The sequence below is a fragment of the Pecten maximus genome, chromosome 2, assembly GCF_902652985.1.
Source record: "Pecten maximus chromosome 2, xPecMax1.1, whole genome shotgun sequence".
In the NCBI taxonomy this organism is placed as follows: domain Eukaryota; kingdom Metazoa; phylum Mollusca; class Bivalvia; order Pectinida; family Pectinidae; genus Pecten; species Pecten maximus.
The window spans coordinates 41583154-41727332 of record NC_047016.1 but is presented as its reverse complement, the minus strand read 5'-3'; the positions used below and the strand labels follow the sequence as shown (position 1 = coordinate 41727332).

General features: G+C 35.3%; 5 protein-coding genes across 9 annotated transcripts; 1 reads left to right on the top strand and 4 right to left on the bottom strand.

The window, feature by feature from the left end:
* Positions 1-32580: 32580 nt before the first annotated feature.
* On the bottom strand, positions 32581-45696 carry LOC117322120 (zinc finger protein 415-like). The gene is made up of 4 exons (XM_033876881.1): positions 45366-45696; positions 41038-41259; positions 40186-40764; positions 32581-34553 (listed from the first exon to the last, which is right to left on the bottom strand). Exons 1-4 carry the CDS (start codon positions 45475-45477, stop codon positions 34312-34314), a joined length of 1155 nt encoding a protein of 384 aa, XP_033732772.1. The 5' UTR covers positions 45478-45696; the 3' UTR covers positions 32581-34311.
* A 26044-nt stretch (positions 45697-71740) lies between these two features.
* On the bottom strand, positions 71741-85427 carry LOC117322119 (lysosomal thioesterase PPT2-A-like). 2 transcript variants are annotated; one of them, XM_033876879.1, is made up of 9 exons: positions 84780-85427; positions 77217-77370; positions 75248-75340; positions 74758-74812; positions 74299-74351; positions 74017-74100; positions 73073-73157; positions 72441-72495; positions 71741-71943 (listed from the first exon to the last, which is right to left on the bottom strand). In XM_033876879.1, exons 1-9 carry the CDS (start codon positions 85035-85037, stop codon positions 71797-71799), a joined length of 984 nt encoding a protein of 327 aa, XP_033732770.1. In that variant the 5' UTR covers positions 85038-85427; the 3' UTR covers positions 71741-71796. The 2 variants fall into 2 exon arrangements, with proteins under 2 accessions (XP_033732770.1, XP_033732771.1); XM_033876880.1 differs by lacking the exon at positions 84780-85427 and adding an exon at positions 83130-83311.
* An 834-nt stretch (positions 85428-86261) lies between these two features.
* Positions 86262-113824, bottom strand: LOC117322118 (kelch-like protein 26). Of its 4 annotated transcripts, none has more exons than XM_033876876.1 (8): positions 113699-113824; positions 108091-108764; positions 107244-107344; positions 100868-101048; positions 91394-91509; positions 90432-90632; positions 88876-88992; positions 86262-88617 (listed from the first exon to the last, which is right to left on the bottom strand). In XM_033876876.1, the coding sequence occupies exons 2-8, from the start codon at positions 108351-108353 to the stop codon at positions 88523-88525; spliced, it is 1074 nt and encodes a 357-aa protein (XP_033732767.1). In that variant the 5' UTR covers positions 108354-108764; positions 113699-113824; the 3' UTR covers positions 86262-88522. The 4 variants fall into 4 exon arrangements, with proteins under 4 accessions (XP_033732767.1, XP_033732768.1, XP_033732766.1 ...); XM_033876877.1 differs by lacking the exon at positions 113699-113824 and adding an exon at positions 111852-111968; XM_033876875.1 differs by lacking the exon at positions 113699-113824 and adding an exon at positions 111634-111840.
* Positions 98834-130338, top strand: LOC117322117. The gene is made up of 14 exons (XM_033876873.1): positions 98834-99138; positions 118426-118845; positions 119086-120222; positions 120959-121013; positions 121489-121684; positions 122094-122234; positions 123086-123274; positions 123604-123889; positions 124508-124640; positions 124961-125523; positions 127066-127259; positions 128281-128389; positions 129126-129368; positions 129550-130338. The coding sequence occupies exons 2-14, from the start codon at positions 118470-118472 to the stop codon at positions 129585-129587; spliced, it is 3660 nt and encodes a 1219-aa protein (XP_033732764.1). The 5' UTR covers positions 98834-99138; positions 118426-118469; the 3' UTR covers positions 129588-130338.
* A 4820-nt stretch (positions 130339-135158) lies between these two features.
* Positions 135159-136856, bottom strand: LOC117343127. The gene has a single exon (XM_033905444.1). The coding sequence runs from the start codon at positions 136854-136856 to the stop codon at positions 135159-135161; it is 1698 nt and encodes a 565-aa protein (XP_033761335.1).
* Positions 136857-144179: the final 7323 nt, after the last annotated feature.

Below are 144179 nucleotides of genomic sequence, written 5' to 3'. Positions count from 1 at the left end.
TTATTTATCAACAAAACAGCTGTTCTTTTTTTCCTGGATTCTTCAATGCTGCATGGCGTGGAAAGGTCGACGAGTCAGAAGTTGGGGAAATCATAATGATCCTTAACAAATATTAACATTTACAACGATAGATACATCTCTCTTCTTTTAATTGATTTTGTTAGCTTTCAGTATTGGATAATCTTAATACATGTTAAATAAATCAAGTAGATATATTCTGAATATATGCCACTATTCTTCAGAATTAAGACGCTAAATGAAGAGTTATGATAACCAGGGGGACAATAGATTATCCCTGGATTATTGCAACAATAAGATTAGTGTGATCATTAACCGATTACCCTTTCCTGCTTGTGAGGATATTTATTGAAGACAAAAAAGTTCGTAGCAATATTGTATAAGAATGTATATCCTTGATTAGTTCGCCCCAGGAATCCTTTACAGACGCTCCTCCATTATCGGCGTTATTGCACGTGTAATAGAATATCATCCACTGGATTTTTGATTGTTGTGGAAACAATATGAATATATCATTACACAATTACTTGTTCGGCTGAAGTTCTTCATTTCCCATGCCCGCACCTAACTGACGCCCAGGACGCATTGTTATGGCAGCTTGTGTGTTCTCTTCATAACGAAATCAATTAATTTACCTTTACAAAACAATTGAGATGTAATCATGAACAGATCTGAAACCAACTCAAAAAAATATTTTTTATTCCCTGATTGATGAAAAATGACATTTCTAGTCAATATCATGCCTTCGAACTCCGTTGTGAATTTGAAGCTGAAGAGAAACCGCTCACGTGATGCTCTCACCGATGTTCTCGCCTGCGTGCAGCTGTCTTCGTAAATCCCAACTAACCATACACCTTTCAAAACCAAAACAATGTTTGCCGAGTTTAATAGCTGGATGTTAGGGAATGGCTTGTCACCTCCTAAAACAGTGATATAAATACGCGTCAGAATCCAGAGTTGGATTCCAAATCTAGTCTACCAATGCACGATTTAGTAGTCCCAACGGACGCCCCTACAAATGGCCGTTTCATAAACTTGGATTACATTAGCGTCTCAAGGGGCAGTTTCTATAACATGTTCATGGTTGATTTATCTTTGGAAATTAACTAAGCTGTGAGTTGAGCAGCCGCAATCTGATAGCAGCGATCCCACGTCTACGTTATAACAATTGATTCTTCTATTGTTCCCATTTAATGAAGATTCACTGGAATGTGTGTCTAGGGGTGTTAAAGTATTTAAAATATTTCAATCTGTTTCCAAGAAAACGCATATCAATCAGAGTGACTTGTGGATCTACAAAACTCTAGTCCGACTTGGGAATGAATTTAAGAAAGGAAATCTGCAACGTGTAGAGCGGTAGAAACGTCTTAATACAGGAATAAAGTAATCGTCAATCGTCGGCCATTACCATTTCGAGTAACTAAAATAACAATCTTAATTAATAAAATGACGTTTTCTTCCCTGCTATCACGTAAAGAAGTCCTAGATCACATTGGCTAATAAATAGATGATTGGTCCTGTATTATATATTTATAAGCGATAGATGCAAGCGAACCATAAACAATTAAAGGAATTAAATATTTAATTTTACTTTAACCACTAACGAATCGAATACGAACGAAGAAAAAAAATCATTCCTCTTTAAATACATGCAATTGTTGCAAATCAACAATTCAACGAATTCTACTCCTGATTTGGTCATAGTGGGTGGTTTACATACATGTTTCTATAAATTATCAATTGAAACAATTTTCGTAGGCATATGGAAATCACAAATATGTGTTCAAGTAAATAAACTCGATTGCTAAAGCCGTCAGAATGACTTGTAATGTATAACAACACCACCACTATAACACTGATGTGTGATGTAACTGTAATTCTCAATCATAATCTGTATAAAGAGAATGCGTTATAAACACAAGGCAGAATAAACGGATACTCTTATATAACTAGAGAAGTCAAAAGAGCATGAATGCCTGTTTCACCAGTGATAATAGCCACTCCGAGAACCGTGGTGCTAAGTACACGTTACACATCTTCACTGTTTTCTCAATAAGTCAATCAATTATTCATTCATCTTACGTACACTTCATCTTGACCTAGTTGTGTATTTTCAGAAATATATGATCCAGTGAAATTCGCAACAATATATATTTTTGTCGCAAGTCGCCTTCCATGGAAAAGAGAGCATTCACTAGAGGTAGAAAGCAATCCTTAAGTTTGAAGTAGGATGAGGTAGTATACAGAATGGATGATAATATTGAAAAGTACTCAAGTTTCTCGAATATTTTTATTTTCCTTTCGTTCAACTCATTGTGTGGCAACACAATAATATGTGACATCAACACAAAATAAATAGGATCAGGAAAGTGTAATAATAAAAACACATCGTTATCAGAGTAAACAAATTTATCAGTTTGTTACTCATATTTTTATGTCCTTAAGTATCATTATAGATTTAGTGAGATGGGTACTAAATATATACCTCAGACAGTGATGTCTTTGTACACAGTGTGAGATGGGTACTAAATATATACCTCAGACAGTGATGTCTTTGTACACAGTGTGAGATGTGTACTAAACATATACCTCAGACAGTGATGTCTTTGTACACATTGTGAGATGGGTACTAAACATATACCTCAGACAGTGATGTCTTTGTACACAGTGTGAGATGGGGACTAAACATATACCTCAGACAGTGATGTCTTTGTACACAGTGTGAGATGGGTACTAAACATATACCCCAGACAGTGATGTCTTTGTACACAGTGTGAGATTGGTACTAAACATATACCCCAGACAGTGATGTCTTTGTACACAGTGTGAGATTGGTACTTAACATATACCCCAGACAGTGATGTATTTGTACACAGTGTGAGATGGGTCCTAAACATATACCCCAGACAGTGATGTCTTTGTACAAAGTGTGAGATGGGTACTAAACATATACCACAGACAGTGATGTCTTTGTACACAGTGTGAGATTGGTACTAAACATATACCTCAGAAAGTGATGTCTTTGTACACATTGTGAGATGGGTACTAAATATATACCTCAGACAGTGATGTCTTTGTACACAGTGTGAGATGGGTAGTAAACATATACCTCAGACAGTGATGTCTTTGTACACATTGTGAGATGGGTACTAAACATATACCTCAGACAGTGATGTCGTTGTACACATTGTGAGATGGGTACTAAACATATACCCCAGACAGTTATGTCTTTGTACACAGTGTGAGATGTGTACTAAACATATACCTCAGACAGTGATATCTTTGTACACATTGTGAGATGGGTACTAAAGTTATACCTCAGACAGTGATGTCTTTGTACACAGTGTGAGATGGGTACTAAACATATACCTCAGACAGTGATGTCTTTGTACACAGTGTGAGATGGGTACTTAACATATACCCCAGACAGTGATGTCTTTGTACACAGTGTGAGATGGGTACTAAACATATACCTCAGACAGTGATGTCTTTGCACACATTGTGAGATGGGTACTAAATATATACCCCAGACAGTGATGTATTTGTACACAGTGTGAGATGGGTACTAAACATATACCTCAGACAATGATGTCTTTGTACACAGTGTGAGATGGGTACTAAACATATACCTCAGACAGTGATGTCTTTGTACACAGTGTGAGATGGGTACTAAACATATACCGCATTCAGTGATGTCTTTGTACACATTGTGAGATGGGTACTAAACATATATCTCAGACAGTGATGTCTTTGTACACAGTGTGATATGGGTATTAAATATATACCCCAGACAGTGATGTCTTTGTACACAGTGTGAGATGGTACTAAACATATACCCCAGACAGTGATGTCTTTGTACACAGTGTGAGATGGGTACTAAACATATACCTCAGACAGTGATGTCTTTGTACACAGTGTGAGATGGGTACTAAACATATACCCCAGACAGTGATGTATTTGTACACAGTGTGAGATGGGTACTAAACATATACCCTAGACAGTGATGTCTTTGTACACAGTGTGAGATGGGTACTAAACATATACCTCAGACAGTGATGTCTTTGCACACATTGTGAGATGGGTACTAAATATATACCCCAGACAGTGATGTCTTTGTACACAGTGTGAGATGGGTACTAAACATATACCGCATTCAGTGATGTCTTTGTACACATTGTGAGATGGGTACTAAACATATATCTCAGACAGTGATGTCTTTGTACACAGTGTGATATGGGTATTAAATATATACCCCAGACAGTGATGTCTTTGTACACAGTGTGAGATGGTACTAAACATATACCCCAGACAGTGATGTCTTTGTACACAGTGTGAGATGGGTACTAAACATATACCTCAGACAGTGATGTCTTTGTACACATTGTGAGATGGGTACTAAACATATACCCCAGACAGTGATGTATTTGTACACAGTGTGAGATGGGTACTAAACATATACCCCAGACAGTGATGTCTTTGTACACAGTGTGAGATGGTACTTAACATATACCTCAGACAGTGATGTCTTTGTACACAGTGTGAGATGGGTACTAAACATATACCCCAGACAGTGATGTATTTGTACACAGTGTGAGATGGGTACTAAACATATACCCTAGACAGTGATGTCTTTGTACACAGTGTGAGATAGGTACTAAACATATACCCCAGACAGTGATGTCTTTGTATACAGTGTGAGATGGGTACTAAACATATACCCCAGACAGTGATGTCTTTGTACACAGTGTGAGATGGGTACTAAACATATACTTCAGACAGTGATGTCTTTGTACACAGTGTAAGATGGGTACTAAACATATACCCCAGACAGTGATGTCTTTGTACACAGTGTGAGATGGTACTAAATATATACCCCAGACAGTGATGTCTTTGTACACAGTGTGAGATGGTACTAAATATATACCCCAGACAGTGATGTCTTTGTACACAGTGTGAGATGGGTACTAAACATATACCCCAGACAGTGATGTCTTTGTACACAGTGTGAGATGGGTACTAAACATATACCCCAGACAGTGATGTCTTTGTACACAGTGTGAGATGTGCACTAAACATATACCCCAGACAGTGATGTCTTTGTACACAGTGTGAGATGGTACTAAACATATACCCCAGACAGTGATGTCTTTGTACACAGTGTGAGATGGTACTAAATATATACCCCAGACAGTGATGTCTTTGTACACAGTGTGAGATGGTACTAAATATATACCCCAGACAGTGATGTCTTTGTACACAGTGTGAGATGTGTACTAAACATATACCCCAGACAGTGATGTCTTTGTACACAGTGTGAGATGGTACTAAATATATACCCCAGACAGTGATGTCTTTGTACACAGTGTGAGATGGGTACTAAACATATACCCCAGACAGTGATGTCTTTGTACACAGTGTGAGATGGGTACTAAACATATACCCCAGACAGTGATGTCTTTGTACACAGTGTGAGATGTGCACTAAACATATACCCCAGACAGTGATGTCTTTGTACACAGTGTGAGATGGTACTAAACATATACCCCAGACAGTGATGTATTTGTACACAGTGTGAGATGGTACTAAACATATACCCCAGACAGTGATGTCTTTGTACACAGTGTGAGATGGGTAATAAACATATACCCCAGACAGTGATGTCTTTGTACACAGTGTGAGATGGGTACTTAACATATACCCCAGACAGTGATGTATTTGTACACAGTGTGAGATGGGTCCTAAACATATACCCCAGACAGTGATGTCTTTGTACAAAGTTTGAGATGGGTACTAAACATATACCCCAGACAGTGATGTCTTTGTACACAGTGTGAGATTGGTACTAAACATATACCTCAGAAAGTGATGTCTTTGTACACATTGTGAGATGGGTACTAAATATATACCTCAGACAGTGATGTCTTTGTACACAGTGTGAGATGGGTACTAAACATATACCTCAGACAGTGATGTCTTTGTACACATTGTGAGATGGGTACTAAACATATACCTCAGACAGTGATGTCTTTGTACACATTGTGAGATGGGTACTAAATATATACCCCAGACAGTGATGTCTTTGTACACAGTGTGAGATGGGTACTAAACATATACCTGAGACAGTGATGTCTTTGTACACATTGTGAGATGGGTACTAAATATATACCCCAGACAGTGATGTCTTTGTACACAGTGTGAGATGGGTACTAAACATATACCTCAGACAGTGATGTCTTTGTACACATTGTGAGATGGGTACTAAACATATACCTCAGACAGTGATGTCTTTGTACACAGTGTGAGATGGGTACTAAACATATACCGCATTCAGTGATGTCTTTGTACACATTGTGAGATGGGTACTAAACATATACCTCAGACAGTGATGTCTTTGTACACATTGTGAGATTGGTACTAAACATATACCTCAGACAGTGATGGCTTTGTACACATTGTGAGATGGGTACTAAACATATACCTGAGACAGTGATGTCTTTGTACACAGTGTGAGATGGGTACTAAATATATACCTCAGACAGTGATGTCTTTGTACACAGTGTGAGATGGGCACTAAACATATACCCCAAACAGTGATGTCTTTGTAGACAGTGTGAGATGGGTACTAAACATATACCGCATTCAGTGATGTCTTTGTACACAGTGTGAGATGGGTACTTAACATATACCCCAGACAGTGATGTATTTGTACACAGTGTGAGATGGGTCCTAAACATATACCCCAGACAGTGATGTCTTTGTACAAAGTTTGAGATGGGTACTAAACATATACCCCAGACAGTGATGTCTTTGTACACAGTGTGAGATTGGTACTAAACATATACCTCAGAAAGTGATGTCTTTGTACACATTGTGAGATGGGTACTAAATATATACCTCAGACAGTGATGTCTTTGTACACAGTGTGAGATGGGTACTAAACATATACCTCAGACAGTGATGTCTTTGTACACATTGTGAGATGGGTACTAAACATATACCTCAGACAGTGATGTCTTTGTACACATTGTGAGATGGGTGCTAAATATATACCCCAGACAGTGATGTCTTTGTACACAGTGTGAGATGGGTACTAAACATATACCTCAGACAGTGATGTCTTTGTACACATTGTGAGATGGGTACTAAATATATACCCCAGACAGTGATGTCTTTGTACACAGTGTGAGATGGGTACTAAACATATACCTCAGACAGTGATGTCTTTGTACACATTGTGAGATGGGTACTAAACATATACCTCAGACAGTGATGTCTTTGTACACAGTGTGAGATGGGTACTAAACATATACCGCATTCAGTGATGTCTTTGTACACATTGTGAGATGGGTACTAAACATATACCTCAGACAGTGATGTCTTTGTACACATTGTGAGATTGGTACTAAACATATACCTCAGACAGTGATGGCTTTGTACACATTGTGAGATGGGTACTAAACATATACCTCAGACAGTGATGTCTTTGTACACAGTGTGAGATGGGTACTAAATATATACCTCAGACAGTGATGTCTTTGTACACAGTGTGAGATGGGCACTAAACATATACCCCAAACAGTGATGTCTTTGTACACAGTGTGAGATGGGTACTAAACATATACCGCATTCAGTGATGTATTTGTACAGAATGTGATATGGGTATTAAATATATACCCCATACAGTGATGTCTTTGTACACAGTGTGAGATGGGTACTAAACATATACCTCAGACAGTGATGTATTTGTACACAGTGTGATATGGGTATTAAATATATACCCCAGACAGTGATGTCTTTGTACACAGTGTGAGATGGTACTAAACATATACCCCAGACAGTGATGTCTTTGTACAGTGTGAGATGTGTACTAAACATATCCCTCAGACAGTGATGTCTTTGTACACATTGTGAGATGTGTACTAAACATATACCCCATACAGTGATGTCTTTGTACACAGTGTGAGATGGGGACTAAACATATACCTCAGACAGTGATGTCTTTGTACACAGTGTGAGATGGGTACTAAACATATACCCCAGACAGTGACGTCTTTGTACACAGTGTGAGATGGGAACTAAACATATACCCCAGACAGTGATGTCTTTGTACACAGTGTGAGATGGGTACTAAACATATACCCCAGACAGTGATGTCTTTGTACACAGTGTGAGATGGGTACTAAACATATACCTCAGATAGTGAAGTCTTTGTACACAGTGTGAGATTGGTACTAAACATATGCCCCAGACAGTGATGTCTTTGTACACAGTGTGAGATGGGTACTAAACATATGCCCCAGACAGTGATGTCTTTGTACACAGTGTGAGATGGTACTAAACATATATCCCAGACAGTGATGTCTTTGTACACATTGTGAGATGGGTACTAAACATATACCCCAGACAGTGATGTCTTTGTACACAGTGTGAGATGGGTACTAAACATATACCCCAGACAGTGATGTCTTTGTACACAGTGTGAGATGGGTACTAAACATATACCTCAGACAGTGAAGTCTTTGTACACAGTGTGAGATTGGTACTAAACATATACCCCAGACAGTGATGTCTTTGTACACAGTGTGAGATGGGTACTAAACATATACCTCAGACAGTGATGTCTTTGTACACAGTGTGAGATGGGTACCAAACATATACCCCAGACAGTGATGTCTTTGTACACAGTGTGAGATGGGTACTAAACATATACCCCAGACAGTGATGTCTTTGTACACAGTGTGAGATTGGTACTAAACATATACCCCAGACAGTGATGTCTTTGTACACAGTGTGAGATTGGTACTAAACATATACCCCAGACAGTGATGTCTTTGTACACAGTGTGAGCTTGGTAGTAAACATATACCTCAGACAGTGATGTCTTTGTACACAGTGTGAGATTGGTAGTAAACATATACCCCAGACAGTGATGTCTTTGTACACAGTGTGAGATGGTACTAAACATATACCCCAGACAGTGAAGTCTTTGTACACAGTGTGAGATTGGTAGTAAACATATACCCCAGACAGTGAAGTCTTTGTACACAGTGTGAGATTGGTACTAAACATATACCTCAGACAGTGAAGTCTTTGTACACAGTGTGAGATTGGTACTAAACATATACCCCAGACAGTGAAGTCTTTGTACACAGTGTGAGATTGGTACTAAACATATACCCCAGACAGTGAAGTCTTTGTACACAGTGTGAGATGGGTACTAAACATATACCCCAGACAGTGATGTCTTTGTACACAGTGTGAGATGGGTACTAAACATATACCTCAGACAGTGATGTCTTTGTACACAGTGTGAGATGGGTACTAAACATATACCCCAGACAGTGATGTCTTTGTACACAGTGTGAGATGGGTACTAAACATATACCCCAGACAGTGATGTCTTTGTACACAGTGTGAGATGGGTACTAAACATATACCCCAGACAGTGATGTCTTTGTACACAGTGTGAGATTGGTACTAAACATATACCTCAGACAGTGATGTCTTTGTACACAGTGTGAGATTGGTACTACAAATTCCCATGACGGTAACATTCAATTTGAACAGGAGACATCTTAAGTCAGAAGGAAGGACTATATTAGTGAACTATATGTCGTAAAATGCAATGATTCTAAGTACAGTATGTAATGCATATTTTGCGCGGGATATAATTCTAGTAAACCTGACACCTTTTTAATATTAACCACAAATGCATATATCTAGAATGAAACCATTGAAAATATGAAAACATTATATAACCACAAGCAATGTATTTGGAATACTTTAGATGCTGGTATTGTTTGAGGTTAAAGATAATACAATAACACATATAAGGAGAAGTTCACGACCAGACGTGACCTGAATTTTTTATGTAAATGTGAGCAAAGAGTTGTTTCACATTAGGTATTTCAAAAAATAAGTGATATTACTATTTACAAAGTAATAGTTAATATTCATTAAATGATAGTTAATATTCATTATGTGATAGTCAATATTCATTAAGTGATAGTCAATATCCATAAAGTGACAGGTAATATTCATTAAGTTATAGCTAATATTCATCAAGTAATAGTTAATATTCATTAAGTGATAGTTCATATTCATTAAGTGATAGTCATTATTCATTAAGTGATAGTTTTTTTTAACATAAATCTACAGTTGTCCATTGTTGATAGTATGTGACAACGCTAAACAGCCGAAATGCTACGTTATAAAGAATATCCTTAAATATTGTTTATATTAAATATTGTGTATATAAACTTATCATAATAACGTTGATAAATTATTGTCCGGTCGTCCTGTTATGCTGACAATGACAGAGTGTCCATCTTCACTCAGCGTTCGCTCCGATGAATATCATTACCAGATTTTAACCCCGGCAGTCGATCCCTGTTATAATTACACCAGGGCGAGACCTACGGTATGCCATGTACCCCTAGGCCGGTGTCCTCACTCGCCCTTCCATTAACGTAAAAAGAGTCACGGTGCTAACACTAATCATCATGCCCTTACATATTGACTGCGCCCCCGTGGGACACCCTATTTCATGTTTGTAAACAATCAAAATTCATTATTCCGTCTCCATGGTCCCATCAACTATTGTGTAGTCTTTGATCTCGCATGGATAGGTGCAATCCGTGGTCTATTGTCTTGGACACTAATACGCTTGTAAATGTCCCGCCAACTCTCACGAGAGTTTATATGAGAACCAGACGACAATTTGATGGAATCAGTGACGATATCCAGATTTATGATGTAATTACAATTTGTTCATTTCTATGTATTCTTGCGCTTCCGCAGTCAAGGTAATTACGTAAAGTAGTCCATCACATACTGGGCAATGCACGTGCAAAGAATAACAAAAACATCGAAGTGATAAATTTAACTCTGGCTTTTTATTCTGTTTTTAATGTTGAGAAGCTAGGTAGCTAATTAACGTGTAAAGGCGTACCTAATTACCGAGAGTGGTTCCGGATAGGCAGTTCCGGATAGGGCACTCCAGTCTGTTGCGGGGATGATATTGAGCTATGTGAATGGATCAATGGTAAAAATCTGTTCTTAGATCATATTATCAAAATACAAACCAAACTTTGATAGTATCGTCGCTTTAATATCTTTAATTAATTTATTGAAAACACGCAAATGATATCGGAGCGATGCTTTGAGCAGTGTGTTTGATTTGTTTTACCACAGTCATTTCAATATTTCGGTCTCTGACAAATGTCGATCGTCTGTTCAACCAGACTGGTATAAAACACGAGGTCTCTAGATAAGCATTTATCGGCATGTAATTTAAATTAACAGCCTTTCTTTGTCGTAAAGAGAAAATAATCTTTTCATAAATCAAATTTGCTTTTCGTTCAAGATAATTCAGTGACAGTGGTTGAATGATGTCATTTTATTCTTCCGTCTTTCTTTCAATATTTCAATATCATGATGACAATTCGACCTTTCATGTGGCTTTGTGTAAATGTTTAAGTATTTCTCCTTCTATGTTTTCATCAGATATCGCCACTGATCTTTATATATATATATAATGTACGTAAAACCTTTCTACAGAGAACAACTAGTCGTATAGAATGGTTATATAAAGGGTTTCAATGTCAGACAGTATAAACACCATCTACAATGTAGATAAAAGTACCACCTAGTTATAATTTCCATATATTATGAAATTACGTGTATATATAAAACAATCTCTTTGTCCTTAGAACTGTGAAAAAACCCAACAAAAACAAAAAACAACAAAAACAAACAACAAAAAAAAAAAAGTTTTTCTCCACTTTCAGCTATAAAGGCTTAAAAAACGTTATGTATGTCCTTGATAATGATATTCTTTAAAGTTTTCCTCAGTACGACAGAATGTATTATTTATAGGCTAGTAGTTTTTTTTATAGATTGGTTTTGTATAGATATACATTTGTATATATACATGCTATATCTAATACTGAAAGACAGAATATGCTAGCTCCTGTCTAAACAAATAGGGAGGTAGATACTCTATAGCAAATGTGAACTTGACTTAACCATACGTTTATATAGGACTCGTAATACCCAGTGTTTGTTTCTTTGTTTGCTGGGATTATCGCCCCCCCCCCCCCCCCCCAAGCAGTAAGGGTCTCCTTGTAGTAGTTGGTGACTACCTTACTGGGCAGCATATGGAAGGCCGCCGTATGCCATCAAGGACAAATAAGGTAAAGTGTCTTGCCCAAGGACACAACCACGACAGCACAAACCTGCCCGTTTCTCAGCTTCCCAAGAAACAAATTCCGACATGGGTACGAAGCGTAGAACCGTGCACTTCGGTTTCACTGAACCAGAAATTGATGGAAGACGTGAAAATTAACCTTTCTTAACGGAATACCTACGTCATAGGTTGAAAAAGATCAATCTGTAATTGGTCACATGCGGATAAAAGGCAAGAAAGAAAAACACGAGAACATCAATAAAAATGGAGGCATACTCTGAATAAATTTCTCTTTGAAAACTGTTATAACGTAACAGTATACCGTATCTATTTGATTTTATTTGCCCCATTTTATCTTGTATGGCGTGTGTCCTTTCAAAACTGAAACAAACTTAATATATATTTCTTATTCCACTTAAAACACATTATATTGGATTTTAATGGTCATTATGCTGAACTATGTACAGTATACTTATTGAAACATATGGATAGCTAAAACTTGACCCAAGGCCGAAAATCCAGGAAGAAATATTTGTTAACTGACTATGATCCAATCCCATGCATTCACTCCCATGATTGCCCAACACGTACAGAAACAGTTGTCGCTCATAAAACCTACATCGGCAATAAAGTGTATTTTGCTAAAGAATACCACACTTGCAGACAAGCAATATACAACGAAAAAACAATACATTTTCAACTTTTGGTCAAAAGACATGATTATCACAGTTCCAGGCGAGTATCTCGTCTCCTTACTGCTGTTGGTATTGTCTCTAGATGTCCTTTCCATACCTAGTATTGTATCTGCCGAACTATAAATAGAAGCTGAAGCTGATAGTAGGATATGATAAGCTCCCATATGGATGTCAGTTGAATTTGTGTTCTAATTTGTTTCTGTACAAATTGCATCCTTTTTATTTACTTTCTGAAGTTAGCGATGACTTCACCAATGGTTTGTTTGTATGTATTTTAAGGTTAGAGGAATCATCCAGTTTATTCCTGTTTTCGCCCTCGAAGATTTTCTTTCAGGTTTTCTACACTTTTGGTCCGTTAATTCTGTTGGTGGTCTTTCAGGAATCTCCGAGGCCTGCCGTTTCTCTGGGTGACATCTGGATAGAAATATTGCTTCGGAATAAAAACACATATCCATGTTATCTTCGAACAATAATATATCCAGTATAATAACTCAACACAATGTATAAGAAATTTAAGAAAAATATGGAGAACATTAACCCACTTCAATATTCTAGTATTTGATATTTGGTCCCTAGCATCACTAATGAGTTCTGGAAGGACGAAACAGCTGTATTGTGTCCTTATCATCACTGACGAGTTAAAGGACGAAGCGGCTGTATGGTGCAGTGTTGCATTCATTATTTGACAATTTACTTGTGTGTGTTTTGTTTATTGTTTTTGTTTTTATTATTTTGTTTTGTTTTTATTGTTTTTATTTTTGTGAGGGCGGCCTGTCAATATATTTCGGAGGATGTTTCGAATAAGAACAAAGAAGGCAAACGTGCTTTGAAAAAGACATACATTTCAATTGACTGATCTGATCTAATTCAAAGTTAATGCCCCGGTAATGTTTCTGAATAGATTTTGACTAAACTAGAAAATATCTTGTAACAGTCTACCAAGGATAACCCATTATCGATCCAATCTCAATTCGATGATTTTCATTTTCTGTTTTGTTTTACAATTCGATACAATGATTTTCCTGTTATCATTTATATCTTGGATTTCATTAACTTGACAGAAGGGCTCGACTTTAATAATCACCTGTATCGATTGTCAAATTGTTTGATGTGAATTATCATATCCATCTCAATAACGTTACAGAAAAGAACAGGTGTCATTTCGTACAAACAAGTTTTATTTGTGTATATTCATGCATGTTCTCAGGTCATGACGTCATATATCATGGAAAATTCTTCGTGCTAAGATTTGTTTTATTTAAAGTTGAACCTAATAACTAATTTATAAATCAAAAATTAAAAGATACACATCAAAGACAGTTGTTTATACATATGCATGATCAGCGGTAGACCACATTTTGAATTCCTTTCAAAACCTGAAACGAATTGATATGTGAATCAAGTTAAGTTGAACGAGTATCTGAAATATACTGAAAGGACAAAGAAACGCATTTAGAAGTTTACTGGTTTACGGGAAATAGAAGCATGTAAAACCCAGGATATACTAATGATGTAATTGAAAGATAGGGAACCACGTGTAGGACAATTTCTAATTATGTTTCTACACTTAAATTTTGCCTTATATAATGTCTGATCACCGTAATATATCAGCTGACAATTAAAGAATTATGGTGATCGGAAATGTTTTAATGACCTCAATAAATGTGCACAAATAAAATTAGGGTTACACACAAAACCAAACATCATTTATGTTAATTATAATGGGAATTTTATTGATCTGTTCTGAAAATGGCTTCAGGACATTTTTTTTATGTTTTACTGGTTATAGGGTTACAGGGTTACAGGGTTACAGGGTGGGTTACAGGTTACAGGGTTACAGCAATAATTCTGACGATCCCTGTATAACTAGCTTACTAAAGAACTACTGTTAAATTGTCGGGTCGATTGGTATGTAATTTCAAAGATGTCTTTAGTTGGGTTTTTTTTAAATAAAAATAAGAATCAATGCTTTTCTTTTATTTCCAAATAAATATTTATTATAAAATATGTATCATCCCAAGTTGTCAATTTGTACCTTGCTTCATGTCGGAGAAGACATTAATAACACTTTAACATCCAACAGATGCTTTTCTTTCGTATTTTTCGTGTGATAGAAGTTTGCATCATTCGATCATTCGTTTATGTTAATTTCCGTTGCTTCCCCAACCTACAATGTTAGTTCACAAAATATCCAAGGATTCGCGATATCACGATGTTCGTGCTTGATGTATAAACTATTGCCAGGATATATCTCGAAACAGTTCTTCGAGAGAAAAATGTTAAGGTTTAGAAATGCTATACATTAGTTTACTTTGCATGATCATTGTGATTTAGATTTATCATTTCTTTATTTGATATGATGTATTACACGTGTTGCTCGTTCATTTAAATATGTAATATGTATTACCAAGATTTGACGTAGATTTACATGGCGGTTATAATCATGACAAGAGAAGAAATTCACCTGCATGGAACATCTGTTTTCATTCTCTTGGTATTTTTAAGGCGGTAAACATCTATTCACTATTACATTATGGTTTTAACGATTTTCAGTGAAAAGTAGATTTTTGTTGACAACTCGATATATTTGTTTGATATCAGTTTCAACATTTTAGCATTCCTTGCATTATGTTCTGAAGTATTTAAATAATTAAATAATTTGTGAGTTTTCTTCGTGGTAATACAAATGTGTAACAATTGTTCTGTATCAACTGATACGATATGTTGTATATGCCCTGAGAGATTCACCATTCTTGGAATTCACCCAAATCTATGAAGCAATGTTGTATTTTGCCAGAGTTTATTGCCGTTGTGGCGGTGCAATGATCAGAAACTCGTAAGGATTTTCATGTTTATTATCAACACTCAGCATCCATCGATCCATATTATGAGATATTTTTCCAATTCTATGCAGATAATATACGTGTCCAGCGGTCGGAGCTGACACCAGTCTGTCTAAGACTATAATTAATCACCTCCGAGAAACACCGTTGTAAGTGAGATATACATGAAATATTATGAAAATGGTCAGCGCAAACCAACAATAAAGCGATATTAGCAGTCCGACCATTGATAGAAACAAGACCCCGAGCAAGTTCTATGTGATTTTCATTGCCGTAATCGTCCCACCGATGTCTTAAGGGCATAGCAGGCCCAGACATTCTACTCCTGCGGTTTTTGCAACTCAATCAAAACGGTTATTGATCCGTCACTCGACCATCTCTTGGGAGTCGACGCGCATATGATTTGTTTTACGGATGTGGGCTTGTCGATCTAATTTACACAGAAAAGTATTGGAGCTGATAGGTTATAGACACCGGACAGTCCGGAACACAAACCAGGCCCTGGGCCCAACACTATTCGAGTCCCTCCTAACTCAATTAGGCACGCATATGTTGATGAACTTTGACAATCATTACAGAAATGTGGATAAAACAATGTTTGCTTGTTTGTTTATCAATATTACTTACAGACATCGCCGCAGGAAATTTGTAATGTTAATACAGAAATATCAAAACTCTAATAGAAACCACAGAGGAACAGAGATGTCAGAACGGTTTGATTCATGGAATTTTTTTGTACAGTCAGAAACTCGTCTAATAAATGAATGGATGTTAATTTCACAATCAAACGTAGCATGTATAAGCCATCTGAAGCGGAATGTTCGTTTTTGAAGTCAGTACTGTGTGGTCGCTGTAATACAATTTCACAGATTGTCTATTAAATACCAACTAAGAATTGACAAGTACAAGCCATTGGAATAGGATTCCAAATCAATGATTATCAATGTATAGATTAATTTAATTTTCAAAAAAAGTTTCATTTTTATTTCTCATTTTAGACTGGTTTTGAATTATTAAAATTTATTCAATAAATCTAAGATTTGTTATGCATCTACTCGTTGTAACAGGAAATGACAAAACATGGCATGTGAAGGAAGAAGGATGACTGAGAATTTATTAATGAAATTTGAGGACATTTTCCGCGTAAGAAATGTAGCATGAAATTATAGATTTGATATAAATGGACCTTGTACCTCTTTAGTTCGTATTGCAAAACGCCAATGTGAGAAAAAAAGAGAAAGAAATAGAGTCATTTCCGAATTCAAATAATGATAAAAACAGTTTAACCGATGGCCGTTGACGCCTGCAGTAACGGGTAGATTTATTCAACACCATATTACACAAAGCCATGCCGACCATCTGTACTCTCAAGGTATGTGTTTACAAAAACGATCGTCCGCTTCACAAAGTGCAATTTGTAAATTATTTTTTTTTCTAAACCTTTTATGATTAATGTGTGAAGAAGCATTGGTTACGGTTTTAAAAATCAAACATAACATAAATAATATGATTATGTTAAAGATGAGGCTAGGTTTATGAAAATAGACTTTATTCTACATTTCATTCCCGTGAAGGATTTTTTTCCCACAGGCTATGATAGATAAGATTCATATAATTAATTTGTGTAGAAAATACAATTGTTTCCATGTGATATATGTGTATTTATAGCCTATAACTTCTAGCACAGAAGAATACACCCTTGATTTTAATTAAACATTTCATTGTATTGATAACATTTATAATTATCGTTTTGTTGTCACAACATTATAATACTTTTAAGAGTTTTTAAGATATTTGAGAGTCACCAGTGAGGAAGCATCTGTTTAACAGTCCCTACTATAAGTGCATTTGGTTGTCGGCCTGATCTGTACCTGGACCTCAGTCATGACGATCAATTATGCTAATGTTGTACAGACCAATGTTCAATTAAACCCAGCTGGTAACATGGGGACCATTGTCATAAACATGTTGTTATTACATCATAGTGATCTTTAATGGCGAATTTTGTATTTCGGACTCGATGAACAAAGAGTTAGTGTTTTAACATATCAACAATCTTAGATTTGACTCGCAAATAAAACCCTTTTATTTCGCCACAAATATAGATATGTAACAGATGAATATCATTTAACAGGTATGTTTCTATATTAGTCATTGAGGTAAATCAGATTTGAATATATTAAACAGAGATTACTGCTGATAGAAATTAACTACGCTATATTTTTCAAAAATAAATTTTATATCATCGTGATGGTGTTTAAAATAAACTAAATTTGATCCTTATTGCGACAGTTTGATGAACTGATCGCCGAGATTTTTTTTATTCCGGTTACAGCATTTCCTTGTTTGCTAATTACCCGTGAAAATAAAATGAAGCCGACATGTGTGGAAGGTGTTGTCCTATTGTAGATTTTGTTTTATCCGGGTATTATCATTCATACAAAGAAAAAATCAATATATTGAAATAGAGTCTGATTTTAATCAACATGAGCTATGATTATATCTACTATATATCTATTTTTACCTACTGAGATAATGTTATATTTACTGGCTTTCCGTAACCAACGTGTTTACCAAGATTATGTGTTGAATTGTTGCCACCTGAGATAAGGAAATGGAACCAGGAGTTTGATTTTGATAAAGAAGATGGACCAAGATATTCAAAATGCCTTTTTCTGCTACTAATAGTTCAAAATTACAGTGGTGTCAATTTAGAATCATGCATATATTTTGGTTACAAATTCTTTCCTTTATAAGATAAACTGCTAGCCCTTCATGTACTTTATGTAACATGGAACATGAGACGATAGTTGATTGTTTATGGGAGTGTCAAGAGGTGAATTAACTTCAGAGATTTGAAACACTGCTTGACCTATGACCTATGACTTATGACATATGACTTATCCCATTTGCTTATAACAAGGAATCATTTCTTTTTGAGATAGTAACACAACAGTGTCAGCATGTGGAGAATAAATTGTAGTTCTCATCAAACAGTATATCTACAAAACGAAATGATTCAGCAACTCCTTAAACCTTATTGCACTCATCAATGTTATCAAAGATGGTTTCCTGGTTCAAAAATCTGTAAACAACGGTAAAAGTGAGTGTACGAAGAAGGATTTTGAAAACGGTAGGAGCAAATGGAAACCACTTTTGGAATAATAGTGATATAGTTAATATATATATATATATGATTTGTACCAATATTAAACATATATAGTGCTAATTTATCGTTTCGGTACTAGTTGGCAACTTTCTGCATTTATCAATGGCCATTTCAACCCTTGGTTCGCTGAATTAGCTCAGTTTCCACTCAATTGTAGATTTATATATATTGTATATTGTGAAACAGTGTCTCTCTGTCTCTTATCTCCATCCTTCTCTCTCTCTCTCTCTCTCTCTCTCTCTCTCTCTCTCTCTCTCTCTCTCTCTCTCTCTCTCTCTCTCTCTCTATGTGTACATGCATTTATGATATGTGTGTATGTATTTGTGAATGTTATCTTGTTTTAATATGAGTGACAAATATTGACATTATGGATGTGTGTGTATGGATGTGAATGAAATTAAGATAATTATAATTCATACATTTATATACATATAATTACATATCAGTGTGACAGTGTTGTTTTTTTGTGTTGCTGGTGACGATGTTGATGATTATGAAGATTCATTCTCTATACATTATATTGCATCGTGTTTCACTTATATTTTTGCTCTGTGTCACTGCTGGGGTAGTGACCTAAAATTATGAATAAAACATGAAACTTGATATCTTTTTGGCGTGTGTGAACTGCAATATGGTTGTCCTGTACTGTTATAGGGTCGAAATTATAAGTTTAACAATGGGAACATAATTGTTAGATATGTGGACTAGTATCATTATAGTTTACAAGGCAGTCGGTTAATTTATCAATCCAGAGCCACAAATGTATTCAACCAACACATTTACAAATGATAACTAAAGGTCTTTATGTTTATTTCTTATTTATTTATTTATTACTTAATAAATCATAAAAAAATCAAAAAAAGAAAAATATATATATGTATATAGTAATAATAATAAAAAACACAAACCAGAAAATATATTATATAATGTATAACGATAGTTGTACAATTAACATTATAGAAATACACGTAAATCTACAGTATCTTATGAGTTGTAATACTTTTTTGAGAACAGTACATACCTTTATCTATCTCTCGTGATCAACGTAAGCTTAATTTCGGATTCATGCAAAATATAGTATACCTTTTAATGGGACATACCTTCGCTTGATTAAAGTGTATGTCACCAAAATGAAACTTAATTGGAAATTATATTTTCCCCAAGTAGTGAAAGCTATAATCTTTAGTAACTAATACGGCAATTTTTACTCTCAAGGGAAACCAAAGTGCTTCAAGAATCAAGTCATAAAAATTCTCAATTCGACCCGAAGTATCACTGATTACCGCAAATTTTAACTCATATAATCTTCATTCGGGCATAGATTTTACCAATAGAAACTTTGCACGTTTCTGATGTCCGAACGAAAGAATGCCCCTTTTAATAAATAAATGCATTGTTTCATTGACGTTCATGAACATGGAAATAGAAAAAAAGAAAATATTTTATATGCATTGACATATTGTTTAAATGCCTTAGATTACATCGGTCGGCGACAGATAGATAAGTAAGACAAATCCGAAGGCGTGTGGGAGAGAAGGTGTGATTGTTGACAGGTAAATCACGACATTACTCCATATTTGTCAGCACACCGTGGGACACAGTCAGCTGGTGTCAGGTTCGAAACCAATCTCAACAGGCTACCGTATACATTAACTGGAACACAACGAAATCTTATTTTATTTCAATGTTTCTTTCCAAGAAATGGAGATAGATCACGATTTCAAGAGCAATACAAACGCCCTGAAAATTTTCTATAACCACTCATAATACAGGCATTTATCAGAGGTTGGGAGAATATTATCTCACACTTATCTTACAATTGAGGTAAATATGTACAGGAAGACGAGTTAGCTCATTATATAAATTGTCATAAATCAAGTACACCTTTTGTTCATTTCGTTTGCTTTTATCTCGTATATGGTCACATCGTATATATATATTTATCTTCTCTTGCTCTTTCTATCCTACTCAGTAAAATCCATTTCTTTAAATAGAAGTCATTCCGTCCAGATTTAGGTTCTTACTATTTCAGTTATTTTCAAAACAGTTCTCCAGATATCTTTGCATGTTTTGTGTATACCAGATCACACTCGCACTAACAAATCATTTGATATCATATTATTGCAGAGTTTCTTCCTGTAGCGACGCAATATTGATTTTCTGAATATCTCTTTTGCTTTAAAGATATCAAGCAGTATAATTATTCTATATCAAAGCTCTGTTTTATTTAAAACATAGGTAACAAGTAAAGCAAAGCGATTGTTGTGAGAATAAGAAACATAACTCTGACTGAGCTCACGTTAGACAATACGCCATTAATGTGGAACACACATCTGTGACGTATGTTATGTCATTTACCTCATTAACTACGTAATAACAAAGAGTGAATATATCCTTACTACATATACAGGGTACCAGGAAAATTTCCATCCATATTGTCTATCATTTCATTTAGGATTGCTCCTCAAACCTCATATTTTTGTCTTGAATTTGAATCCATATCCAAACCCCATTACTACACACTGTACACCCCATTACTACACACTGTACACCCCATTACCACACACTGTACACCCCATTACTACACACTGTACACCCCATTACTACACACTGTACACCCCATTACTACACACTGTACACCCCATTACTACACACTGTACACCCCATTACTACACACTGTACACCCTATTACTACACGGGAGCCTGAAGTTGGTTCCGAGTTCCGAGTTCCGTTTAAGAAAAACTGAAATATTATGTATTAGCTTTATTGGTTTTGGTCCCAGTTCCGAGTTCCGTTTAAGAAAAACTGAAATATTATGTATTAGCTTTATTGGTTTTGGTCCCAGTTCCGAGTTCCGTTTAAGAAAAACTGAAATACTATGTATTAGCTTTATTGGTTTTGGTCCCAGTTCCGAGTTCCGTTTAACCAGTTCCGAGTACCGTTTAAGAAAAACGGAACAACTATGTATAAGCTTTACGGGTTTTGGTCCCAGTTCCGAGTTCCGTTTAAGATAAGCGTATATGGGTTATATTTTTGTATTTGACTATGCTGAAAATCTTGAAAAACAAAATAAATACAATTTTTTTTAAATGGAGACGATTTGTTAACAAGAATACAAGTTATCGCACGGCACTGTACACCCCATTACAACACACTGTACATCTTGTTACTACATACTGTACACCCCATAACTACACACTGTACACCTTGTTACTACACACTACACCCCATTACTACACACTGTACACACCATTAACACACACTGTATACCCCATTAACATACACTGTACACCCCATTACTATACACTGTACACCCCATTACTACACACTGTACACCCCATTACTATACACTGTACACCCCATTACTACACACTGTACACCCCATTAGTACACGCTGTACACCCCATTACTATACATTGTACACCCCATTACTACACACTGAACACTCCATTACTACACATTGTATACCCCATTACCACACAATGTACACCCCATTACTACACACTGTACACCCCATTACTACACACTGAACACTCCATTACTACACATTGTATACCCCATTACCACACACTGTACACCCCATTACTACACACTGTACATCCCATTACCACACACTGTACACCCCATTACTATACACTGTATACCCCATAACTACAACACCGTACACCCCATTACTACACACTGTACACCTCATTACTACACACTGTACACCCCATTACTATACACTGTACACCCCATTACTACACACTGTACACTCCATTACTACACACTGTACACCCCATTACTACACACTGTACACCCCATTACTACACACTGTACATTCCATTACTACACACTGTACACTCCATTACTACACACTGTACACTCCATTACTACACAATGTACACCCTATTACTACACACTGTACACCCCATTACTATACACTGTACACCCCATTACTAGACACTGTACAAACCATTACAATACACTGTACACCCCATTACTACACACTGTACACCCCTTTACTACACACTTTACATCCCATTACTACACAGTGTACACCCCATTACTACACAATGTACATCCCATTGCTACACACTGTACACCCCTTTACTACACACTATACACCCCATTGCTACACAATATACACCCCATTGCTACACAATATACACCCCATTAGTGCATACTGTACACCTCATTTCTACACACTGTACATCCCATTACTACACAATATACATCTCATTACTACACACTGTACACCCATCACCACACACTGTATACCCCATTACTACACACTGTACACCCCATTACTACACAATATACATCCCATTACTACACAATATACATCCCATTGCTACACACTGTACACCCCATTACCACACACTGTATACTCCATTACTACACACTGTACATTTCATTACTACACACTTTACACCCAATTAATATACACTGTACACTCATTACTACACACTCTACACTCATTACTACACACTCTACACTCATTACTACACACTACATCCCATTACTACACAGTGTACACCCCATTACTACACACTGTACATCCCATTATTAAACACTGTACATCCCATTACTATACGCTGTACATCCCATTACTACACACTACATCCCATTACTACACACTGTACACCCCATTACTACACACTGTACACCCCATTACTACACACTGTACACCCCATTACTACACATTGTAAACCTCATTACCACACACTGTACACCCATTACTACACACTGTACACCCCATTACTACACACTGTACACCCCATTACTACACACTGTATGCTCCATTACCACACACGGTACACCCCATTATTACACACTGTACACCCATTACTGCACACTGTACATCCCATTACTACACACTGTACACCCCATTACTACACACTGTACACCCCATTACTACACACTGTACACCCCATTACTACACACTGTACACCCCATTACTACACACTGTACACCCCATTACTACATCCCATTATTACACACTGTACACCCCATTACTACACACTGTACACCCCATTACTACACACTGTACACCCCATTACTACACACTGTATGTCCCATTACCACACACTGTACACCCCATTACTACACACTGTACACCCCATTACTACACACTGTACACCCCATTACTACACACTGTACACTCCATTACTACACACTGTAACACCCATTACTACACACTGTACACCCCATTACTACACATGTAACCCATTACTCACACTGTACACCCATTACTACATGTACAATTATCATACACACTGTACACCCATTACTACACATGTACACCCATTACTACAACACTAGTACTAATCCCATTATACACACTGTATCCATTACCACATGTACCACAACACTTACTTACTGTAAACCATTAACACACTGTACATCCTTCCATTACTCACACTGTAACCCCATTATACACATGTACACCCATTATATCATTGTATACCTCATTACCACACACTGTACACCCCATTACTACACATTGTTCATTCCATTACTACACAATGCAACCATTACCAATACTCAATTGTACAAGAAAAAATATGTACTAATACTTCATTACATACTGGTATATAATTGTACATCTTACATGTAGGTGACTTATTTTCATTGGCATGGCCTTCATACTCAAGTTGGAACCTCATAAGGTACATGTACAATGAGATTTGAGATTAGTTTATTTTACTCAATCAAAAGTCAAATGTGGTGTTAAACATTTTCAGTGTGGGTTTTACTTAGCAAGAATGATTGTAAACACAAATAGTAAACAAGATACGCCAATACACTTAGATACACATCAAATGTCTTGGCTGCGCAGCAGGATAGGAGTATTTATATTAAATCTATAATATTTCGACAAAAGCACATGGAAATCTAGAACATTGGTATATGGTTTCACCTTTTCCTGTGATGGATAAAGATTGAAAAGACAAGTCTGAACAAAGAGTTTATGAATTCCTTTGGTAAAGTAGAATTCAATGCGATTGTAAAAAAGAAACATTGAATAGTTGAATGATAAGATAACACTACAATAGATATATATCCTTTGTTGTAGGGATATATAAACACCTACTAACTATTCTTACATTGATCATATTAAAAATATAATTCCTGTCGATTCAGAAATATTTATTTTATGTATAAAACTATAAACTAGATTACTATCCATACAAATTTAACGGAATCCGGTGTCAGGGGAGCTTGCAAATAATGCATTCGGATATTAAGTATGTTTTTTTTTCAAATATTCATGAAAACAAGATAACATTAAAAACGCATAAATCGAAAATATATTTCAAGATCTATACTTAGTAAATAGAAAAATATTCTAAAATGACACATCACTATTAATAAAGACTCAAGCTAACAAGGCTTTGTGTGACCGTAGTTCTATACACGTTGTTCCCCCACTAATTCCCTCACTGTCAAGCAATGTTATCATAAGTAAGTGTTTTGCCTCTTAACCTGTAACAACACTGTAAGATTTTCAACATAGAGGCTTTAAGAAATCAGCATTCAACAATTTTATAGACATTATAATCTACCAGATTTAGAGTAATTCAATAAATTTTGCCTCGGGATAGAAGTCTAGAGCGGTACCCGGGTGTCTTGTTTGGGCTGAGACACGCGCCTGGCTATTGTTCGGTGATTATCTGACAGTGCTTCACTGTGAGTGAGGGCCGCTACCCTATTGTGGTAGGTAGTGTATTGTGAAGAAGGTCGCGCGACACAATAGATGTTCGTACAGCTGAAGTGACGCCCAATAGCAAACAATGCATTTACAACAATTCAAACTTACCTTAACTATTTTATTGTTTAATGTTCCGATTTCCTTGCGTTATACAAATACTTTGGTAATATATAAGGTTTGTAAATGATTAACTTTTTCTATGAGATGTAATCGTACAAATACATGTGATGTTTATATGACGGATCAGAGCTCGGTGTAGGTGAAGCAATATAACACTTATATATATATGTTCTAGTAGCGAAATAAACAACAATGTATATGTGTTACGTTATCATGAATTGTTTTATTTGTTACAATTTAGTGAAAAGCATATCATTACACGAAAAACTAGTATAGGATATTATCGTGAAATAATGTATGATATATTAACATGAAATAATAATAATATGTTACATTACCGTGAAATAATAATATGCATGTATTACATAACCGTGAAAAAAAAATCGTGTAATAATAATATCCAGACACTAACGTGAAAAAAGATATTCGACACCATCGTGATATAATAATGTGACAGTATCGTGAAATAATAATATGTGACAATATCGTGAAATAATATGTGACAATATCGTGAAATAATAATATGTGACAATATCGTGAAATAATAATATGTGACAATATCGTGAAATAATAATATGTGACAGTATCGTGAAATAATAATATGTGACAGTATCGTGAAATAATAATATGTGACAATATCGTGAAATAATAATATGTGACAATATCGTGAAATAATAATATGTGACAGTATCGTGAAATAATAATATGTGACAATATCGTGAAATAATAATATGTGACAATATCGTGAAATAATTTTACGTTACATTACCGTAAAATAAGAATATTTTACCTCATCGTGAAATGATAATATATGACACTATCGTGAAATAATAATGTGTGTCATTATCATGAAATAGTTTAATGCTATATTTTCGTGAAATAATAATCATCATCATATATTATCATGAAATTATATTGCATGGCATTATCATGAATTGGACGATTATAATTCTATCAAAATATTCTTATTTTCCAGTCTTTCAATTGAGAGACAAAAAATAAATCAATAAAAAATGGTACCACAAAACTATGTAATAAGGTATAAACAACAACGTGTACGTTTGCATTCATTGTTAGGCATAGGCTTCTCTACTAAGCGCCGTAAATAATCAGTCAATGCAAAAACATTTCCATTTATTAAGTAAATTAAAAAACAGGAAAAAAAGTATTTATTGCTTAGAAAACTTTCTCATGTTTACATGCACGGAGCTTTATTGATAGTAATTGTTTACGTGTTTCGATTTACCGTTCTATTGATTTTGTCTACTTGTTTAAAATCATATCTTTATTTGCATAATCATTCCATAAATTTTAATTCAAGAAGAGGCATACAGGTATAGAATATACATAATGTAGTAGTCCGGAGTAATAATAAACAACTATTACATTTTATATGGGCAATCAAACGTGTTCCGTATCAACCGACAGTACTAATGAGTATGTAACAAGGTTAGTTTAAACCCAGCTCATCTGATAATAGTTTACCCTGACAACGTCTGAACACATAATCCACGTTAGACTGCCTATCAAAACAATAAAAAAGGATGAAACACGCAAAGCCGTCAGAGCGGATAGAATCTAATGCTATAAAGCCAATTAGGAACCAAAATTAGATAATATTGATGATTAATAATTAATTTAAATGAACCTAGGTACAGTATCCGCATGTAAGTGACAAGTACATAGATACATCACTGTCAACGCGAGCTTACTGTTACACACTACATATGCATTATACTGGACAGGAACCTCCAAACATGGCGGTCTCGGCCGGCTAATCTGCTGTATTCGAGGATAAAGTGCAGATCAGTGCGCCCTCATGCCCTAAGGTGGTGACATTTGACAAAAGCCCGGACCTATTACCCCCACAATGCTGCAGAGTGGCCCGACTATTTTGATGTTCCATCCCGTATACATATCTATCGCGTACCTGACACGATCTGTTTACCGACATCACACCAGACATATTCAATGATTCATATATTCTTTTTTAATCATTTCACGTGTTCTTTTCATGGATATTCCTTTTCCTCGTCCCGAATCTAAAATCTGAGATGACAGGTTCCCGGCATATTGTTTTCAGTACATACATTTATTGAGAAGTATTGATTGCTGAATATTTCTATGAATTAAACAAATGTTAAAATGAAATAACACGATACAAACTATATCCCAGCTGATATATTTACTGTAGAAAGGCTCCAGTTCATTAATTTATACAGATTTCAACTGATATATTTACAAAGATTTCAGTTAGTTAATTTATACAGATTTCAGCTGATATATTCATAAACTTTCAGTTAATTATTATATAGATATTCCAATTAATATATTTATAAAGATTTAAGATTCTATATTTATAAAAATATCATCTACTACATTTGCAAAGATCTCACCTTGGCTATCTATATAGGTATAACCTAGAGTGTTTATTACAATTTCACTGAGTATATTTAAATTAACATAGCATTTTCATGATGATTTTGATTTAACAAAACACCCGAGGAGTTGCTACTCGCTGGCGAGACCGTCTGCGTTTTTTTTCAATATGATTTTCATATTTTAAAATTCTCCCATTGAAACATTTTACATGATGGTTTAAGAATAGGTAAAGACTGTATGCCAATTTTACTTAATCTTTTTTTAAGGTTGGTATTATTTACTCTCGGCGAAATAACAGTTCTGGAATATTTCTTTTCTGTGATAATAATAAAAAAAATCAGTTAATTATAATCGTGTTCAATTTCCAGTCCACTATCATTGTCAAAAAAGAATATCCAAGGTGAGTGTATAATGAAATTATCATGATATCACTATGTTGTTCTAGTCTGTAACCAATCCTCAAAAGTCAAGCAACTCTTTCTCGATCTATCTATCATCTGAGTTAAACAGTACTGCACCGACGACCGGAACTCTCGGTGTCAAAAAAGGTCTGTCATGGCTGATGGTACCGACTGTCAAGAGAGAGATGGGATATTGAGAATCACTTCTATTGGACGTCTTCGTTCTAAGTGCTTCCATGTAAATCAACTGTGAGATATTCCAGAGAAATACACATAATAAACATATAATATTCATGTCATTAAAAGGCCAGCTAATAAAACTGGATTTTTAGAAAGTGACATATTATATTGCAGATTGAAAAACATATACTTTAAAAAAAATGAAGAGAGAATAGCTCATTCAACTGTAAAATGGTAGGTAAAATGATATACCTTACTCATTCGAGGCAGTAGAATGGAGACAGTTTTCTATAGAATCTTAACTGATTAACAATACAGACAAAAACAGCACGTGGAGAAATAGCTTAATTAAAACAATATTACGAATTAAAGATTTATGTTACCGAGAACCTCATCAAAATGACAATACGGGAAATTATGTTCAAAATTATTTAAAGTAATGTTTGCAATATTATGCAATCCGTAAAGTTATTGATATAAAGCGCTTGCCCTTCCTGACCCCATGGTTTTATTTTCCTTACGCCTTTCCGTCGAGCTCACTGCAACGATTTCTATTTTTGACAGTTTGTCCTGCATTGCATTCATTCCATTAGATTTAGAATTACGGATTTCTGGAACACGTGCGTATTGTCTGCATTGAATCTCTACTGTATTTTGTTCTGTTATACTAATGGGCCAATGGCCTAAAGTTTTGGACTAGAAATAGAAGTCGTTTGAACAACTAGCAATTCATACAGTAAAACATTAAATTATAATATGTATATATAAATATACTTGTCAATGATTCTAATAACTTAACATTCCAAAATACGAAAAGTATGGAATCCAAAGATTGTAACTTTTAAATAACTTTATGTATAGTTACCTTTGTTTCACATAACCCAAACGACTGCATAAACTTTGGTTATAATATATTATAAGCAAAACAATGATAACTGCATTAAAATCATTTCACTGCATATATTGCAAATTGCAATGACATACTGTTGCGGAATGGCAACTAATGATTCTGGCTTGATTTATATTAAATAATGCATCAAAAATATGATTATTATAAAATCAGTTTTCTTATATACAGTTAGCCCCTACGTTTATATGTAGTTGATTCTGTCTAGTTTCACGTTTTCTTGTATTTGGCTGTTGGGGTTCCTCGACAGCGGGGATTACCTGTGAACTGGTATGCGATAGAGTGTCTTAATCTGGGAGTGAAAACAACACAACAATCAAAGACACCAATCTCCTGTCCTATCAGCAGGAGTGTAAATAAACCTTTTTGAGAAAAAACACTTTACATGATAGCGATGTATGCTGTTGGCCCTTCAGACAACGTGCATCCCATCAATAGTCATATTGTTGTATGGGATATTATGACAACTGTAATTGTGGCGCTCAAGGCTATAGATAAGCGAGAAAAAAGATAAACATTTCACATCATCAACTGAACTGACCAGAGTATTAGTACCGTACAAACCACAATTCCTTTTATGAAAGTATTTAGTTATGGCTACAGTATATATTCCAATTTTCGACTTAGTAGACTCTTCTGTGATTTTATGGAAGTGTGGAATCAAACCAGGCCTTACCAATTGGTTACTCTTTCTCATCACAAAACTTGATATGAAAAACACGTCTTTATTGAATCCACTGGATCAAAAACAATGGGTTTTCAATGTCTGAACAAAGAAAGCTCAGAGATCAGGAAATCGTTATTAATAAGAGAGAATTTAAAAGTTCAGTGATAAGATATGACTACAAAAGAAATAAATCATTTGTAACAGAAGTATAATAATAAACACGTACATTTCGAACTATTCCTATTCTGATAATATGAAAAACGTGGAATCCTGCCAATATACAAAAATAAACAATGCACAACGACTTCAATATCTTTGTGAACATGTGTAAGGTACTGGCTGTCCAGCGGCAGATCCTCGGATGGCTGGCCTTGTCTCCAGTGTCCGACCTTGGCTGGTGACATTCAGTTAATTGTCTCGAGTAGATATTTATTGCCCGACCCTTCAGCCAGACACACACTCTCTGGACCCGTTTGCTTCAATTGTGATATTGTTACACTGCTTTTATATAAGTTAATTGAATCTTCATAGGAATTCTAAAAGAGGAACAATATTGATAATGTGCCCACTTTCCCACTCTAGATGTTAGTTTGTTCTAACCGGACTAGCGATTGTACATGTTAAAATAATAAGCTGATATTGAAGTTACAAAGAGTTGTGGCGAAGCGGTGTAAAACTAATCATGCTTTGGAAATAGGATTCAGACAACAACTGGTCTGTGTGAAGGTTCATCACTATAAAGGGCTGCCTCCTTCAGCTGTGGTTGTAAGACAATCTCGCCAGTTTACGATAATTCTGTGTCTGCAATAGCATCAAGAAAGTCTGCTATTTGGTGATTTGTCCCCGCCGTTTTAAAATCTCTATGAGCACTGAGTTCTAGCAGACACATTCGTCATGATTTCTGTTGTCTGTATATAGACGTATGGACCACCCAGCCTCATCTGTCTGTCGGCATCCACTTGTCCAAGATAAAAAAATACCAGTAGGTGTTCACCATCGCCATCCATTCTTGGAAAACTCGTATATGCTGGTGTAAGTATGAGGATAAATCCATGGGACGGATGGATTTAAACGTTTGTTTTTACCTTCCTCTTTCTATTATTCAAGGTACTCTGTTGTGAGTACGGATTTTAAATGAAAATTAACCATTGAGACAGTAAATAAAAAATGCTATCAAACATTAGGCATTGAATAAATGTCACAATAGCAAATGTAACAAGAATTCAATAAATTCACACATTTGATATATGTGTGATTCATTCGGAATACCTTTTAAGATTACGTTGCTCGATTGGGTATGCTCGCGTGTATATCCTACTGTCTGCCATCACAATCAGGTAGCATTTGCACTTAAACATCATATGGAGAAATCCTTGAATATTTAACAATTCTTTTATGAATGGTTCCTTTTATGACTTCTCTCCTCCCTCTGAGTTTACTAGTCAGAATGGTGCTAATCACCATATCATACGATTATAGCATGTCCATGACGTCGACCAACGCCTTTAATCTACGGTATATACTAATAATCCTGGCAGATAAGATACAGTACAATGTAGAACTGGAAGTACTACAATGATAATAAGTATACCCTGAGGCTCATTTCCTTTCTTTTTCCTGTATGTGAAGGCTAAACTGAACTTTAGATAACATTTTGATTTGCTGAGGGTTTTTTTTCTAAGCGACTCTGTCGTTCCTGTCTGAGTGATATAAGCGCCGGATTAAGATATATTGTCATTTTCGGTTCCTCCTCTCGAGGTAGAAAGTCGTCTTTTTTTTTTAATTATTTCCAAACAAATACTTTCAAAATCTTTACCTGGTGGCAGATACTGACTGAACTGCTTGCTGTCTCGATCAGTTTCATTTGTATTGGCAGATACTTCCTTTTCATCAGTTTCTCAAATTCATGCTGAGACAAAAACAGACTTCCTAGCAGTAGACATTGTTGTTTGGTTAGCAACAGAAAATGAAGCGGATCAAATTAGATAAGTTTCGAAAATAGAAAGTTCGATATTCCAAACAAATCATTTTATCTAAAACTAGGTTAACAATGTATTGTTGGATGTTCAGGACTTTTTGCACGTTGCTGAAAATCTGAATCAAAAAGAAAAAAATAATAAACTCTCATACTTAGCATAACCATTAGACGTCGCTTATTGCTAACGTTTATAGTTACACCGGAGACTATTCACGTAATACATGCAATATTTATCTATCTAAATAGGACATTCCCTAGAGGAAACAATGTCGTTTTGATAACTAATTAAAGATGCACCAGGCACACTGCGACGTAAAGAAAAAAACGCAATCTCTAAAATCATTTAAACATAGTTTATTACCAACTACATGGATATTTCTAATAAACGATGACATGTAAATTTGCATAAATAAGGGTTGAGTGAGTTTGATTGCTATTCAATAAATAGTTGTGCTAGGTGGTCAAAGTTCTCGATAAGTTAGCATTCATATACACACGTAAATCCACATATCATAAACACATATCGATAACAAGGGGGGAAATCATTTAATGAAACTGCTGATTCAAAACTTTTTGAGTATGATCATTTTCACGATTTCATTCTTACACACGTACAGTGGTGTAAAATGTTTTAAAAAAATCATGTGTTTTTCGTGTAAAGGCAAAACATACGATATTATTTACATACATAAGTATGTTTAGTGTAACAGTAACCAGTATTTAATGAAAATAATTTAATTTTAAAATAAACTTTTCCAACCATTCCAAAACATTGTCATTTCAATAACATATTAATAGAAACTAGTACACATTGCCCACAACCGTGCAGTATAGTAGACCATGGTTTTCTCACCAGGTTCTGTTCAGTCTAAATAAATCATGCTATACCTCAACAACGCTTCTCTAATCATCAAGCACTTAGGTCTAGTTACAAAAACCGCCGCCATCATCACTCCCAAATATATATATCGTTAAGGTATAGCATGGAAATATCGCTAGGAAGCCTATTTCTAAAATGTGACAAAACTAAAATAAATGTTTAAAATTGCCATTTATCACAGAAGGCGCGTGACACCATATCACACGTAACACAAAAACATACATATGTTATATAAATTGTGGAAGAAATTTCAATAACAGCATTAATAATATTATCTGCAATATTTCAATGAACAGTACACTTCAACAGCTTCGTAAAGAGTCAATGTTTAATTGAGCGATGACTGTGTTTTTTCTTTAACAAGTAACAGTTGGGTTGTCAATAACACCCGGATGTATAGCACTAAGTCACACAGCACTAACATGGTTGTCAAACCTGTCCAAGTCGTATTCAAACGTATACGTACGGTATGCACGCACGGTATGAACGAACGGTATAAACGCAAGGTATGAACGCCAGTGATCACGTCATCTTCTGACCAATACTCTAGCTAATGTAGTTCCGCGTATTTGGAAGTCAAATCTGATTGACAAGTTATATTTCACCACAGGTTGTCAACTCTTGCATTGGGCATATTGTTTTACATAACAAAATAATCGAAACGGGTCGTAGAGGCTAAGGGGTAGACCTCTCTTGATTGACATATTGAGTCTTCTAATGCTGCCTTCTCATGGTGCCAACTTTTCTACCAATCACCATCGTTAGCGGCCGATTTCGTTCTCAAAGACCGGCCACATGCTCCGCGTGAGCTTTTCTTTGTCTTAGATCGGATACGTTCTGCTGACATAGTTTTTCTTCTCACAGACCGGACACATACTGCGGTGACAGAATGTTCTTTCTCACAGACCGACACATACTGCTGGCAAAGTTTTCGTTCTCACAGACTTGACACGTGTTGCGGTGACAGAATGTTCTTTCTCACAGACCGGACATATACTGCTGACATATCTTTCTGTCTCACAGACCGGACACGTCCTGCGGTAACAGAATGTTCTTTCTCATAGACCGCCATAGACCGTACACGTCTTGCGGTGACAGAATGTTCTTTCTCATAGACCGGACACATACTGCTGACATAGCTCTCAGTCTCGCAGACAGGACATGTCCTGCGGTAACAGACTGGTCTTTCTCATAGACCGGACACGTCCTGCGGTGACAGAGTTGAAACTGGTGTTCCAGAATCCACCGGGGCACATTCCTCAGCATGTTGTGTCTCGTGGTGCCTTCGGTAGTCAACCTTGCGTTGGAACGAGCGACCACACTTGTCACAGGAGAAGGGCTTGAAACCTGTGTGTTTACGACAGTGTGTAATGAGATTCGATGACTGACTAAAGGCTTTGCCGCAGTGTGTGCATTTGTACGGCTTTTCTCCTATAAAACAAAAACCAAAGGGTGTGTCAGAAATCGGATATAAACCTAATATACACCTAAAACACAATAGAACGATACGGCAAACACACTATAAAATTTTTCAATCAAATATTTCAAAGAATAATAATTTGAAAGTCAAGTACATGTTTATATGCATCCTTCTATAATATTTACACATTTATGATATTATCAGACATAGAAGGATTAACATCTCGACACCAATGTGTCGTATATTAGTTTTCAATGCGACCATCCTACCACTTGTACATTAGTTAATTTAGTAACTTAACAATACTAAGACATACTGTTATTCCTGCACCATTAATCAAGATAATAAACTAAACAAAGATCATGTAAATGTCATTTTGACACTACTGGATAAGAAATAAGAGATTTTACACAATACCTATTAACCTGTTGTTTATCTGGTATTACGGCAGTTTTATATTTATTTCTTTGTTGTTTATTTGTCGTTACGCCAATTCTGTGTTTATCTGTTATTATTTATCTGGTGTTACGACAGTTCTGTGTTTATGTGTTTGTTGTTTACCTGGTATTAAGAAAGTTCTGTGTTTATATTTGTTAGCTTATCATTTATCTGTCGTTACGACAATTCAGTGTTTATTTGTTTATTATTTATCTAGCGTAACGACAGTTCTGTGTTATTTGTTTGTTGTTTACCTCTCGTTACGACAATTCAGTGTTTATTTGTTTATTATTCATCTGGTTTTACGACAGTTCTGTTTTTTTACCTGGGATTACAACAGTTTTGTGTGTATTTGTAACGTTATATTTTTCTACTCAATTTTAAAGCAGTCTAGTTTATGAAAACTTGATTTATTTCATTAACGCTTTAAGACATGCACATGGCTCATTTCGTATTGGCGACGTGCTATTTCGTTGCTGTGCTTTGAAGCTCCGATGTATCCCTAGTATTCCTAGAGGGAGTGTGTTCCGACTCATGTGGACTCCGGGATTGACAGTGACAGGGAAACTCGTCGGTGCGGATTTACAGTGTCAATCTCGTGTCTGATCAGGGAAATTACCGCAGTAATCGGAATCATATAAACACTAGGGTGACCCGCCTTCCAACCTATTGTGTTAGACGACGTTCTGACAAAGTTCACGCCTCAAATTTGGTTAAGAATTCAAACCAGTAGAGGTTAATGTTATCTTCGTCAGCATCTTTGATTTAATTATGACCGTGGTTCGGAAAACTTCGATTTATGCAGATATCAAAAATTAGCATTCCGATCTGCCAGCGTAAACAGAGTCGTGACAAATCAAGGGGACCCAATCCAATAAGCCGCTGGGACCATTACATAGATTGGCCGGGGACCAATCTCAAACTGGCTCTCTCACTCGATCTATTGGGAAAATCAAATAGCAAGGAGAGTTGAAACTGACCAGGCTTGGCAGGCAAACGTCACATTAGATGTCGAATCTTTGATACTGACAGAGATGTGATTGATTAATTAGTTTACAAGCAAGTATTAGGTGTCCGATCCTTTATAACATCATACTCCCGACCCTCCTTCAGAGTCAGGTCAGCGTTACCTCAATACAGACGTTGATGAAGACGTTTATTTTCTCGATTTGTATTTCCCGTTAAAACATTAAGGAACATAGTTTGATTAAATGTTTTCTGATTGTGTTGTGATAACCGGTGTAGCTCATCCTGGTGGGATTATTCGTGCTGATTGTCGGACTGACATTCCAAAGTTATATCAGTGTAATTCACCAATTAAGTTACCCCAACACGCCCAGCCTTGCGGACAAGTTAGCTTTTATTCAAATAATCAAATTCCGAAACGGTTAAGATAATTCAACAGTATGAATTGCTGATTCTGCAGACACCTTCACTTTTTCAATATTTTGATTGGACTAATAAAAAAATGGTTTACAATGTTCAAGATCATTGCATGGCAATACAACAGAAAGCAAAATCAAACGAGTTTGGTGTGAACATCAGAATATGTTGCCCTAGTCGACACAATAAAACCCCCAACAAGAAGGATGCCCAATAAAATTATTAAGAAGGGGGAAAAGTTCGTTTGAATGGAAATGATCTCTTTTCAGATCGATTACGGTATTATAACATGCTTGGCAGACTATCAACTTTCGTTTGCATATGTAGAATGTAGCTTTCAAAGAATAAATGTTTCAAATACTGGAAACCGTCAGATAGCAAAATCTTTTTAAAAACATTGCCGTTAATTTATCTTTTGCAGGCATATCTGACATCGATGACTAATCCCATGCTTGAAACAAGTACCAGAAGCAATGCTCCTGTTGAAACAGCAACTACAGTATCACTGAATCAACGATGATGACTCCGAGCTTGACAGCTAAGTATACGGTTGTCAGTAATAATTCGAGAGATGAGGGTTTACCTATAATAACTCAAAGTTTATTACGTGAAACATGACTGATAAAATATCAGAAACAGATTTAAAACGTGAAGTGTTCGGGAGTTAACAAAACAAAGTAAACAATATAAAGTAAACAATAGATGCTTATGCTAAACAATCATCTGTGTTATATAAATAAAGATTAATAATTACTTCATATTTGAAATTTGTTAACACGTCACAACATGACTACGCCATTATCAAATAATAAGCATATTAAGTTTATGGTATATTAATATATAGTATATCATTTCTGTAAGTAATTCCTGGGGAAATCAGTTTTGAGAATAATGGTTACACCTATACTGCTTAATTGTGAAACTTCCACGTGCTTTTACGATCTACTAGACCCCTCAATCCATACATTATAAATGGGATTAGCATGATCGGAGAAATCACCGGCCCATCACTTCTCCGAAATTAACAACTCTTTTTTTTACATGACATAACTACATGTAATTAGGAAAATCATATTTCCATGTTCTATTTTTCATTAACCGATTGTCTTTAATAATTATAATTCACTTTTGATAACCAATTTGGCGGACATTCCAGGTAGACACTCCGAAGGAAAGATTATCACCAGGATCAACACACCATATGGCACAGTCATCGACCCGACACGCTCCACCGATCTCTTATTAATACCCTAAGCGACACAAGATACTGGTTCACCATAGTGTAACACCTTGACTTTTATTAAGAATTAATTGGTTTCACTAGATATTCCCGTGTATATCTCCTGAGTTTATGGGATTAATGGATATTTTAATTAATTATCAAGTCGTGTTCCATCAATCTAGAAACTTTCTTTTCTATACAGCTAGTAACCGGTAAAATTTTCCGCAGTTATTAACAATGGGAATGGATGGATATTTATGGGGTACGAACGATGGATGGGTTATCTATTAGGGACCAAAGATATCTGGGTCATATATTGGGGGACCAAAGATGGCTGGATTATCTCTTTGGGAACCAAAGATGATATCTGGGTTATCTATTGGGGGACCAAATATGGTTGGGATAGCTCTTTGGACCAAAGATGACCGGAGTATATATTGAGGACAAAAGATTTCTGGGTTATTTCTGTGGAACCAACGATGTTTGGGTTATCTATTTGGACAGAACGATGGAAAAGATTACTGGGTTATCTCTGGAGAACAAAAGATTACTGGGTTATCTGTTGGGGTTGGGAAACCAAAGATTGATGGGGTATCTATTTTGAAACCAAAAATAGTCGAGTTATGTATTGTGTATCAAAGAAAACATATATGCTATCTACTGGGACTAAAGATGGTCAGGATATCTATTTGGGAACCAAATTGGTCTGGGTAATCTTATGGTAACCCAAACACTTTGGTTATCTACAGCTACAGGGAACTTCGTTTTGTTTGTTTTTATTTAACGTTCTATTAACAGCCAGGGTCATTTAAGGACGTGCCAGATTTTGGAGGTGGAGGAAAGCCGGAGTACCCGGACCTACGGTCAGTACCTGGCAACTGCCCCACTTGGGTTTCGAACTCGCCACCCAGAGTTGGGGGGCTAGTGATAAAGTTTCGGGACACCTTCACCACTAGGCCACCGCGGCTATACAGGAAACAAATATGTCTTAGTTATTTACTGCGAACAAAAGATGACAGGATTGCAAAGGACAGCAAACAGCGAAAGGTTTATTGATGTACTGTACTGGGGCAACGTCTTAAGAGTAAGAATAATGACGATCGGCTTTTAGCTTACAACAAAATGTTAAAACCAAATATGGTACTTGTCAAGAACTAGGAACGCATGTTACTATAGATTTGGTGAATGACATCGTGTTGTAATTTGCTTGTATTTTGTTAGGATCATAGCTATATAAACAACCAAATGTGTTATCCGGTGTTACTGTACTGAATATTTAAGACACTCGTGTTATCAATAATAAAATATATTTTTATAAGAAAACATTCAAGCTTACATCAATAAAAATCGCCTACGTTTGAATGTTGATTAAAGATGAACCTAAATGAGGAATAAAGACCTGATGAGTATAGGCCTACGGGATCATCTGTAATATAAGTCTATGTAACATATCGAGTCATATATTCTTGATATAGGTACCTCAAATAAAGTAAAATAGAAAGTACGTTTTGAAATAAAGAATATTTCCCATTCGATATAATGCGTTATTTGACAGTAAGCAGTATCAATACCAGCCACACGTACAAATGCCTCAATCTAGTAAAGGGTAAAAGTTCGCAAAAAACATATTTAGACGGTGTTTTTTTTTTGCTTCAGTTGCAAGCTTGTGCTGTCAAAGTACTCTCAATATTTTTAACACGCTATATTTTTCTGTTTTGTGCAACATACACATGCTAACATTATTATATGTGGTCATTTTTGTTAAAGTTGTAAATGTCTCTGATTTGTGCTATTCATTTTATGTTGTGCTATTTATATTACGTTGTGGGATTTTGTGCTGTTTATTTATTTTGTGGTATTTGTTTTATTTTTGCTATCTGTATTTATTTTTTCTCTTTTTAAACATTATAAATGTCCCTGATTTGTGTCACTGTTTTCACGAATTTATTGTTTTATGATTGCTTTTAACTTAATAATTAAACTTGTTTGTTTAGTTTTTATTTACATCTTGTGGCGATGTTGTTGTCGCCTTTTATTTATTTATCTTTTGTTTTCTTTATAAATAATCATATTTTTTGTAAACATAAACATTAGCTGACATTGTAATAGGTTCCAGTTGAAACAGCGAATTCTAAATCTGATATTCCCAAGCGTTCGTCAATTTAACCCTTCGATTACTCTGTCCGAAATCTGGATTGCCAAGAGCCGGCATGGTACAAATATGACCACGTTAACTCTGGTGATGATTAGGTAGGCAACCACCTGACAATTAATTCCTACATTTTATTAATGCTTCGCTTACCAACAACCTCATGTTGCAATTGTCCACATTAAAGATTGCTTATTGACGATATGCTTTTTCGTTATACAAAAATATCGCAATGTCACAATACATCAAGAATGTTATTGAACTGCATGGTGATAGCGATATATCTGGATCACTTTTAAATGCACATTCGCTTTGCTGCGTTTGGAATCTTTTGAAAAAAAGTTGGTTAGAATAGAAACCTTTGTAAAGCAAATTAATTTTGTAAGTACACATACGATATGGTTATGCTGTGATTCTTAAAACAATGTTAAAGTGTTAAAAATTTTGTTACCTGTATGGATATACGTGTGTTTCTTCATGTCAGATTTCTGGTGAAACCTCTTCCCGCAATATGGGCAGGGGTATGGTCGTGTATCGCTGTGAATTAGGAGGTGGGTTGACAAGGTGGAGGACCGCTTGAAGCTCTTCCCGCATTGCTGGCACTGAAAACTTTTCTCCTGTGTGTGCACTGCCCTATGTTGGGTCAAACTGACCGAATGTCCGAAAGTCTTGTTACAAACCTCACAAGCGTACGGCCGTCGTCCGCTGTGGGACCGACGCACGTGCACTTCGAGTCCGTGTGGTGTGCTGAATTGCTTCATGCATTTCATACATTCAAATGAACCTTTGACCATACCGGTAACCTCGCCCTCCTCAGAATACTTCACCATATTCGGCAGGAAGGGGTTGACCATGTCCTTCCTCTGTCCAAAGAATCTGTAGAGGCGTGGGTCTGTCCAGAAGGACGCCTGTCCGTACGAGAAGAGAGGCGATCGGTAGAAAACTTGTGCGAACTGGTAGCGGTAAAGATCAGACATCGTTGCATTCTTCATGGCGTTCTGGAGGGCCGTATGTGAGGGCACATTTATACCTATAAAACATAAAAAAATACTGTTTATTTCAAATCATTTGACTTTTTTTTGTAAATCAATTCCGTAATTACAGTTCATTAATGCTTTGTCTCATATTTGTTTTGATTAAACATTTCTTGATTTTTTCTATCCAATCGACTGGAAACAACTTTGTCAATAAGATTTGATAAAAATTTAGACCATTTCTTTGATAAGTGATCTCACAGATAGTCGTGGCCATTGAATTGGATAATGAAAGGTTACAGGATAAATAACAATTACAAAATTCTTACATGATGGAGATTTATTCGTGTGCACTTGTTTTTTGATTGGTTCACACAGCCAAGGCCTGAATGCATTAAAATTAGCCCCCTCTATTGCCGACTGGCTTATCTGCCCTTGGTGGTTGTCTTCCGTTGGGTCCGACATTGATCCACTTCCGGGTGATAGTGATGACGTAGATTTTGACGAATGAGCTGGTGATGGAGATCGCATGCTGGTATCGGTGGTTAGATCTGAAAATGATGATAAGGATTGAGTTAAAAAGGTATTAGATTTATAAATATTCTCACGTAAACAGATTGAATAACAGAAAGTTGGAACTTCTTTAAACCGTGCTTTTGAAACATTGGTTAAGTATATCTGCTACTGTTAAAAGGATGTTTTTTTTTTACTATTTCGTCCCTTTAATATTGAAAATTAGTAAATTAAAAAAAAAAAAGAAAGAAAAAAAGACAGTCATACTTTTTTACTTACATACTTCAAAAAAACATAAGATATTTTACTTTTTTTGAAATTATTTATATTATCAAAAGTGATTTGTACTTTAAAAGTTAATATGTGAAGTGATGGAAAATAACTAAACTTATCTTACATCTGTAATTTGTAAATAGATAAACCTAACCTTGATGATTGAAGAGTCATAACTACGTAACAGAAAAAAATGCTGAAGCTAAGCTAGTTATAACGGGTTAATTATCCTGAATAACAAGCAGTGTGTCAGAGTACACACAGTGTTCTATTTCATATCGCTATGACATCGTTTAAGCATATATTATTTATGTGATAATTTAGTTTACCGCAATGTACGCGCTCCTGTGTAAAAAAAACCCTCCTAAACGCTCCTTTGATTGACGTTTAATATGTGAAAGATTGCAACGATAGATCATTGATGTGTATCGGCAGTCTGATATGGATTATAACTCCATCGCTACTCCCGCCGGGAACCGACAAATTGCCTCGTCACGGCTCAGTGATGGCGCAGATCCAGTCATCCATGTTTCTTAATTTCATACCCGAATGAACAAGTACACTTAAAAATGCACATCCCTAAACACATTTCCGCTAAGAAGGCATCAAATGACCTGATTAAAAGTCTATCAATCTCACAGATTAAGTTATGTTTTATCATAAACCTTTGCTTTGAATTGTGTGTATTTCCTGGTCAAGTTTTTGACGACAGGTGAGCGGCAGAGGGGAACTTCCGCCAATAAAAAGCGATTTACTTTAAATGCCAGAAGCTACTGATTGTTATTGGGGTATTGTTGTGATTGTTGCTTCCGCTAATGAAGATCTTACCCGGAAATGATGTCAAAAACCCCCGAACGAGTCCACTGAACACATGGTGCCGTTTACCAAAATCTGTACGGGCGCGATCGAGATCATGTCCCATTCTACACGGCACGCGGCCGGAATCACATTCTACTTCCTATCCGAAAATTACAATGACTTTTTTTGTGACAAATTATGATTGAACTTTAATGAATTATGAAAAGGTGTGATGTTTAGAATATCTGTTATACACTGCATTTCGCGCCAATACTGGTTAAGGCTCACTAGAAATATTATTTTTTCTCCAGCGAACATTTTCGATGAATCTTCACTAATATGTGTTTGCAGGTTGTATATTGTATCAAAATCTGCGTGGATTTTTCATAACAAGTGATGGAAATATTGCTAAAAAATCAAAGAGGCATATTTTAAAACAAGACTTAATAAATTTTAGTATGATAGTTTCTTACAAACTCATTTTAGTCTAACCGATTCAATTTATTTGTAGAGGTTTGGTGATGTACGGGTTAAGTGATATTCGTGATCTAGTCTGTGTGCAGGGTGTTTATAAGATCTGTGTAAATAAGTGATATATATGGCTATGTGTGGATGCTTATAGATATGTATACTTATGGGTGATAAATGGCAAGGTCCCATTGGTAAATAAATCAATGAAAATTTTCACATAATAGAAAATGTCGGTGTCCGGTTTCGTTGTGTTAAAACTATCATATGAAACAAAAGTCACAAAATTCACAAACGATTTCGTCGATGAAGCCTGGCTTAATCCCTACGCTTAATTTGAATCAGAAATGTTGATCAAATTAATAATCAAATTAATAATCAAATCGGAGTATCTAAATATCCTTAAGACAAATTGATATTATCAACAAACAAATTGTATATTACATTTCATTTATATTTAATATCAGTAAAACATTGAAAATTATGGAAAGTATTTTATGTTTATATTTAATTTTTGAGAAATAATAATTGTATCATTTTCAAGGTTAAAATCTGGAATTTGATTTAAGAAATTTCATTTAATAAATATCACACAAAAAGATTTGGAGACGCAAATTAATAAAAGTTTACAGTTTGAAAATCGATGATGTTTTTGAGTTGATTTCCCGTGAGAGAAAAACATTATTGGTAATATGTAGACCATTATTATCGTAATAACACTATCTACTTATATATACTTAGATTTAAGTACAACAAGATAAATATATTATACAATGAACGTAAGGCTCATATGATTCAGAAATAGTTTAATTAATCTATTGACTAATAATTTTAATTTAAACATAATTATATCGCGGTGGAACATATATTATACAAGAAAATGAAAGTATTCAGAAACAAGTATATAGTACTTAAGTAAATCCGTATCTGCGTGTTTATAGAATAGGTATTGAACATTACTTACTTATTTACATATGTCAAATATATGATATGTACAGGGAAAAAAAGAGAAAGGGTGCAAGAGTATTTAAAAATCTGTCCTAAAAATGGGTCGATTCAAAACTATTTTTCTCAACACATTATCAATACAAAATTATGATTTTGGAGTATGATATTAAGCTAAAAGAATAAGTAAATGTTTTTCTCGAAAAGTTGGAACGAAAATAATTTTTAAATTTGCTAATAAGATATACAGGTATATAGTGGGAAAATAAAATAAACAAGTTTGTCGCATTACTTAATACAGAGAGTTAAAATAACTTTGAAAGATTGATCTTTGAAAGTTTAAAGCCTTATTCCATTCATTTACGAACAGGAAAATGTACATGTAGATTTTAATCTATATATGAAAACTTAGAATGTAAATGATATATTCAGTTGCTTTAGAAAAAAGAGTAAGAAAGGAATAAATAATTGTTGAATAGTTTATTATTTCTGATTTTGATTTACTCTGTCTAACGGCAAAATTATTTACTTAATTAATAAACATATGATTACAGATATACAGTTGTATATATGTTTTACGAAGTCCGCTGTATCAAAGATTGGCAAAATAGGAATTTACACGCGGTAAAGCTTATCAGCAAAAAGTGAAAGAAAAACCGGAAAAAAAAATAACGCAAAAATCTAGAAAGATAACTGTTATAGATCAGAAAGGTGTTATCTTGGACGAGCATTGTGATTATCATGAGAAGAAAAATACAACAGATTTATAAATCCATTAAAACCGGAACAGGATTAGCGAAGTAATTTTTCCCGGGGATATTTTTAATCAGACATTACATACTTATAGTGAAATGCGTATCTTAAAACTATTTAATCCCTACCGTTAATTTTCTATACATATGAATATAGTGTGTTGATCTAAGAAAGCGCTGATTTATCAAAACTCTATCTAAATATTTTTTTTTATAATTGATAGTAAATTAATCGTGATTTTGTTCATATAAAGCATAACGTTTGCGTAGCGATATATGATATATAGGGTTTATATATCATTTTCCGCCTCACACGGAATATGCCATTTTAAGAAGAAAAAAACGTTTATTTTGAAGAAACTTTGTTCTTTAAACGTTAAACAAATTATTTTATATTATGGAATGAATTCCACAACAATATCCTGTTATTAAGAAGTTCCATTAAATGCTTGATTTCACTGCAAATGTAATTAAACATATTCTGAAATCTTGGCAAGAGATACTCGGAGGGTATTCCAATTTTGTAATCCCTGGAGTAATGTCGGATATATACAAAATTTCTACTTAATCCAAAGACATATATTCTGTGCATCAACGAAAGAGTGGAGATACACTTACTTATTAGATGGTTCAAATTTGTCTTAATAAAAATGTATATTGGCAGCTTAGGAAATCTTTTTTTTTAATTGTGGCTTAAACGAAGATATAAAATAAAGTGTAAAATAAAATACATCATAAAATAATGAAACCAGTGCGTGTTTTACCAAGTTAAGCATTTTCATTTTAAAGAAAACTTCTGGCATATTATAGAATTAAATCACATACTCTGAATTAATGAAATCACAGTCACAGATTTTGAATTATATATATTTTTTCTTGAAAACATTGTTTGAAAAATATTGAAATACCTTTTCTTCTCGGAGAGACGATGGTGAAGGCACTTCGGTGTTGCGAGTCAACTGAAGTTTCGCTCATTGTTTCTTCTTCTTCTTCTTTCTTAATAAGGAAGGAACGGGGCATTCCAATAAGAGAAAGTTAATAAATATACTGTCACCTATGTTATAACAATAATGTGCATCCTTCACGGCGCGGTTATTAGTAATGTCGATCCACAAGTGCTGTCTGAACTGAGAGTGGAGTTATGAGTGATACATCGGGAAATTTAGTTCACTACACACTGAAAAATAACACAGCAAATTTGTTAATAACACTCGCCCTTGCATCTGTTACTTTCATCGATTATAGCGAGCATGCGCAAAGTGCATTGTATTACACAGGTGTAAAAACTCTCACGGAAAATCTGGGAATGATTGGCGGAGAGTTGTGAACAGCCACGCCCCCTACATAATGAGATTAAGCTCGTCCTCGTGGTGAGATACGAGCATCTCAGCTAGCAGTGAATGGCATTCGTCAATCTATCCCTTGTGTCCAAATCTGAAGGGGAATTTTTATGGCCCTCTATTCTCTTAGGAGAACCCGTTGTTTAATTTAGCGATTTAGGTGCCTTACGAGGTAGCCTGTCGGTCGGGTGGGGGTTTACGTCGGCCCGAGATCCCTCGTCATAACATCAGAGGCTTTACTCTGGCTTTGGCCGTACCTCTATACCATAAAGCACAACACCAACGGACATAATCTTTTACAAAATAACACAATTATTTTAAGTAAAAATCACAATATATTTTCGCGTGAATCATGAACGCAACCGAATGTAGAATTTGGTACTTACCTTGCTGTTTGACACATATTTTAGGGTATTAGTATTAATTCAGACAAAACATATCTTAACTTGTTATTTTATATAAACACACAATAAAGAACTAATGACAACGTCACATCTTAGATTAGATGAGTACACAGTCAAGTATTACATTCATTTAAATCTGCCGGAAAATCATATTTAGTGTCAAATTAAGATAACTCGAATCTATCAACCGTTTATGTGTGAAAATTCGAGCTCTCCGTTATACATGTATCGGTAAATGGGCATTGCGATTTAAAACGAAAATAAAATAAAATATTTTAGGAATTTATTGGAAGATTTAAGTTTGATATCAAGAAAAATTATTGGAAAAAAAAGAAAAAAAAAGAAAAGAAAAGAAGATGATATTGAAAATTAAAATATCCTGGATTTTGGCTTGATTATATATAGGAATGTATATATTGCCATATAGGACATCAGTTATCTAGATACAAGATTTGTATTTATCATAATTCAGTTATTGTGTTAAGACTGCATTGACACGGAAATAGATAAACATTTTTTTACCATTATGAAATATAATAAATCTGTTTATCTGATTACATACTTTTATACGTTTTCGTATTTTCAACAATGATTTACACCAAGTGTGGCACCATTAAGCTGAATCAACAGCTCAAAATATTCGTTGCGATCTCTTCCATTAAAATGAGAATACTATATTTGTTATCGCCAAGATACAAAAAGCGGTTATAACGTTTAACTACATCTTCGGATGATTTCTATCTTTATAAATTCATTTTTTTTCCAGATATAGTCGAAACTGGTGAAACCAAATATATTTGGGTTTATCTTCGGCCATTACTGAACTACAACTCACCTCACCCCAAACCCCACCCTTTATATTCGACCATTACTGAACAACAACCCACCTCACCCCAAACCCCACCCTTTATATTCGACCATTACTGAACAACCCACCTCACCCCAAACCCAACCCTTTATATTCGACAATTACTGAACAACAACCCACCTCACCCCAAACCCCACCCTTTATCGTCAACAATTACTGAACTACACCCCACACCTCACCCCAAACCCCACCCTTTATATTCGGCTATTACTGAACTACACCCCACCTCACCCCAAACCCCACCCTTTATATTCGACCATTACTGAACTACATCCCACACCACCCCAAACCCCACCCTTTATATTCGGCTATTACTGAACTACACCCAACCTCTCCCCAAACCCCACCCTTTATATTCGACCATTACTGAACTACACCCCACCTCACCCCAAACCCCACCCTTTATATTCGGCCATTACTGAACTACACCCCACCTCACCCCAAACCCCACCCTTTATATTCGGCCATTACTGAACAACAACCCACCTCACCCCAAACCCCACCCTTTATATTCGACAATTACTGAACAACAACCCACACCACCCCAAATCCCACCCTTTATATTCGACCATTACTGAACTACATCCCACCTCACCCCAAACCCCACCCTTTATCTTCAACCATTACTGAACTACACCCCACCTCACCCCAAACCCCACCCTTTATATTCGACCATTACTGAACTACACCCCACCTCACCCCAAACCCCACCCGTTATATTCGACCATTACTGAACTACACCCCACCTCACCCCAAACCCCACCCTTTATATTCGGCCATTACTGAACAACAACCCACCTCACCCCAAACCCCACCCTTTATATTCGACAATTACTGAACAACAACCCACACCACCCCAAACCCCACCCTTTATATTCGACCATTACTGAACTACACCCCACCTCACCCCAAACCCCACCCTTTATATTCGACCATTACTGAACAACAACCCACCTCACCCCAAACCCCACCCTTTATATTCGACAATTACTGAACAACAACCCACACCACCCCAAACCCCACCCTTTATATTCGACCATTACTGAACTACACCCCACCTCACCCCAAACCCCACCCTTTATATTCGACCATTACTGAACTACACCCCACCTCACCCCAAACCCCACCCTTTATATTCGGCCATTACTGAACAACAACCCACCTCACCCCAAACCCCACCCTTTATATTCGACAATTACTGAACAACAACCCACACCACCCCAAACCCCACCCTTTATATTCGACCATTACTGAACTACATCCCACCTCACCCCAAACCCCACCCTTTATATTCGGCCATTACTGAACAACAACCCACCTCACCCCAAACCCCACCCTTTATATTCGACAATTACTGAACAACAACCCACACCACCCCAAACCCCACCCTTTATATTCGACCATTACTGAACTACATCCCAACTCTCCCCAAACCCCACCCTTTATATTCGACCATTACTGAACTACATCCCAACTCTCCCCAAACCCCACCCTTTATCTTCAACCATAATACAGTTATTTTCGACCCCTCTGATATTACTGACCTCTCTTAAGTGTATTAACCCCTACAAGGTATTTATAGAACACTATTTCATTATCGATCTCTTGCAGTGTTCATGTTCTACAATGTCTTTTGACCTCTTTGATATTTTCAACTCCTCGTGGAATTTTTCAAATCTCCAGCCGATCAGCTCCCTTTATGGGTGTTACAGACCGGCGGATATTTGTGAAAATACTAACTAATTGTTTTTATTTAATTATGTTTCATTTCTTCCAAAATTTGAGCAGGGAGATTGACACAAGCTATGTCAACTTAACTTAGGATGTGATACAAAAGTATACTTGATATTGAAATTTTTTTTTTGTTAAACGAATACATAGCAAAATTAATAATAAATAATTAGATAAATAAAATTTAAAAAATTGATAAATAAAATTTAAAAAATAAATAAGATGAAAATGAATAAGATACAAATAAATTAAAAAATGAAAATAAATTTAAAAAAAACAAAAGTAAGATAAAATAAATATAAAAAAGAAAAGCAAAAACTTTCATAGAAAACATCAAACTTTTAAAATTTGAATAAGATTATTTGTATTGTTAGTTACGAAAATAAGGACTTGCTAGCTCTATACATGTATTATTGAACATTAACTGACCAGGATACATTCGTCAATAGCAGAAAAAAACATAAGCATATTACAAAAAGAAGCACAAACGAAATGATATGCACAAATAACACATCCCCCCTTTCTTCTTTCCATCATAATATATTCAATATATCTTTCTTTGGCGACTTTTCGTTTACAGATCGATAATTTGTAGCTGCCCATGATACATTCAGCGGATACAATGGCGTTTGTTTTGATATTACAATTAGTCTTAATTAGTAACAATAACAACGCCGGTCATTGTCATTTCAATGTTAAGATAATTTAGAGAAAATAAACTCGATAAACAGGAGGGAAGGGGAGTAATAAATTTTCTGATATTTGATTGTGTCGGGGTTGTAAACAATGGTTTATATCTCGAGTTTATCATTGCGACTGGCCAGGTGGTTTAAAGGGGTTTAGTTTTACGAGTCCTCTCAGACGTTCACGTTTGTAGACAATGATAGCCACTTACTGCGGTTATTTGTAGCAGAATATGAATATGACCTTACGGTACTTTTTCATACATGTGCGAAGCCAGCACCCCCTCCCACAGGTATATCGTCGCTGTTAATATTTAACAGCCAGAGTTTCCTGTGACCCCAACACCACACATTGGACATTTTGACGGACATATTAGACTCGGTTAATGTAATAAGAATGAGGATACATGCTTTCAGATGCGGAAATTAAAAAAAATGCTGAAATTATAACATATTTAATATTACACTACTTTAAACAAAAATAACACTAGATAAGTTAGCTCCTGATGAACAACAAGGTTCGGTTTCTGTTACATAATTATGTAAGTCATCGCACCAACTTCTCACAGATAGGCTATTATGATAAATGGTTCAGATAGGTTTATATTAAGATATTTTGTAAAGTTTTCAGCTTATAAAATTGATAAAGACTATGATTGAAAACTAGGGCATATTAAATAAAATCTTTTGACATTCATCAAACAAAGATGAAATTCCAGTAATTGTCAAATCTATGTAATATTAACATGATGTTTTAAACGCTAATGGATCTCGCAAAACGATCGATGAAATGTACATTTTGTATATGGGTAGCTTTCAGCGTTGAAATTGACAAGCATTAGTCAGCCGGCTACAAACGAGCGGTTCATAAATTAGATTAGAATAGTCCATGATTTGAACACAAATATATCATGGATTATGAAACACGATTGAGGATTTGATTTCGTGATTTTTACCTCATAATTATATACTTGTCCTCATCAACAACAACGACGGAACGAAGACTATAAGTTGATTGAAGATTATAAAACAAAAGCAGAAAAATTAATATGTCCGACAACAATAAAGAGTAAATGTAATTTCTTTTTTGCGATATTTCGCTCTTTTTTCCCTCTTTAGTTATTTCGTTCTTTCTAAGCAAAAAGACAAGAATAGTCAGGACAGAAAGACGATTATCATCACTTTATCGGATATTTAAATATAACAGGTATTTCCTGAAATATTTTCTCTGATTGTAGTAATATCAAATTTTGGATATTTCGAACAACAAGTTTTCTAAAACACTGTACTAGTGACATTTTAAAGTTACCTCTAAAAGCAAGAATTTGAGGACTCTGTGGAAGATTGACTTTGTTAAACAGGTCTATATCCTCAGTAAATAATGCAAAAAAACAACAACAACAACAACATACCATGGTGTCAAGACTTTGTAAACAATATGTATATAATTACAAGCTAACGAATTTCGGTTAATAAGTATATACCTTGTAAGTTGTGGTTGTCAGTAATATGGAGACGGGGGTAGTCAATCAACTAGTTTATTCCTCGATTCTGATATACATAATAATTATAACGTCATGTTACATTGGCGAATATCACGCGTAATTATATATCCATACAATGCATCATATATTACAATGAGTTATACTCGAATGGCAGTGTTATACTTGTATGACATAGTGTTATACTAGTATGATAATATGTTATACATGTATGACAATATGTTATACTTGTATGATAATATGTTATACATGTATGACAATATGTTATACTTGTATGGTAATATGTTATACTTGTATGACAATATGTTATACTTGTATGGTAATATGTTATACTTGTATGATAATATGTTATACTTGTATGATAATATGCTATACTCGTATGGCAATACATTATACTTGTTTGACAAAACGTTATACTTGTATGACAATGCTTAATACTTGTATGAAAATGCGTTATACTGAAAGCATTAGCATCTATTTAACTACAGTAGTTTTACGCCCACTAGATGTCTTACAGCCCTTTGACCTGTTAGTAGTTTTACGCCCACTAGATGTCTTACAGCCCTTTGACCTGTTAGTAGTTTTACGCCCACTAGATGTCTTACAGCCCTTTGACCTGTTAGTAGTTTTACGCCAACTAGATGTCTTACAGCCCTTTGACCTGTTAGTAGTTTTACGCCCACTAGATGTCTTACAGCCCTTTGACCTGTTAGTAGTTTTACGCCAACTAGATGTCTTACAGCCCTTTGACCTGTTAGTAGTTTTACGCCCACTAGATGTCTTACAGCCCTTTGACCTGTTAGTAGTTTTACGCCCAGTAGATGTCTTACAGCCCTTTGACCTGTTAGTAGTTTTACGCCCACTAGATGTCTTACAGCCCTTTGACCTGTTAGTAGTTTTACGCCCACTAGATGTCTTACAGCCCTTTGACCTGTTAGCAGAAACAAAATCTTTGCCTTCTGTATGCAAAGTTTTTGTTTCTGTCAAAAACGTCCCTAATCTGACTTTATGATAGTCCGAGGAATATCTAGAGTGGGATAAAACGATTTATTTTCCAGGTTTTTTCTTCGATATAGCGATTAAATCACCGTTACCATTCCCGTATGTGTTGGATTATAATCATATTAGCGCGTGCAGGTCGTGATTATGTGGTGGTATTTAACCTGAGAGCATGTCCTCCCCTGGATTAGTTATTGTCAACACTGTCATCCATTTTATTACCGATAATTTGTCCATGAGCTGTTTCGCTGCACTTGTCGGTCCGGCCGCCCGTTCACACAACAATCGACGCCTGACACGTCATGTGTTCCCGCCATGTGGAGCGGGAAGCGCGTGGTTTCGGCTCGCGCCTAAAACCACAAGTACTGATAATGCTGACGAATCAGAGATTCCACTCTGTGCAATAAACATACAACCGACTGTGGGACAGTGTGGATAGTCCTTGATATAAAGATTTACCTGTAAAACTTGTTACCTATGATAACGATAAGGGAGTTACACCTGACGCGGTATCTGTGTCGGGAGGACAGGTGAAACGGGACCTATCGGAACAGCGGTTCGACATCTCGCGCCCTATCGGCAACCTCATGTCACCTATCAACACGACACGATAACATGGCCCGTTTACATGGGAGACACGCCGTGGGTAGGAAACAGGAGGCATGCACAGTTTGTTATGATGTTTGGGGTGTTTGTCTGTGATACCCCCCCCCCCCCCCCCCCCCCCAACATTCCTATGAAAAGACACAGATGAGATTTTTCCCATCATTCTTATGTTTATACATAGAACAAAAAGCCTGAGCACGTGTCAACTGGTTTTATGATCTACTTCAAGTTCATCGGTACAATTGTACTGAACAAATTTTGAGAAAAAAACACAAGATATAATTACGGCTGGTATAACTAGAAATATCTCTAAACTTTAGCGTAGATACATAATGACGCCCTGTCGTTATAAGGTGACCAATCAAATATATAGTGTAGCTAAGCTGAAATGAACATTGGTTGCTAGTATTCTAATGGTCAGTTGGAATGGTGCCGTGAATGCCATCTAAATTTTGTAATGATAAGAGTTGTGTAAAAAGGAACTCCAAGAAACACTATTTCGATGTCATTTTCGCATGTCCTTGAGCCTGAATAGTCACGAGTCTAAAATTTCGCGGATGTCCATATCGGAACTATTTCGTGGGTTTTAAATTTGGCGTTACATCGCTTAGAAAACATTCTGCAGTGAATATTTTTATGCATGTATATATAGATATCCTCAGGTTCATACGTGCTTATTTCACACTATGCTTCATGCCCGCGAATATAGCGAAATTAAATCCCCCGCGAGTATTGACTTTTATACAGTATACATTAATGTAAACTTTATTTCGTTTCTTTCGATAGAGCATATGACAACATTTCTGTATCAACAAACAGAAACAGGATATGGAAACAAGCTTGAACGCTTATACTAGTTCACTTCCTTCAATTGGAATTTACATTATTGAGATGGACAGCAATAAACGAAATCTGAGAAAAAAAAAAAGAAAAAAAAAGATGTGATCATATACAAACCTTAATATTATCTACTAGAAGGAGAGGTTGTGCAAAGGAGAGGAGATAGGTGAAAGTGCAGTAGGCTTGCCAACTTAATCATTAGCAATCTCAAATCTTTCATGATTATAATAATCTCCATTTAGAAAAAAAACAACAAAAAAACTAAACAAAAAACAGGGTACCAAATGATTCGTTAACTGAGGTAGTAATTTTCAAACTGATGAAAGTAACGAGCATAATATGTATGAAATCAAAAGCGTTTAGTAGCAATTATAAACTTTTGAATACATATAAACAATTCCTTATTTTCTTCGAAAGAGAGGTTTTCATCTCCAAATAGTAACACCTTTCAGTTAAGTGATACTGATTGATCTTAATGCAGTATGGCGTGCGGAGATTAACGTATAGTGGGCATCGCAAAAGATAGTGGAATTTTTTTTTCATTCGATAATCCTCATGAACAGAGAGGACTATCAACTAAACCTTTCGAGTAAAGTGGTTATTTAGGGAGCTACATTCCATTCTTAGTCTCGCATAGAGGATCTGACCTTGTCTGCTTCCAGAGGAGAAATACATATGATGTATAATGGTACTTTCGGCGAAGGTCCATGCAAGTGTTTCTTGAGTTTTCACAATGACGGATTCGTTTTAACATCAGACGGAAGAGAGTTCCAACATTTTAAGACAGAGGGAATGAAAGAAGAACAGGACGAAAATTTTCTCCGTCTCTAGTAGCATGAGTACGTACACCAGACTATATTTAATTTCATTACAATCCATTCACAAAATGTACATGTACTTTTGTGAACAGTTTTAATGCAATGAAGACTGACGTTGCTTGTGTGCTTAAAAGCTGCACAGCCAATAAATCTGACCCTATGAATTGTATATCAGTATTGATAGTTTAATTTTCCATTTTTTTCGCACAAGGGTAGATATTGAGAATTAGTAAAAACTACACATCTAAATCAATAGCACCGAAGAAGATGATACAACCTAATACAGATTTACAAGTGTCGAATCAGCGCCCTCTACACTGTACATATTTACAAGTGTCGAATCAGCGCCCTCTACAAAGTACAGCTTTACAAGTGTTCACTCAGCGCCCTCTACACTGTACAGCTTTACAAATAAGCGCCCTCTACGATGTACAACTTAATAAATGTCGAATAAGCGCCCTCTACAATGTAAGTTTTACAAGTGGTGAATCAGCGCCCTCTACACTATACAGCTTTGCAAATGGTGAATCAGCGCCCTCTACACTGTACAGCTTTACACGTTTCGAATAAGCATCGGCTAGAAAATATGGATTGGTTTTCCAAAAAGCAGAAAAAAGTTACGAACTAGTTCCAAAACGTGAAGCAGTTTGCTTACCAATTGGTTAGAGATGAAATAAGAAATAAGTGTTCAGCTGCGGGATTGCAAAACGCATCAAGCACATCATTCACACATTATCAGCGCGAATTGCGTATATATCACACACTTTGCTTGGATCGCTCACTATGCACACATTCGCCTTACAATACAATCGTACATACATCGTGGAATGTGTGCGATCCCATAACCCTACTGAAAATACAACATGTTTATGCCATGTTGTTCTTTTCAAATGTCAATTCAATTCTGAATAAAGAAAGGAATTTCCATGGCAGTCATAATTTGGGACCAATCCGTAACCAAAGTGCATTGATTTAAGGAATTAATCTGGAACATTTCATGCTGAATTTGCTTCATATGTTGGAAGAACAATTCGTAACGTAAACAATCGTTTTCATGTGTTTTTTTTTTGTAAATATTATAGGGTCGTGAGCATAAACATCCTATTACTAAATGCGGATGTCATCAGGGAGTCTTTCTGACAATGAAGATAAATGTTAGACTGCCTTGATAATTCAATACGAGAAAAACTCACGGCGAATCACGCCTTGTACCGAATTTAACAAATCGCTCAACTTTGCGAAGGATTCAAAATTGTTTACGAACTGCAATGTAAACAGCAACTGATACATATTGTTACAGCTGTATATATATATTAACTATTTTTCTGAGTTAGCTTTGTACTTGTCTCAGTCAGAGAGTACTTATAAACAATTTATATAATTTAAAGTTTAAAGTGCACACCTTACTTCAGTGATAACCTTGGTCCGCCATCTTGAAAAGACGATTCTCTAACGGGTACGTAACAGTGGCATATTCATTGCTATAAACAAAGTGTTGAAATTTTAACGTCATGTACTTTGCTTGAAATGCGAGGTCATAGTACATGTGTCTTCTTTTGGTCCTTTGGTTTGGTTTGTTTAACGTCCTATTAACAGCCAGGGTCATTTAAGGACGTGCCAGGTTTTGGAGGTGGAGGAAAGCCGGTGTACCCGGATCCAATACAATTTAAATATAACATATAAAAGTTGGGGTTGAGTTGTTTTTGTTTTTTAGGATAATATAACTTATTGTATTCGATTCACTGGTTAACTTTCCTCAAGCATTACTCTGCACACTTTGACCCATGCGCACATCTGTCTCATTCCAGACTGTAAACAGTGTAAAACGGCTGACGTCTCGCGGCAAACAGAGACTGGATGAACGTGACGTCATTCGTAACTACTCGGCCTATTCCTATTCCTAGAGAATCGGCCGAGGTGTTCCGAGTGGATGTGACATATTTTCTGCGTGGAGTGAAACACATTTAGTTTAAACTGTGTCTCATTTGTCAATTTCTAATTAACAATATATAAACAACATATAAATTATGCAAAAAGGAATCAGAAACAAGTGTCAAGTCATTTATATAAATCATATAGGTTGACGTTACATAAAAACATAGACATGATTAAACACACCATCGTATCATAATGACAATAGAATCTATTGTGAAAACATCAGTTGGAATTTGATCAAATAATTAGATATACAATGTATTGTGGTTAATAAAAAGATAGAAAAACATGAAAATGGAATTTGCTGCTTCAATCTGGTTGTAGATATATATTTAATGTGGTATTAATTCAAAATAATATACATTAAATAAGTATGGAAAATCTGTTTGATTTTACAAGGAAGTTTTGCCCAGCAAGGAATATCCTCGTGTTATCGTCAATGGAAAGAGAAGCATCTCCAGACAGTAATAAACTTAAATATACGTTATATGGTAAGGTGATAATATACTTATGTCATAGATAGGAAAACATATTACATGTTAGGAGAACATGAGAGGTATCCTCTACACACATTTCATAAGGTGTGTGCAAACTCTCAATTTTTACATAAAAATATTCCGGGTTATATACAAATCACCATTGCTTGAAACACACACACACACACACACACACACATATATATCTTCTTTGAATTCAAATTCCCGAGAAATAATAATATTTGAAATAAAATTAAATAGTGTCATCCTATTCCCCCTCCACGTTGATGTGTCTGTGTGGAATGTATAACTGTGCGAGCATAAACATATAATGTTTAAAGACAGATTTTAAATATCTATTGTTATTTTTAAAGATTAATCCCTCAACCCCTTTACATTGTTAACACATAATTAAGCTGTAAAGTTTAGTTTTTTTTTAAACTCAAAGGAATATTTTATCTTCGACACAATACACTGTGTTGAATATCCGTGACGAGCGTGCGATGTGCAAAATTCTCTATTTTTCTATACATTCTAAAGGTAAAATGACCAAGTTTGAAATGTATTTTGGCAAAATCTGTAAATGACAACTTTTAACATTAAGCAGGCTCTTACAAATATTATAAACAAAATCAATGACTATTCCATATACAAGGGCTGATTGATAAGTTGTGAGCCTCATATTGAAGGATTTGAATTTTGCCGGACATATTGTATTATTTTCCAACATAATGCCCTTCAATATATTTACACATTTGCCAACAGTGTTTAAGGGCTTCAATGCCACTTTTATAGAACTCCTTTTCTTGGCTGTTCAGTAAGTCATCTGCTGAATGTTAGGGTTAGGGTTAGGGTTAGGGTGCCTGAAATAGCTGTTTTCAGTTTTGGAAATAGATGAAAGTCTGATGGAGCGAGATCAGGTGAATAAGGCGGATGCTCAATCAATTTAAAGCCACAATCGTGAATGGCAGCCATGGCAATTACAGACTCTTTCACCCTAACCCTAACCCTAACCGATTTTGTCCATTTTGTAAAAACCGTTTGTCTTGTTTACTTTAGAGTGCTACCTCGTCGATAAAAACTAACCAAATGAAACAAGTCCTTGGGTGCACGGCCCTATATAATCAGAGAATAGAAGGACTTAAAAAGGACATCCTTGAGTACCTCCTTCAATACGAGGCTCATAAAATATCAATCGTAATTCACAGGCATAACACAATGTGCTACTTCCATACGTTTTCAGCAGATTCAACTTTGTTTTGCAATTAAGATTAAAATGGAAATTTTTGAAAACGACATCGCTCTATATCCCTGGTCCTGATATCGTTCATAAATAGAAATAAATGAACCATTTCACTTCAATAAAGCAATTTCTGTTTATCCTGTTTAAAACACAAACATACTACAATGTATATCGATTCGAAATGTAACAACTTTATCTGACAATACAGTCTCAACACAATAGCAGATACATGTGTAAGTCTCTGACACTAGAAATACAGAGAAACCTGTCTATACCGACGCTTTATGGGACCGCGTAAATATGTCGGAAAAGACAGTGTGTCGGTAAAGTCAATGTTGGCATTGGATCATGTCACCATTCTATTAAATATGGTCGGATGAAACAGGGTGTCGTTAAAGTCAGTGGTCGGTAAAGTCAGGTTGCACTGTACTTGCAATTTTGTAAGGAAATAATAAGCTATGGATCCGGGCTTTAGGGATAGAATATTTCTACAAATTTTCTTATTCCGTACAATGCTTTTCAGTATATGAATTTTGATAATATTGGTACCTTATAATTGTAGATACATTTTGTTACTGAAAAACATGTCAACAGTAATCGAAAATAAAATACTATTGTAATTCTTTCAATGTATTTTTACGATTTATTTCTGTTCAGTATCTCAATTGATTCAAATCTCCCTGTGACAGTTCGTTCTCGACGGTACACGTACCTTTGTAATTTTATCGCTGTTATTTAGGTAAGCTCAGTCGAACAACAACATAAGTTGTTAACAATCTTTCAAACATATCACGAGTGATTTAGAAACAATTCGTATTATCGCATAATTACAGGAATTAAGTGTATGAGCAATTCCTGCACAAAGTAAATCTTTGGAATTTAAAATGATTTTACCGTTTTCTGCCATCTCTAATTTAAACTTCATCAATATCGAGGGACTGCAGGCGCTAGGTGTCAGGGTTTGAAACATTTAATTTAGGAAGAAAGAGCGACCCTTTGCAGATTCCGAAATCAAATTTAAAGATACAACCGTGTTTTTGTTTGCGCATGCGCCGCGGTATGTACGTACGAGAATCGATAGTACTTTAGATAGGTCGTATGTTAGCAGGCACAGTTCACACCAACGGTGGCAAGTTCAAATTATACCACAGCATCACCAGCCCTCACATACAGCAGCTGTAGGATGTCGGCGTGTGTTATTGCTAAGCTCGTCCATCAGTGGATAGTAAGAGGCTGGGTACATACACGACCATATTGCATACAAACCGGGCACATATACCCGAAACTTTCCTCAGAAGTATTCAGAAGAAAAATGAAAGACGTATTAAAATTGTTTTTACTATTAAAACAATGCCAAGCTAAGCTACTGGAGTCGTTTATAATTGTTACTATATAACGTACTAGTATATTTCAATTAACTAAATGACACATTTATATTTTTTCTGTTAACTAGATAATAAACTGCCATAATTTCTGTTAAGTAGATAACATTCTGGTATCATTTCCGTTAACTAAATAACATATTGCTATAATGTTTTTTAACTAGATAATATCCTGGACTCCTTTTGTTTATAACATAACCCTCAAAGCCAATTTCTGTCAACAAGAAAACCTCAACAGATGACATCACTTATTAAATTCTAGTAAGAACAAATGTCACACGTCAATTTGGTCAGTCGGTCAGTGTAATTCACTCCAAGTGGGAGCAGTGTTAAAAAGAATAAACATTACTTCTTAATGTAAGCTGATGCATTAGAAATGCGATTTCTGAAGATTCAAATTTTATGTGGCAAATATTCAGATTGAGTTGATTACAGACCGAACGGAAGGGCAGATTCTATCTATTTTACTAAGACTAATAAATAGTCTATTGTTAAATAGTATTAAAAAAATGAAAATTGCCTTTCGCCCGCCGACAACGTTGCCAACCATCCCAGCGTTGTTTGGATCCATCGATAAACATTAGGAATAGCTTCGTATGTTGACTATCAACACTACAGTACCTGTGTACCCCAACACACGATTAACATCTCATACAACACACTGACTTGATCATTATTACATAATTTGTATATCTGGTGTTAGATTGACGACTGTTTAGGTAATGAACATTCTGTTGAGGATACCGTTCATAGTGATATAAGGCCCAATGTGAAGTTGGTTCGACATGATACAGGATTTTCATTCAGGTGAATTGTGACGTAATACAGTTTTTTTTATCTATGTGTATTGTGGCCTGAAAGAGCATTTTTTATCCAGATGAACTGTGACGTAATACTTTTTTTATCAGGTGAATTGTGACGTAATATAGGGTTTTTATTTAGGTGTATTGTGACCCGATACAGTTTTTTTGTCTATTTTTTTAAAGGTTTTTTTTGTGTGTTTTTTTTTATCCAGGCGAATTTAACTAAATACAGGGTTTATATCCAAATGCATTGACATAATACATGTTCCTACCAGGTATCATCTTCGCTAGCCAAGGCTTCTGATTACGTTACACTCCATGCATAAAGTGTGGTTATTTCGAATCTCCCCTAGAGGGCCAGAACTGCAGACGACTATATCTACCAAGGGTTCGTGGAGGGTAACGTAATCAGAAGCCTTGGCTAGCGAAGATGACCAGGTATGCTCTGTTTCAAATTCCAATACACAATTAGGACATCTTATGGGTATTATCAGACTACTCACAATCTTTAAGAAGATTACATTATAAACATTTTGTTGATTTTGGGGACTGTTCGTGGTTGTTGTGTTTAGCATATTGATGAACAAGTTGAGCAAATTGTCAATGTACATGAAATAGAATAATTAACGACCATTATTCATGAACAATAAGAGACAATTAGATGCTAATGTTAGCCTGTGATGCTGTAAAGTACATGTATGATATATATTTGATGATTTGAAGAGACAAATACAGCGTGGTGTATTAACAGTTAGGTTTTACACCTGAATGACGGATTTTTCAGGAAAGTTAATCTGTATTGCGCTTTGAAGTAGTCAAAATGTCTATCATACATGTAAATAATCACCACATACAGTACTGTACACATCATTAAATTGCCAATATTTGCTGATTTTGTTGTTTTCTATGTTTGATGCCAAACTAAGTAAGCACTTCATTGTTTATCATTGTTTAATCAATATAAACATCAATAATTAATGCCTTTTCTGCTTGAAATGTTAACGTACTTCTACACTAATTAAGCAAATGAAATATTGATGTTAAGACATATGTAATAACATGTTAAAAGGGTAATATAATTTGATATAAAGCGTTTGTGATTTGATGCACGGCATCTATACATTTTTATATGCATAGCCAAAAGATGAGCATTCCCATGGGTCTACGACGCTTTCCAGAAACAGACTATACATTTGCCTTTAATTAGTGCATATTGTTATTTCATTGTCATAACACCTGTTCCCTGCACTAATTATTTATACTCAAGTAAATATCACATTTACATATGAATTAAGTACTGTAAGATATTTATGTACACCGCACATTTATCACATAATTGGCCAGTTATCCAGTGGACTCGTTCGTGTTATATGTTTGCATAATATACTCTGTACCGTTTTTCATTGGTTAGCCAAACATACATTGATTATGACGTCATAAGATTGAAAATAACGTTACGTGCAAATGGTGCAACAAAATGGCTGTCTATATTTCTTTTTGTCCTCCACACTTAGCTTTAATACCTGTCAAAATTTTAGTTTTCGGAGTTGGCTTCCATGGCGAATAGTACCATTATACTTGAATGCTAAGTACATGTATGTGTACTACAAAAGTACAAAGGACTTAAAAGTCAGATGATTGTTACGGCCAATGGAGCTCTTGTGTAAAATTAAAATCGATAGCGTGTTACTATCAAGAAACTGAAATTTCAGTTTTGTAAAAATGCTGACTTCCTAGTACATGTATACTTGTACTGCGCGAACGAGCCATAAAGAACTTCGGAGTTTCAGTAAACAAAACTGTAATCAAAAATACAAATACATTTATTTATGTCTAGAGTTAATATTATTTGCAAAAATATATGCATTGATATGATTATGGTACATGATACACACTACGGAACAAAAGGCTATTATAAGTTGCAAAGACCTGATACTCGCTCCTATTTATAAATGTAAATAAAATAAATACATATTAGAATATGGATTTACAGTGCGTCGACTGGACATGCGTCAGTGTCCATGGAAGTGCTGTCATAAGCCCCACCTGTCCGGGACAGATCAATGTAAATCAAGTGTCAATATGGTTTGCTGTTCCCAGCACCAAGACACCAGTCATTCAGCCGGTCCGGTCCCTCGCCGACCCGGTAATTAGATGTGCCCGTTACGCAACCCTTTATTCTATCTCCTAAATTAGACCTGAAACAACTTTCTCTAATCTCTAACGAGTTAAATATTTTCTTTAAAATCTAATAAACAGTGAGACGTTAGCAAGTGTCTCGGTTGTGGTTCAGAACCTCTGATTAATTAGACACCTCAGCTCTCGCGCGATGGCGTCTTTAACCAGTGGCCTGGCAGTAATTTACACACACAGCACATGCGCTAGAATTGAATCGTACCGCTGAAGCTCCCCTGGGAAACTCCAGTAGGCCTTTTGAGCAATGTTTTCTTAACGAAAGCCGGCATTTACTAATTTGCTAACACAAACGCGATTTAAAGCGTCAAGACAGAGGCGTCGACCGATAATCAACGTCCAACGGCATTGCGTTGTTACAACAGCACGTAAGTCATTAAAACCTAGATTTTAAAATCCGCTGACTACACCCGTAACTGCCTGGAATTGATGTCTCTCTGAGAAAGCGTCAGTGATAGTGAGCTGTCCACTTGTGCCGAGAAACTAGTATACATATGGGGCCTGTTGGCTATCTGTTGTAGAACGTATTCAGTTTAGGGTAAGCTTCTTATTGTAACACGGCAGGTCATTCTGAGGTTTGGTTGGTACCAACTCCTTGGTATCCTAATGGTGGACACTCGGCGCAGTACGAATTCTTATTGATAAAGCATACTGGCTGCAGTCGTCATTGAGATTCTTTTACTTTCAGTTCCGAAGGAAAATGGGAATATCTATTTTAATTTAGTTCTTTATGATAAAGTGAAATTCTTGATGATGTCATTGAAGAATTGATGTGATGATATCATAATCCATTGTGTATTATATTCTTATTATATTATATTATATTATATTATATTATATGACTTTCTGCAGTTAGTAGTCATAACCTTCTTTCGATGATATATACACACTGCCAGATATCAACATGATGCTGTGTTTTATCATGTCTATGCTGTTATGTAACGTCAACTCATATATAGGTGTCAGATTTATATCAGTGTCTTGACACTTGTTTCTGGTTTCTTTTTGTATCATCTTTATGTTGAATATATATTGTTAAATGGAAATTGACAAATAAAACACAGTTTAAACTAACATGAGGGTATTAGTAAGTATATTATAGTGCGAGCACTCTTACTTCCTTGAGTTGTAGAGTAGTCTACCGTCTCTGCATGATGTACGATGTAAAGCACAACTGGTCTCTATATCTTATCCAATTGCCCAGAATCCTGCGGTACTTCACATCCATTGTGTTGTAAAACACAATTTATTAGTTCTTACTTGGACCATGATGTGAGGCTTAGAGCTATTGATCACAGTACCAAAATACACAAGAAATTGGTAGCCTAATTTCATCTGATTCATTTTGCAGATTTGATATTACAGATCATCATCATCTTCATATATTGAAATTCATATCAATAACGATCGACTCTGAATGACAAACAGATGCCTTCAGCATCACGATCGCTAGCTTCATTTTCACAGCACAACATATGAGTTTCACTTGCCGATGATGTAGGGTATCTGTTTTCTGTTATCAGTATTGGATGGGTAAGCGGTCAATGATGACTTACAGACAGTAATTATGATACCTTGCTCATCTTGAGTAAATGCACGATGTCAAAATTATAATACAGTTTTACTGGCGGAAAAAATAATGGTATTCTAATGTGACAGATAACACTTTTTGTTGAACACAAATTCACACAAAACATACAAAGATCAGCATTTAGTGTGACAAAACCGACAATGGGAATTGTCAGTTGTGACGTGACAACATCTCCGACACTGGTGGTGGTACAAAATGTTCTAATCCCCAATTTAAGTCCTTTATGTTGAGAGGCGTACTCACAGACGCTTAGAAAAGTAATTATTAAGTACGTATTATGAATAACTATTTATATATAGGTTTACTGTATTTCATATTATTCACTCCTGTTACCAATATTCACCACTTGTGTGAATAATGACATTGTCAGTTACAATAAAATCAACTCTAAAAGTGTCGATATGGTAGTGATGAATTTCTCAGACATTAGTCTTGTCAGTCTAGTCACAGTTTAAAATAGTATTGCATCCGTTTTAACTGAAGTGTTATCTCAGGAATGTTTAACACTTTAAAAGTACATCGGGTTAAGTGTTATTCCTAAATATATTTTTGTGGATAATTAATTTCGATGTCAGTTTCCTTCTACATTTAACACAGCTTTGTGTGCCATGTAAAAGACTAGACAGTGTTAAAAGCATAATTGCTGTATTTTTCATTATCCCGCGGATTAAATCTTTGTAGGGTATATCCCAGACCTTTTGTTACGTCATCTAATGCCAATGACTCCAATGATGCCAACTTCTCATAAATTGATATTGCTTACCGAGTATTATATAGGATACGTGAAAACAAAAGCATAAAATTCTAGATACAAATTCAATGTCAAGAATGCCGAATTGTCCTCTTTAAAACTAAGTTACTTAGTAACATACCGGTCGCTATTTGGTTAAAATTGTATAAAGCTACAATTGCATCATAATTATACAAAAATGTTATTTTATGATATATATAAAAACTGTTCATGTACCTAGGGTTGATAGCCAAAAAACGTCAACAGTATTGAAACAAAGAGGTGCTGTTAGTTTCAATAGTTACCGACATTTAGTAGAGTTAGTGTTGTTTATGATTTAGTAATGAGTACATAATATGCATGCCTTGATGTGGAGATAAAGACGAATGACTCCTCCCGTATTTAGATCATTTGCGTTGCATTTCTTCCTATACGATTTTATTTATCGACTTCATTGTGATGTAATATGAATTTTCAGGCCTATGATAAACATCCTTACTTACATGTATGTTATTGTTGTCTAGCGCAATGTTACCTACAAAATGTACATGTAATGTGATTTCGAAAAAAAATGAATACATTATAGATCAACAGATTTAGGAAATGTTATTATTTTTTCTCTTTTATTTTGATTTAAACAATCATTATAGAAAAATTTTCAACACTTCCTTATAATGTTTTCAGCACTCATTATCATTACAATGGTGAAGATGAATTTCTGCATAATTTTAGGGGAAAAAAACCCCCAAAAAACAAAAACAAAAACAAACAAACAAAAAAGCTAACAAACAAACAAAGACTATGACCGGAAAAATATGATAAGTAATCTCCATGTTTTCTTTTTAAATTTAAAAAGATCAACGGAGAATTTCTTTAAACAGAAACTGTAATCTAAACTATTTAATTATGGTTAATTTTGCTGGAATGAGAGTGATGTGCTATGTGTCTGAACTATCCAATGCTGTACATTTCTAAAATTTAAAGAAGGCAATATTATGTAGATTAAACATTTCGTGAAGTCGAAGCCTCATCATACACATAAACATATTTAAATTTTGATTTTGTTTTGAACATTCTAGTATTTGACCAATCACAGTATGATTAAACTGGCCAGCATTTGTGAAACAAGATTTTATTAAAATATCTAAATAATCAAGGTTATTATTGTCAAAATATCTCAATTCTTATCAAACCCGAGGAAATAAACATCATATATTTTAAGATGTTAGCATTTTAATATATAACCTATAGAGTACATTGACGGTACCATCACGTTCCTACCACGTGCTAACGATATATTAGTGTAATGTAATTACGTCACGATGTAATTCACAGGCACCTTTGGCGAGTGACACGTTCGCTATTTCTAACAAACATGTATCAGGGTTTACAGTGCAGGAGATGTCACCTTTAATTATCACATTATTGTATCATATGTGATGAAGTCTCCCCTTCTATATGTAATATTTTTGTGTAATATGTGACAAAGATAAAAAGAAATATGGCTTAATTCGTACCGTTATGTTTTCTCGAAAATGAAACACGTTCCATGCCCCTGAAAATTGATAATAATGAAAAAAAAAATAATACCGGGGGTAGACACTTTCTTTAAACATAATTAAAAAAGTCACAATAAGACTATTCAGTGAGTACCGAATTTGTTATTTGACTTCAAGTACTGTGTGACCCTCAAAATCCTATTAAAACAAACATCAGAAAACAATACACTTATTGGAAGGAAGCCTTTTGATTGTTCACACTTTTATTAACTTAAGCCCCCATTTTCGGGTTAAGATATCTTTTGACCTTGGAGAAACCATTCACAAAATATTCCCACCGTGGCAGATTAATACAGTAACTACACGATGCTCTTTCACGGCATAGTTATTTTGTTCCTCAACGTTCCTTAAACTTTAGGTTTTAGCAAGTTAATCATTATTAACTGCAAATGGTCACGTATGCCTAGTGAAACAAAGCAATTAATATATTTAATTACTCATTTAAAGAAAATGAATTTCCTGTTATATGATATGATGCCAAATGCGATGACATGTTCCTCCTTTCTCAAGTTGAATACCTAATAGCATTGCTCGGGTATAATCTAAAAGTACTCGATGGTACTATTCCACTGAGCTATAACTGTAATCATATTGGCTCCAAGATCAGTTTCTAATCTGCCACAAAGTTAGTGTCATAACTTGGAGAGGAACATCATCTTTGATTAAATGTTAGTAATGACCTAATGCCGGTCGAAGCTGATGGGGGGATTTGCACATTCTAACTCTATAACCTCACTTAAGTGTATTTTAAACACAAAATGAAATTACTGCATCCTTACCAATCTGTAATCTAATGTCTTTTGCCTTTAGCAGAAACAATTGCTTTTCGAAGAAGTGAATTCTCGTTCTAACGACTTTTTAAGTTTTCTACATGAAAAGACGTAGAAGTTCTAATTCCGAAACCATATGGTTTAATTTTAACTGTCAACTCCCCGGTCATTAAGTTTAAAATATTTTCAACAATTTCAACTTTAGGACCCAAATAGTATTATGACAACACATTACCATCAATTTTCGACCTCATATATGTTCATTAGCGTTCAAAGTTGAAATTAAGTGACTGGAATTTTACGTAATTTAACACGTATGTATGGCTGGTAATCTCGACGGCCGAACGAAGAGACGACCGTCTATAGGGAATTTATAGCATAGCGTATCAGCACCTATTAAATCTTAGTACGGTATTTCCTCTTGGTTTCAAAGTACACTAATACACAATTGTGTGTTGTGTGTACTGAATTTATAGTATTTTCCCAGAGTACAGAGTATTGTGGGTATTCTCAACAGCCGACAGATAGTCTAATCCTCTGTATCTCGTTCATAAATCGTGTTAGGACACGACCAATTAGATATTGTTAATTGAATTGTGTAGTTCGCATTCATAAGTTGTGCTGATATTACCAGGATCAGCAGACCATCCACTGAAAACATAATACTGTTTTATGACTATATCTAAATGACCAACGGTCGGTTATTGAATTCACATCGTACGTTTTCATTTTTCATGTAACGTTCCTAGTTATTTTATCAACATAGAATCGGAATCGTTTATGTGAAAATTCAATATATTTCTCTGATTGAGAGATTTAAATAGGTTATTCAATATCAAGTTCTAATGAGATGACATAATCTTTCACTACCTTAAAAGTGTGACAAAGAAATCTCACCGCGGACGTTAAGATTTGGTCCACGGTGAGATTTGTTGTTTGCTTCATCCATGATGTAAGGAAAGGTCAAAACGAACGGCACCTCATCCATTGTGACGTCACTCTTCTCGGCTTGGAAGGCCATTCACCTCTGGTCCAAATCGTAAACGTGTGTAATCTATCAAACCTAGGGTTGACAGCAGTCTTCCCCTGCTAAAGTTGGAGACAAACCAGCAAAGTGGGAGAAGATGCTGTTATTATGTAAATAACATAATTCACTATGATTATTGGTGTCTTTGTGTAATGAAATAATGACAGAGTAAAATAATATAATATAATGTAATATAATATTATATAATATATACATTGTAGTTTAATAAAGTATAATATATTATAATGTAATATAATATTATATAATATATACATTGTAGTTTAATAAAGTATAATATATTATAATACAATATGAAATGATATAATATATACATTGTAGTTTAATATAATATAATATGATATGATATAATATATACATTTTAGTTTAATATAGAATATTTTTATGAAGATTATGATTATACCTAATACAATGTGATACAACATACAACAAAGTGTCGATTGATGATTAGTCTATATTCTATCTTATACATAATAATCATCATTTGTAAATACTTATCACTCAGGTGATGTTTATACATGTAGCTATAGGTTAATTAAAATTTTCACATTGTCAAGTGATGTGTCCGTCCTGAGTGTAGCGTATATAAATTAATAAAAGAGATAACTGTTCTCTCTGATATGGAAATTTATAACATTTTTACCAGTGAAATATCGAAAAATTTTCATTCTTTCAAATGACAATGGGGAAAATAAAAAGCTGACCCGTTATATTTTGCTATAAAAGTGTAATAAACAGAATATCTAACACTATCTTCGGTAATGGAAAATATATTTCACTTGTGTGGGTAATATTTTGACATTTTTCACGAGTGCGGCACTCGTGAAAAATATCAAAATAGTAGGCCGCCTCGTGAAATATATTTGGTATTTCAGAAGACAGTTAGATATTTTTTGTCTCCAGATAAAAGATAAACGTCCTCACATGTATGTAGGCCCCGGTTTCACACATTTAACTTAAAATTTTCGATAGACTAGTTTTGAAATATCTTATTACAAGTTTTGAAATAACTTATTACAAGTTTTGAAATATCTTATTTCATGTTTTGAAATATCTTCTTACATGTTTTTAAATATCTTATTACATGTTTTGAAATATCTTATGACATATTTTGAAATATCGTGTGTTCAATTTTTTTATTCCCATGAGAAAATGACATGCATTCCGGAATTCTTAAGTGAATGACAAAATTCAGGTTGGGTGATTAGTTAATTTCCCGACACGATATGAAACATAGACACAACAAAACAATAAGGCTGATTCTGTTTTTGCAGATTGAATATTTTCCATGACAATTAAGTTGAATAAAAATAAAATTTAAATATACCGAATCATGAATATAAAACAGCATCATACAACTGTTTCCTCCTCCTAGGACATGACAGTGTTGTCAGTGACACCATACGGCTATGTCGTCTTCTGGGACTCGTCATTGATAGAAGGGACATCATCCAACTTGTTCCTCCTCCTTAAACATGTCAGTAATGCTAGGGACACCATACAACCGGCCACTCTCCGTAGCTGCCCTGCAGGTAGGGTGTAAGAATCGTCCCTGCTGCCCCCATCGCATGATCGTAAAATGAATTTTGGATCTTATCTTTTCTCTTCTTATTTACACCCTTTTTCTTCCTAATGTCTCCCTTGACAATGCCTCAGGTTTGGCCTTTAGTTGAGCGTTCGCCGCTGTGAGGAAGGCTTTGTGTTCTGTCCCCTGGTCGAGACATACCAGAGTCTTTGAAAATGGTAGTTGCTGCTCCTGCTTAGCGCTCAGCATACTAAGACTGTGACGACTGGTTAGCCCGTCTTAGCCCTGTCTTTGGCAGTATGCTTCAGTGAGGTAGCACTATAAATCGGCAAAAGTTCCGGCCTTTCACACAACACGGACATAACACAAACATACAGCAGCCTCCCAAATCACACATACACACTCACCTCACTTCACCCATGCATATCGCACGCACGGGAGGTCGTCCTTAAATGACCTTAGCTATTGACAGGACGTTAAACAAATAAAACCAAAACCAAAACTAAACCTCCACGTTACATCTGGTTCCTCCTTCTAGAATATGTCAGAGATGCTAAGGTAATCATATAACTGGTTCCTCTTCCTAGAACTTGTCAGTGATGCCATAGACCAAAAGATGTGAAAAAAAAAAACAATAAAAGATTTCCTGAACCATAAAGCTGTTTCGTTCTTCTATGAGTCTTCAGTGATGCTAGGAACATCATAGATGCTGGGGACAGAAAATTTCTGTTTCTTCCTTCTAGGACTCGTCAGTGATACTATAGACATCATATAGCTGTTTTGTCCTTCTAGGATTCCATAGTGATTTTAGGGACGGCATACAGTTGTTCCGTCTTGCTTGGGGTCGTCAGTGATGCTGGGAACGGCAAATAGCTGTTTATTACATTTTTACCAGTGAAATATCAAAAAATAATTCATTCTATAAAAGTGATATTTTTCACTAGTAATACCAAAATAATTGACCAATCAGAAAGCCCGACATATATGTCAGCACCTGGACAGGGGAAACTACTTTTTTTGTTTACAAACTATCGCTGTAGTCCTAGTTAGCATACGGGGTAGGGTTTTCGTTGATAAAAAATGTAATAAACAGAATATCTAACAGTGTCTTCAGTAATACCAAATATATTTCACTCGTGTGGCTAATATTTTGATATTTTTCACGAGTGCTATAAGGACTCGTCAGTGATATTTGGGGCCAAAACTTGGAATCTAAAAGGGACGCTGGGAAAATCAAATTAAGTTTTAAATATCCAAATAACGAAAGGGAGACTTCCTAGTTTGATTTATTCCGTAATTTCGTAGTAACAATAAATTTATTCTATTTTGTAGCTGCCGATAAATATTCTTTTTTTAAAAAAGGCACCGATGTATTTCTGTTCGTTTTTTTTTTGTTGAAACTCCACTTTTTTCTGAACAGTCTCTGATCTATCAAGTTGTCATAGATATCAGTCGAATTTGTACCAATTAATCTGTTTTTCATAACTTATTCTCGGACTGAAATCAACGTTGAACGATTACATTTCCTTTTTGCTTTCTTTTACAGAAAATACATTTCAGAACGCCAGGTAAGGTTTAATGTAAATCTATAACTCGTAGAATTCTTATTTCAATTCATGCATCCTTACCTATACATTAATAAGATAATCCAACTAAAACGTTACTAATCTGGACTATAATTCTAAAGTTTAAAATGGGGAAAATGTTTTAAAGTACTATAATAATCAATTACGATATGCCTGTATGTTTCTTCGATATGTACAAAATGTAGATTTCCACTGTTACTTACACTGTTGACAGTATATTATATGTCAAGGGTCATCTGCAGCTAAGAAACTGGCTATGCTTTACTATGTTTTACAAAAGTAACTGCATCAGTTCCAAATCATTAATTCGTGTGAAATAGCTCATTTATTTTAAATGACTTGTACAGATATCATCCACTGGTCATGATATTGTCTTATCAACATTTCACGGCACCAAAACATATTTTATGAGTCAGAAAAAAACGTGTGATAATATTCTATAAGTCGGCACCAATGAATGATATTTTACGCGAGTGTATAATGGGTGTGAATGCAAAATGAATTTCTGTAAATAATTTTTAATAAGAGTCATCATAAATCACTAATATTTTTAGAATCAATATTTTTTTTTCTACAAAAAAAATCGTGATAGTACTGAAAACATTATTTTTTGTGTTTTTTTTTGTCAGAAAAAGAAAACATTCTCATATCTTGTTTTTTATGATAATGCGATTTTTAATTTTGAACTCAAAGCTACATAAATGATTGAATTATCCTGTTAGCCATGGTTTGATGAATTTTTCAAACACCATCCTTGTTTTCATCCAGTGTGTATGCTGTACACCGGGTACGATGTGAGTGACAACATCACCCCGGGTATCCAACGTCTTCAGCCCGAACGAGTCCTGCTCGTAAAACTGAAAAATTATAGAGTGATACATGTACATATATTTCCCTGTCAATACACTTATTGACATAATATACTATACTTACATTGTCTACTTTAATATTGAAATTCTTAAATAATTATAAAATAGTTAATCAATGTGTTGCCGAAAATATAGGATAGTGACCTGAATGTTTTGAATTAACACTTGGCACTTCTGTTGAGGCAAATTCTCCGTTAACTTTTTATTTAGTGTTTTGCTATAATTTTACACCCGTACATAGTCATTACGTGGGCATATTTTTTCAACTATGAGACCAGAGACATATATGTCGCATGGACGTCTCCGATGAGATTTAATTTCCAATTTCGCTACAACGAGAGAAAAATGTAAGCGAACAAACGAGTTGTCTCCCTTCTGCCTCTTGTGAAACTTCGCTCTTCATCCTGCTTAATTCGAGAGAGAATATATCATTAATGATGATTTGTAGTACTGATTTATTGTGTTTTAATATCAATGCTTCATACCTTCTGATTTTTCATCGGTACCACTGTTTCATTACCGTCATAAAATCCGAAATGGCTGCAACAAAACAGTTAATATTTACAAATCTACAGAGGTACAAACAGGTTATAAAACATTAACATACAGGTTTATATCTTATATAAATAGAAATAGAAATATAGGTAGGAGATTGATAATCAGACCGGCTGTTGATTACATTATAGGACGGATACGCCCGAACCTAAAAATATCGGTTCATTTTGGAAATAAAAAATGAAGTAAAACTACAACATCTTCTGTAATATTTTATGGATTTACATGTATTATAAATCTGAAGAAATTGTTCTACAACTGCACGGGGACTTATTTATGTAATTATAAGTTACGACACATTAAGGAAATATAACTACTTTTTGTTGGTAAGTGAGAAAGGCATAACAATTTACTCTAATAATTTCATTTTCGAGATGTTTATTTTCCACAGCTTCAATCCTTTCCCGGAAGGAAAATAGCGACAATAAAACCCTTTAAAAGTCATATTCTTTAAATTAACTTTGATCGAAGTATGCATGTATTTATATCAAATGTTAAGGTGCTTCCCCACAGTTACAGAGCGTTTTATTCATTGACGATCCCTAAACCAGACGGTGTGTACCTTGACTGCCAAGGAGTGATGACGCCGTCATCCGGCCCGCCAATCATTATCAGTTTCTTCAATCGCAGAAAATTGTTTTTATACTCTGTTAAAGAGATAGCATAAATGGAACATTGACATAGACAGTATACATGGGATATTGGCATAGAAAGTATATATGGAATATTGGCACAGAAAGTATATATGGAACATTGACATAGAAAACGTATATATGGACTATTGGCACAGAAAGAATATTTATTGAATATTGACATAGAAATTATATATGGAATATTGGCATAGAAAGTATATATGGAATATTGGCATAGAAATTATATATTGAATATTGGCATAGAAAGTATATATGGAATATTGGCATAGAAAGTATATATGGGACATTGACATAGAAAGTATATATGGAATATTGGCATAGAAAGTATATATGGGACATTGACATAGAAAGTATATATGGAATATTGGCATAAAAAGTATATATGGGACATTGACATAGATAGCGTATATGGAATAATGGAATAGACAGTAGATACCATATATGGAATATTTACAAAGACTGTAAATATAGAATGTTAACATACATTTTTTGAACTAACAACCTCAACTCATTTACATCCCATGATATTCATAGACGACATAAATATTTACACTAGGTCTCCATTACTGAAACTCTTAATCATTTTAATCACTAAAGGGAGGTTACTGTGGTAGTCATCATAACTTCTCTTGAAATGGACGTTAAATATATCATGTCATATGTTATTTTATGGATTATTTGCGCTTCGTTCTTTAGAGTAAAAACATACAATTATTAAGCACATTCACGCCCTATTAAAAATACATTACGCTTTATCAATTATACATAAGTAGGCGAATAAAAAGTACAACAAATTCCTGTATTGATGTGAGATACGTTGGAGTTACCTCCCTTGTATCTATCAGTTACGTACGTGTGGCATTAGGGGTGGCAGTGTCGTTGTCTAGCGCTGCTAAAAACTTGTTATACTGCGTGTACAGCGCCTCCTGGTGGGGATCTAAAGCAGAAACAATATCTGTTTATTATTATGACTGGAGCTGAATTCGCATCGAAGGGCATAAGGATCGAGTAATCTTCGTAAAATATTACATTTGTAGAACCAAACGGAAGGAAACATTGATCAATACCAACTAAGAATAGAAAAGAAATAAGTTAAAAAATACTATGATGTAACACAATAGGCATTATGTATTACCGTGCCAGTAGTTGGCGATAGACCATTGTTGTCCCACGTCTGAGTAGAAAAACCTGGAACAAGCAAATAATAATATTCAGAATAATTTAGTAGTATATTGGAAATGTGATCTCTTGTTCTGTTTCTTATTTCAGCTAGAATAAAAAGAGGCATTATCTACTACTTTTATAAATTACATAATAACAATAGCTCCAGACATGCCATGAAGTAATCTAATACATAACCACTGCTTTTGATTAAAAGGTACTTGAAAATTAACTCGTGTAATTATAAATTTACTATATCTTTACTAAGAGTTAAATATGGACTTGTATATTGATTTCTTACATACCATCAGTATATTTTATGCATAAATAATTCAATTAAAGTTGAAATAATACTGAATTAATTTCCAGTTTAATTATCGCCAGAAAGCCTGAAACCCCACGTAATGGAAGCAGGATCATCTTTTACACTTACTTGTAGACGTTTTGTTTGAGGTAGTTTGGGAAGAAATACTGCAAATACATAGTATCTAAAACCAAACAAAATCATGCCTATGAAAGTAAAAAAGTTACAGTGATTGATAAGATCACTAGCTATAATATGTAATATTTAGTTATAATCAGCGACTTAATTTATGGGTGTTATAGCCTGAGGCACTGGGTGTTATAGGCGTATGGTGGCAACTGCCTTTTAGCATTGTGTCAATTAGATAATGCGGAGCAAATGTAAATATATTGTAATGCAGACATTATGGTACAGTATTTTATATGGAATGTCCTCAGATTAGTGCTTACCATTCACAAATTCATATCAATACTAAAATAGTGAAAGGAATTACAACGAATTTTGTTCATCATTTAATCTCAAAATGTAATTCGGTTTATGTTACTGAACACTCACTCAGAAAAAACCTTTGATGTCATCAATTTTGCTTTTCGACCAACAAACTCTTAAAATACCATACCTCCATACTGCCCTGCTTGTGGCGAACTGACAGAGATGAAGTTGTTGACGTTGTGAGGAAGAACAGAAAGTAGTCCCCTGCATATCAATCCGCCTTAGGAAGAAGTACAACAGGAAAAATGTATTATATCAAACACTTGCTATCATTGATGCATTGTCACATTTGATAATATCGTAAATAATATCATTATTCACTTTGATATTAAAAAGTTTGAAAGGCTTAAAATATGTATATCGTTATTTAAGTGTTCATATGGATGGTTTGTGGAACATTATCAACTAACTGAAACTAAAAAATGAATTGAATTAGAAAAAAAGTGACTTTGATTACTTCTTATAAAGCCTCTTTTATTATGCCCCCATCACACTAAGACAAAGACCACGAAGACCGCACTGCGTCCTTAAAATTTCGAGAAACGCAGCGGGGTCGTGGCAAAAATGGAGAATTTTGCAGTTGTCACGTTCATATTACGCCCTCATTACGTCCTTGCTGGGTTCTTACTACGTCCTACACGTTTCCACTAAGACCTTATCTCGCGCATGTTCGCGCGTGCACCACGCTCTGTGTGTTCTTAATACGCTCTTACTACGTCCAAAAAGATCTTTCTACGCGTGCATTACGTAATTACTACGTTCTCTCTGCGTTTGCCCGTTCCCTATAAATACAACTTGACTTGTTTCTTTCGTCATAAGTCGATCATAATGGCCAAATTGTAGTCTTCTTTCAACAGAAAGCCAAGGACGAACCCAAAAAAGCCTAGGTTGTCTTTTATTCCTTCTTCGCCTTCTTCGCAGCATCAAAAGTGCGGCCTGTGCATCAATAAAAACCTGTTGTCCTTGAATCAGAGCAAGATGCATAAGAAGTTCTTGATAACTTGTAACCATCTTCTTTTGTAGTTTGAACGAAAGTGATAATGAATTAAACTTGAAATGAGTATTTATACAGCCGATCCTCTGGACGTGGTTTTGACGTGGTGGTAACCTGTGACAGACGTGTCGTAAACTTAATGAGCACCGTAAGAACGTACTGGAAACCTAACGTGGTCATCAACAACGTGGTATTGGCGTACCTTGGTCATTGTACAAGCGTAGAGAGGTCGCAATAAGAACTACATTGACGTAGCAAGAACGCACTGACAACGCAATGAGAACGTAATACAATCCTTTCCATCAGCGCTACGCTTCCACTGCGTCAATGAAGTTCTCATTGGGTTTTGGTTACGTCATTACCACGTCAATACCGCTGGTACTGCGTCCCTGTTACGTTCTTACTACGTCCCGATTGGACCACGTCCTCGCTACGCTTTTTTTTAACATGCTCAAAGTTTGTTCACGTCCTCCAGGTCCATGAAGACCATAACACGTCCTTATCGGTCTCTATTGAGTCTTTACTACGTTGTACAAGTTCTTTCTGCGTTCGCATTGCGTTCTTCAATTTCTTCCAGGACGTGGTTGGACGTAGTGGGAACGTGACCTAGTGTGATGGGGGTATAAAGATATAAAAAATTATCAAGTTAAACTTCACAATCCCTATTGGGTTTATTTTTATTCAATTCCCGTCGAATTTTCTGATTCGTGGCTTTGATTGCCAGTCCGCTGTTATTAAAAAAAAAAAACAAAAGAAAAAAACAAAACAACAACAATATTTTGTGATGCATGCATGACAAACTTTCGGCGACTCATTTACATGTAGAAAGTAGAGCTTCTTTGTAATCAGTGGGTAGCTTCCCGGTTTAATGTGCAATATGAAGAACTACTGTACTGACACTCACATTATATCATCACTAGGGTATATATTCTATATGTAACTTATTATTGTAATTTTGGTATAATCTATATATTACGAAAACATAGAGAGGTTTTAAGATTTGTATCGAATAAGTTTACCGGTAAAATGACATGTCTTGGATAATTTCCGTTTGCGAAACCATCACATGTATTAGACAATAAGAAATGAAAGCTGAATTTACCTTGAGAGAAACATATGAGGTTGACTCCCTCAGGGTTATTTACCATGGCGTCTCTCACCATTTCCTTAATGGTGTTTACCTGGGTCCACATAGGAACCACACTTTGTAAATGGTTAAAGGCATTGATTGCCGTAACGTTTGTCCCTGGAAATGCCTGTCGTTCAAAAAACAAATTACATTAGGCATTGCTAAAATTACATTATATCAGTTGCTTTAGACATTTTAAGATATATATTACATTAGTTGTTTTAAACATTGTTGAAATGTTCATTACATCAGTTGTTTTTAGACATTGCTAAAGTGTACATCACAATCATCGTAAGCATTACTGTATCGAAGTGTTTACAACGACACTTTTACATATGAATACATCGATCGTGTGTGTTACCATATACATCACGTGTGTTACCATATATAGCACGTGTGTTACCATATATATCACGTGTGTTACCATGTATATCACGTGTGTTACCATGTACATCATGTGTGTTACCATATACATCACGTGTGTTACCATATATATCACATGTGTTACCATATATATCACGTGTGTTACCATGTACATCATGTGTGTTACCATATACATCATGTTTGTTACCATATACATCATGTGTGTTACCATGTACATCATTTGTGTTACTGTACACATGGTGTGTGTTACCATATACATCATGTGTGTTACCATGTACATCATGTGTGTTACCATATACATCATGTGTGTTACCATATACATCATGTGTGTTACCATGTACATCATGTGTGTTACTGTACACATGATGTGTGTTACCATAAACACCACGTGTGTTACTATACACATCAGGTATGTTACCATATACATCACGTGTGTTACCATATACATCACGTGTGTTACCAGAAACATCACGTATGTTACCATATACATCATGTGTGTTACCATGTACATCACGTGTGTTACCATATACATCACGTGTGTTACCATGTACATCATGTGTGTTACCGTGTGCATCATGTGTGTTACCATATACAGCACGTGTTTTACCATATACATCATGTGTGTTACCATGAACATCATGTGTGTTACCATGTACATCATGTGTGTTACCATGTACATCATGTGTGTTACCATATGCATCACGTTTGTTACCATATACATCATGTGTGTTACCATATACATCACGTGTGTTACCATATACATCACGTGTGTCACCATATACATCATGTGTGTTACCATATACATTACGTGTGTTACCATATACATCATATGTGTTACCATATACATCACGTGTGTTACACATCATGTGTGTTACCATATACATCATGTGTGTTACCATGTACATCACGTGTATTACACATCATGTGTGTTACCATATACATCATGTGTGTTACCATGTACATTATGTATGTTACCATATACATGATGTGTGTTACCATGTACATCATGTGTGTTACCATGTACATCATGTGTGTTACCATATGCATCACGTTTGTTACCATATACATCATGTGTGTTACCATATACATCACGTGTGTTACCATATACATCACGTGTGTCACCATATACATCATGTGTGTTACCATATACATTACGTGTGTTACCATATACATCATATGTGTTACCATATACATCACGTGTGTTACACATCATGTGTGTTACCATATACATCATGTGTGTTACCATGTACATCACGTGTGTTACACATCATGTGTGTTACCATGTACACCATGTGTGTTACCATATACATCACGTGTGTTACCATAAATATCACGTGTGTTACCATGTACATCATGTGTGTTACCATATACATCACGTGTGTTACCATATATATCACGTGTGTTACCATGTACATCATGTGTGTTACCAAATACATCACGTGTGTTACCATATATATCACATGTGTTACCATATATATCACGTGTGTTACCATGTACATCATGTGTGTTACCATATACATCATGTTTGTTACCATATACATCATGTGTGTTACCATGTACATCATTTGTGTTACTGTACACATGGTGTGTGTTACCATATACATCATGTGTGTTACTATACACATCAGGTATGTTACCATATACATCACGTGTGTTACCATATACATCACGTGTGTTACCAGAAACATCACGTATGTTACCATATACATCATGTGTGTTACCATGTACATCACGTGTGTTACCATATACATCACGTGTGTTACCATGTACATCATGTGTGTTACCGTGTGCATCATGTGTGTTACCATATACAGCACGTGTTTTACCATATACATCATGTGTGTTACCATGAACATCATGTGTGTTACCATGTACATCATGTGTGTTACCATGTACATCATGTGTGTTACCATATGCATCACGTTTGTTACCATATACATCATGTGTGTTACCATATACATCACGTGTGTTACCATATACATCACGTGTGTCACCATATACATCATGTGTGTTACCATATACATTACGTGTGTTACCATATACATCATATGTGTTACCATATACATCACGTGTGTTACACATCATGTGTGTTACCATATACATCATGTGTGTTACCATGTACATCACGTGTATTACACATCATGTGTGTTACCATATACATCATGTGTGTTACCATGTACATTATGTATGTTACCATATACATGATGTGTGTTACCATGTACATCATGTGTGTTACCATGTACATCATGTGTGTTACCATATGCATCACGTTTGTTACCATATACATCATGTGTGTTACCATATACATCACGTGTGTTACCATATACATCACGTGTGTCACCATATACATCATGTGTGTTACCATATACATTACGTGTGTTACCATATACATCATATGTGTTACCATATACATCACGTGTGTTACACATCATGTGTGTTACCATATACATCATGTGTGTTACCATGTACATCACGTGTGTTACACATCATGTGTGTTACCATGTACACCATGTGTGTTACCATATACATCACGTGTGTTACCATAAATATCACGTGTGTTACCATGTACATCATGTGTGTTACCATATACATCACGTGTGTTACCATATATATCACGTGTGTTACCATGTACATCATGTGTGTTACCAAATACATCACGTGTGTTACCATATATATCACATGTGTTACCATATATATCACGTGTGTTACCATGTACATCATGTGTGTTACCATATACATCATGTTTGTTACCATATACATCATGTGTGTTACCATGTACATCATTTGTGTTACTGTACACATGGTGTGTGTTACCATATACATCATGTGTGTTACCATGTACATCATGTGTGTTACCATATACATCATGTGTGTTACCATATACATCATGTGTGTTACCATGTACATCATGTGTGTTACTGTACACATGATGTGTGTTACCATAAACACCACGTGTGTTACTATACACATCAGGTATGTTACCATATACATCACGTGTGTTACCATATACATCACGTGTGTTACCAGAAACATCACGTATGTTACCATATACATCATGTGTGTTACCATGTACATCACGTGTGTTACCATATACATCACGTGTGTTACCATGTACATCATGTGTGTTACCGTGTGCATCATGTGTGTTACCATATACAGCACGTGTTTTACCATATACATCATGTGTGTTACCATGAACATCATGTGTGTTACCATGTACATCATGTGTGTTACCATGTACATCATGTGTGTTACCATATGCATCACGTTTGTTACCATATACATCATGTGTGTTACCATATACATCACGTGTGTTACCATATACATCACGTGTGTCACCATATACATCATGTGTGTTACCATATACATTACGTGTGTTACCATATACATCATATGTGTTACCATATACATCACGTGTGTTACACATCATGTGTGTTACCATATACATCATGTGTGTTACCATGTACATCACGTGTGTTACACATCATGTGTGTTACCATATACATCATGTGTGTTACCATGTACATTATGTATGTTACCATATACATGATGTGTGTTACCATGTACATCATGTGTGTTACCATGTACATCATGTGTGTTACCATATGCATCACGTTTGTTACCATATACATCATGTGTGTTACCATATACATCACGTGTGTTACCATATACATCACGTGTGTCACCATATACATCATGTGTGTTACCATATACATTACGTGTGTTACCATATACATCATATGTGTTACCATATACATCACGTGTGTTACACATCATGTGTGTTACCATATACATCATGTGTGTTACCATGTACATCACGTGTGTTACACATCATGTGTGTTACCATATACATCATGTGTGTTACCATGTACATTATGTATGTTACCATATACATGATGTGTGTTACCGTGTACATCACGTGTGTTACCCTATACATCATGACGTGTGTTATCATATACATCATGTATGTTACCATAGTAGATCCTTAAAATACGACGTATCCAAGTTATAACCTACATACTACGCTAGAGGTTGAGCAATCTTACGTGTGTATGTACGTGTGCGTGAAATCTATGCGTACACGCAACGTTATTCGCAAAGTCGTAAATCGACGTTACGACATGTATACGTGCACGTGTATCAAGGTATGCTTTAAGGATCTATTTGGAACACTCGATTTTTCAATGTTTTATAACTTATGCAAGAAAGACCTAATTTTGTAAGAAAATAAAAACACTCAAAAACATAATATACAAAAAGTTTCATTGTGAAAATGGTCATTAAAATCCAATTGTCTACATGTTTGGAGCTACTTGTAATCACCTCACTAAAAGTTGTTGCTACGTTTAGCAGAACCACCAACACATAAATCGATGACGTTATGCACACCATAATCAGAATTTCTGGGGAATCCTCTTCTACACACGTTCACGTAGAGTTGCTTAACCTCTTTACTATGACAAATAACATAAAAAAAACCCAGTTAGATTTATTGATTTCAAGTATAATACGTTAAAGCATATGTTGTTTTGACCTATAGGGAAATCTTTCCAGTCGAGTAAGTCAACAAAAGTCAATAACAAACCGGAAATTTAACAGTTAACCATAGGCTAGAGACTGATTACGTATTTCCGGTTGAACTTTTCTCATTCATTCGCGTCCTCGTTGCTGAGTTCCACATAACAAAGATTGTTTATGGCATCAACGATCAGATCCATTTGTACCGGTTTACAGAAGAACAAACGAAAAACATTGTGGGTTCCATAGGCTGTCTTCTTACTAAATTGACGATTTGTTAACAGAACAATTACCAACTCCCTATATCACGCACCTCCTATTGTTTCAGATTAACTAACCTCTACCACGCCCATCATCCCGTCTCAAGTTCACATTCCTCTATCACGTCACTCCTCACATCTCAGACTCACATACCTCTAACACGTCTCCCTCACATCTCAGATTCACATACCTCTATCACGTCCCTCCCATCTCAGACTCACATACCTCTACCACACCCCTCCCATCTCAGACTCACATACCTCTAACACGTCTCCCTCACATCTCAGATTCACATACCTCTACCTTCCTCCTTACGTCTCAGATTTAAACATATCTCTACTACGCCACTCTTTCCATCCCAGGTTTTCATACATTTTCTACGCCCTCATTCCATTTCAAATTCACATACAGTACCTATTCCACGTCCTACCTCTCATCTCATGTTTACATACCTATTCCACGTCCTACCTCTCATCTCAGGTTCACATACCTATTCCGCGTCCTACCTCTTATCTCAGGTTCACATACCTATTCCATGTCCTACCTCTTATCTCAGGTTCACAGACCTGTTTCACGTCCTACCTCTCATCTCATGTTCACATACCTATTCCACACCCTACCTCTCATCTCAGATTCACATACCTATTCCATGTCCTACCTCTCATCTCAGGTTCACATGCATCTTTCCCTCCACGTTCCTCATTCTATATCAGATTCACCTACCTCCTCCACGAACCCCTTCAGAGGGTCAGCCTCATCTGGTGCCGCTATGATTCCATGCATAAAAATGATCGGTCTGATACTTTCAGCATGGTCTACAAGCATGTAAGTTAATGCCAGGAACATAAAGCGTGTCACCATATTGAAAAGCCGGTACCTCCAACAACTGGCTTATCGTACGTCTATACTGACCCGAATACTGGGAGCAGATAACGCTAAGAATGTTTTACTATTTCTGATTATTTTTACTACAAAGGGCGAAACATTCTTCACAGTAATAAATTGTGTATGATTTAGAGAAAATTTTATTTTGTACAATTCAAGGTATGCCTTTTAATTTTACTAGAATTTTTCGCGTGACTGTTTGCCAAACGTATGCAAAACCGGATTTACATGTACTCCCATATTGCCCGTTCATATACTCAAACTTTCCTTTCTTGTACGGCATATCTTGCAAAACAACTAATTATTTTATGAAATGACGTCACAAACAAAATATGTATCAAATAATGAATATTTTCCGTTAACGAAACACGTTTTGCACGGTCAGAACTATGTGTACTTATGAGAAGCAGATAATTACCAATATGTCTTCCTTAAAGACTGAATAATATATTGCTGACTCTCGAATTCCTAATCCTTGGTTTATTTAGTTTAACGTCTTATTAACAGCTAGTGGCATTGGAGGACGTTCCAGGTTTTGGAGGTGAAGGGCAAATTGAGTACCCAGAAAAAACACAATGGCCTACGGTCACCACCAGGCAACAACACCGCGTGAGTTGCAAATTCGAGACCAAGAGGGCTAGTGATAAAGTGTCGGGGCACCTTAACCACTCGGCCACCGCGGCCCCGAGCCTTAATCCACTCATGCTTTTACCAATTCACTAATTATTGTACTTTCTGTACCTTTTATAACTTTTCATTATCACACTCGATTTTGCATACTGCAGTAGACAGGTCAAGTTATCACTACTGTCCGAGAAGAATTCCACCAGGATTGATCGTTCCTTTTATCAATTCAATCAGGATCATTCCTTTAATTATCATTTCAAAGTCCTAAATCCACATTAGATAATGTTGAACAAGTGTTGTGATATTATTTACAGGACATTGAACATTAATAACAAGAGTTATAACATATATCACAAGTTAAAAAAAAACAAAAAAAAAACCAACCAACAAACAATCAGTAGATATTGATTATGAAAAAACAAGACGTTGAATACATATAATAAGATGCATAGTATCATAATGTTTCAAAACCATTAACGATCTTGATCTGTGCTTTAATTAATTATTTTGCATGCTAACGAATATTTGCCCCGGTGACAGCAACCTGATAACCTAATTTAATAAGATTCCGATATAACAGCAATGAAGAAAAACCAAAGTTAGTATTACCTATATGAATTGTGCTGTATCTGTGTATGTTCCAAAAGGACATGAAACCATCTCATTCTCAACTCTCATCTCAACTTTCTCCACATATTTCCAATCAGTTTCACAGAATTTGATTTAAAAAAGATTATATCTTACATTTGAGTAAACTAGATGACGTTCTCCACCAAGTTATCAACTGTTGATAACGCCTTATTTTGGCAGCAGAACGATAAACAAAAACATACATTCATGTTACCGCATGGATTAACATACCTCATCCACCCATTGCCTCAACGGATCCGCTTCATCTGGCGCGGCTGTGATTCCATGCATATAGATGATAGACCTAATACTGTCAGCATGATCAAGTAGTAAACCAGACACTAATGTACATACTAACAACATACACCTTATCGCCATATTGGACAACTGATTTGTAGTGTGCCTTATCGTGCCTCGATACTGATCCGTACAGAAAGAACAGATGACAGCAAGAATGCTTTTACCATGGTTGACTATGATTATTAACATTTAGGACGAAAGCCATGCCAGACAATTCAAACATAGTCCTTTGTCATTATATATTGTTTTGTTATGTAACATTGACGTTAACGGTTATGCATAGTATGCATATACTAGCAGGACAGGATCTTGGAAAGGTTATAATTATCTCTTCACTGTAGGCGATCAAAAGAGATAACTCATTCTATTTTCTTCACCCCAAAATCTTAAGGTCATAAACAACAATTTAGTTGCTGTCTCCATTTGGACACTCGTTATCTGTTACTTCCTATCATATCCGATATTTTGCTGTCTGGATTGAACTTTATCTACATTCTGCCAGTAATTAGATAAAAGTGCAAGTGTTAGGTAGCAAAATCCTATTTAAACTCTTTAAACAATGATATTGATTCATTGCATCACACATTGATAACATTCGTTGATAATATATGATGATTAACATTACTCATCACATCTCTGGGGTGCATTGTTGTCAATATCGTTCATTGTCATTTGAATGAATAATAAAAAACACTTTGTGTATATATATATGAATTTACCGAATCTCATTTAAACAGGCATATACCTATTGTTCTGGAATTGCAATACCATTTATAGGTATTGTTCAACAAGTGTAAGTTTACATTGTAGAATTCGCAGGTATTCAGTGAATCTTACAAAAAGGAAAAAAATTGAAATCCACAATACCATGAACAGATAGCTTGAAGCACCAATTTCTGTTGTCAAAATAGCCTACAATATATATATACAGATGTTTTATAAGATTTCTGTCTTCAGTGATATCGACAGTGCTCGGAAGTCTATGTACGCGTGAACGCTCCAGAGAGTTATTCAGTTGACTGACGCTCTGACTTAACGCTCGATGGGTCTAGCATGAACGTTTCTTCGTCTTCCAGAACATAACCGCAAATGATTAAAGTTGATAATTTTCTCACATCCTTAAGACACCGAGCTAATTATCTCCATGTGATTTTAACAAACGAAAGACCTTGTAAATAAGTAGTTAGCGCCCCTAGATACGCAACATTATACCGCTGTAGTTACTGGTATTTCTTTTTTTATGTATGGATGGGACAAGGATATTTGCCTTATCAACAGAAGTTGATGGCTGTATGATGATTAATCTCTAAATCTCTATATATGACAAACGAGGTAGTTTAACTAAGGCAAAACACAAAAGTATATTTTGTGTCTCGGTAAAACACTATTTAATGTAAAAACGGCAAGTCAGTCTCTGTTGTAGCATTTTTAATCTTCATCTAACTAATTTGACAGTAAAAAGAACTGATTATATCAAATTTCGATTAAAAACTTTAAAAAAAGACATAATTTAAATTTTGCTTCTTTTAGAAGGGCGGCTTCACAAAAGAGAATATAACAATATTCGCTAACATGTATAAATAGTCTTCTTTAAAACGTTGACATGTTCCGGCACTAGGTCGTAGAGGATCAATTACTGTGCGCGTTCATCATTTAAAAGATTGTCCTTTGTCATAAGAGCATTATTACTTGAGCCGGAACGACAGACAATTTTCAATTCCATAGTGACAAGTTAGAGTACATAATTATTTTGTGAATATACAACTATTCATATTATAATCACATTTATTTCAAGAAAACAATATCATCACTATACCTTATTACCCATACTATGCATGACTTGTTTCTATTTAAAGAGTAATGCTGCAAAATTCATATCTGTAACAACAGCATTCACCGGCAGTGTAAACCATTTATGTTCCTGGAAGTCGACAAGCATGTAAATCATATAGCTCGTTTCAAAAAGTCGATAAACAATAGGATACACATATCAGCATCCTTAATATCTTGTAATAACATTCATCCTTTAGCAATGTAAAAGTGATTCTCCAATCATCCCATACGATATTATAATATATCTATGACGACAATACTGATAATCATGTCTTCGAAGTTTAGGATCATAGTAGATTATCAATTTAACGGTACATAATAATGATAGAACGGCTGTGTGGCATTATATACCTGGAGCCATATTCTTAACGACACATTCAGATAAATATTTAAACACTGATGGATCAATTATTGTTAAAATCAATTCAAACCATATCCTGGATATTTTGATAACCAAAACATTACTAGTAAATAATTAGACTATGACATTTGTTATTTCGTATTTGAATAGGATAAAGTAATCATTATTTTTATCTAATGGGTACCTCTTTAAAGGATGATGAACGGTATTTGCACTTTTACCTTGATAGGCTATCTTGATTCTTTCTCCACGAATTTATATTGTTAAACAACCCGACAATAGATGCAGACCGGTACGAAATCTGATTTCAGATGAGGATATTTAACAAAGCAGTAAAAATCTGTGTAGATATCAAAATTAAATGATATACCATTCCTATAAAAACTACTTGTCCCCACCTACCATGTAGGACACACGCGCCCTAAACGTGTGTTAAGTGTTGAGTTGGAATGACACAGGTAATCAGTAGACAATTTTTTACTCAGATCTTTAGAAAAAAAAAAATAAAATAATAAAAAAAAAAAAATAAAAAAAAATAAATAAAAAAAGTAATAAAATGAAATTGGATCTTACTTCTTCTCTTTCAACTCTGCTAATCGAACTCAACATATCAAAGTATAACTTGTAGGCTAAACCTTAATGTCAATCATTGCTGCAATCACAAAATCTTTACAATAACGTAGTTCTTAAGAACCACTATCAGGCCTAACAAGTGCTTCAACATTAAGATACTTTAAAAGTTGCTGCCTTATAATCATTAGGCAGATATCAGCATAAATTATTAAATGTAAAATGAATAGGTTATGTATCAAATGGAAGACCTCGAGATCGACGATAAATGAAGTATGTGAGATATTACTATATGCATAGCTATGGTACTGAAAACATCTAAGTCATATTCGTATTGCATCATGTAATAACAAGTGTTGTGCAGTAATGACGTCATCGTTACAACATACATGTAGATTACGTAGTGACGTTTCGACTTTACATTTAAAAAGTTATTGCATGACGTCAATTACTGAATGCGAGCATATCTGCAAATATTCATTGTTAAAGTAATATTACTTTTATCAATTTTTATGTCATATGCAATTGATGAATGTCACGGTATTTTGATAAAACAATGAAATATCAACAAAGGAAATATTTTCAACCTTCAGTTTCAAAAAGGAACATTCTTGTGTATAATTCCTTTATTACGTCAGCTTGTTTCCTTTCAAATTTCCTCAGTTGAATTATATACGTGAACTAAAAATGAAATCATGTCGTGAAATGAAGACTACATTTTGAGGCTGAAGTCTTCGGTCAAATATGCATCATTTCATTACATGTAGGCCCAAAGTGCTATAGTTTTCCTTTCTGTGACAGCATGCACAATACATTGATTCTAACTGAACAATCAAAGTGTTGGTGTCATTGACTATCCAAGCGTTTCTTAGAGCACAATTGTCACACAGACGCTTGGTATTTGTTGTGGTCACCATAACACCCACTTTAGTTTGTAGTGCACTTGCTCATCATCTTGTTTGTTAGGAACCTCCAGTACTACGCATGTCACATTGGAAACATCACCTAATTAAATAAAATATTATATTCAACACTAGCGAGAAAATTAAAACGAGCAATGATGCAGAAATTTTATTTCATTTGAACAACAAAACTGAGATGAGGCAGAATGTATACACGTGATCAGATGTATGCCAAGTTGTCAGTTTCCAAATAAGATAATGACGTTGGGAAGCAATAACATATTTGTGTCTTAACATTATCAATTAGCAATGCACAATAAAAATAATACAAAACCGGTGTTTATGATAAATTATTGAATACCTTTCCTGAACCGGAAGTCGTCCTCCCACTCCCCGGTGGCGGTGTTAAAACACTCCACCAATCGTACCTGTTGGCCTGTCTCTAATACTGACCCTCCAAAAACGTATAGTTTATGACCTGATGTTAAAAAGAGAAAACTTATTTAAATGTATGTATATTCTTACTTGGTCAGATCTCGATTCAACTATAGCAACAAGGTATACTGTTGATGCATTGGAATCGAGAGAACAAGTGGAAGAGACATGGCAGTCTGAAGACCCCAGCGAAACCTAACAATAGCCCATTTGTTCTTAAAATAACTGACATTTATTTTCTATAACACATTTTGAAATAATTCCGTTATCTATATCAAATATGTATGTGTAAAATAATGAATGATTAATGTAGGTATTTGTACAATTTACCTCCTAAAATGTCCTAATGCGAAAATAGCATCAGGGTTATTAGAAATTAGAACTTTCTTATGCTTCATTTAAGCAGAACTTGTTTTCCATTTTTAAAACTGGATCTAGTCAGACAAACAGTACCAGATAACAGACAGGGAAGGCTGCTAAGGCAGACAGCAGCCAGCTGTACAGATAAGACATACGCCACGTCACTGTCCATTACCTGTATAGGGGTTTTAATGGTCACGCTTGATTGGTTTAAGTGCACTTCTAGTCTACCTGTAGTGTAGTGCAGTACAAGTCTACCTGTAGTCTGAATATAGTGCACTACTAGCATACCTGTGGTCTAAATGTAGTACACTACTAGTCTAATGGTAGTCTAAAGGTAGTGTACTACTAGTCTACCTATAGTCTAAATGTAGTGCACTACTAGTCTACCTGTGGTCTAAATGTAGTGCACTACTAGTCTACCTGTAGTCTAAATGTAGTGCACTACTAGTCTACCTGTAGTCTAAATGTAGTACACTACTAGTCTACCTGTAGTCTAAATGTAGTACACTACTAGTCTACCTGTGGTCTAAATGTAGTGCACTACTAGTCTACCTGTAGTCTAAATGTAGTGCACTACTAGTCTACATGTAGTCTAAATGTAGTGCACTACTAGTCTACCTGTAGTCTAAATGTAGTGCACTACTAGTCTACCTGTAGTCTAAATGTAGTACACTACTAATCTACCTGTAGTCTAAATGTAGTGCACTACTAGTCTACCTGTAGTCTAAATGTAGTGCACTACTAGTCTACCTGTAGTCTAATTGTAGTGATCTGCTAGTCTGCCTATAGTCTATGTAGTGCAATGCTAGTGCAATAGGTTGTAAATATTATTTTACACTCAACTGTAATGTGTACAACAAAATAATTAAGAGTTCCATTCCCATTATCAAACAGTCTGAACGTCGGTATTACATAGATATACCTAACTATACAACAATACACGGATTCATTACGCAATACCAACTGTTGTATAAATCTACACACGTATTTCTGCTCCACACAGTGTCATTATTTTACGTTTGAAACATTTATGCCTCATATATCGTGCGTAAATTAAAAGTTTGACGTATTTATGTCCAAAGTCTGCTATGTTATGCCTAACTGATCGTGAATACAAACCAATTGCTGCTACACCGGCACTGTGACGGGCGAATGTCATAGTCGGCAATTTATTACACCATGGGGACACAAGACGGGATGACATTGAATCATTTTGAGTTTCCTCTAGAGCAGAGACAGTGGTGGCGTAGGAAAATATACGTCTCTCTGTCACAAACTTGAAGCGTCCAGGAAAATCTCTATCCTTTTTACAGGAAACACCTAAAACAAAAAATAATGTTCTTTAGAGTAAATTTATCTACTAAGGATGATAAAAGTAAAATATTCTAATCAGAATGATTCTATTGATTTAAAAGATAGTTCATAATTATTTGACACCGTTCCTTAAATTTTTATCTATTTCAGAACCCATATTCATGATTGAAAACAATATGTTTCTTAATATACTCTTTCATTTTAGATAATAATTCTTACGCATTTGAAATAGTCATTGTCTAGCAAATTATCAAAGGATATCAAAGTCGCCAGTACACAAGCGACTTTAACATTACACGATCTGTGTTGGTACAATGTAGCTAGTACATTAGTGGCATCTACACAACACGATCGCTGTTGGTCGCTAGTACATAAGCGGCCTTTACGTCACACGATCGGTGTTGGTCGCTATTACATAAGCGGCATTTACGTCACACGATCGGTGTTGGTCGCTAGTACATAAGCGGCATTTACGTCACACGATCGGTGTTGGTCACCATTGCCTAAGTGACATCTACATTACACGATTATAGTGTTAGTTGCCAGTACATAAGCGGTTTCTATACACCACACGACCTGTATTGGTCGCCAATACATAAGCGGCCTCTACATTGTACGATTGGTGTTACACCAGTACATAAGCGACCTCTAGCTATACACACAACACGATCGGTGTTGATCGCTAGACATAAGCGGCCTTCACGTCCTGATCGATGTTGGTCGCCAGTGCACAAGCGGCCCCTGTGACTTCTATAATATATACCTACCACCAATAAAGTAAAATGATCGTCCTTGTTTGACCATTGCGAATCTGTCCAAATTAATAGGTAGTTTCTGTGGACACTCCTTGTCCAGCTCCTGCCACTTCTGTCCTTCATATACCCTGTGACATATAGTTAAATGTTTCATGTATAATAGATATAAACAAGATAGTATCACATATTATTACATACCTTAAAAAGAAATTAAACATACAGATGTACTGATAAAAAGAAAACAAAATCATATAGTGATAGTGACTTCAAAAGTCATAAATTCAGGACTAAGGTTAATAATCAACAATGATATGTATTCATTTGAAGAAAAAGGGGTAATAGTTATTCATCCCAGCATGCTGCTGGCGTAATACGTATTGTTTCATGCTTCTTTGATAATGAAAGGAGGTCAATTTGAAGAGGAAAGTTAAAGCTGAGAGGACGACAAAACAATGTCAATGATAATGAAAGAATGCCTTTACAACCTAGAAAAGGTTTATGCTCACATCTATACAGTAGAGGTTATTGTAGGATTACATTGGGGTAAGTGCTGTTAATCAGTGTTTATTCATCTTGCTCATGAACGTTAATGTATTGCATGCATTATGTAAATGACATTTTCACTAATACAAATCAACATTTTAATGTCTATAAATCAGACAAACCATTTGAGCACATTAAAGGTAGATGAAACCTTTAATGTGCTCAAATGGACGATTTGGCCTCGTTTATTATTAACGATGGAATGACTCCAAAACTTAATGCGTCTACCAGGTGGTATATCAACCAGTCTGAATCGAAGAGTGGATATTGAATGACTGGGACCTTATCAATGTATATGCCGAAATATTTATGCGTACATACATGCGTGTACTATCTATACGTAATACACATTAACGTAGATCATTTATATTTCGCGAATACTTCATTTCGTAAACTTACCTCTTCAGACATATTCGTTAAGACATATATTCGCAAACGCTGATCTATAAATAACTTTAAATTCGCGAATGATGAACTTATAGAGTGTTGAACTCTGCAAGACTCCAATATCGGTAACATATAGCTTTACAGCAATACAAAGATGTTATTTTCATGCAAGAAGAATTTGGAATTCGTGATTGATTCTTCTTGCGTGTTCACGTGAAAATAAATCACACGCGAAACATTAGTAATTTACAGTACACGCTTTTGCTATGTCGCCACCATGCGTTATATAGCTAAAATAAATAAGTTATAAAACAGACAACGTACGTGATTAAACTCTAAACATGAAATATCCCGTTTGATAATTGGTTGTGTTGATATTTGTCATTATGCGTTTTCAAAGGAAGACACCCGTGATGCTTGAGATTGATTTCCCTTTAAAACAACCTGTTTCGATATTACAGAGCTTTTTATTAATCACAGGTAGACATCTAGATTTTGATTAGCGTGACGTTAGGCTATTAACGTGAAGGAATGATCAATCGTTCATGAATAACATATCTGTCAACAAACTATAGTACATTAACTGTCAGTACTTGGTACTATATATTACCAGCCCGTCGTCACTACAAGGGATGTTGGACAGGACTAATGAAAACCTTTACATCCCTATATCTTATATATAACATACTTTTTGTTTATATCAACAACATACATTTATATTTTCCAAACGTTTTAGCCCCCAGGGAAAGTCTAAATCTAGCATCCTTGGCGATCAATGTCTGACAGGACGAAATAGCTGTATGGTGCACATTCATGTTGAAAATCATTTATTGTATTGCTAAGCTCATTTTGATAGGTGATACTATAAAAGTGGGGGGTATAAGATCACCATACTCGCCTCGGCTAGCTGGAATCACTCAGCCAGCTAGGGGTAGTATTTTCGCTCGGAGAGCGACATGTTGGAGCCCCAGCACGCGCGGAAGGGTATTTTCTATTACCGATTCCTATTAAGCTGTTCATTCGAGTGTATCTTTTGTGCAATTCACAAAGCGAGCATATTCAAGAACTGTACATTTCAATGCCAGTTATACCTCATTTGTTAATGTGTGACTTCATTCCCTTTTTCTATTAAGTGTTAAACATATAGAGATATCTCAGTTATAACATTTCGATCGTTATATTGCTAAAGAAATATATAAATTTTTGAACAAATGTGAAAATATTGATAGATCTATACACGTATGCCCGAGAGAAACGTAATAATTGAACAACGGCATATCACTTTAACAGCAGCTTGTTTGATGAGGTGATGACAATTCCTTCAGTTGTTAACATGCAAAGGAATTTTATATGTTATGCTTTTCTAGTGCAAACAGTTCATTGTCGAGACAAGTTCACAGCGTTTGATTCAAATTGGCGCCTGGAAATGATCCACTATTTACAAGTACTTTATATGTATCATATATAAATATATATACATATATTACCTCCTCATTGCACGTGGAGGTCGCCAATTTTCAAAGGATACAGCTCAAAAATAAAGATGGATTGTTACACAAATTCAATTTGTATTCCTACCAAGGACACGGTAGTAATATGGTGTTAGCGCTATTAAGCAAAGCCTAGCAGCAACTATACATGGAGCCAGATTCTTTAATTGAGTAGAGGAAAAAAACAATAGGCAACAGCTTCGCAAAATATCAGATTATGATGATATGCTACACTGAAGTTAAGACATCTGATATCATACAGAAGGTGTACCGTAGTTTGTACGAAGGTACATTTCCCAGAGTTCTTCAAATAACATGTCATGGTAGTTCTGCTTGTCCCTAGTGTTGTGTATTGTATCTAAACCATAGTCAGACTCGAGTGTTGCGTGACTCCAAAGTCATGGCAAATGTTGTTATTGTGGTTGTTGTTGTTGTTGTTGTTGGTGTAATTCTGTATTATAATTATAGTAGATCTGACGGGTATATCAATACATTTATCGATAAATAACTGCCATAATACAATAAAATGCTGATTAGACATAAGCTGACAAGGATATTTATCAAATAGTTATCAAATAATATCACCATTACAATAGCAAAATAAAAATGGTTCATGATTCGGTTTTTTTGTGATTGTGTCATTTCAATAAGTTCATTGATCTATCGCACAAACGAATACGCGATTCAAAATGCTCTTTCCATAATTGATTCACTTGCGTCTCCCTAGAGTACATACCGGAATATATTAAAAAGGCAAGCCATTCGGATAATGCCATGAAATGTAAGAGGTAGATATTATGAATATACAAGTATAAATACTTCTCTCTTTTAAAGAAAAGAGCACCCCCTTCCTTCGCCATTTATGATATTTTGTACAAAACAATGAAATATACAGTCAATATAGGAAAGCTAATAATAATTACAGCATGCTTTTAGGTTTCTTTCTCCATATTATGACATCTATAATGTCCAGCCCAGCACATGCCGTATGGTTTGATTCTATTTATAAGTAATGTTATTTCACAGCTATTGCATGTCTGTGGTAATATCGATATATTTTAGGTTATTGTATCACTGAAGTCAAAACACAAACATCCTGTCCCACATTTACACAGCGAAGACTACCTAGATTATCCCTATTAAACACTGCATCTACCATCGACATGCTACTGATGTTAAGGGGGTATGGCGCAGTGTGTCCATATCAAATATTGAAATATTGGCGAAATAGACGTAATTATGTAATTTTGTGAATATTTTGCATTTTTTTCCACAATAAATATCTCCTGAGGCATTTCTACTATAAAGTGTTATATTGTTTATACATAATACAATTAACGAGATAAAATCGTGGTAATTTGACACTGTAATAATTCAACATTTTACGTATTGCATGAAAGAACATCAGAACAGCAACCAAGAGTACATAGAGTCTCCTAAAGAGAATGCACTTTCGCATATTATCGGACCTATCGAAGCAGTGATAATCTGCGTATATGGTCCTGTTCGGTGATTTCTCGTTATCTGATGGAATCTTCCTTGGTTTAAACGGACGCCGTTCGAAACAACATAACCGGATATTGCCTAGCATATGCTGAATTACCACATCCATCGAGTCCCCGACTAGCCAAGCCAGGTATGTAATCTTGTACAAAGGACCATGACTGCTAAATTACTACACCTTGGGATGACCGTTATACAGCAGTCGTACAAGGGACAAAGTCATTGACATAGTGAGTATCGTATTATAGTAACCGTATTCAATTGTCTTGTTTTGATTGCTAATTTGCATGGACATATTACTTAAGAGACAAAGCATTAAGTTGATCAATATAAAACGGCAGGAGGCAAATCAGACCGTGGTAATCTCGCGTATTGATCGATCAATCACCGGTAACAATTGGAAAACAAGTTATTTACGGAGAAAATAGTTCTGAGGTGTATACAATAGCAATATGAGTAATTATGAGATGTGGCGTCTGCGATATGGTAGTTACTGCATCGAGTAGGACACTTATAGCACTAACGACGAATTACCATAATAAATATGTAATTGATTTTCGTTGGTTTCGTTGCTATGTATACTAACATATTGTGCATGTGTTGTATAGATTTGTGCAGTTGTTAATCGGCTATGGTAAGGGGATGACACCGTGGATTTTCTAGGATTACTTGTGAACGAAACACACAGAAATACAAGTATAACGGAACCGTCGGGAATTGATAAAAAAAAGGTGAGACAGTGTCAAGGTTAGAAATATGAAAAAAAAATCTTTAGGTTGATTAAAATTACATTAAAGGTTAATGTATGGTTAGTTAAGTATGTCTGTATATGAAGGTTACATAAGTATACCATGATCTATATAACGTCTTAATATAGACATGACTTTGTCTGATACTATAATTAGGACATCTTATAATCATGTCATATTTATCACAATCTTTTCATGTATAAACATGGCCTTAAGTCATTGTTATGGTACTATTGTACCTCCGATTCTAGATTCTGACATTTTTGTGGATTCCTCAATCGTCTCCCTTGTGTCAACACTTTAGACCATTAGCATTACTGGCGAGTCCTGGAAAGACAGGTTTACTAATTTTCTGTTTTTGTTCATGATTCTACTGTATCAAACTCCTGCCTGACGCCAAGCTATAGTAACTTTATCAGGACCGAACCAATCCGTGTAAGAGATGGCCTAACGACAGTGTATTAATATTATATAATCTAATATTCTGTATGTCTTTTTACCTCCCTTATAATCAATGCTTAGAAAATACGGGTATTTATTATCAATAGTGAGTTAATATTGGTGATGCTGATTTGTTATTGTTTTAAACAAGCAATGGTAATTTAGTATTGTTTTTATCATTATTGATGAGCAAATAATGTATTCATCATTAATGGAGAACAAATACTGTATTAATCATTAATGGTGAGCAAATACTGTATTATCATTAATGGTAAGCAAATACTGTATTATCGTTAATGGTGAGCAAATACTGTATTAACGTTAATGGTGAGCAAATACTGTATTCATCATTAATGATGAGCAAATACTGGTAACATCAATGGTAAACAAATACGACTAATTATAATTATTGTTCTAAAAAAGCAATGTTAATTTGGTATTCATTTATCATTATTGATGAGCAAATAATGTATTTATCATTAATGAAGAACACATCTTTTATTAATCATTAATGGAGAGCAAATACTGTATTTATCGTTAATGGATAAAAAATACTATATTAATCATTAATGGAGAGCAAATATTGTATTTATCATTAATGATAAGCAAAATGGAGAGCAAATACTGTATTTATCATTAATGGTGAGAATATACTATATTATCCTTAATGATGAGCAAATACTGTATTTATCATTAATGATGAGCAAAAATTGGTAACATCAATGGTAATCAAATATGACTATTTGTAATCATTGATTAGCAAATTCCAGTACTTATCTTTAATGGTAAACGAATACGGCTATTTATAATTTTTGATGAGCAAATTCCAGTATTTATCTTTAATGATAAACAATTACCGCTATTTATAAATATTGATGAGCAAATTCTGGTATTTATCTTTATTGGTAAACAAACACGACTATTTATCATTACTGATGAGCAAATACTGAATTATAAGTAAAGATAATTATATTCAATTAGTTTTGATAGATAAGATAATAAAAAAGATACCCCCCCCCCCCTAAGAAATTATAAAACCATTGATTTTGAGTAATTTCTACTTTCCATCGGCTTGAAGCTTGAACTGTTAGTCGCTATCAAAGTGATGTAGGCGGTTTGAAAATTGCAAACGAAACATAGTATCGATCAGTTAAAATTGAACGCAGAAAATGTGTGTATTGTCGTCATGCTTAAACATTCAGTGTACTTTAAAAAAATATTTGTTTCGCACAGACTCAATATATATGGTACTTGAAACCGTTTTCTATTGGTTTTAGGTAATTTATCAGACGAGGGAATTTACGCTTTCGCTATAGGTTTAGTATATTCCAGAGGTTTATAAATAAATAAATCATTTCAAGCTAATTAGCCAACTGGGAAAGGAACAGTCCATGGGCTGCTTAAAAGAACAGACAAAGCGAGAAACGGATCACTTGTCAATGCAAAGCATTGTTTTTACGACCAACGGTATAATGCCATCAACAACACAGCCCCCGTGGAAATAACAAACAGTTGTCAAAGTACAATTATTTGTAAAGTCATCGGGTCACATTCTCTGAAACTCTCTATATATATACTTGGATTCAAGCTGTTCATTTACAGCACAATTTGTATTAATTTGAAAGAATTTGGTGATAAGTTATCTAACTGCTCACAACTAAAGTTAAACAGCAAAATAAGGAAGTATATAGGCCTAACTTTTTTATCCGAAAAGATATTTGTCTATTTTAAGGTATGGCACTTACAAACTACGTCAAGACTGAGGAGCTCTTCAGATCGGAACATATTTTGATCTTGTACAATATACATATAATTTGACAGACATACACACAGATATGCGATTGATTTCTATGACTTTGTTCCATGATATATGCTAGCAAACAAAGCTTTGCCTGCACTTTATTTGCAATAAATGGCCTCAAATTACGAGCTACTCAGTCATTTTGAAATAGAAGTTACCAAAATGTACTACCCGTTTTTATATAGGAAACTTGATCGTTACTTGGCTGACATGAACGTAATACTATTTGTAAACTCCGTTATACATGTTGTGCATGCATTTCCATATTAGACGAAATAATTTGTAATTTTCTGAGAGTGTTGATGTATAAAATGGTATTCCTGTGAATACAAAAGGTAGATTTAACAACAGCAGCAATTGCAGTTACGACTATGAAATCAGGTAAAACAATAATAACTGCCCCAATCGCTGAGCCGTGAACCAATCGTGATCCGGCAATGTGATGTCGATAGTGGCTCCACCTGTTGAATTATCAATGTTCGGTCTCAATGCTCCCGTGTCATTAAGTAAACGTGATCTAGCATGATAGGATGCGCCACACTGACATCAACTAGGTGATGTAGAGTGATGTAGGGGCATTAGACAATCACAATACTTTCCAACTAATTAATTTTGACATTACAAAAAACAACTATGTAAACAAGAAGAGTAGTACATGGGAAGTCTATAGATTTATAACATTTCATGTTTTGTTTGTTTCTATATCTTAAGGGAAAAGAACCAGCGTTTATCTTCTGTGACTACGTATGGTGAAATGTTGGATAAGTACACGGAAATTAAACATGGATGGGAGTCAATGGACTAAAATCTGATTAAACTCGTGGACATGGACATCTCAGACAGGTATGATTTGGTATTTATCGATATAATATTGCTTTCCTTAATTATGAAACAATGACATTACAATTGAAAAATTGGAGTGAAAAACTGATTTTAATTGATTGGTCAACTATAATATTGACTTTGAAGTCAACCTATACCATCATTTTTATTATCTGCCTACGGCTTTGTATAGATAATCTTTATGGTACGTGACCCTTCTCCGTGTTAAGAAGTTGATAGTTATTTTCGAGGTGAATTATCTGCTGAACCTCACACGTGACATTTGTCAACTGAAAACAACAATAGGAAATGGTCGAAATACAGCGACATTAACTTATCATACCATAACGACACAAACTTTATTTCGGGGCGTCACAAACCCTTAACATAGACGGCGCAGGCTGGTCATACTCCAGAAAAAATATATAACACTAATTTTCAGGTCCAGCTAGGCTGATCAACAATATAACACGAAATGAAATGTGAAAAGGGGCATTTAATGCTGATATATTTAGCCATTGCGGTATCTGACAGTCATAGGAATCGATAGTATGCTGTTTTACCGTTGTTCAGGGAATTCTCATACTCTGAAAGCCAGTATGCTTTTAAGTCTTTAATATTAATCGTGAACCTACCGACTTCTTAGTAAAAAAGGAAAATAATGGAAAGTCAGCGTTGTGATTCAAAGACCGTGTGCAAAAAGTACAAAATGGTTTTCGCTTGCAATAGATGCAACTTTAAACACTATTATAGACAACAACAGTATATGTACAGCTGACAACATGGATTGGAGGATTGGCTCTGAAAAACAAATTCTATGTTCATGTTATAAGCCGACATTACCATTAAAAAGATGACGCCAAGTCCAATTAATTTCTTGGGGAACCAAGTGTAAGCCTGTGCCCCATGAGATTCATATCATATGAATAACATTTAAGATAAGCTCTTGGTAATAGCAACACATAACAATAATGAGTTCATGTGATGTACTTCGGTCATATAATCTATCTATATATATATTATTCATATATCTTTTATTTATTGTAGACAATGAAGATTAGTTGACAAACAAGTCGTAATATGGAAGTAGGTTGCCAAAGTGTATCTGTAATTTATGAATGGGAATGCAGACAGGTACAATCGTTCGGGTTGGCGTTGATAGGAAAATTATATATACGTCCCAGGTGTCCCTAGAGGTTATTCAGTCACTTTACATAAACATGATGATTGGAATGATATGATCTAATGATTATGACAGAATTATCTCGAGACCAACGGCTGTTACTGAAATAGGTAACCAAACAAATATTTCAAGCAAATATAATTAGAAGGTGATCATTTGAATAAGTAATGTTTGTAACATCAAAACGTCCGTTTTGTGAATGACATTTGCAATCTATTGGAATACGCAATTTCCGATTACTCATTTGCACTTTCCGCGAAGTTATCACACCTGAAATTTAGCCTTTTTTGTTGTGGAGGCAGCTTGCCAATACAGGAGGTAGGGCTGGAATCAAAAGGCGAACATTCGTCTTATGGTTGTCATGATGTTGGTACATTGATACCTTTGTTGAAGAGCTCGAAAGTGGAGACTAACTCAGAAATAGCGTATTATGATTGAAGTATCAGTTATTTAACCTTTTTTCAAAAACGAGTCTATTTCATTTTTGGCATAATACTTTCATTATGCTAAGTTGATAAGTATTCTATCTGTTATTCAAAATAATATTATTATAGATAGTTTACCCACCATAGGTTATTGTGAAATTGGTTCCCGTTACATCCCCCGGCGCAGTACAGCTCGTCATTGAATACAGCGCATGCGTGGTTTGAGCGAGGCGATATCAAAGGGCGCAGTTCCGTCCATGAGTTTTTGGCTGGATCAAACATATCACACATGACTGACTGTCGTCCATCTGGCAGCTCTCCACCTTCAAAAAACAAGTTGTTAGCTGTTATACCTTAATCACTAAAACATATCAAAATATATTATGAGATAGTCAGTAGTTTTAAAATGTAACTCATAAAAACTCTTTGCCAACAATACTAGATCAGTTATTGTTTCCGGAGATGTTATCAGTGGTAAGGGATTGTTATCAGTGGTAAGGGATTGTTATCAGTGGTAAGGGATTGTTATCAGTGGTAAGGGATTGTTATCAGTGGTAAGGGATTGTTATCAGTGGTAAGGGATTGCACAAGTGACACGAACATTACTTAGATCTGCATATAAAACGAACAAATCCATTGATCCCCCCAACCCATCCCGTAGAAACTAACTTCATTTCTTACTTATATCTTACTGGTCGTTGATGTGGTTCCGTTATAGATTTTTGTGTTGCTTATGTAAGTTCGGATTTGGGTCCACTGCGTGGGCAACATGAAATTAGTTTTCATGAATAGCATTGAAATCCTTATGGAATAGGTTTAGCAGATATTACATCCATGCATTTCGATTAAACGTTAACAACACGAATTCATTACAGTCTAGCTTTGCTGTAAGTCTTCTCTTTCCATATCCAAAGAAATACAGATTGTATTTATTTACACAAACCGAATTGAATTTGCTTAACAACTTTGGATTATTTAAAGAAAGTTGATGCAAAAGGCTGATACTTAAGCAAATAGCAAGTATTTTCAGAGTAAACGTGATTTTTGGTGGTATCATTCAAAGACTGAACATGTTTTTTGTTTTTGATTTTGTTATCCTTTATCATTCAAAGGGTAAACGTGGTTTTTGATGGTACAATGTATGAGTCAATGAGTCAATGAGTAAACGTGATATTTAACTGTATGAGTCAATGAGTCATTGAGTAAACGTGATATTTAACTGTATGAGTCAATGAGTCATTGAGTAAACGTGATATTTAACTGTATGAGTCAATGAGTCAATGAGTAAACGTGATATTTAACTGTATTATTCAATGAGTCAATGAGTAAACGTGGTTTATGCGGTATTATGCAAAGAGCATACATGTGATTTTCGATATCGTATCCGTTGTACTGGACTTACGACCTTGAACGGATATTCGATTTTGATAAAATACATGTTACCTTCAGCTCTTTAACTGTATTACATTTGTCGTGGTGGATAATTTCATGCGTTATACACAAGGGCACGTTATTGATTTAGAACTCTCCTAAAACACTCAACTAATCGTGTTGCAGAAAATAAATAAGATTGTATTGCTTTCGTTTTTTGGTAAACATTTTTCATTTCGAAAACCAAAAAGTTCAAGGTCATTCTCATCCTGCGCCATTGACAATCGTAACTATTGGTGACCATGGACAACTACTGATTGCCTAGTTTAACACAAATTAAAAACAACATGTTTACTTATTTACCTGTTTGGAAACAACCCTTTTATTTTCAATCAGTATCGCCTAGGGCACTATTACTTCACGTTATGGTTAAAGAAGTAGGACTTACGATATCCATGTAAAAATACATATCAAATCAGTTGGAATCAAATAATTTTAAAAACACCTTATTATTCTTTTGTTACACTTTCATTATAACAATTTAGGAGACGTGTTTTCATGGAACATTTAAATATTGATAACGATTAAAACAGAACTGTTTTAGTGAGGCAATATAAGATAAAAATTGCGTAAACGTTGTGCATGTTGGTAGTTATCAGCGAGACCTAGCTGAACATGAACTATTTATAGATTCCTGTATTATAAATAACTAAATAAGCACACTCCATTTATTTTGAAAACAGGCTGATTAGGGTAACAACATGAAATTAATTATTTAAAGAAACAGCTAGGTTGTTTTATAGCCTAATTAACTGGCCTACACGATTGGGAAAACATGCTGACCTGAATAACAGCGAAATATCGGCCCCCAACAGCAGGACCAACACAATACTTGAACTTATTGTACACCGACATCAATATTAGTATCAGTGTACTCCCGACACCAGGACATCATTATATTAGTATCAGTGTACTCCCGACACCAGGACATCATTATATTAGTATCAGTGTACTCCCGACACCAGGACAACATTATATTAGTATCAGTGTACTCCCGACACCAGGACAACATTATATTAGTATCAATGTACTCCCGACACCAGGACATCATTATATTAGTATCAGTGTACTCCCGACACCAGGACATCATTATATTAGTATCAGTGTACTCCCGACACCAGGATATCATTATATTAGTATCAGTGTACTCCCGACACCAGGACAACATTATATTAGTATCAGTGTACTCCCGACACCAGGACAACATTATAGTAGTATCAGTGTACTCCCGACACCAGGACATCATTATATTAGTATCAGTGTACTCCCGACACCAGGACATCATTTTATTAGTATCAGTGTACTCCCGACACCAGGACATCATTATATTAGTATCAGTGTACTCCCGACACCAGGACAACAATATATTAGTATCAGCGTACTCCCAACACCAGGACATCATTATATTAGTATCAGTGTACTCCCGACACCAGGACATCATTTTATTAGTATCAGTGTACTCCCGACACCAGGACATCATTTCATTAGTATCAGTGTACTCCCGACACCAGGACATCATTATATTAATATCAGTGTACTCCCGACACCAGGACAACATTATATTAGTATCAGTGTACTCCCGACACCAGGACATCATTATATTAGTATCAGTGTACTCGCGACACCAGGACATCATTATATTAGTATCAGTGTACTCCCGACACAAGGACATCATTATATTGATATCAGTGTACTCCCGACACCAGGACATCATTATATTAATATCAGTGTACTCCCGACACCAGGACAACATTATATTAGTACTTATCGTACCCCGACACAAGCACAATACAAAATTAGTACTTATTGTACCCCGACACCAGAAAAACAATTAGTACTTATTGTACCCCGACACAAGGACAATACAATATTATTACTTATTGTACCCCGACACCACGACAACACAATATTAGTATTTATTATACCCCAACACAAGGACAAACACAATATTAGTAGTTATTCTATCCCGACGCCAAGACAAACACATTATTATTATATATTGTACCCCGCCACAACGACAGCACAATATTAGTTTTTATTGTACTCCCAACACTTGGACCAAAACAATATTAGTAATTATTACACCCCCAGAAGCAGGACCAACGCAATATTAGTACTTATTCTACCCCGACACATTGTACCCCCGACACCAGGACCAACACAATATTAGTACTTATTCTATCCCGACACATTGTACCCCCGACACCAGGACTAACACAATATTAGTACTTATTTTACCCCGACACATTGTACCCCCGACACCAGGACCAACACAATATTAGTACTTATTTTACCCCGACACCAGGTTAATAAACATTAGTACCATATGTAAAGCGTACAAAGTCAAATCCACATAACATATACATTGTACTTAAAAGCTTGTACAATTTTATGATTTGGTATCCCAGCCTAGTCTGTAACGAGACTCGTTTATCTACATGTGATGTTTAGTCTGTAACGAGACTCGTTTGTCTCTAGGTAATGTTTAGACTGTAACGAGCCTCGTTTGTCTCTAGGTAATGTTTAGTCTGTAACGAGACTCGTTTATCTACATGTGATGTTTAGTCTGTAACGAGACTCGTTTGTCTACATGTAATGTTTAGTCTGTAACGAGACTCGTTTGTCTCTAGGTAATGTTTAGACTGTAACGAGCCTCGTTTGTCTCTAGGTAATGTTTAGTCTGTAACGAGACTCGTTTATCTACATGTGATGTTTAGTCTGTAACGAGACTCGTTTGTCTCTAGGTAATGTTTAGTCTGTAACGAGCCTCGTTTATCTACATGTGATGTTTAGTCTGTAACGAGACTCGTTTGTCTCTAGGTAATGTTTAGTCTGTAACGAGCCTCGTTTGTCTCTAGGTAATGTTTAGTCTGTATTGAGACACGTTTATCTACATGTGATGTTTAGTCTGTAACGAGACACGTTTATCTACATGTGATGTTTAGTCTGTAACGAGACTCGTTTATCTACATGTGATGTTTAGTCTGTAACGAGACACGTTTATCTACATGTGATGTTTAGTCTGTAACGAGCCTCGTTTGTCTCTAGGTAATGTTTAGTCTGTAACGAGACACGTTTATCTACATGTGATGTTTAGTCTGTAACGAGCCTCGTTTGTCTCTAGGTAATGTTTAGTCTGTAACGAGCCTCGTTTGTCTCTAGGTAATGTTTAGTCTGTAACGAGACTCGTTTGTCTACATGTGATGTTTAGTCTGTAACGAGCCTCGTTTGTCTACATGTGATGTTTAGTCTGTAACGAGCCTCGTTTATCTACATGTGATGTTTAGTCTGTAACGAGACTCGTTTATCTACATGTGATGTTTAGTCTGTAACGAGACTCGTTTGTCTACATGTGATGTTTAGTCTGTAACGAGCCTCGTTTATCTACATGTGATGTTTAGACTGTAATGAGCCTCGTTTATCTACATGTGATGTTTAGACTGTAACGAGCCTCGTTTGTCTCTAGGTAATGTTTAGTCTGTAACGAGACTCGTTTATCTACATGTGATGTTTAGACTGTAACGAGCCTCGTTTATCTACATGTAATGTTTAGTCTGTAACGAGCCTCGTTTGTGTACATGTGATGTTTAGTCTGTAACGAGCCTCGTTTATCTACATGTGATGTTTAGACTGTAATGAGCCTCGTTTATCTACATGTGATGTTTAGACTGTAACGAGCCTCGTTTATCTACATGTGATGTTTAGTCTGTAACGAGACTCGTTTATCTACATGTGATGTTTAGTTTGTAACGAGCCTCGTTTATCTACATGTGATGTTTAGACTGTAACGAGCCTCGTTTGTCTCTAGGTAATGTTTAGACTGTAACGAGCCTCGTTTATCTACATGTAATGTTTAGTCTGTAACGAGCCTCGTTTGTCTACATGTGATGTTTAGTCTGTAACGAGCCTCGTTTATCTACATGTGATGTTTAGACTGTAATGAGCCTCGTTTATCTACATGTGATGTTTAGACTGTAACGAGCCTCGTTTGTCTCTAGGTAATGTTTAGACTGTAACGAGCCTCGTTTGTCTCTAGGTAATGTTTAGACTGTAACGAGCCTCGTTTATCTACATGTAATGTTTAGTCTGTAACGAGACTCGTTTGTCTAATGTTATGTTAAAACTTGTTTTTCTATTTTACAATTTTCAGTCTGATATATACATTATTTATTTTATGATGTTTATTCTCAATTTAATCGTACCTCTGAGAAGACATGGAAACAATAGCGCCAAGTTGAAACACATAAATAATCCATACGTTTGTCAATGCCAGCCAGCAGTAATTAGATGGATATGTGTAAGGTGTGTCGTATAAATTACTTTCTATAATTGCGTTGTTAGATGGAACAAGTGATATTGAATGCATCCGGATATGCAATGTTTCAATATTACACGACCAAATAAAGGCAGATTATCATCACAATTAAACTGATTTTGATTTGATTTTTGAGCGTGGAAATTTGCATTATATTTTACAATAATGCAAACTGGCTAGTAGAATGAACTTTTCTTATATGATAAGTATCTAATTATGAAACCTTATTACAGCGGGGCGAAACAGTTTGAATGTATGATTGACCTACACAAAGTATGAAAAGTGGATTTGACTTTGTGTTTATTTGAATAGGCAGTCTAGCCAAGCCATTACTTTTAATTTAGAATCGATTTAAAATGCTTGATAATCAATAAAATTATAACAATTATAGTTAATTCTATCCAATGATTCTCCTTTTTAACTCAATACTAATTAATTGACATCCTGCTGTGGATGCGATAATAGAAAACAATAGATTTTCGTCATGTGTTTAAACGTTTCGTGAGCATATTGAAATTAAATCATATGCCGACCTGTATTACTTGATTCTGCTTACTCTTAATATATAACAGCACATTATAAATTGGTCTAATAAATACACTACCTATTTCATAACTACGTGTGTTGATCGTGGTAATAACAGTCTCTCAATACAAGAACCAAGGCAATATGAAATTAGTAATGTACATGTATATAAGGGAAATAGAGTTCTTTTGATAAGCATTCGTCATGGTGGTTATATAATTATACATATAAATATGTTTATACCTACCGGTAACTATGATCTTTCCCTTTAGTACGTCGGTAGAGAACTTCGCACGTGGCCTTGGCATGGAGGGTAACACAGACCATATGCCCTCAAATGGGTTATATCTGTAACATACACATCATCATCTAAGCGTTCTAGTTTGCGTTTGCTTGGTATATAGACGCAGTTTGTATATACAAACAGAAGTTAAACGTGACAGTGTTTTTGCTGAAATTTTCCCTTACTGAATATGTCAAAAGATAAAAAGATGAATAAATAAAAGAGAAATAAATAAACTTTAAACAATGTGATCCATGTCAACACTTTTTCTGTTGTTTTTTTCTGTTGTTTTGTCTTTGTGTTTTAATGTCTTCCTCTTAGGGGTATGTTATTGTTTTGTACGGGCTTATTGTCCGATTTAATGATTGCCTGTGGAACATTGGATGATTTATTCTTGATTTTAAACAATATTCTTTGTCTTTGTTTTTACTCTTTAGCGTGGAAATCTTATAAAATCGATTTACTTAAAAATATAAAATATAGATTAATAGAAGCAATTATCAGAATGAGTATATAATTAACAAAATTGTGTAAAACTTCATATCCCAAAATGTATTTGTGCACATACGAGTGTTCCTGAAGAACACACATCTGTGTTTAATTAGTTTAATTATAATTATTTGTGATATACTGCAAAGTACTGATAAGTTTGGCGCATTCAAATTTTCGCGCATTACCAAATTAACAAGATGAGTGCAATTTAAATCAGCACTATCATAATTTAGCGGAATGCAGCACAAAAAGCGCTAAATAGGACTACCACTTAGATATGTTAATTTGCAGTACGCAATATGCTTATAGGGTGGCTTACCTGAAGCATGCGTCCAGATGCCTGGCAGTTCGTTTATTATACCCTCCAAATATATAGAGCAGGTTGTCAACCTCTGCAACTCCGAAGTTGCAGATGTCTTTGGTGATTTTCCAGTGGTCAGTTTTGACATTGTACGACAGGATGTCTGAATGGTCTGGTGTGAGGACAATGTAGTGAGCCTCTCCAGTCCCGGCTTTGTTGATAATATACAGCCGATGTTGTATAGTGATAGGCTTGGCCGGAGAATTGATGTAACCGGTCATAGTGTTTGACCGGTTTGACGTCACACATCATAAAAGTATGTCATTAGAATTAATAAAACCCACACAGTTGCATTTATCGAGATTTGCTCCCCAGGACCCCCACCTACTGTCAAATCCTAACGTTTAGCTCATTAAAATATTTGAAGCCTTCCAGTGTCAGTTAAACTGCTTACTGTACTCTTTCTATTGTCAACTATAATGTCGTCAATGGCCTCTCAGATCTGTGTTCTTTCGGTTCCACTGCGATTAAATGCTCTTCATATCAGATGAGGTACCTAGTTGAACTTGAGATGACACATCTCACACCTCCTCACATGAACAGTCCCAATTTCATCTACTGAGTTAGCATTGCATCTGTTTCGTCAACTCTTGACCTCCCTGCTTTACAGCATACTGGTATTATTTAGGTATCTGAAATGTAACAAAGTGTGTTTATCAATCAATATAGAAAATGTAATTAGCTCAATGATTATTATATTATGATGGTCCAATCGTCGAATTCCGTAAATATTTTCTCGGGGTTCTATTGCTCTCTACCTGTCGCAGAAACAAAAGAAACACAATTGAAACCTTCAAAATTAATAGCGATACTTACGATATTGAGACACTTAACAATATCAGTATTATTATTTTCAGTGTAGAAAGTATCAGAAAATGTTATTTACTAAGCAGTGTAAGTACCGAAATTGCAACATATCTACATTGTTTTATGTAACTATCTAAAGACGGGCCGGTTTATATTATTCTTCGGTTTTAAAAGTACAAAATGTTTTAGCTTATCTGGCCTTATTTTGAGGACTCGTTATTACGTGCGATTGACTCATAATGGTGACAATTCGTTTGACGTAGTAAATATATGTTCTTCAAGCGGTCCCTTTCCAATATTGGTTTTTGGTAAATAAATGTACCGGCAGGGAGAATATCATAAATTAGCCCGGCTTATATAGTACTGATGTAGTAAATCACCAGGTAATGGGGTCAAAGAGTCCACTATACAGGTGTGAACAGATCCGATACTGCAATAACATAGCATTGATCTGACGTGAACCTGTCACCAGATATATATTTATAGATTATCCCGTGTAAACTTTCGGGAAGAATCCGTGCAATAATACCGCATTGATTTGAGGTGATCCTGTCACCACAGATAGATTTGTACAATATCCTGTGTAAACTTTCGGGAAGAACCTGTACGTATTAACATACGTATCTTGTGTCATTTTCTCACATAACTTGTGTAGGTATGTATGCCTAACTTTTCCGATGGCATGTTGATTTTTAGCCATTCCTTTTTATTGGTAACAGTCACGCAAATCTATGCCAGTAAACCCTATATTTAATTAAACCAGATATGCATACACCCCGTGTTAGATGTGACAGACACATGGCCTTGATCGATAAATAATATATAGATCTGTCGCTTTACTTATATTTACTGTGTGACCTTCCTGCAAGGTCAGGTATATATGCTACCGTATTGTTGATTAATTCTGATTTATAGTAAGTTTGATGACACCTTCAGTATCAACTTTCACTTGAATATTTATAGGGACATAACAAAATATCTACTCAAGTAACTTTTTTGTTCATGTTATAATTCATTCTACTAAACACTTCAACGTTTGTTAAAAAGGTCATAGTGGAAAATCGAAAATGTGAGAGAAAACAAATAAATATAAATGAATAAATTAATAGATAAATAAATAAATAAATAAATCAGTCATTGTTATCCTGAAGGGTGTCGTTTGCGTTATAGATGACACCCGCCAGTTTGTTTGTACATAACTATGTTATATATTACCATAAACGTATTCCGAAAAAGCTTTTGTATGACTCAGAAAACTAAACATTGTGTAGCATCATGCTGAACGCAATTTTATACATGGAACACTTAAAAAGAAATTGAATCCATTGGAAATGAAAAGACAGATATCTTATCTTGTTTCTGATCAAGCTTGTTATTATTAATGCCTACAGAATAAAATGCCTTGATCGGTTTAAACACAAAAGAAAATATTTGAGATACGAAATGTCACCAAGTACCTATTCTAAACCCGATCAATAACAACAGGTATTTCGCTTTGTTCACTGAATTATTTACGAGAAAGCGAGTGTCTACTTGACACTTCACTTCAAACAATCCTTTCACAAAGCATATTCAGCACAAGAAATGTGTTATTAACTGGAAAAGCCACTACAGTACTGGAGCACGGAGTCGTTAAGCTGCGCATACTCTGTTTTGTTAGATCCTCTATAACAATAAAAACAACAATGGCTCGCTAAGCTCCGACACAACAGTCAATATACAAACGACAGTTCAAATATTTAAAAATACTTTTACGACTCATCAGGCAATGTTTAAAATTCTTGTCCTTTGTTGCTAAGGTAGACAATGGGCTGTCAAATCAATTGTTTTGTATTGAATTTAAATATAATTTCCCATGCTAATTTTGTCATCACTGTTCAATCACTTTGATTAGAGAAACAGTATCCTACATGCAGTATATTCTTTCTTATAATTTTAAAATCAAACCGATTTTTTTTTTATTAATTAGGAATTATATTAATGTACTCGTTTTACAAATAATGACATTATTTCATATGTAACTTACGAACACATGTTTTCTAATTATTGTTAATTGAATCATGTCCTCATGATTAAAATGCTATACGCACAACTTTCAAGTTGTGGCGGGATTTTTTTTTTATCTAAAAGAGAAATGAAGGTGATTATGGAGATCGTTAATATCTACCAATAACCTGAAAGTCCCATTATTGATAACAATGCATGGGTGTTATTTAATCATGAATGCTTCCGTCAATAACCTCCGTTTTTTTCTATCCCTAATGAACAATATAACGATTTTATTTCCATTTCCTGTATTAGATCAGTTCTGATCGGTTCACACTACTGACTACCGTGCATAGTTAACTATTTGGATATGACACTATATATTATCGATCCGTGCATAGATTAACATTCTACCTGTCTGATTAGAATTCAACAGGTGTGTCAATATTATACAGATATGCTGATATCTGCCAAGGTCCAATATAAATGATCTGAACCATGTCAATACATAGCTTAACTAAATGATTTATCAAAACCAACAACCTGCACAGAAAGGTTCATTGAACCGACTGTATATCATAATGTTCGTATAATTTCCCATGGCATGGCTAACATTTATATTTATTGATTAAAATGAAACATAGAATTTATATAACAGTTCAAAACAGTATGCACCCTAAACAAATCTGTAGATAAAAATCCACTTACCTGCCCATTCATTAAACATTGAAATATATTCACCCTGATTTTAAGAGGCCACACATTGGTGTCTTAAAATGCCTATCGTTTGTTTGCTGCATCCAGACGATATCTACATCGGTAACCAGTAGTAATTGTATACGTAATCAACAGAGTGTCAGTTGTCAAACTTTTTAGAATTTCTCTGTCGTTGTTCCTGTATGAAGTTTACACGTACATATACTTACAGTGAGATAGGACGGTAAAAGCCTTTGAACAACCACCATGTCAGCAAAGCCCTGTGGTCTTAACCAGGATTTTTAGTAAATATCTTAACGTAAACATGGAAAAGGTGTGTGGCGCATTTAAAGTACATTAATGTATGTATATGCAGCAAATGTATTAAAGGAACTTGCGTTGAATGGATTTTGTTACCTTTGTACGATTTATACTAAACTTTGGTGGTATATCAATGTAAATATATATTACGTGTGTATCATGCTTTGACCGGAATCATTCAGCGACCAGTGAACTATTATCACTAGTCTTTACATTAACTAATTAAAATTTGAATAGCGGCATTATGTAGATCCCATTCAGCAATAACGCGCCTCCTATAGACCATTGTAGTGTGTACTGTATATCATAATAGAGAAAACTAACTACGGACTACAGTATTGTGCTATTTGTTGTCCTCTAATAATTCACTCCTACTTGTATATTACGTTCAATGATCGCCAGACCACATAGCTATACAGTTGTGGGGAAATCTTAATTTACATATAAAACGTATTATATCCAATGAGTGCATAAAAATAATAAAAGGTAAAGCAACCCACAATAACAGACGGGAATGGAATGTGATATTCCGGAAAGTAGTAGTGGCGTTTGGAATATGATATTCAGGATGTAACAATCATTAGATTTATTAGAAACTAATGTATGTTTTCATAACAGGTGCAATCAACCATACCTTAAACTGCTATATGTCGTATATGTATTATATACCTGGCGGTGGTTGGCTACCTGCATAGTAAATGTGTAATAAAGCTTAATAAATATGTGATTTTATATAAAACATAATAATATTATTGACCTTTCAATTCAGTATTTCAATAACCGTCTATATTTACTTTTCAATAAGATTTCCATAAGAAAATAGTACCCATTCACCTTTAAAGCAATTTATTATTAGTAGTTTCCTCTTTGTAGAAAGACATAATATTCAGCTTTTCTTGTATAAATTAACATATAAATCAATTTTAAGAGAAAAAGGTAAATGAATGAAATAAAATAAAAATTGTGATAATTAAAGTTCCTGTTATGAATAATAATGTCACTGATTCTTTTGTGTAAAGACAATTGTCTGGGTATAAGTATGCCTTATTGGGATATCTCATTAGAATAGGTAGATCATGTGACGAGGATATGGAATATTTTGCCTTCATACTCACGAGTTTCACCGAGTACATCTAACTTAATCTGTTCAAATTTGTATTGAAAAGTGCTTATATCTTATATGCCTTTTGAGAAAAAACTTCCGGGTTTTCTAGTAAGCAGATTTTTGTGTGTGTTACCTTTGCCGATATGTTACTATTCCTTAATAAACAATATTACGTATATATTTGTGTTATGTATTGCTTTGTTGCCCCTCTGTTTATTGTGTTTCAATATTGATCATTGTGGAACATTCAAAAGTAATGCGAGTATAAATCATATACAATATATATTATAGTTACGATATCCCATCTTGGACATTTATGTCTATTACGTGGAATATAATTTTGCTGATATGTTATTGATAATAATAATACGTGTTATCGGGGTGGATTTTGTTATATTATTTTAATATATATTGTATTGGAAATTGTCCTGCATACATAATTAGCACCAACCTGACATGATCACATTTTATCTCGCTGCATCCTTTGTTATATACTTACCTTACTTATTCAGGGTTCTGTTACTTCGCACGTATGATAATGTCTTTATGTATTAAAATAGCGTAAAAATAATCACTGGGATGAGGAATAAAATATTCGGAAAGATAATAAGAATTTAAGCGAAATTGATATCTTAAAGTGAAACTACTTACCGTTACAGATAATTTGTAGATTCTCCCTGTCGGGTGTCGTAATCCTTGCAGCCCCCGGCTCACTCACCACTTTGTACCTTTTATAGTCATATTTGGGCTCAACCTGTGCGATATCATAGAAACTGACGAGCAGCATTTGGACAGCCCTGTTTTAAATATACATCAACCAAATAAATATGACCAGAAAATTCAATACATTTCTTTTTAAGTGTGTTTCAATCCAGAATGAAAAGATTCAATCCCAGCAACGGCCGAGAGTTTTGTAACTGTCATGGTTCTTTACTTAGCGTTGTGGAGTTCACCAGCTGCTACTAAACCTTAATGTTTGCTATTTAAACACTGTAATTCATGTTTGACAAGCACTTAGTTTGCAATGCCAGTGATTTCACATATTTACCTAGATATTAACATTGAGGTAGTATTGTGTTACTAAAAGGAACTGACAAATTTGAGGAGCTAATGTCAATACAGTTATCGGCTGGTGTTAGTTGGAGAGATAAAACGTATCTACATAATATTAGGTAGACTATTTAAATAACTGTCGTGGTGTATTTAAATGTATAAGTATAGACTCGCATATCTGCATATGTCTCATATGTCTATATTTATAAACTATCAAAATCTCATATGGCAAGATGAAGTATCCCAAGGAAAACTAAAACAATAGTATAACATTGCATGTGAAGTACACTGTAAGTTACTACCAACACCCTTCTATGCGTGAATATTACGGTATCAGTTCGTGTTTGTAAAATCATGGATCTATTTATCTGATCATTTGTCCGTTCAGTAATTCGTCGGTTTATTCAAAACTTCACATGCTATTCTGAAGATATCCGCCCCCTTACGCTAGTGATAAAGGGTAACCAGCGGAGAATTTTAATCTTTGTCACATGATTGTTTATTATTACTATTACTATTATTTATAGTGACAATATGAATATTATGTGTCAAAAAATACATTATTTCGACTACAAAAATAACAGTGTACTTTCAAAGTATGTTCTTTAAATGAATTTTATCTATAGGCACCTAACACTGTCATTATAATGTATAAACATTTTGACTTTAGCGTTTCTGTGAACCGGTAGATGTATGTAGATTAAAACAAATAGCCTACCAACCTGAATTAATTAAAGGTACTCTAGTTTCATTGTTGACAGATGGGTCGGTTTTTTTGTTAAACAGCTAAAAAATGTTTATATGTTTGAATATTGTAAACCACCTTACGTAATGACAACATCTCAATTTCATGTTTTGTACCTCGACCTCTTTTAAATGAGTGTACTTAACAAAACTTCCTTGTATTTTCAATCTTCCGAATAGGTCAAAATTGGTAACGGGTTTAAAAATGATCGCAGATTGTTAAATTCTAACTACAAAATGTATTTGGATTGGAATGACTTATGTATCAGACAAATACAATTACAGACGTAATATAAACATATGACTGTACAAGCTGTCAAGGTAAAATGTAAGCTGCGACAACAATCAATGACATCATTTTAAATGAAAAATGTAAAACTGAAACATCAAGGGCTTAAAACACTGAAGGCCACATTAAACACCACAACATAACATATCGATTGTTTCTAGGAGTAACCAATTTATTATCAACCGCTAGTATTTTCATCTCGTTTGCATTAGGTAAAGAATTTCAAATAGAATATAGAACAATAATGAATAAATTGAATATTTTAGAATTTTAAATCTGTGATGCTAGGTAAATTTTATTGTTATTATGAATAGGAAAGTCTTTCTGGTGGTTATATAGGTGACGTTCTATTCGATGAAATATACATAAGATAGTTGTGAGATATTATATAGGGACATGAACATCACACAAATAATATATACCTACATAACAGGAACAGGAACCTCACAACAAATATCTACATACAGTATGTACCTACAAAAAAGGAACACGAACGTCACTACAAATATATACCTACAAAACAAAAACACGAACGTCACTACAAATATATACCTACAAAACAGGAACACGAATGTCATAACGAATATATACATACAGTATGTACCTACAAAAAAGGAACACGAACGTCACTACAAATATATACCTACAAAACAGGAACACGAACATCATAACAAATATATACCTACAAAACAGAAACACGAATGTCAAAACAAATATCTACCTACTAAACAGGAACACGATCGTCACAACAAATATCTACATACAAAACAGGAAAAACGTCACAAAAAAGATATACCTACAAAACAGAAACAAGAATGTCACAACAAATATATACCTACAAAACAGGACACGAAAGTCACAGCAAGTACTAAAAAATGGGAAATGGGAAACATCGGAAGTCTTCTTATTCTGGTTAAAATACTTACAATTATAGCTGTATTTTTTACTTCTTTGCTTTATTTCTTTTTTTTTCTTCACTGAAAAATTGATTTTTTTCACCATTAAATTACGTTACGCAGAGTCAGTATAACTTATATTAAATTGAAATTATATTATTCTTTTTAATTGTTTCTTTGGAAATGTTAAATGACCCTGAATCTGGATTGATCTTAATTGTCGCCATGAGGGTAGATCGAATGATAATGTATTTAAGCCGATCGTTTCAGATATTGGTGATATCAGTGTGATGACTCGTGTCACAGTAAATACAAACTGGTATTGGTGATATCAGTGTGATGACTCGTGTCACAGTAAATACAAACTGGTATTGGTGATATCAGTGTGATGACTCGTGTCACAGTAAATACAAACTGGTATTGGTGATATCAGTGTGATGACTCGTGTCACAGTAAATACAAACTGGTATTGGTGATATCAGTGTGATGACTCGTGTCACAGTAAATACAAACTGGTATTGGTGATATCAGTGTGATGACTCGTGTCACAGTAAATACAAACTAGTGATATCAGTGTGATGACTCGTGTCACAGTAAATACAAACTGATATTGGTGATATCAGTGTGACGACTCGTGTCACAGTAAATACAAACTGGTATTGGTGATATCAGTGTGATGACTCGTGTCACAGTAAATACAAACTGGTATTGGTGATATCAGTGTGATGACTCGTGTCACAGTAAATACAAACTGGTGATATCAGTGTGACGACTCGCGTCACAGTAAATACAAACTGATATTGGTGATATCAGTGTGATGACTCGTGTCACAGTAAATACAAACTGGTATTGGTGATATCAGTGTGACCTTTCGTGTCACAGTAAATACAAACTGATATTGGTGATATCAGTGTGATGACTCGTGTCACAGTAAATACAAACTGGTGTTGGTGATATCAGTGTGATGACTCGTGTCACAGTAAATACAAACTGGTGTTGGTGATATCAGTGTGATGACTCGTGTCACAGTAAATACAAACTGGTGTTGGTGATATCAGTGTGATGACTCGTGTCACAGTAAATACAAACTGGTGTTGGTGATATCAGTGTGATGACTCGTGTCACAGTAAATACAAACTGGTATTGGTGATATCAGTGTGATGACTCGTGTCACAGTAAATACAAACTGGTATTGGTGATATCAGTGTGACCTTTCGTGTCACAGTAAATACAAACTGGTGTTGGTGATATCAGTGTGATGACTCGTGTCATAGTAAATACAAACTGGTATTGGTGATATCAGTGTGACGACTCGTGTCACAGTAAATACAAACTGGTATTGGTGATATCAGTGTGATGACTCGTGTCATAGTAAATACAAACTGGTATTGGTGATATCAGTGTGATGACTCGTGTCACAGTAAATACAAACTGGTGATATCAGTGTGATGACTCGTGTCACAGTAAATACAAACTGATATTGGTGATATCAGTGTGACCTTTCGTGTCACAGTAAATACAAACTGGTGTTGGTGATATCAGTGTGACTACTCGTGTCACAGTAAATACAGGATATACACTTTCATAATAGAAAAGATGTGTCAATCAAAGGAGATTATGGCACCATTGTCGACACAATCAACGGAGAAAAACTTTATTTCTAATTATGATATGTATGTATTGATTTGTATTTCAATTATCAATGAATTAGAATATATACCTTTTCTATTGTCATTGCCACAGGAAATTACAATATTTTCATAAGTGAAATATGCAATGTATGCCTGCATTCAATTACAGAGCAGATTATAAGTCAGTAATGAGTATATTCATACACATATATAATTTATACTATAAACATGGTACTCGTCATATAAGATAAGAAATAGCGCATGTTCATCGTAATTAGCGACCCCAACTCTGAAATGAGAGGGAAAAGTTATGCTAAATAACATCAAGTCTAGGCACAGATTGTTCATTTTATTCATTTAATGATGCCATTTTTTTTTTAGTTTCATCGGGGTATGAAACAAATTTTGTTCGCAAACTTCTGTAAGAATCCGCTACGCTTGCAAACAAAATTTGTATTTACTGGTTTTTTCGCGCCATTCTCGGAATTTCTTTCATAGAAGAATGAAAAGAATTTTTCGACCAATCACATTTGAGTATTTACCATGAAAACAAAGAAAAATTAATTATAACATAATCATCAAATTATAATGTGCACACATATTTAGAGTCGTTTAGAGTCGTAACGTCGTCTTCCGATTGATTCATTGGGTATCTCGTTCTGCAGTATCCCGGCCCCTATTTCCTGTACCTTGAACGAATTAAGTCTGCACGTATCCCCTATGGTTTTGATAGCTTTACAATGCGTTGTTGATTGCTCTTTTCAGTGAATGTTTGCGTTGATTCGCTGTGTGACGGCCATCGTTTTATAATGACGGACCCAGAGAATCGCCAACAGCTAGGAGACGCTCCTACATCACACCATGATAGTGAGGAGAAACTGCAGCAAAACATCGAAATTGAAGCTTTGGTAAAAGAAAATGGGGAATCCGACGACAACTGTACCAGAATTGAAAATGATAGGCATTCTCCATCATCGTTGAAGGACGTTGAAGATACTGAAGCCGACCATGGCCGGAACATCATCTCTCGAATGCAAAACTACACTGATATGCCAAATATAAATGACAACAAAATTATTATTGTGGAGTCCAAGGATATCACTGTTCATAATACACCTGTTAACCACGTGAAGAGTTCAAAGGAGCGTTCTACAAACCATGGAAGCAAACCAGAGCAACATGATGGTATAACCCGTCTTAATATAATGCTAATATTCCTTTTGGGTTCCCATGTAAACTCCAGTGACGTCTTATATTAACACTCCTTGCATTCTACCACTTTATCCAACGAGAGCAAGTCATTACAGTTAATTGAATTTATACATGCCTACTATTTATCAGAGTAAATACGCCATATGAGTATTTTTCAAATAAACCGTAAGACGTAACAGATATATATATATGTGTATTCTTTGTGTTTAGCAGATCCACAACCGGGATCAAGCTCAAGTCACGGAGATAACAGACAGCTGTCGTCCATTGATTCTACGATATACACAGAACCGGAAACAGAACAGGAACTGGAACCGGAACAGACAACCACCAAAAAAGAGACAGAGTACATAGAGGAAACATGGGAACATTCCAAAGCGAGGCGCTATCGCAGACGAGCAATATTTTGCACGGATATGTACAATAATATGGGTGATATGGCGCACGAAAAAGAGCTTTCTGAGGCTCTCAATCACATGAAGGAACGATGGAATCGACGGGCTAAACTGGACAGGAAATTGTCAGATCTAGTGCAATCGAATGAGACTGATCCAACAATGACAAATGGAGATGTGTCAGTGGAGGAAAATATCAAACAAGAACTTAAACAGCGACAGAAAAAACTTAACATGAAAGATGTGTACAAAGAATTACGGCTAATGCGACAAGTAGTAGCAGCTTGTGTGAGAACAGACTCGTCAGTAGTGAAAGAACGACAAAAAGACAAAAGCATTTCGATAACATCACCTACTGAACACGACAAAGAGGACAAAGGGGAAAGTGCAAACTCAGAAAACGAAACTGCGACAGAGGAGAAACCAGATGCTAATGAAAATGACGAATCTGTTAATTCGTCGTCAGAAATGGAGGCGACACAAACAGATGAAAATACTGAAAATTGTGTGGAGACGGACGCTTCCAGCAGCAAGGATCAAGATGAGATAACAGCTGTTCACCAGTTATCCAACACAGACATAGGACAGGACGGTGACACAGAGAACTCGGACAACGACACCACGGAAGGACATAATAATGACTCGTGTGAAGATGAAGAAAATGAGCAAATGGCGGATTCAGACGACGAAAAAGTTGCACTTGATAAAACTGTTGAAGAATTCGATTTAGGAACGGAAAGCGATGTGGGAAATGGAAGAAGAAGCACAGAACCAACTAATACGACGGCGGAAACATGTGAGAAGTCGACAAGTGAAACATATGAGCTGTCGGCTGAAAGGTCGACGGAAAGATCATTACTTATGAACAATCACAACGAGTGCAGGGATACAGTACCGTCACGTCTGAGTTACCAAACTGCCGAGACACCTGACGAGGAAACATTCTCACGGAAAGGTTCGCATGCTCAGTACACACATTGGCATACAATATTATCAGATTCCAAACTTAGGATATTTGAATGCCAATTTTATTGTAATAAAACCACATTCTAGACCGTTGACTGTAACCCCTGACAGGGATTTCATAATCAGAAAACTAAGGATAGCATGTTAATTTTGAGGATAGTTACCGGTGTAAAGAAATATTGGCAAACTATATTCATCATACAGTTACCACTCCAAAGTTAACGGTCAATCCTCAAACAGAAAGGGAAAATCCTTCTATTGGAAACGATTTAAGCGATATTACAATTAGTATGAATTTTGAATAGCTTTATAACCTAGCATATTTGTTTAAATCTTTCCACATAAAACAAAATTATTCATGTGTTCATATTTTTGACGCAATGTCATTTTATCCACTTAATGCTGTTACTAGATTCGTAAAGTTTTTATATTCTTGCTGATTGGATATAATTGAGTACTATAAATCAATTACATATTACGCGTGGGATTTATTTTTTTGCGTCAATACGCCAGGAGATTCATTCCAGGATTCAAATCCTTCGTGATTATTTATACAAAAATAACACCTTTGGATGGCGACCTAACTATCTATTACTGATATAAAACATTTGCAGAGTCCATGACTACAATTGCTCATCATTGGTGAAATTTAGGATATTTCTAGATCGGTGTTAAATAAAATGTTCGCGAAATATAATTGATTTACAGTAACATGTCTGTTACAGATAGCACGTCCTCCATGGACTGGGCCAGCACCTACTCTAACATGAATGATGTAATGTAAGTATATTGTTGTCATGTTTACTTATTTTTTGTGTGTCGGACTCACAAAAGTAGCGAACAAAGATGCAAAATAATAACGAGGTCCCGTAACACAGCAGTAATGTTTAACAGAATTGGTATCAGAAGATGAGTATACACCATCGCAGCTTCATATAAAGATTCGCGAGAAAAAAAATTGTTATGGGTTATGTCAATATATCAGTTTTTATTTTTCATTGTGAACGTTGGTTATGATCTATTGGTTCTTGGCAGATATTGTATGTATACCAAATGTTTCAAAAAATGTAATACTGAGAAATATGTTGGTTATGTAATTTCATATCAAGAGGATGAAACAATATCCAGAAGTATGATTGTACATGTAGGTTAATGGGGGTTTTGTTAGAAGAGAAAACATGCAATTTATTTATACAATTGTTGAAATACACACCTCATTGGTTCTATATTAAAATTGGTTTGTTGTGAACAACAGTCTCCATGTGGATGATTATAAGGGAGATTCGGTGGTTGGATGTGTAGTTTACACGGAGACAGATAGCCCGGACCCAGCACGCTGTATTCTCGTCTGCCCAGCTGATGTTCCTTCAGCGGTCAACATCTACGAAAATGTCGTCGGCAATATCCTTCATATAGACCCCCGGCTGATTCAAGGCGGCGACGAAGGCGATGTAAGTGTCGAGAATAAAAACCTGAAACATAGTTTCGTATGTATAGATAAAAAGAACGTGGATGTGGTGCAGTGGTATAAGCTGCGGGTATTTCTGGCTAGGCGATTGGTGCCTTAAATCGCGAGTTCGAGGCCGCGTCAGGGCACGAGTCACCAAATCAGTCTTCCTTCGTCATTTGTGCTGTACCATGTTGCATGATTTATAAATAAAATACCTGATAAATATCAACACTATATATTGCTATATAAGTACTGGTGAATGTCTCAGCCATTGGAGAGTAATCATATAGATATCGTATGATAATCTATGGCACAAAGGCATTGTTCGAGAAACTTTAATTTTCATTCAGTTATCTACTATTATTGTAATTGTGCACGTGTATAACTCGACATTCTGTTGTCTTTTAAAGAATGAGATAACTGTAGCGATTCCGTTCGTGAAGGATGAGATGCAGTACTATCAAGAACCCGTGCTGCGCGTGCTTGACTCTCGGGATCGATGGAGCGACTTTCCGTGCCGAGAAACATTGTACCAGCGAGACGATGACTCGGTAAGGTCCAAAAACATATATTACATTTGTATGTTTATATGATAAGGATAATTGTGTTGTATTACTATTGTTGTGCAACAATGAATTCCAACAATGAAATTTATTTGAAAACATATCTAGATTATGCAAGCACTTTACAACATATACGATTTTCGGATATTGCCATTTATTCAAGTTATAAACAGGTTTGTTTCGTTTTGTTCAAGTCCAACAACGGCAATACACATTATGCCCATTGAGTGCATGTGTTGAATGTGTATTGTTGCTGCAAGTTTCATTATGATGGTAAGGAACGAAGACCGTATTTATAGTGCTATCTCACCGAAGTATACTGCCCAAGATACTCACCAGGACACCACACCCTGTCACATTATACTGACAATAGACAACGGGTGAAAATGCTGTTACGATTCTGAAATAATGCAAATTTATCAAAATGTCATTTTTCAAACACCTGTATGTCTCGGCTAGGGGACAGAACCCTTAATCATTCTCACAGGAGCGAACTTTCAACTTAAGGGCGCTAAACTAAAGGCCAAAAGTGAGGCAATGTCCAGGAAGTCTTTAGGAAGGAAATAAACGTGTAGATAGAATAAAAATATAAACAAGTAAAATTCGTTCACCTTACCTGCAGGGCTTCGTTGTAGACAATTATACATACCGCATGTGAGATGGGGCAGAAGAAATGAAAATAGTGTTCCGATTATCCTAATTATCTTTATACAAATGCGCCTTGTTAATCAATAAACAGTTTTAGTAACCCACCTGAAAGATTCCAATAATCTGTAAAAGCTTTTTTTTTTTATGTTTGACATCATAATTTGATTCCTGTCTTCTTTGTGCCATTACAGAACCTGTTTGTATTGATGGCTAAGTTTACTGGACCAACTACATGTGTTGTGGTTGCCATGCCAATCGTGGATGACATTGTTTTCACCGACAGGATGACGAGGTTCCACTCAACTGTTGACAGCGAGATTATCCTTACGTGTCCAGTCAGTGCTAGGATCAACTCTAAAAATGTTCATGTCGAGCTGAAGGTATATCCATGTGAATTTACCTTAACTAATATATTGGCAACTTTTAAGATATTTTGATGAAAGCAAACGTAAAACAATAACTCTTTGTGACAGTGAAGCTACGACTACTGTTTTTGACTATATATACAGTACACTGTACCAGCAAACAGCTCTTGTATGATAGATGATATCAAAAATCCCGTGTAAAGATACAGGAATTTGTCTTAAGCATCAAACACAAAAACATGAGTATTTGATTTTATTAATACAGAAAAATCTAACTTTTTCATCTAGATATAATGTTTAATTTTAAATTATGAACTCATAAAAAAATGTTTTCTGTTTATTAGGTTCTGCCTGTGGTACCGAGTATATTAGAAGAGACAAAGTCGTCGTTTGACACAGACAGACAGAAACTGTACAATGCCGGGGCTATTGTAACCCTGAAGTTTTACGACGACCACCCTCAGACGATCTACATGCACCTACCGTGTGCTCGCCCTCCCGTTCCCTCCAGGCCTATGACGGGCAGTAAGCGTGTGTCTTCATGCCTTGGCACTCCCGACTCTGGCTACAGATCAACGTCTAGGGGAGGTCAGATGAGCAGGAAAGGCTCAACCTTCGGCAAATTTGTGGGTATGTTATTACATAATTCTCATAGTAAAAATACTCGTATTAGCAGGTCGCACAAATAAAGCATATTTTACTGTTTTAAAGCTGTTTGCCATTGAAGATTATCTTTTTATAAAGCAAGGAACTGATATATAATTGTAAGACATCGTCTGCTCAAATTTTTCCTTTCTTGTTTGTTTATTCGTCATTAATGAAACAGTTAAAACCTTGTACAAATTTAGGTTTAAGATTCTATGTTTGGCGTTTTATGTACTAAAAATCACTTAATTTTCGCGTGGGATATATTTTCGCGTTAATATGCTGGGAGAGTCAATTCGAATTCAAATCCTTCGCGAGTTTTTGTAAAATATATATATATATATTATGGATAGAGGCCCATCTATCCTTTACCGAGTCTTGTGGAGTCCACGACTCTAATAGCTCATTATTCGAAGTCATTTCTAGATCAGCGTTCGCAAAATAATGTATTCGCGAATATTTCTGAAGAAGTAAGGTCGTGAAATAAAGTATACGCGAAATATAAGTAATTTACAGTATTGGGCCTACTGACTATCTGAGTTGTTAAACCACCTGGATATGCTGAGAAGTGAAAGTGAATGTAATAAGAGACCATTTTTGCAGAACCTAGCCAAGAAAAGGAATGTCACCTAATCCGGTTTGCGTCGTGTATGGCCACAAAAGTTAAGACGTTGACCTCTGATGACGTAACAGTTGATGACCAAGCAGTATTCTCTGTGCACGAGAAATCCAGCACGTATGGAATTCAATGATAAATATATATAATTAATTATTTTTATTGAAACATATTAAATAAATAAAATGCTAAGCAGGTGAAAATATGGAATAATGAACATTTATATAAAGAGGTATTTATATGTCCATTCTATACATAATTCATTATATGCGTGGGTTTTTAATTTAGTTTCATTGTATATTTCGTCTTGTGAGCATTTGAGCTATCTATGTCTACGCATGTAGAAAAAATGATAAGATGATGTTTGAATAAAAGAAAAACATAATCTATCATTAAGAAATTATGACATTGAACTCCAAAATATTGTACTTTTGTTATAGCTCGGTTGTCCTTGAAGTCACAGAGGAGTTACCGTCGAAAGTGATACAAGATATAGTCCCTCGCCTTCTGACCAACATCGAATATCAAAATGTACAAATATGTTTGGCTCACAACAAAAAGTGCCTAAACGAACTAGCCCTGTCTTGTGACCGGGCAAAGAACGTTAACTCCCGTCAAATGATGCGACTAGAGGCCGAAAATGTTGTTAGAACGAAGGCCGTAAAACTGAAGGAAGGCGATACACTGTGTCTATGCTTTCGTGGCAATATTTCATCGATTTCTAAACATCGCACCATATTTCGTTACTATGGCATCCATGGCATCCATACGGCCTGGACGATAGATGTAGTGGATAGATACTGCCAGAGGTCGCTGTCATCGTTCTGTGGTTTTCTCCAAATGTTTGTGTGGAAATCTAAACAGCCTTTTGATTGCCAGCGTATTGACTTGGATAACAAATCATTGTGGAACCTTGTCACTGAAATGCCTATCTCTCTTCCAAAGACTGTGCTCAAATTTTCAACCAAATTAGTACGCGCTCCCGTGACTGTGAGAACTGAAGGTGAGTCGGTATACTTATCTTGGTATACTTATATATCATTTAGAGTTTCATTCTTGATCTTTTAGTCCCAGAGATTTTGCATCTAGGTACAGATATGTAAAACCATGCAAACTACTAAAGAGTAAACTTGGTTATCTCAAAGAGGTCTCAGTTTTCTGTGACAATGTATCCAAATACAATATATGTAACAATGAAATAACTTTACGAAACAAAACCAGATTTTGCTGAAATTCTATAAACTCAAAGCAAGCATGTGGTATTTTTTCATCTTTCATGTTTTTTATCATAAAGCAAATGCCTTACTATTTGGATCATGGATAACGACATCTGAGTTATTTTGATCATAACCTATTCTGTCAGTTTTCATTTTCATTAAACACATTCTTTTTAGTCTTTATCGGAAGGAATAAACCATGCATATGAATTATATGAATTCATACATGAAACATTCTCTGTATAAAATATTAGGTTTGTTTCTTTGATTTACAATAAAAACGAACTGTTCAGTCCGTGATTCGTTTCGAGTTCTGTCATTTGAAGACATCAGGCTGAAAAGGTGTCAAGCGACTTATAATGATCACCTTTTGTCCTGCGTCGTCCGTTGTAAGTCGTGTCTCATCCTTCGTACGTCGTCTGTTGTAAACATTTTACATTTTTGACTTATTCCCAATAACCAAGCGACCTAGGGGCATGATATTGGCCAATAGCATGCTGGGCTGAAGAGCTATGATATTTGTTTAAATGAATGAGTGTTGACCTACTTTCAAAGCAAAAGGGATCAAAAGATATCTAAATGACTTCTCAATAAGCAAGAGGCACAGTCATGATATTGGGAAAGTAGCATGCCTGGATGAATAACCTTGACCTACTTCCAAGGTCGCAAGCGTCAATTGTGTCAACTTCTTTAAGCAGTTTTCTAATTAATAATAAGGCCTAGTGCCATAATATTTGGACAGTACATGGCATGTTTTGATAACAGACAAAAAAAATGTCCAAATGACTTTGAACTACCTCAAATGTCTTAGTGTCAAATGCATTAAAATCTTAATTTGAAAACTAAACCATCAAGTATAAGTATTTATCTAAGAACTCGGATGACTGTTAAGGCCCATGGACCTTTTGTCTCTGTAAAGGTATTGATCTGATCAGAATCATTATGAGTAGCCCTTTTTATTGTCTGTGACCAAAAGAAATGATTGTTTTGTGATATATTTGAGGTACTATCGCGTAATATTACGTTAATAAATCTTTAGATATTCATTTTATTTTAAAACTCCATAATAATGATCACTAACTAACATGCATTTTAATGTCAGAGTTCAACAAACGCAATATTGTAAGTACTATATAAGTACATTGTAGTTTATTACCTCAATAGTTCAGGCCGGGCGTTGTGATCAGCCTATTGGTGTTTGTTGTTGCAACCTGGATATAGGTCATTGGAGTTTATCAAGTCAATATTCCAACCGGAGTTGTTATAATATAGCTTGTTCAATATAAATATAGGATAAAAGATTAGTTGTTTGTCTTTTCATTTTACAGGAACCATAACACCAGAGTTTCTCGAAAACCTTGCACTGGCGATAGGAGAGGGATGGTTAAGTCTAGCGAACTGCCTGAACATCGACCACCCGCGAATACAGTCGATCAAACAACAACATAAGGGAAAACACAAAGAGCTGGCTAGAGACATCCTCATGACATGGTTCAAACGGTCGCTGTTCGTAAAAGAAAAGGTACTGCATAATTATGTCTCCTGTAATGTTTACGTTTAAAAAAACTCACTTGATTATCATTGTCGTTTCCATGAAAATGTTTTTATCATTTTAAGGAATTATAGGTGGATTTTAGTTTTAAAACAAAATAAACTAAAAGAAATAGTAGGAATACTAAACACGTCTTCAAATTAGTCATGAATAACTGAACGAGGACAGGCAAAATTTGTCACTGATTTTAGAACTAAATTTGTTTAGTATATATACAATTGTAGCATTTGTGTGGTAGTTATTCTGTATCTTACGAACGGTGACGAACGAAACACATTTTATTTCCAAAATTTAAACCGGAACAACATGTCGATGATACACAATAATATTTCGATAAAACGACATAAAAAGAGTAAAGAATGTCAATATACAGGCGTATGATATCCATATTATGCATGTATACATTTATTTCTTGATTCATAAATAATCATCTACCTCTGCAGAGAGAAATAAATTATATACTATATATAGTAATACACATGCTACATGTAAGTCTCTGAATGGAAGTACGACCTGTAGGGAAATATGATTGTCAATTTTGAACACCTGCTGTCTGAAAATCTGTGTCCTGTATGTTAGGGCGTAATAATTGTACCTGCTGCTTGAATCTTTGGAGTGGAATTAGTGGTTTGCCCGTTGACAGTTTGTGACCGGGTGGGGTGTCCTGCTTTGTGTCTTAGCAGTTTACTTCAGCGAGATAGCACTATGAATTCGACATCAGTTTCACAATATCACAAGTAGAAAAAGCGCGAACATACCGCAGCTTTCAAAAACACGAACACTCACCACGCGCATGCATCTCGCACAAAGGGATACCGTTAAATGGCCATAGCTGTTAAGATGATAAATAATATCAAACCAAGGCTGGAAATATATTTTTCTGACAATATTTTAACAAAAAGTATCGTGGTATATGCTTATGTTTCACTACAAGCTGTATTAAGGCTCTGTTTTTTGCTGTTCTGTTTGATTACGTTTTATCATTCCTTAGACATCCGCCCTGATAATGGCCCTACGTAACTGCGGCAGAGACGACTTGGCAGATGCCTTGAGGGACAGCAGTAAACGATATAGGCGGGAACAGGCCAGACATACAAGAGGTAAGCAGATCGAAATGACATTATCAAATTAAAATGCTATCTAATAATATCAGTATAAGGGTATTATCATGATAAACATGTTGACTTAATGTTATGCCTTTATGTACTAATGTTTATGAAGCATTTCACCTGTGACAACAATACACCCCGAAATCCCAACAATAAGACACGATATTTTTTCTTTAATACTAAGCAAATACATACCTATTTTTGATGTTAGGCTTATTTTCAAATGAGACTTGCTTTTTAGGCAGTTTATATGGTATACGATCCACTTTAGCTTATTTTGTGCGAGTGTGATGAAATATGACAGATCCGGATCGTACAGTCAGTGGAGTATTAATTACTATGTACGTATATATAGAGAACAAAGGTGCCATCCACGTGTTTGCGTTGTAATAGGGTAGAAACTAATTAATTGAAAAAAATGGACATACGTTATCTTTTCGAAACAGACCTTCTGCATACTATGGAACATTATATATTAAATCTTATTTTTAAGAAAGGTGTTGTTTTGTGTTTGTGTTTGTGTTTGTTTGTTTGTTTGTTTGTTTGTTTGTTTTGTTTTTGTCCTTTTTTTTTTAGAAAAGGTGTATTTTCAAGTCAGTCTAACTCATAAGAAACTACAGGCTTATTTTCAGGATATGCTTATTTTCTTATTTTTGAATTTTTACGGTATATCTCTGTCTTCGTTAACGCTAGAACACATTAATACGTATTTGTTATTGACTTCCAGATAACAAGATGGAGACTGTGATTTTATCGGTCTGTAAGAGTAGTCAGGTAGTGTCCAGGTGGAAAGACATTGCGAGTATGCTGGACATGGATGAATCCGAAATTCAGACAATTAATGCTGAGAACACAGACGAAGTGTCGAAGTGTCGTGGGATGTTGTCGCTATGGAAACAGAAGCAAAATGGTTATGGGATCCGCAAACTCGTTAAATGTCTTAAGCATCTTGGGCTGGATCATATTGCAGGTATTGTAATACATCCTTTCATCTTTTGTTGCATTCTATGCTTCATTAAGGCCATCAATTAAAATCTTACGTTAATTTTTCTTGTATTTAATGCATTCTGCTAATTTAAAGTTATCAGATGTGTTTTAGATAAATGTCGAACAAAGCGAGAATATAATACATATTTTGTTACTCCTTGCAGATCATCTCACATCCATGATGACGAAAACACCTTCATGACGTAAGATTCGACACGGCACGGTATAGAGGGGGACATTGGAGACGTATCGGATGAAGTATGACACATGCTTGAAGATTTAACAAACTGTTAATGATAATTGTTTGCTGAGAGACATATAAATTTAAACTAATATCCGTCAATTATACCACATAGGAGTGGAAGATTAGTTTCAGTTGATACTAAATGGTCCCTATTTTCAATAATTAAAACACAGATACATGAATAGTTACATGTATTAACGTCATACATCTTCCGTCTTTAAACATCAAGAATGTGGATGTCCATGGATGCACGATATTCAAGTGAAACTGATATGATATGACATATTCAACAAATGTGATGCTTATTTCAAGCTTTGTACCACATGATACACGTGTGCAATATAGTTACAATTGTTTGGAATTTATTGGCTGAAAACAATCAAAATGACGCGCGCCGAAATGTCGCTTTGCATTGCATTCTACAATATCTTATACAGTAAATATCTATATTTTTGTCTTTGTTTCCCGCTAAAGCAGCATAAAAATAGTTCATATATTTGCATGCATAATAGTTCACCACAATGTATAGATTACGGCTGATTTTCTCAGAAATTCGCGGAGTACAGGATCATGCGTTCTCGGTCAATATTGTGTTCTGTGATTCTAATTGTGATAATATCTCGGATGGACCTCATTAACATGCAATAATGATTGTTTATTTTTGTAAATAATGTGAAAATGTAAATCCAAAGATAAATACAGATTATGATATTGAAAGTTTTATTTCATTTTTGCACGTAAAAGGAAAACTATAATGGACCCATATAATGGAATAATGCCATTAGACTCGACATTGCAGAAAAGGGGGTTAGAGTTTATCAGTAAGCATAACGTGTAAATAGCAATTGCAATCACATGATTAAAACACAGATCAGCGCTAGCATTATACAATTTGTTAGGGGTCATGTTCAGATGACCTTTCAACCAACCAATCGTAACTCAACTGGCAAAATTTTGCCAGAATCTGCTTCACTTCGGGAACCTAAGGGTTGGTCCTTACCAAAAATATATAATATCCGAGTGTCCCGAATGTCAGTCATACTAAGATGGCTGCGCCAGTCGACAGCCACTTCACGTCCAAAATGATGTATTCAGTGGACAAAGTATGCAAAGTTCTCTACTTTTCCATTATTGTAAAGAAACGCATCCCGTGGTGTGAAATGCAGTAGCAAAACAACAGAGAGATCAAAGGCTAATTGATATTTTTAACACTGTTTCGACAGTCCGTTCAATTAGCAAACACTGCCGAACAGGCATGTAATTTCAGAGACGTTTTTTCATTGGCTAAAAATACATACCGTTTTATGGTTAGCGTTGGGCTCAACTGAACATCACCCTTCACCTCCCACCGTTAGATTTTCATAACGTATAGTGTATAATGATAATCTGTATTTTAATCAGATTGCTATATACTATAATTATAGGTTAAATTGATGTTAAACAACGAGCAGATGTATATGGTATCTCTTTCATTCGAGTTATTTATTTTTCAAAAGTTACAAAAACCACGAGCTTTAGCGAGACTTATACTGTAGGTTGGGCTAGGCAGAACCAGTAATGGTCGAGTCTGGACAAGTATAGTCAACTGACGTCAATACCAACATTACACACGCGTCATGATCTACTAACGATGATTTGTATGTTGCTTAACATGTTCTAAGTTAACACAACAGCAGCTTGAACCATTTTCAACTATTACGATTAAAACAACAAAAAAACTACTACGTTTAGTGCTCGAGTGATTATTAATGCTTGGGCGAGACTAAGATATAATTTCAAGCGAGCTTCCTTGGGTTTGTCGGCCTCCATATCATATTATTTCTGTATTGAAGGCTAATAGGCAGTCCTACGCCAACCAAACATATGCATTGTGTTGCCTCGTATTTTGGTGTGTCTGATAATTCACTCAAACATGAAAAATGTCCTCTCCCGGGCAGACTTACACATATATGTGTGATATATCACAATGTATCACCATGTGGAATTTCAAAAAGTATGGTCCTCTGGATTCTTGTCGTGTGTTCCTTTATCATGTTCGTACCAGTTGTACCGGTACAGATATGCTGTACTCACTTGGATCAAAGATGGCGGAACTGTGATTCTTCACTCCAAATGTACTTTTTGTTAAAAACGCAATGGCAATCTGAATTTGTGATGAAATAATATAAGCTATGTATCTATTGTATGATGGAACTATTCAGGTATTGATTTTACATTTGTTACGTTTAAAAAATCCGTTTTTATGCTTGAAGCGAAAGATCTTGGGATCTTCAGTTAAGGTTCGATTGCATTCCCTTATATGGTACCGTACCTATTTGGTATCACTGGCACGAACCCGATAAAGGAACACAATGGTTATCTCTGGAAAACGAAAGTACTAATGGACAGACGGACGAACAGGCGAACGAACATTTCCATGCGGGGCACAGTCAGTCCAAACAACTTTTAAAAACGAATGTGACTGATAATCATATATGAAATCCTGGTGAAAAAATGCATTGGATCTTTAAGTGATAAGACATATATTTGTGATACTCGGTCCCAGAGTGGGAAGAGATGGGCCTCCAGAGTGTATAGTCTATCCCTACGTTGTATTTCTCATGAACATGAGATCGCGACCGTCATCCAAAAACTGATTACCTATATACACGACACTCAAAAGCCACACAAGTTTTCTATTGGACTAAAAATTGAAAAAAAACAACAAAACAAAACAAAACAAAAAAAAACAAATAAAAAGAAAAACAAAAGAAAAGCTTTTCGCTCGAGATCACCATTGACTGACTCTGACGTGCGGATACTGTGACAGGGGATTAACACGGCGCACCTTGAAGACAACGACTGAAAATGTGATTTCATTTTTATGTGCTTGAGGTGATCCTCGGAGGATGAGACACTGGACTTACAGGACTCCCAAGGGGAGGATAAGTAGTAATCCAACATGACGCAGTCTCCATGGGGATTATATTGTGTATAATGCTTCCGAAAACCTTCAGGCAAAGATGTGGTTGTGACGTCGATCAACCTTTTATCAATGTTATCTTAACGTTGTACATTTCAACGATGGTGAACAGTCGAAACACAATGTTGTTTCAACGTGGAAGATTTGTCGTTTGTTCAACATACTTTAACACAAACACAAACATCTGTATTTATTGAATTGCTTTAGAAATTGATTAAATGAAATGCGTTGATTTTTAAAGTCATAAGGCGGAACAAGGGCTAGCACAGGCAGACGACACAAGCAATAAGGTTTCGAATATATCGTTTAACGGTATTGATTTCCATTGCGAACCTATAGTTGACATGGAATTCAAATTGCATGTGTTCATTTTGCATGTGTAACCAATAGAAAATTCGTTAGTGCTGCAGTCTTGGGAAAGATTAAGGTCATGCACAACCGAGTCAGCCGACGCATGGCGCAAATATATCGGAGACAATGGGATGGGTCGCCATTCATGCGGTTTTAATAATTTGCAACAGAGCGATACGAATAATACCTGGATGGAAAGATCAAACATTTCTCTACTTACTACATAATGTGTAATTACGTGATTGTTAAAGTCATCGAGGGTCCTTAACTAAATAGTGTCGACGGCAAGGTTTACTGTCGGTAAGTTTGCTACACAAAATCTTCAAAATCTTGTAATTGCGACCATTTCCAAACAGTTGTCGTCGGTGGGGTGAGGGTGGGGTGGGAGTAGTGGTATGTAAAAAATCTTAATGTTGTATAGATATGCTAATTGAATTCTGTATTGAGCGGAATTTTTCGTGCCATTATAATTAGCCAATTAAGGTACTTAATAGCTGTAATCCAAACAAATTGTTGATTACTAATAGTTTATTGCAGTCAGTGTTTAATGCAAAAACTCTATCCATCGTGTTTTGATCGCGATTATTGGGTATTTTTAACAAAAATCATAGCAAATTCGTCGTTTGACAGTAGGGCAGCCGGATAATATGGAGCATCAATCAAACACGGCAAGTTTATGAGATTAACGAATTACTGATATGTATAAAGGAAATAGCGTAGAATTCCGTGGGTATCATCATATTTTCGATAGTATGTTAAAATGCCATGTATCACTATAAAACATACCCCAGCCATGTCCTTACGCCCTTCGGGTAGATACTCCCCGTCGGATTTGTATATACTCCCCGTCGGATTCGTAACTTCCGGTATCACCCGGTGTTACCGCTTCAAGGATAACACTTATTAATTCCATGCGCTAGATTGGACGGTTTCACTCAACACATTTCTTAAGTAGCTGCCAATAAATGAAGTACTGTGTGTGTGCTAATTATCCAGTCAGTATGTGTCAGAGTATTGAACAAAAAACATTTAAATTTTAAAAAAAATTGATGATTTTAAATTTTGGCGGGAAAAGAATAAACTTATCGGCCAATGAGGTGGTGTTTAACCTGAACCAAGTTCCTTAAAGTTATAATCTGCTGATGTTCGTGTGGATTTATTTGAGGAATTAACGTTTGAATTAGGTACTTCATTGATACCATTAATATTCTCATACTGTGCTTTAATAGGGATGTATACTTAGGTTTCTCTCTTAATATGCCTATTTATGGGGAATAATTATCACTGCTCTTAGGTTTGCGGGGAAGTAATTATCTCTCTATAAAGTCGCCTTGTGGGGAATATTACCCATAATTATTCAAGCCCACTTCTACGGCAGTGTGAGAGAATGAAATTTGCTAGTTGTTCTAAAAATAGCACATTTTCAACTTTTGGCGGCAACTTACACATTTTCGGATCCGGATTCTTTTCAAATAGTGCTTGGATTTCAGGCGCGTAGCTAGGCCTGTTTGGAAGTGTACGCAGACGTGATGCCTTCGGCATCACTCGAAGCGCGCAGCGCGAGGAGGTGGTGGGCACGGGAGGGGGATACGTCCCCCTCCCGCTAGGGGGTCTGGGGGTATCCCCCAGGAAAAAATTGATTTATAGAAGGCCTTAGGAGTAATCTCCAGTATTCTGGTGGCAGTTTCATTAGTCCAACTAAACAAGAAATACGTCTATTTTGTGAGTGATAATCGGTTTTTATTCAACTTTCAATTTCCATGAGATATTGTGTCAATTCATTCATTCATTCATTCATTCATTCATTCATTGAAATATGAAACCCAGTCGGCGGGCTTTGGTTTCAGCAAACCTGGACACTACCAAGTCAAGGTCTACATCAAAATCTCGATATGCATGCAACAATGCAAGCGACGACCTCCGGTCACATCGCATGGTATACCTCATATAGGTTTTTACCCTGCGCATGATGCTGAACGACATAAGTACATTGTATATAATTGCTGAATCGGAATGCCTGGCAGGGATTTCAACAATCCGGAAGAAATAATAAAAAAAAAAAAAAAAAATAAACGGGATACACGCTTGATCCGGGGCGTAAAAAGACTATTTTCGAAAAAAATGAGGTGGACGCCCGGGCGTACGAGCGTACGCCTGGCTACGCGCCTGGGCTTATGGGGAATCAGAGGAATCCCCAAAATGTTTCAAACGTCTAATTATATTCCCCATAGGCATGGTATTTGGAATACTTGTAATTCTCCTCCAGATAATCCCACCCAGAGATCCCCATTGAAATGTAGAGCCAGAGAAAAGGGAGACGTTTGGAGGTCTGTAACCAAAACCTTCAGTAGGTTACACATAGGATCTAACAGCTGTACTGTTCTAGAGTGACCCTCACTGATAAGTATGAGATTCTGGTGATTGAACAACACGTCAGTAATCGCAAACTTTCCAGTTAGTTCAGGCAGTGGATCTTCAGCAGGAAGAGTAACTCCGTGGGAAATATATCGGTGTGTCAGATTGAGATTGTTATCTAACAGCACCAAATGACTAGCCCCTAGTCTCTCTTTAATAGCATTCACAACAGCCACTGAACCTGTAGTGTTTGTGCTAATCTTGAAAGGACAAACGAACAAGTCTTGACCATGTCCATCCTTTTCAACTCTAGCTAGTTCCTTCCCATTTCTGTTGTACCTGACCAGTACTGAGGTGGAATCGGGTTCTTTTGACCAGGACTTTTTGTCGGTAAGTGCGACAATGATGTCACCATTTGGTGCCATACACAAGGTATAAGGCTTCAATGGATCTGTGCGAGCCCAAGGAGAAGTTGCAAAGCTAGTTTTCCCTTTATTTTTCTTTTCTTTTATCGTTACACGTTTGATACACTTTTGTTTGCAGTACGCCATCAAGATTAGGTTTTTCACGGGGGAAAAGGACACGTCACTAACTTCCTCTGTCGCATCGGGTATAACCTCGATTACGTCACCATTTTTATCTACCAGGTTAATTGATTTTCCACCATAATGGCTGATCCAACATTTTCCTCCTGTTGTTGGTTTCATCAATCGTGCTGTAGAATCATGTTTAAAAGAACGTTGATAAGCTAGTGTTACATCAAATTTGAGCCTTTGAATGTTTGTAGGCGATTTGAGTTGAGTGGACTCGTCACTTTCACGAAATAAGTGTGGCGGGTCTCGCTCAGGCCCCTCTCCAAACAGGTCAGCAGAACAGATGCTGGATGTTGAAAACATATTGGTATCAAAGTGTCCTATCTCTAAGGAAGAAGTTGTGCCTTCATTGTAGAACGTGGAATCCAAATCATGGGGGTCAATCTGACCAAACAACATTTCTATGTTAGCTTCATCTACTGGTATACCAGGTGTGAAAATGATTGTGGATACATTCGGATATTCCAATGGAGAAATTTTCGGAGGGTTCATTTTCCATCCTTTTTCCAAAACATCAAGGTTCATGTGTGAGGTAGTAAGCCTTTGCACATCATCTTTAAAATCTCGAATGGCTTTACAGTTTTCTTCGGCATTGTTTTTCACTTTTTCTAATTCCTCAAACAGAATGTTGTTGTGTTGTTCCAGTTTGTTTACAGCTTTTTCTGTCACGTGATCTAATACTTGTTTAATATGATCTCGTCTGTCAAGAAGTTCTTGTTTAGTTCTGACTGCATGCTCCTTTTCTGTTTGGCATTTTGCTGAAACATGCTCGAATTCTTTTTCAATTTTGATATAATCTTGAATTTCAACAGATTTCTTTAGATCCCCAATAACATTCTCGGCCGCTCTTTTCAGTGTTTGGAATTGGTGTCCATTATGATCGGCTTCTATACAAACATCACACACAGCAGTTTTACACGGTATACATGCCATTATCTTCGGATTTTTGTGCACGGGACAGGCCATTTTGTCCTTTTTCCTATTATAAAAAGCTTAACACTAGTGTAAAACGTTCTGATGTCCTCACGAAGTAGCCATTTTGAATAAAGAATGCAGTAATACGGGTGTTATATATAGACAAGGATGTTTTATTCGTAAAAACCTATAAAAATTCTACTATTCCTAGTCAGTATACAGATGTATACAGTATACAAAATTTATTACGGATATTTCTTCTGTAATCTACAATGCCATGTCTTTCACTTTATTTTGACACTCTGTTGAAGTTTAGAAGCATTTTCTGAATTTATTTTGTCTTTTAAGTTATCAAAATTCCTGTACCTAAGTATGTGTTTAAGCTGACGGGAATGTGTTTTAGAAGATATAGGTTTATTTTAGACACGTTCCGGGTACATGGTATATATTTGGTAGAGAGACGCATTAACAGGTCACGCCCATCACTACATATGACATAATAGCACTGTGTGAAACAAAATACAGATCAGATATGAAATTATGTACATAATACCACAATCTGTTTTTGATCATAAAATGCTATTACAAAAGTATGTGTAATTTATTACAGTTAAGTTTTTGCATTGCGTTGAAAATTCGTGCGTACTGAAAGCAAGCTTAATAAGTTTAATGCTGTTTAATTGAGTACATGTTTTATTTTATAAGTATCACAAAGTACTTTTAATAATAGAATAATATCACAAAATATATAATTTTCGTTCTCGGTCGATAATTTTTTCAGATTGATAAAACCATGTATCGACCTTATCGAAAGGTTATAATTGTGCAATACAATACAGTTATAACGTTAATTCAAACGTAGGCCAAGGTCATTCTTTTAAACAAGCTGAATGACTTTTCATCTAAGTGCTACTTCCAAAATATAATTAAACTATGCATATCAGCAATTAAGAAGAAGTCTGTAACATCTGTAACATTGAAAGTGGGTCAAGGTTATGCATTTTGACAAACTCTACAAACAGTCCTTGATTTAATAGATGTGTTCATGCTATTGAGAAAAGGGCGTTGTAGACGGACAAAAAGTTGGACGATGGAAGGAATGTACCACGGCGTTAACCAACCCTAACCCAGATTAAATCCTAGAAAAAAAAAGGCTGTGAGTTTGTTTTTTTTAAATTTACCCTTTATTACAAACAATCGAATACATAAATGTACACGTTTCTTTAGTATCATAATTGTCAAATTTGCCCAGTTTACCAAGGCCTCACAAACGATACATATTTACTCTTAGAGCCAGGTATACATGTCGTTATTTACCTCCAATAAGCCAAGAGGGCCAACGGGTAAATTCTGGGAAAATTCGGATGTGGTGTTAGTTGATGGTTATTGCAAGACAATAAAAAAACATTAGTTATTATCATTTTCACTGAACTGTAATAAGTACGTGCGGTTTTATTATTGGCTTATTGCATGATAAAATTTAATTGATATGGGTGTTTATTATTGGCTTATTGCCTGGTAAAATTTAATTGGAATGGATTGGTTATTATTGGCTTATTGCATGATAAACTGTTATGGAATGGATAATTTGATATTGGCTTATTGCCTGATAAACTATTATTAGTATGGAAGGGTTTATTATTCTGACAAATCTTGTTCTCATCCAACACTAGCAACTTTATCGCTTTGAAACACGAACTAATTTGGGATATTCTCATACCTGATCAATATGTGAAGTCTGAGTAATATCCTTGAAATAAAGTCGCTAGAGCAATGACAAAGATTCTTTATCAATTATAATGGTGACATTGATGATGACGGTCACACACACGTGTTCGATTTTGGAAATCCCTATTTAAAGTGATACCAAAATTAGTTAATCTACAGAAGTAGAATTTTTATCGCTATTTTTTCTGCAATCTACACCGTAAGATAGTCCACTCTATTTCAGCATTCAACTGAAATTTATATAAATAGTATCAGTTCACTTGATCTTTACATTGGTTCAAAACTACTTTCTTTTCCTTACGGTATATTAAGTTAACTTGTGAAAATGTAGAAGTCTGACGTAAGAGTTCTATTAAAAGATACATCCTGGTATAGGGTACATGTGCTGTATGCTTGGGTGAAGGTACTTTAACAGCTCAAGTTAAATAACTTCATATTGAAGTAAACAGACAATTGAGAGGTATTTTTAAAGGCAGAACATTTTTTTAAACCGCACTGCACACAAACATACATTTGTTATTTCTTGTTATCCTCGTCCCAGGTAAAAATCGCAATTTTACGCGAGTTTTACCTGGGGACGAGAATAGTTTATATTGAAGGCAAGTCATTATTAGATTAAATTGCTTACCTATATATATACCCATGGTAAGTTAACCGGTTTATAATTTATCTTTAGTTCATTCATTTGTTTAGTCTAATAAGGCAGAGATCCCGGGTTCAATTGCCAGGCATTGACATGTGATCTCCTCTACATTCACGTTATTATTCTGTTAATAAGTTGTTCAAATTTAAATTACTAAATGAACCCGTTTTATAGTACCCACAAATGTGTTTCCCGAATGTGTCGTTGTTGTGTAAGATATACAGTGAATCAGTTACAGATTTTGTACGCCACAGCTAAGTAAGTAAGTAAGTAAACCACATGTGTGTTGTATCAGCCGGTTGATGTTAGCTTCCCAAACTTATATAGTGTTCACAATAATTTAGTCGCCAAATACCAGACTCCTTCGACGTGCGACTTGGTTATTTTAAATTATCAGAGAAAATCTGGAGAGTTTGGCACATTTTGACCCTTTGAGTAGGCAGAACTCATTCTTTGGAATAAACTCGAAGCCTTTTCATCGCAGCATGCTATCGGTTAACATATTATTGATCTGAGCCTCTTAGTTAATCTTCTTTAAGACAATTTACACCTGTGACCTTTTGGTCAAGATTATCCATTTGAACAAACTACCCGGCCCTCTATCTTAAGATACTATTAGTCCAATATTAGTTACTTTTATGATAATGAGATGAGGTCGCCGATGGTCGAAATGCACCACTGCATTAACTTAGCTGTTCCAAGTAAACTAAGAAACAAAGACAATTTATGACTCGATATTTTAGCTGTATTTCAAATAACAAAATGCACAAATGTTTCTTCATCAACATTATTTTCTTATTTTTAGAGTATAGTAATCGACTAAACGGATACAAATACCTTCGCGTTCCCGCAACAACTGTCGTAATTGTCCTCCAGTAAGCTGAGAAGGATAACTCCAAGAGGGAGGGCTTATTGCAGAACATTGAAATAATATTTGTACATATCTCTAGTTACAAAGGTATGGCTGGACTTATTAACAAAGATTTTACTTATTAGCAGGATTGGACTTATTACCAGAATTGGACTTATTACCAGGATTGGACTTATTACCGAACAAATACTGGTACATGTGCATCCGGTTGTGTACTTTACATATTTGTACACTACACTAGCAACTGCCTTTTGTGATATTAAATATCAGCACTAAAGTGATGAAAATATGTTCTGATAGAGTAACTGTAATCCGGGCATTGCGTGAAGTTTGATCAGTATCCTTTTCAAAATAAAATCTCTAGAGCAATGACAAATATTCTTTATGAGCAGTAACTATGACCTTGACCCTGACACACTGAAACAAAGGTACTCTCATATGTTATCTCTTTATAAAGCTACTTTAAAATCCTTCAAAAACGAAGTCGTTACAGTGATGACAAATATTTTCTATAGATAACAATCATGACCTTAACATTTACTTTCGAAACCTAAAAAACGAGGTAATTTCATGCAATCATTTGTTTGATTTCGATCCATTTAAAAAATAAGTCGACATAACGATAACAAGAAATTACTATTAATAACAACGATGACCTTTTGTGATAGTCACGGCCAGCATAGATCACATTGAGCTCTAGTTACCCTAACAAATGTCATTCTTACAAGACAATACCCTCACATTGATATTCTTACTAGACAATACCCTCACAATGATATTCTTAAAAGAAAAAACCCTCAAAATGATATCTTTAAAAAAAGAAAAAAACTCACAATGACACTCTTACAAAATAATACCCCCGCAATGTCATTCTTTTAAAACAATACAACCACAACGTCATTCCTACAAAACAATACCCCCGAACGGTATTCTTACAAAACAATACTCCCTCAACGGCCTTCACACAAAAAATACCCCCACAATGTCATTCTTATAAAACAATACCCCACTATGCATTATTACAAGACAATTACAGCACAGTGACGTTTTTACATGACATTACAATTAAAATACCTTTCTTGTTAAACAATACTATCACAACACCTCTTTTGTAACTCAATATTATCACAATATTGGATGTTTCTAGCAATCCAATAGCATCATGATATTTTTCCTGTAATACAATATCATCACAACATCTTTCTTGTAATACAATATTATCACAATATCTTTCATGTAATACAATAACATCACAATATCTTTCTTGTAATACAATATTATCACAATATCTTTCTTGTAATACAATATTATCACAATATCTTTCTTGTAATACAATATTATCACAATATCTTTCTTGTAATACAATATTATCACAATATCTTTCTTGTAATACCATACAGTATTGATGTGACTGACTAATGGCACTGATTGATGAGACACTGACTGATGTTGCTAAGTGATGAGACTAGCTGATTAGAATGACTGATGAGACTGACTAAGGTTACTGCTCTCTCTCGTCTTGTGGGGAATATTTATTACATTTATTAGGTTTGAGGGGAATATTACCCTTAATTCTTGAAGCCGACTTCTACGGCAGTGTGAGAGAATGGAATTTGCCAGTTGTTCTAAAAATAGCACATTTTCAACTTTTGGCGGCAACTTACAAATTTTTGTATCCCGATTCTTATAAAATAGTGCTTGGATTTATGGGGAATCAGAGGAATCCCCATACAACCGATTATTCCCCACAACGTTGGTCAAAACCCTAATTATATACCCCATAGGCATCGTATTGTGAGTGCTCTCTCTCTCTCTCTCTCTCTCTCTCTCTCTCTCTCAATTAAATATGTATATATGCCATCTTGTTGTAATGATTATGTATAAATAAGTTCCAAGCGTGCAAAATAAGGTTAAGTCAACACAAATTATCATTCTAAATGCTGTACAAGGCTCGTCGTTTAAAACAGGACAACTTAAGTACCCGGACACCCGGAAATGACGGGCTTAAATTGTACATACACTTAAAGTATGTTATAATACGGTACTCATCCACCCATCATTTCATTTCTCTACATACACATACAAAATAACCTGGCTACGCGTATGCAAGTCATAGGCGGATCCAGGCGGGGTGCTAAAACAAAGAATACACGGCAACAAATTGAGAGAGAAAACGATCTTATGTCTTCTATGTAATCTGAAAACTTTGCATTCTTAGAAGTTTGTGTGGACATAAACACTTTTAAAGATAATCCCAACAGATATTATCGTTTTATTAACTCCATTTAAAAACGTATTGATCTTGGACTGCTCTGAGATCCCCGTTTTATTTTCTTTAATGTCCCACGCCCTCTTAACATGCAATCCTGTCTTATTTTCTTGACCCTAGAACAGTTAATCATGGGAAATAATAACGTGATGATTAAACAAAAAGCTGAAAAGAAACTCCCAGAATTTGGTAATACGACACTTTGTCGAGAGTTTCTGGGGACCTGGGTGACTCTAGACCCCCGCCTTTTGAAAAGTTTCCTTTAACGTACATCCTTAACAGTTCATGATGAGAAAAAAATCATGATCATGTTTCACTCGTTATAAAATGATCAAACTTATCCTTCACAACATACCAAACTGCATCAAATATAAGCTACACAAAAACATCATGATGTACATGTATAATAATATATAAGTATGACAATGAACGACAATAGCTCCTTTACATTTTGAAGAGAACACGTTTCTATCGAAGGGACACAACTCTCACATTTCCGTACCAGTAATACAGTGGAGTGTGAGCTAACCTTTACACCTGGTGCAGTAGTGCATTACATTTAAACTACAGGTAAACTATATTAGTGCACTACACCCTAAGAGGTGATGAACAGCAAAACCCCCAGTAATGGGCAGTACCCAAGGGTACCTATGATTTTTACCTGTACTGTATATAAAGTCACTTTATGTACACTTGTTGTTGAGTAAATGTATAAAGACAGTGAACTTTTCGTTGAGAGAATAGCTCTACCGAAAGTTTAGTAGTGCTGTGTAAAATACAAGGAGAAAGCCAGCTTATGCTATATGAAACAGTATATAAAATTCTATAGGTTAAATACACATACAATAATTGTTTTTGATTGTACAGCTTTCTATTCCCTACCGACATGTAGTCTATAAACATGATTGTGAAAAGGAATAGTATGTGAAAGACAATTGTATACACAACTGTTCTGTACTGAATAATCTTCCAGATATAAACAGTATGTATTATCTATCATTAATAGTCTATATCAAATCCGGGTCCCTGGACACAATATATATATATAATGTACATAGAAAAAGATATCTAACGTAACGTTAGACGCCTTAGCTGTTTATAGGACGTTAAACAAAATAAACCCAACCATGTCTCTAATTATTAATGTATGTATAGGTGTGCTGATGAATGCATGTGTGTATAGGTGTGCTGATGAATGCATGTGTGTATAGGTGTGCTGATGAATGCATGTATGTATAGATGTTCTGATGAATGCATGTGTGTATATGTGAGCTAATGAATGCATGTGTGTATGTGTGAGCTAATGAATGCATGTGTGTATGTGTGAGCTAATGAATGAATGTGTGTATATGTATGCCGATGTCTATATGATTATTGTAGGTGAGTGATTGTGTGAATGTGTGTCTATATGGCTAGCATGTACATGCGTCGCCATGTAAATGTCATTGTGCATTGTGCTATTTTGCACCCACCAAATATGCATGCTGGTGATTATTGGGCATGTGATATAATGTACACATATGGCTGTGTGTTTAGTAAACAGCAGGCCAAATTACAATCATTCCCCCCTCAATACTAGATGCCTACCCGATGTAATATAACAATTTTCATTTCAATTTTAATGTTTTGTTACTTATGTTATTGTACTGTGGTGACTTATAAAACGTACCTTCTTATTCCTATTGAGAAGTGATTTGTACTGCTAAACTCTATTTACTTTATTACTCAGTGGCACTATGTTTTCTCACTTGAACCTCGTCTTTTGCAAACTGAATATATTTGGACACGGAGATATCCTTACTATGCCTATCATATTACATAATACCTGTTGATTATTTTTCCTACCGTGTCAGTATCGGTTTG

Coding starts and splice junctions, on each gene's coding strand:
- LOC117322117 (XM_033876873.1), top strand. CDS start 118,470: ATGACGGACCCAGAGAATCGCCAACAGCTAGGAGACGCTCCTACATCA. Junction 127,260..128,280: donor CGCTGTTCGTAAAAGAAAAG/GTACTGCATAAT, acceptor ATCATTCCTTAG/ACATCCGCCCTGATAATGGC. Junction 129,369..129,549: donor TGGGCTGGATCATATTGCAG/GTATTGTAATAC, acceptor TACTCCTTGCAG/ATCATCTCACATCCATGATG.
- LOC117322118 (XM_033876876.1), bottom strand. CDS start 108,353: ATGACCGGTTACATCAATTCTCCGGCCAAGCCTATCACTATACAACAT. Junction 91,510..100,867: donor CAATTTCACAATAACCTATG/GTGGGTAAACTA, acceptor TATATGTCACAG/GGTATATGAAGGACAGAAGT. Junction 90,633..91,393: donor ATCATTTTACTTTATTGGTG/GTAGGTATATAT, acceptor TTTTTGTTTTAG/GTGTTTCCTGTAAAAAGGAT.
- LOC117322119 (XM_033876879.1), bottom strand. CDS start 85,037: ATGTTAATAATCATAGTCAACCATGGTAAAAGCATTCTTGCTGTCATC. Junction 77,371..84,779: donor TGAGGCAATGGGTGGATGAG/GTATGTTAATCC, acceptor TTTGAACGACAG/GCATTTCCAGGGACAAACGT. Junction 74,352..74,757: donor CTCAAACAAAACGTCTACAA/GTAAGTGTAAAA, acceptor TGCTTGTTCCAG/GTTTTTCTACTCAGACGTGG.
- LOC117322120 (XM_033876881.1), bottom strand. CDS start 45,477: ATGCCCCGTTCCTTCCTTATTAAGAAAGAAGAAGAAGAAGAAACAATG. Junction 41,260..45,365: donor CGTCTCTCCGAGAAGAAAAG/GTATTTCAATAT, acceptor CATCATTTTCAG/ATCTAACCACCGATACCAGC. Junction 40,765..41,037: donor CACGAATAAATCTCCATCAT/GTAAGAATTTTG, acceptor TATGTTTTATAG/GTATAAATGTGCCCTCACAT.
- LOC117343127 (XM_033905444.1), bottom strand. CDS start 136,856: ATGGCCTGTCCCGTGCACAAAAATCCGAAGATAATGGCATGTATACCG.